This window comes from Zonotrichia leucophrys, chromosome 28 (assembly GCF_028769735.1).
Source record: "Zonotrichia leucophrys gambelii isolate GWCS_2022_RI chromosome 28, RI_Zleu_2.0, whole genome shotgun sequence".
Taxonomy (NCBI): Eukaryota; Metazoa; Chordata; class Aves; order Passeriformes; family Passerellidae; genus Zonotrichia; species Zonotrichia leucophrys.
In genome coordinates, this window is record NC_088197.1 from 73,874 (window position 1) to 201,106 (window position 127,233).

Consider the following 127,233-nt stretch of genomic DNA (forward strand, 5'->3'; position numbering starts at 1 on the left):
CTCAAATTACTGGAGGATGAAGCCTCCTTTTAATCCTATTTTCCTGGCCATATCACCCTCTCTCTTTCCACATTGGCTGTGGTACTCAAGGGGTAGGGATTTCTTGAATTGCTTACTACAGGACCCCCTTCACCTATTACACCACCCACCCCACCCCCATTCTCTTGTTCATCATCTTAAAATTCAGGAACTTAACATGGCCTTGGTTGAGCAACATTTCCTTTTAAAATGGTAACATTCCTTTCTTACCTATCAGTCTCTGGTTTTACTGACAAGCAGCCTTACACTGACTCTTACTAAAGACACACTCATTACTTTCAGAATCATTTTAAAAGTCACCATTTTAAAAGTTTGAACCACATAAAAATGTAAGTTGAGGAAAGATGTGTGCTTATGTCTTTACAAATAGATTGCTGGGTGAAGGTTATGAGTGTTAATGTCTTTCAAATGGGTCCTAATGTTTCTACTGACTTTGGGCTGCAGGTTTGTTACCGGGTCCTGACAGTTTGGCTCCTGAATAGGCAAGGCTCTGAACTTCTGAACTTTGGTGTAAAATGACAGGTTCAAGAGGAGATATACGGTAGGCGGTTCCGGAAGGCTGTACCTTCCTAGTACCTCAGCCAATAGGGAAAGGAAGAGGGCAACATGTGGCTGAGAGTTTAGGAAAAAAGGGAGGCTGCAGTCCGTGGTTGTGTGTTGAGGATTTTTTGCAGGCTGAGAAGTTTTTGCAAGACAATGGCGAAATTCAGCTGATGCACAACTCAGCCTGCTTGTAATAATGGACAATGGACATGTTCACAAACAATGGATAGTGGACATATTCAGAAATGGGGTCAATATATCCTTGAGAAAGACACAAGAAGAAGAGTCATCAAGATTCAGCAAGTTTGTCAGCAAGCTTGAGAAAGTAAGAAAAAAGAGAAGCCATGGGTGTGCCAGATGACCACAGCAAGACGCAGGAAAAATTAGATTATTCAATCAGCATTCTATTTTAGATGCATGAACAGCTAGGATTAACCAATCATGTGTTAGCTAGAGACACGTAGACAGTAGAAACTTATTATAAATATAGCCCTTTTAGGGATAATAAGTTTGGCTTCACTGGATCATATTGAGTATGGCGTGATGTCCCTGAACCTTCACTCCCCGCAGGTGTGTGCCCCAGTGGACTCTGTCTCTTTATTCAAAAAAGTTGAAGGACTCCTCTGTCTCCTTTTTGAACATAAACAGCTGGCATTTTGTGCATTCTCCTGACAGCTGAAGACTTGGTTCAGGATCCTTCCACTCTCTGGGTCCGGCATGTGGCAAGAAGAGCTGGAGGCATGCCTCACCCAGTTTTGGTGATCTGCTCCCTTCAGCACTGGCTGGCCGGCACTGGCTGGCCAGAACCGGGCGGCAGATTAGATACACAAGATTGTCCACAAGATAGGCAAGAGGCATACCCGAGGGTCCATGAAGGGGTCTTTAGGGAGAGGTGAACCAGGGAGGGTCTGTGAAGAGTCCATAGGAAAGAACATGCATTGACTCTCCTTTATTGCCTGGAGGGGGCAATAAAGGAGAGTCAAGAAGGGTCCTGGCAAATCTCACCAGTAAGCAGTACTTTGGGGTGTGATTAACACATATCATAGTTTTGGCTTTTGCGAACAATAAACTGGATGCTATTTGCTGTATATGATAATATAATGTTAACTTTTGCAGAAGTAGCTGTAATTGTGAAATAATAACAAATTATTTTACTTTCTTAACTAACTGACAATACTTAAAATAACTCAGACATATTTGTGGAGTAGATTTATATTTGTGATTTTGATTTAGATTACTTGTGGTTAACTTGCAATGACTGAAATAGCTAAACTGTCTGCATGGTCAGATAACATTTGAGGAATGGGCATGATGAGGACCACTGCTACTGACACTTCGACTATCAATAGCTGTCACCTGCTGAAACCACGGAACAGGGGGCCATTGTGAGGAGGTGACAAACGACCTTCAAAACCACATCCAAGATTACTGCACATGCTCCAAAAAGGTAGACAAGATGAAGGACCATGCTAAAAAATTCCTGGAACCTGTAAATTTGTTCAAAGAAATGTTTGAATATGTATAATCATTTATGAATATGCATTTGACTGATGCAATAGAAAGGGTATAGAAGAAGAGTTGCTATGGTTAGCTGATGTGCCTCTGGCTGCAGCTACACACCCAGCACTATTATGTTTGATTTATTATTTTGTCCCCTATTGTCTATTAACGAAAAAAGGGTCTTGACTATAGGGCTGAGAATCCCAAAATACCTCTGAAGGGTCCTTTAGGAGAATATTGAGATGGTTTGCAGATTTTCCCAGAAGTAGCTACAGGGACAGGGGTGCCCAGACTGAGTAATATGGTGTATGCCCAGAGGGAGCAATATGGGGAACCTGGACGTGTTTTGCAGAGATAAACAAAACTCCACAATTTTGTGAAAGTTGTAAAGCCGCTACGTTTATTACAATGCTGGATGCATGTAGGAATCATTCCCTTAAAATGACATGCACACGTCTGAGAACTTCAGATCCCTTTTTATCCCCCTCTCAAATACATATGCATACAATTTCACAATAGGCTCATACATATTCATTTTTATGAATTTCGTGTGACATTTGCTGCTAGTTCTTCTTTATCAGAAAGAATTCGTAGGTCAGGTTGACCTGCTATCACAGCAGTCTCTCTTTATCACCTTCTGTCTCCCCCCACCCCCTTATCTCTGTCCTTCACTGAAGCAGTTTCTCTGAGCCTAGGCTTTTGCAGTCAGGCTAAATAGCTATGTTTTCAAACCACAGCACATGGGGGCTGAATCTGTTGCTCTCAGCACTGTATTATTTTCTTTATTCAGCACATATGCTTTTCCTCATATCTACAGTTTGAACAATCCATCCCCTCACAGTCTCACCCATGTTATGTTTGCCCAATTATCCCATTATAAAAAAAAACCCAGACAATATTAAAAGTAGTAGCAATTTTAATTGAATAGTTAAAATTAAAAAAAAAAAAATGGAAAATAAGGGATAATTTGGTTTCAATAATAGCGCATAAGCAAACAATAACCACAGGGTACAGAGGGCAGAGTTCTGGAACCCTTGCCACCTCACATACAAGCTTGCCAAGTGAAAATCACCCCTTATATGCCATGTGTCAATACCATCTCCTCCTATTTTCGGTTGGTCCCTTTTCTATCTCCACCTTCATTACCACCTTTACCAAGCATATGCCACCACTCAGTTTGGTGGTCGCACAAGTCTTTGGGGGTCATCACTGATGAAGGCTCAGTAGTCTTCTTCATTGTCCTTTAATTCACCTTTGGGTTACGCATACACATCAAGCCAGTACAATGCAAGCCAAGACTAACATATCACTGCATCTACATATCAAGGCAATAAATCCCTTATAATCAGCATTTTCTGGGATCCAACCAGGTTTTTGCTCATTTTTAGCAACTGTATCTTCAGCTTCTTTCCTGTTGTCCTTGAGAACATCTGCTGGGAGGGGGCGGGTGGAGCCCCTCCTCTCCCTCTCTTCTTTGGCATTGCAACTTTTAACTATTTTATTATTCTCAAATATTAATTACTGTATAAATATGGATTACTGTTTCAATTTTTATCAGCACGAATCATACCTATTTATCACACCCACTATTCTCAGTTCCTGCACCATAACTGACGGGATAGCGGTGTTATAAGGAGACGTACAGAGCTTCAAAAGATCTGCCTTTAACTGAGACTTAGCTACAGGCTGCAGCCCCTTCCTTTCTGCCCTTGGAAGAGGGAATTGCTTTTTAGACACCAGTCATCCAGGTTGCCGCAGGGTAATGTGGAGAAGCTCCAGACCCAGTTTCTATATCACAAGGGCACTAGTATCCCCATCATCCTTCACAACACTAGCTGGCATTATCAACTCCAGTCTTCAAATCTTCTCCTAGCAAACCACAGTCACAACCAGGAATAATCAGAAACTCATGCTTTTCAAACGCATCTCTTACATTCACCAAAAACTCACAGGCATCCCTGTGTTATTTTACACAAATTGCATGTGCTTATCTTTCTTATTTATAAAAAGAACATTACCACAATTGTTCCCTTTTGGCATAAAATTGAAATTAGTTAGAGAAGCCCCTGTGTCTACCAGGAAACAGACCTCTCCCTTCAGTAAGGGTTCCAGTGTAGTGAGCACCCAGCACAATAGCAGATCTTGAATCCTTAACAATCCATATCTAATGTTTTCCTTGTCCTTTCTTTCACATCTTCTACATACCTGAGGTGCCTTTCTACCCAATTCCTACAGGGACACACTTGGCCACCTCTCCAGCCCCTGCTCCTGCTGTTTATGGGCTCTCACCTTCTGTAAGAAAAAACTCTCACTTTTAAAATTTTAAAAGATTTATTAAACTTCAACAAAAAATATACAACAAAAGACTGAAGAGGGAAAAATTTCATAGCTGGGAGTGTCTGTAGCTATCAGCCATGTGCTCATCTACAAAATGGATGCTCTGCCTTTTATACTCTTAGCCCCTCCCAAAGTTTTATAAGTCAAATCTTTCTCTGCCATCCATTGGTGGAGATTACTTTCTTACATCTTGATTGGAGGTCAGGTGTTGCTATGCCATGCCTCTTGGTAGCAAGTTGATCCTCTCCGAATGTCCTGACTACAAAGACTATTACAAGGGGGAAGCGAAAGAGGACTGTGGGAGCACATATTACAATAATATCACTATACATATACATAATATTCACCCCTTAATTGTGAGGGCTGACATTACTCATCTGTAACACTTCCCACAGCTGATAAACTCTCTGCAAAATCACTTACTTCCCTGGTGGCACCCTACACTGTACACCAAAGCTGTATCTTATAGCATATACCAAAGCCGGTGCTTATCAAGATGCAGTGTTTAAACACACACCCGCAGCACATCTGGGCTGTTCTCCAAGCACCACAGACTCTGTAAAGCACCAGGTGCCAGCACAGCTCAGTGGGTGGGTACAGCTGATGGTGCTACAGGAATGGGCAGGTGAATGGAACATCCTGCCAGCCTCATGGGGCTGGGGAGGCCCCTGCCTGCAAGGGTGGTGGTGTTGGGCACAGCCTTGGCTCAGTTCCACACCTCCCCAACAGGTTCCCAGCCCATGCTGCCAATACTGAATATCCACACTTGATTTCAGCATTCTTCACCATAGAGAAACCATTTCAAGCCCTGAGAAGCAAGGAGACAAACCCAAATCCTCCACTCTGGCTTCATAATAACCCAGGGAGGAGTGTGGATATAGGAACAATACCTGCCTGTTTTCCTTCTCCTAGAAACTGGGAATAAAAAAGATTTTCAGCTGGCCCTGTATTACGCTGTAGATTTTAAAGACAAGAGAAGGTGGAGAACATTCCAGTCCTCACTGTTCTTTCCTTATCACATAACTTCCCTCTGCTATTTGCCTTAGCCATATTTCTCCACATTCCTCTTCAACTGATCCTTTCCAAAATTAATATTGTATTGTCCCCTCTGGGCGTGTGTTGCCTAGACCATTTCTTGGCATCTCTAATTGTCCCCTCTGGGCATTCGTATCCTTAATTACTTCTGGGAGAATGCAAAAACCATCTCAACATTCTCCCAAAGGACACTTTGGAGACATTTTGGAATCATCACTCCCATAGCCAAGAACCTTTTTTGACTTTCCTCTGTTGTCCACACTGGGCATCCTGCCATGTTTTACTCCCCAACGTTGTGCTCACCAGTGAGATTTGCCAAGACCCTCCCTTGACTTTCCCTTACTGCCCTGCTCTGGGCATCCATGTCCAGTTTATCCTTTCCTGTGGACTCTTCATGGACCCCCCCTGGTCCTCCTCTCATCTGTCTCCTGGATGATCTCAGATACCCAATCAATCACCTGGTTCTGGGGAGCTGATCACCGACACTGGGTGAGGGTATGCCCAAAACTAGGCAAGAAAATAAAACTATAGAGTCACTTCGGCTACAGAGTAGGTAGGTATTTGTTTATTCCATGCTGGGAGTAAGGGGGTGTCCAACCTACAAAACTCACTCAGTCTTCTTTAGCCTTCAGCTACATTTTAGAAGTCCTTGTGTGCAACGTCACAATTACAACATATCATTAGGATACTCATATTTGCATAAAGCTGTGTTATAGTTTTGTACCAGTTGGTTGCTTTCATCCATGTGTCAGTTCCTTCTGTAGTGGTCATCAGTTGTTTTACTTATATAGATCAATTAGGGCAAATAACAACAGATATACATACAATCTGGCAACATGCAAAAATACTCCATGAAGTAACAAAGGATTATAATCTTGGTCTACTGATTTATGGGAGACATTTACCTCTTAGCTCCCTAATCTAAATTGGTTGAAAAAATTATTCATGGGAATCCTGTTGTTAGGAATAATAATTTTGTGTACATGCATATATAGCAAGTGCTTTTTGTGCTCCTGTCAGTGAACCACAATGTATTATGATGATTGGAAGAGATATAAACTGAGACATACAGTAAAAAGAAGAACATATTTCCAGAGAATAAACACATGATAATTTGTGAAAGAACTCACAAAAGTGAAAAGAAAGGGGGCATTTTAAACCTAAGTGGTGTGTTACAAAAGGTTAACCACAAGTAATATTGTAACAAGATGTGCAGGCAGAGCAAGCAAGATAGTGGAGTTAGTGAGATAACATGCCCAAGCAAAAGCAGGCAAGATAGCAAGTTTTAACAGAACTTGCAAACTGCTAAATTAGCTAAAAACAAGTTAGACTGAAAAACAGGAAACACAGAGCATGTGTTGAAGACAGAGATAAAAGTTCAAATGTGAGGAAAACTACAGAAGTCTTCATCAAAAGATCACCAGAAGACTGATGACCCATTTGTGCTGTGTGATCATATCTAATACCATATCAAAACCGTATAATAATTTATTTGCAAATAATTGCAAATGGTTTGCATTTTTTAACATTTCTGCTGAGATATTCACTATACTTTTTCTAAGTGTAAAATTCCTGAAGTTGGGAATAAAGCTCTGACAAAGATATGAAAGCCTGTATTATATCTTGTCAGAGGATTAGAAGGTATACTTCTAGTAAATTGGTTTCTCCAAATTCCTCTAAAGATCCCTGTAATTAAACTAATATGATTTATAACTTGTATAGGTGAGATGAGATACCCCATAGTACACTGACCTGTCCAATTTCCATGCAGTTGTTTAAGGGCTATTCCATTTCCACACAACCACCAAAAGTAATCTGGCAAATCACAGCTAGTTATGATGCTCATGTTGGAATTGTTAGTATGACGTGCAAACAAAGTCATACCATTGAGCAAATTGAACTTTAAAATCCAGTGAGCTATGTGCTGAATTTACATCTGCTATGTTTCATAGAATGGCAGTAATTCTGGTCCAATTGGTATTATTAAACTGGCCAAAGTTTGGTCCTGTAAAGTTTGACTCCACATAAATAACATATTGACTCAGGAGTGATAACTGAAAAAGGGGTTTTCCTAAAGGTGAACCTATTTGTTTTCATTGTGTACTAATATTATACAAAGTACACGGGCCTAATTCTATCCAATTACTAGAGGATCCCCCTAGTAAGTGTAATTGTTGTACCTCTACACACAGCCAATAATCTCCTATTCCAGTATGATTAGCTACTGCTTCAGGCAAAGCTACATACTTATTAACATCAAAAGTTACTACAATCTGCCAAAAAGCAACAAAGCAAAGCAAAGTATTCATGATTCATTTATGATTTATGATTTTCAGCTTCAGTCCATCATTATAAATGATTGTTACTGTCCAAGGTGCAACAGGAAATTTCTTTACTCAGGTGTAATGAATCCAGGTAGGTTTTTCTCACACATGAATTGTAGTAGAGGTTGTCAGGAGGACTTGACATGGTCTGTCCTGCTTCTCCTATAGAGGATCACCTGAAAAATTCTTAATGCACACCCACCAGGATCAATCACGAGCAATTTATGATTTGGTTGCTGAGGTTGGGTTTCAAATAGAACATTATACTTCTGATGCAACTGAGTGTTAATGGTTTATAAGTATTCATAAATATATTGATTACGAATCTGTGCCAGGTTTTCATCATGAGGGACATTTAACCCATAAGATCTACAACACAAAATGCCAAATGGGCTAATCTTTTTTTTTTTTGGCCTTGGCTTTACCCCTATTCTTACGAGGGCAATTGGTAATGCTTGGTACCAGTATGACTTTGTCTTATGACAGATCTTAGCTATTTGTTGTTTAAGTATGTGATTAATTTTCTCTACTTGAACACTATCTTGTGGCCTGTAAGGAGTATGGAGTTGCCACTCAATTCCCAAGTCATTGCTAACAGCTAATACAATTTATGCACAAAAATATGATTTTCTATCAGAGGATATTTCCCTATGTGCTCCAAATCTAGGTATGATCCATTCAACAGTAGTTATTACTTTTCTAACTTTTTATGTCCTACAAGGGAATGCTTCTGGCCATGCAGAGAAGTGTCACGATCTGTCCTAGTGAACGGATAATGTGATGGTTCGTAGGGGTGATCTCAGGGTGCAAAGAACCAACAAGGCACAGGGGATTTGCAGTAACAATCAACAAATGCAATTTTATTGAAATAACCACAACAGAAATGCCTTGGTGAGGGGAACCAGGGGAAAAAAAGGAGAAAATAAGGAAAAGAGGGAGGAAGAGGAGGGGTGGGTTATAGCTACCAAACGGGGTGCTGCATTATCCTTCAAGATCCAGCCGGCGAAGTTCACCAGGCCACATCTGGGGAGATCTCAGAGGCATATTTCATCTGGACCTCAGTTTATACTGTTTTTTGCTGGGGGAAGGGGGAATGAATTTCACAACCGAAACAAAGTTCTTCAGGGGGAAAGAATGGATTTGGTCACGGGTACACAAAGTTGAGCTAGACAGCAGGCAAGAGCCATTGTTTTCATGGCCCACTGCTTGCACCTGTACTTGCTTTGTACTTGCTTTCCTTCCTCCACCGCTGCACATCTCCCCCAAGTTGCGGGGGGGGGTTCAGTCCAAGTCTATGGAAGAAGGTGAGAGGGGACCTTGTCACACAGGGATTTCATGTCTTGGTTCCTTGATGAAGAGGCCTACATCTCTACTTGTCTGTCACGATGGTTAAGGAGGGGCAAGAGGGGTCTTCTCTTGGAGGAGGGACCATCCCAAAGCTCAAACCAGTCAGGCCAGGAGGTGGGGAGGATTCCTGGGCCATTGTGGAAAAAGGGCAGGGTGATCAGAATCCAATTTTATTGTGAGATAGAAACATTTATATACTATTTCAGAGAGACTAGTAATGTGTACTACATAGATTAGGTTAAAATCACATACACAAACTTATGCAAATAACATCTCTTGCTTGCAGAGTTTAATGGGATTTTCTTTTTCCAGTAAACCCGTTTGATTGAATCTTCTTGCAATCTAGGTCTAATTTTCAAAGTTCTGTTTGCTTTTGCCAAGACATCCTGGTATCAAATCTCTTATGTTAACCAGGTCCAAAGTCCATCATCTGTCTTGTGTCCCCCAACATTCCAACACCCATCTGATTTAATCTTCTTTCAATCTTCAAAGCTATTTGTTCTTGCCAAGGCATCCTTTTATCAAATCTCTTATGCTAACCAGGTCCAAAGTCCATCATCTCTCTTGTGTATCCCAATAGTTAACAATATTGGTCACCTTAATTTCAATATCATTAGATTTGGCCAGGACTGCTTGGTATTTTAGGAAACTTGAAGGAGACAGCCAGTGACAGCCCTTTTGTTCTATAACAGCTTACACCATGTGCAACACTAAGTCATCTTTTGTCCTAGTGTAAACTTCCATTCCTCTTCAATGTTCATCATCACTGCTGGTATTGTCCTAAGGCAGGTGGGCCAGCCCTTGCTCACAGTATTGAGCTGTTTAGAAAAATCGGCGACTGCCCTTTTGAAAAGACCCAAGTGTTGTGCCAGCTCCTGCGCCTAGTCTTTGTCTCTCATGTGAGATAACCAAAACTGTTTACTTACCCCAGGAAGTCCCAAGGCTGGGGCCCTCATGAGTTTGTGCTTTACCTCTTCAAAGTTGTGGTTTGTTTCAGGGGTCCACACCACAATATTTTTAGAAATTTTCACTGGCTCATATAAAGGTTTCACCACTGGTTCATAATTGTATATCCACAACTGGCACCAATCTGTTGTTCCAAGTCCAGAGTCCTCTTACGATTTGTGGCTTTGGTGTTTGGCAGATTTCCTCCTTCCATGCAGTTCTCAGAGATTGTTGTTCTCCAAAGACTTCATATCCAAGATAGGTCACCTGTTGTTGCACGAGCTGAGCTTTCTGTTGAGACACTTGACCAACATTTAGACCAAGAAAATTCAACAGACTTATTGTCTATATAAGGCACTCTTTGATAGTTTTTATAGCAATTAGTAGATCATCTACATATTGAAGGAGTGTTTCTTCCCCAGGAAGAGACTGCCATTGTTACAGTTCTTTGCCCAATTGATTCCCAAAAATTGTGGGGCTGTTTTACTCTTTTTGAACCCCTGAGGTAACACTGTCCAGATAAGCTGGTTTTTCCAGCCTGTGATAGGGTTCTCCCATTCAAAAGCAAGTATGTTTTGACTTATTCTGCAAGTGCCGCACAGAAGAAAGTGCCTTTGAGATTTATCACCAAGAAACAAATGAGATCATTGCAGAGTTTAGTTAGCAAAGTGCAGCGATTTGCAACCACTGGGTGGATTCTTTTAGCAATCCCATTGACTGCTCACAAATCTTGCACTAATTCATAGGTTCCATTAGGTTTTTTCACTGGTATAGAAGTATTAAATTTGGATTCACATTCTTTCAACAATCCTAGTGTCAAAAACTTCTTAATAATTGGTTTGATCCCTTTTCTGTCCTCTGTTCTCAAGGGATATTGTCTCCTAACAGCTGGTCTTACTCCTGTCCCCAGTTCAGTCTTATAGGGTCAGCCAATTTTTATTTCCCAGGAGCATCAGTATTCGATACTTCTGGGTATACTTGATTCACTATTTGCTGCAAATAATTGCTATTGTTCGCTGGTCCTCTATCAATTGCCAACCTTAATGCTAAAATAAATTTGCCCTTGGGTACTTTAAATTTAATTTTTCCCTCTCTAAACTCAATTGCTGTGTCTAAATTTTCAAGGTGATCTCTGCCTAACAGGGATTTTGGTGAATTTGGTAGATGGAGAGATTGATGTATTCCCATCCTTTTCCCAATTTCGTATTCTAACAGTTTTAAGAAAAAAAGCATTCTCTGGTCGGCCTGTGGAATCCATTACCTGGATATGTTTTTCACTTTTAGGCATTAAAGTTTCATTTAAAACCAAAAATGTGACCCCTGTATCTTTTAAGACTTCAACTGCTTTAAAATTCCATAGATCCATATGGATTCCATGGATCCAAGATCCATACCTGCATCTTAACCATAGCAGATCCACTAAGGAAAGATCTGTGGGTCCCTGTCACTCACTGTTAACTATTGCTGCAACAACAGCTTCCTGTGGAGTGTTCAGTAACTCTGGGCACTGGCATTTCCAGTGCCAGTGCTTTCTTACAGTAAACACATTGATTTGGTCCTAACCTCCCTTGGGATTGATTTGAGCTGCCTCTATTATTTCTGCCTTTTCCTCTGCCTCTGTCTCATCCCTGACCATATTCTCTTCTGTGATGTTGCTCTAAAGCTGTCACTGGCTCCTGTGAGTTTTTAGTTCTTCTGCTTGTCTCAGTAGTTATATACCCTCCATGTTTCTTCTGTGATTGCTTCTAAATTTCTATTATCTGTCTCTTTTAATCTCTGTGATGTCTGGGCTGGACCGTCCTGGCATCAAGGAGACTAACTGCTGCTACCCCATTTCTGAGGCAAGATCAAGGGTTGTAAACTTTCACATTGTCATTCAGAGACTCTCTACAAAGTCGGTAGGAGACTCATGCTGTCCCCGTTTAAAATTAGACATTAATGCCCAATTTACTGCTTTCAGAATGCCATTCTCTAATCCAAATTTTACTAACTTCCAGTATCTGGTTATTGAGGCATATTCACCTAGATTGTTTGGATCCCACAGAGGATTTGTGGTAGGGATTAGCATGTTTACATTACTTTATAGGGCTCCACTAGCAATTCATCCCTGCACACATGCTTTAGTTGTTCTAATCAGTAACTGGTTTTCAGTTTCTGTTAATTCTGTCAGCATTAAATTGATATCACCTCAATCTGGGTCCTGGTTCTTGACTATCGAATAATTTTGCCACTTTACTGGGGCCTTCCCTGTAACCTTTAAGCTCTTCTCTCCAGTGATTCAAATCACTAGTGGAAGAAGGTACTTTTATGCATCTGACATCTGACATCTGCACTGGCATCTGACATAGCATCTACATTTTCAGTGGGGTCTGTAATGGTATCTTCGTCTGCAATGATACCTCTACAGTGGGTATCCTCATCTGCAATGAAGTCTGCTATGGTGTGTTGGTTTGGCACAGCCTGGTTTTTGATAGCAGGAGAACAACAGAGGTAGCTTCTGTGACAAGCTGCTAGAAGCTTCCACCATGTCTGACAGAGCCAATCTCTGATGGCTCTGAAGATGGACATGCTGCTGGCCCAATTAGAGAGGTTGGTAACAGTCTGTGATGACATATTTGAGAAGAAAATCAAAACACTGCTCATGCAATTTTTTTTCCAGGGATGGCAAGGTGCCACCACCAGAGGCCATTCCTGGAGCAGTGCACAGCAATATGCCACAGCTGCAGCCATCTCAGTGTGGCCAACAGAGAGCCTTGCCTGCCTGGCCTCTCCTGGCCAGCCACTGTGCCATGGGCAGAAAGGCAGGGGCAGCAGCAGCTTCCCCTTCCCGGTGCACGTGGAGAGGCATTGAATGGCGCCAGCGCCACTGCAGCCACCACTGCCTGTGCAATGGGGCAGAGCCGCATGGCTGGCAGCAGAAGCATGACGAGTGACTCCAACGTGGAACCTGGATGAGATCAACTTCTCAGTGCTGCAGGATCCTGCAGGAATCTTTGAACTCGTGGGATTTGTTGGCAGTGGTACCTACAAGCAGTAGCTCTTCTTCTAGTCAGAGAAGAGGAGGAAGTGAGGACTCGTGAGGGAAAACAACATGGCGGCACCAAGATCAGTGGTAAAGAAAGAGGGGGAAGAAGTGCTCCAAGTGTCAGAGCCAAGATGCAAGCTGTAGTGAGGACTGTGGTGAAACAAACTGTCTACTTGTAATGCATGAAGTCTACCGGGGGTGAAGAGAGCTGCTTGTAGCTCATGGGAAAAGTGTTCACACTGGAGCGGGTAGATGCCAGAGAAAGCCATGATCCAGTGTGTGAAAAACAACTGCTCACTCTGAAAATTCAAAAAGCTTTATTAAACCTTAACAAAAAAACAACAAAGGACTACATAAGGAAAAACTGCAGAGCTGGGAACTGCCCCTCGTGCATACCACATTGCCAGTTCATCTTCAAGATGGGTGCTCAGTCTTTTATACCCCTGGGGATTGCATCAGCCAGCCCTGGCCCTTCCCAAAGTCTGTCAGCCTGCTCTTCTTTGCCATTTATCAATGGAGACTGCTTTGTAACTTGATTGAATGTCAGGTGTTGCCATGCTGCACCCCCAAAGCACCAAGCTTTTCCATTCCCAGCTGCCCCATGCAAGGGACACATGTGCACACTTTCTTTTTACTTATCGTAGAAAACCCAGCCTGTCTGATGGCAACAATACAGGGGGGCGGGGGGGGGGGGGGATGGGAACTATGGGGAGAACAGAGGACATCTCAACTACAATAACATAACTATACATCACTAAAGCTTTTCTTAATATTCACACAATAGTTATCTTTTAATTGCAAGAACCAGTTTTCTCATTATCCATCTATAACAAGTGGGAGACCCAAATAGAGAGAAAGGGGCCCCAGCTTCCAAAGACAGAGAGAGAAGGAGCCTTTGCTTCCAAACTAGAGCAGCCTATCCTTAGGGGACTGCACCCCTTGGATGAGTGACCCATACCACAACAATTTTGGGATGACTGTTTGCCCATGGGAGGGACTCCATGGCATAGCAGAAAAAAGACTTCTCTCCCTGAACAAACAGAAGATCTTGAGTGACTGTAAGAGACAGTCCTAAGTTTCCCTCATTCGCCTCATGACTGTTGCAAGGACAGAGACCAAGACCCTGAAGATCCCGACTGGAGTTCTGGCTTGGTTGAGGTGGATGCTTGCCAAGGGATTATTTGCAGGTGAGCTTGCTGTGTCACCACAGTACACTGTTTGAGCAGAGACTGGCAAGGAGCAGCTTGCCCTGTATGCTTACACCTGCTTCATGATCCTTGCTCATCACAATAGCCCATGAATTTCCCCACCTCTTGGCCAGGTGCCACTTGCTTTAGAGAAGATAACTGGTGATTCCCCATGGAAGATCCTTCATCTGCCTCACGACTGCTGTCAAGGACAGAGATTGAAGCTCCCCACCAAGGACTGAGACTGAGATCCCTATAATTCTAACACAGGGATGCTGGCCTGACTGAAGTGGGATGTCTGCTAAATGTTACCTGCAGGTGTGTTCGCTGGACCAAGACTGGTTTCCCATGGGAACCAGTCCTGAAATGGGTCACTGCTGGGACTGGTTTGTCCTGTTTGGAACCGGACTGTCTGTACTTGCTCTCAACAGACTTATTCTCCACTGTTTTGTAGCTGTTCCCTCAACATACCACCCTGTTCCCACCCCCTGGTGGAAGACTATAAAAGACCTCTGAGTTAACCAAAGACTAAAATTCTCCCCAGTGTGACAAGACAGATCTATTGGCTGAACAAAAAGGATTTAGTCTCTCTGTTGGTAGCTATTTCCCCTCGCCCCCCTTTTTCTCTCTCTCTCTGTCTTTTATCTCCTTTCTAATCCTTCTATCACATTTGCTGTGGGCAAAGTGCATTTGTTTTTATTAATACTGAAAGTCCCCCTGCTGTGCGTTTTTTGCACTCTGAGATCAGTAAAACAAACCATCCTGACCCCAGCTTGTACTAGCGGATCGTGACAGTAAGTGTACTTGTTGATCGTGACAAACTGACCAAAACCCCCACACTCTGTCTCCCTCTGCTGTTGGTGGTGAGGAGAGAGGGGCTGGGGGGAAAAAAAAGATGTTTTAAAGGCTTATTTTACATCTCATTATCCTCCTCTGATTCTGCGAATGATAAATTTATATCTTTAAATTTGAACTTGTTTTGCCCTTAGTGTTTTTTTCCTCCAAGACCTTATCTCAACTCATGAACCCGTTGTTCATCTTTTTCCCTCTCCTTTGCCCAGCTGTAGCAGGAGAGGGTAAGCAAATGACTTTTGCGGGTGCCTGGCCTTTGGCCAGTGTCAAAACACGACATATGGCAACTTAACCTTCAATACTACCTGCTTCTGCAATGTTATCTGCGCTCGGTTGTTGGACATAACAAGTGCTACATATATAATTCCATATGCAGATAGCATTGCAGATCCTGTCACGTGTTGATAGCATTGCACAATTCTGTGGAGACAGCAACATTATTACAGATATACACATATAGCACACCAGGGCTCAGCACTGCTCAGACCAAATATACACAATACCACACCATGTATGGTGTTTGCCCCCTCCATACCCACAAATTCCCCTCCTCTTTAGTGCTGGAGGGACATCAGCCAGTAGGGGACACTGCTACAGGGGAATGGTGCACAAGCACTCACCGCCCAGGAAGATGCTAAGGGCACAAAGCACCTCACCCTGGGCAGAAGGCTTCAGGGATCTACACAGTCCACCATGGGCCTTCAGCCAGGCTCTTTTTTTCTGGTAGTGGCAGGAGGAGCCACCATGGATCACAGCAGAGAGGAGACACCCAGCAATGCCCTTCCAGCCTACTGCTGGCCTAGCAGCAGCTCCAGCTGAAATGATCACTAGAAGACACTCACAGCCCATACTGCATTTGTTGAACATTTCCCAGAGAAATCCATTCATTGCATCTGACACTCAAACAGCTTCAACATGGACCTGACTACAGCTTTACCTTACTCTCTTGCAGAAGAGGATAAGAAGCCACCAACAACTGCAGTGGACCCAGTGTTTGTATCTCCAGACCACACTGGAGAACACACTGTGCACTTGCTTTTTGCAGTGACACCACTGTTTCAGCGGTGGGCAAACAGATGTGAGCCAGGCAATATATAAAACAGAAAGAACAGGGGCAAGCCAGTTTTACTTATCAGCATACTTCTGCTATCTTTCTGTTACTAAATGCCCCAACATCGTCAGGATAAATAAAACCCTCTAATACTGTCTTTTCAGTGTTAACAAGTAAGGCATTACTTTATTCTTGGTCCAGAGGTGTGTGTATGGCCAACAAAATTCCAGCCTCCATACAGACATCGATGCAACACTTTTTCACTTATTTGTACGTTGTTAGCAAACAAAGAAATTAACAGTAATTGATTCTAAATTAGATAACTCTCATAATTACTATTCTATCTTCTATTGGCCATTGAATTCTTGCTTCTTATGCTAATTAGTCCTTATTTTTAGTCTTTTTGGTATCTTTTTCCTCCAGTAGAGACTTTCCGATACATATACTGAGTCTTTGTTAGCCCTTTATCTTCCAGTTTCTGTGAAAAGGTCCTTACAGTCCATAATTTCTGCATTCTAGATGTCCAGCTTCAACAATATATCTCACTCTCCCCAGTTTTGTTCATTGAAACTTATCTTAGTTTAGAAAAATGTAAAGTTTCAGTAATTTTCCAAAGCTGTGTTCCCATAAAAGGAGCATATGACAACTTTACTAAATGCTGGCTAAAAGTTATTTAAGACTAACACACTACCTATAACTTACATACTGATTATGATTAATTTTTAAAAACAATTAGATTATAATTAAAACATTAATTTAAAAATTAGAGAAGTTATATAATTTCCACCATTTGGGTCTAGAAAAGGGAGCAGCCAAAGCACACAGGTGTATCTGACTGTAAAAATGAAAAGTAAAAAGAAGGAAAAAAGCCTGGGGAATCAGAGGTTCTAGTTAAAATGATACCTCCTGTCTCAAACCCCAAAGATTCTGTCCATGTTTTCTTTGTTTGGACTAGGGAGAATAAAGAGAGAAATAAGAGAATTTTAAAAAGAAAAATAAAATTAAAAGAGGGCAAGAATATTAAGAAAAACTTACATTCCGAGCTTAGGTTACTCATATGTTGTAGGCAGACACAGATGCTATTGCAATTACTGTTGTAAATATAGGTATCATTTCAGACTTCATTTCTTCTGCAGATACCATTATGGATTAAGATTTACCATTATAGATTAAGATTTCATAGCAGAGGGAAATGCATCTGTGGATGAGTACCCCAGTGCAGTTACATCCACACATACCATTCATAACTTGCATCTAAGCTCTGTCTTCCAGCAACCAGGCATGTTGTGTGACCACCTGCACAGGTTGAACACATTTCTCCTACCTAAGTCCCAAGGCAGAATGGTGGATGCTCCTTTGAGAGCAAAGGCTGCAACTTCAACGCAGAGGTCTGCACCATCTACCCTGGCTACTGCCAGTTCCTGCATCCAGACAGAGCTGCCAAAAGGAGAGGCTGCAGTGTGGATCTCTCATTGCAGGAAGTGAATAGATCTTTCTCTAGGGCAGGAACAGGCAGCAAACTTACCTACAAAAGGTGTGCCCAGGTGGAGGACCAGCTGTTGTTAAGAAAAGCAAGAGGCAGTGAGAGGGCTGCATAGTATCAGGAAGGCTGAGAAGGAGTTCTTTCCCAGGAAGGAGAGAGTCTGCTGGTTCCAAGCACAGTTTGCAGTAGACCCACAGCCCAAAGCCTAACAGCAAGAGACTCCCCCAGTGACACACATAGAAGGGAAGAGGACCAAGAGAACACACAGAAGGGAGAAAGGCTGGTGTGGAAGAGTGGAAACTTGAAACAGCAAGGACCTGCAGTAAGAACAGTCTTCCCCCAAAGCCACAGGTGCTCTTGTAGAACATTTCCAAAAGACAGAGGTGCCCTTGCAGAACCTTTTACTGGTCTGTGGAAAAGACTCAGCAGGAGAGGCACTGAAGATGAGTAAGGCAGCCTCATCTACTCCCCATATAACGACCAGTAAGGCAGCATAATCTGTTCCCCATATAACAATCAGCACAACTAAGAAGAAGGTAACAGTAGGAAGAGACTCTTTTCGGAGAAGCATGAAGGCACTATTCACTGGCATTGTCCTATTTACTATTTACACTATTTACTGCTGCATTGTCCAGATCATGCTGCTTACCATGGACTCCTAACAGAGATTTCACTGAGACACTACCATGCCTCGCACAGTCCACCATTACCTGCTGCAGCTATTTCTTGTGGGTACCAGTGAGAAGCATCAAGGAGGATTACAGATCCCTGGGAGCAGCAGTAGCTGCTGACTCTGGAGCACAGGTAGTTTTTGACCTTCCCAGTCAAAGCAAAGGGGTTTGAAAGAGCCAGTCTAATCTGGGGAATCAACAAATGTTTACAGGACTGGTGCCACAACCTGCTGCTTAGACTGCTGCTTTGGCTGCTTAGACCATCAGATTTGCTTTGAACAACCTGGTCTACTGAGGGCAGATGCAGTCCATCTGTCAGAAAAGGCAAAAAGCATCTTCACTCACTGGCTTGCCAAGCTAGAGAAGAGGGCTTTAAACTACAGCTACTGAGAGAGAAGAGCTTCTGTCCATCCCACTCCTATCACAGACAGCAAGAGACATCCTGAGCCTCATGGCATTCTGGTCCAGATGGGCCTGCCTGCATCCAGATGCAAGGGCTTCTCCAGCATGATGGACATGGAGTCATTTTTTATCACCTCAGCCCCTGCTCAGAAGCTGTGGCCAATGTTCCTGCCCCTTTCCTCTCCAGAAGCCAATGGAATTGTTTTCTGCAAGCGCTCCTGTAAATCATAAGGAGAAAACTGGCTTGAGCAGCAGAACAAGCAGGATCCAGTGCAGACTGCAGGATCTTTTGCTGCTAGGGGAATGCCTGCTGATCCTCGACATTTTGCAAAGAGAGATGGTGATGTGGCAGTGCAGCCAAAGCAAGGGCTTTGTGAAAGGACAGGAGATGGGTTTGGCTGCTCAGGAAACCACAGCTCCCTTCCCACAACTGCGGGTGCTGATAGAGGGCTGGGCAGCTCCCCACTAGCACTGTCCCAGAGCGCTGCCTGGTCTGTGGGCAGGAGGAGGCAGAGCAGCAGGAGAGCAAACACTGGAAGATCTGCAGGTGAGTCAGAGTGTTCACAGGGGCCTGGTTGCTCATGGAAGACACATCTGTGCACAGGAAGCTCCTTTCTCATGTTTCATGCTCCTACCCTCCAAATCTAACAGAGGGCTTAGCTGGTGTTGGGTAAGAGCATATTCAGGGAGATTCTTCCAGCACATGATTTGTCTGGGTTGAGCTGGGTGTGGGTATACTGGGACACAAACACTGCAGAGGCATGGCTTTTACAGTGGTGAGAGCAGCAATGCTGCCCCAGTGGAGAAGGCATTGCTGTGAAGAGTCCCATCAGTCAGATTCTCCCCACTATGGAAGAGAATGAGGAGAGCAAAAGGGCCAAAATATCATCTGCTGACCTCCAAGGACAAGATGGCAGTAGGCATGGGATTCATTTCTCCCTTCTACCATCCCAGGGAGGAGCTGCAGAGCTCAGAGGGTGCTGGAGGGTCTGGCAGGGGATACCAGTTTTGCTGCAAATGCTGCTTGTGTGGGAAGAAAAGCAATGTGTAGATGCATGCCTGCTTGCACCCACACCCCTCGGTTCTCCCCCTCCAGGTCATGGAGGTCCTTGCCCTGACCCTGGTTACTCTTCTGGCTCTGCTGCCCCCAGCCCAGCCCTGCTCCTCAGAGATGAACAAGGTCAAGGACCTCCTGGAGGTGAATTGCACAGGGCAGGCTCTCAGCGCAGTGCCCCCAGACCTGCCAGCAGACACAGGCATCCTGCTGCTCAGTGACAATCGCCTGGAGTCCCTCTCCACCACTGCCTTTCTGTCCCTCACCCAGCTTCAGGACATTGACCTGGCCAACAATGGACTGGTGGCTCTGCACACGGGGGCCCTGCTGCTGTCCCTGAAGGAGCTGACCCTCTCCCACAATGCACTGGCAGCCCTACCTGTTCTGGAGGGCCTGCCTGCACTCACCCACCTGGCTGTGGCTCACAACAGCCTGGAGACATTGGCTCCGGGGGCTTTCCGCACAGTGCCAGAGCTGCAGAACCTGGACTTGCGAGGGAACAAGATGCAGCAGCTGCCCCAGGAGGCCTTTGCAGGGCTGAATGCACTCAAGGAGTTAGACCTCTCAGACAACCTCCTGAAGGAGCTACCCAAGGAGTTGCTGCAGGACCTGAAGAAGCTGGAGACCCTCTGGCTCTCAGGGAACCAGCTGCAGACCCTGCCAACAGACTTTTTCCCAAAGGGGCACTTCTTCATGTATGTTTTCCTCACTGAGAATCCCTGGCATTGCAACTGTGACCTGCACTACCTCCAGACCTGGATCCAGAAGAATGCTGACATTGTTTATCAGCCAGAGCGGGGTCTGGAGGAAACAAAGGTGGAGGTCGCACCTGAGAAGGTACTGTGCCACAGCCCTGCTGAGCATAGGCAAAAGCCCATCATTCACTTCAAGCTTAACTGCAGCATTGTGGAGGATGCGGATGAGGAAGGAGGGGATGAATATAATTATGAAGAAGAAACAACAGAGAAAGCTACCATGACCACCTTCCCCCCACATCCATTCATCTCCAAAGAGCACACTACCATGTCCTGTGCTATTACCTCATCTTGCCTTCCTACCCTTACTACCACAAGGTCTGCCCCCGCCAGACGTTCCCTCAGCACCCCTTGTACCTCCACCCTTTCCCCAAACCCTTTGCTTGGGGTGCTGACAAGCATCAGAGCTCCCAGCACCACCATTCCTGTACCAGCCAGTCTCACCATGACATCCACAGAGACCCCCAGTACTGCCACCATTCTCACGGCTGCTACCACCATCACCCTGCACAGACCTGCCACCTTTGACAATGCTACTTCACTGCCAACAGCTATGAGCAGCAACCCTTCTAGCACCAGTGGCCATCCCCAAACCACCCTTGCTGCCAACAGTATCTATGGCAGTCTTATGGGGTCCACTGGCACATTTCCGACCACTTCCACAGCAGTGCCTTCCACTGCCATGCTAGAGGCCTCTTCCATTGTCAGATCTCCATGTCCAACTCTGATGTCAGCCAACACCATGCTTTCCACTCATGCCCCAACACTACCACCTCCCTTGGACACCACACACTTCACCCAACCTGCATGTTCCCCTGTACCTGCTCCTCCTCCCCTCTGCCCATGCTCCATCCCAGGACAGGCTGTACCTGTGCTGCGTTTGCAGGCAGGTGGGGAGGCTCTGCAGTGGGGGCAGTGGGTGCTGAGGCACTGCTGTCTGTTGCACTGGGTGCTCTACCTGGCTTCCTTGGCTCTGCTGGTCCTGACCATGCTGGCTCTAGCAGGTTGGCTGACATGGATGTGTCTGGTGGGACAACCCTCCTGGTACCAGTCCTTGCAGACCCAAGAGGTGCAGTATCCACTGCTGGAATGGAAGGAGTCAACAGGAAACCCTATGATGCATCTCAGCAGCTTCAAAATCCCCCTCCAGCAACCTAAATTCTGTACAATCAAGGAAGTGGAGTTGTGCCCTGAGGTTACATACTGCACAATTAAAGATCTGGGGGTACAGTGCAGTCCTCCTGCAAGTTACTCCTTCTGCACCACAAAGGAGTTGTGGGTTCACCACAGTCCTCTGCATGCATCAGTCAAGCCTTTCTCCAGGAAGCCGATGGTCACAGACCTTAGCTTCCTGAGGACCCCATCTGCCTACAGCCTAGACAGGGGTGTTGAGACCATTGGTGATGTCAGAGTGAAATATGCAGGTAACACCATGTAAATGTGTTACACACGTGTACACTCAGAGAAAGAGATTGAGAGTCATGGCTCTGTTCTATATGCTTTGTTTTACAAGGGAAAGATCTACTTGCCTAGGAGGAAGCCATCTAGCTCTTTCCTCTAGTATTCTCAAACAGCCTGAAGTTTCCAGAGCTTGGGTATTTGGCAGAGGAAGATAATGTCCTAAACTGGTCATTGATAGTCTGGGGCTGCCACTGCCTGATTTAGGGGTGATGGAGGGCAAGCAGAACTTATGTTGTGCTCTGTCGCAACTGCTTCTGCTCAAATTATGTACACAAAGATGCAATACACTTTCCACTCAGTGCCAGGTTCTTAATCACATAATAAATATTCTGTGCCTGAATTTAAAAGAGGTGCTGGTTTGATTTCACTGGACCTGCCACAAGTCCTGGTATTTGGAATAGTGAAGACAGGGAAGAAAAGTCCATGGAATGTCAGAATCCTAGAATATCCTGAATAGCAGGGTCCCCTGAGGATCAAGTCCAATTCCTGACTCTGCACAGACACCACAAGAATCCCACTCTGTGCCTGAGAGCATTGTCTAAATACTCCTGGAGCTCTGGCAGCCTTGGAGCTGTGACCGTTCCCTGGGGAGCCTGTTCAGTGCGTGACCACCCTCTGGGGGAAGAATTTTTCCTAATATTGTTTCACTGGGATGCCTCCATGAGGGGGGCACATGAGGGCCCTGTCCCAGGTCCCAGAGAGCAGAGATTAAAGCTGGCCTCCGCCTTCCCTCAGGGGAGGTCTCCATGATGAGGTCTCCCCTTGATGTCCTCCAGACTGAATATGTCAAGTGGCCTCAACTGCTACTCATACCCTTCCCCTCTAGACCCTTCCCCATTTCTGTGGCCTCCTTTGGATACTCTTTAACAGCTTTAGATGATTTGTGTATTCTCGCATTCAAAACTGCACACTTACACTCCTATTCCTGACTTTGGCCCCAAACCCTGTGGTACTGAATCTCACGGGAAAAAGCATTGCGCTGGCAGGTAATAAGGAAAGTGCAAGTGTTGATGTTGATGCTTCTGCATGACCCCTTATGCGATGGCCAGATATGGAGGAGTAGGGTGGGAGGCTTTGAAGTGCAACAGATATGACTTGCAAGGGATTATACTTGGACAAAGCACTCCAGAGCTGGCCAAACTTTGTGACCACCTGTCTAGATGTCATTCTAACATTTTGGGAGGTGTGAGAACAAGGCTACATTCACCATTGGTAAGGGTCGAAGGGCTCACTCCAGAACTCATGCATAAATGCAGCAACTGGATCCTATGAGTTGTTTTTCCAGCCTGAAATGCAGTTCCAGTTCTAACTGCCTGAAATATATTGTCAAACTGCTGTGAGTCAGCGAGGCCTTCTGCTAGATTAACTCCTGGACTGTCCACAGGTGGGAACATGTGCCTGTGCTTGGCCAGCATGAGTATGTATGCTGGTGAAGGTCTGGTGTGCAAGTGTGTCCGTGGACATATACATACTACGTTTGTAAGGGGGAACTTGTCTGCCTGTTGATCCTGTCCTCTAACCACATCCTCTCTATCCCTGTTTCCTGAGAAAAGAATGAGGCAAGCAGCTCCAGTGCTGGCACAGTCTAAAGGCCCCAAAAGCGGGGCACAGACATCTGGGGAGCAGAGATGTGGAAAAAAATCTGTATATCTTGGTGGACAGAAAGGTGAACAAGGTCCAGCAGTGCACCTGGCAGCAAAGGGAGGGCAACAAAACTTGTACTGGGTTAACAGAGACAGGGCCAGCAGGCCAACAGAAGTGATTATCCCCTTCTCCTCAGAACTTTTTAGACTACAATTTTTTGTCTTCTACACATCTGAAGCCATCCAGTTTTCTCCCCACCGGCATTACTGGTATCCCAGTATTTCTCAGAATCCCATTACCTTTGCCTCTCCTTGCAACTCCTCCCTGGAATTCTCCCACCTCTTCACACAACAAGCACTCCAGGTCACTCCAGGAATCCAAGACCTCTCAAAATCACCTAGGAACTCCAACGCCCCCAGAACCCCCTATTCTACCCCACCATCAACCCCCACAAATCCTGGCACCCCCAGGATTTTATTCCCTTAGGATCCTCTAAACACCCCAAGACCCCTCTCAGTCCTGAGACACACTCATGCCCAGTGAACGCAGGCACGCAGAGTCCCGGTGCCCAGCATCACCCACCCAGCACACTCAGGTCACTGGTCTCCTGCTCTCCTGTTCCTTGTGAGAAGCACCTGGATGTCTGGGTTCTCCACCAGAAACAACAAGACCCAGATAGACAGTTCAGGAAGCACTTTTATTCAGCTCAAGGGTGGGGGGAAATTGAGGGATTCCTAGCTCCCAGTGAAGGGCTCAGACAAGGGGATTGAATATTCCTGGAGGCAGAGGGCTTCATGTGGGGAAGCTTTATGTTCCACAGGTTCACAACCGTCTAGGTCATGTACCCTGAGCGTGAAGGGTTGCTGGAAGCCACAGAAGATACCCACTCTGGAAGAGGGATCTGGACAGTTTTGTCCCTTAGAGGTACCCATGGATGCTACCTGCATATCCCATGGGGTGCAGAGTATATCCTAAGCATTATTGGGAGTTTCAGTTGATCTCAAGGGGTCCTTAAGGCAGCTGGGGGCACGCAAGGCAGAGGGTACAGTGAGAACACAGGCTTGTAGGTCAGTATAGGCATGGGGCAATGTGCCTCGTGTGATCCAGCGCCGGGTACCCGGCTGGTAGGCGTGGATCAAGTGTGTGTCCTGGTAGGTCTCATGACTGTACCCTCCCAGTACAAGCAGCTCCCCTCCCACCACAGCTGCACCCCCAACTACGTGTGCACGGGGGAGAGGGCTAAGGAGGACCCAGATGTTCTGCTTGGGGCTGTAGACCTCAAAGGTCAGCTGGTCCTTGTAGCCAGTCTGCCCAGCCCGCTGACACAGGCCCCCAGCCACATAGAGCTGCCCACCTGCCTCCTCCATGACATGGCCAGCTCGGTGGCCATTCATGGGGGCCAGGAGTGTGACAGGTGCACCTGGGACATAGCGGAGCAAGGATGCCTGACACTGGTATGCTTCATCACACCCACCCGACACGTAGAGTTCACCATCCAGGGCACACGCTGCATGCCCGCACAGAGCCATTGGCAGGGGCTGGCACCTCCTGGGCAGGGAGAGAAGGAAAGGTGAAGGACAGGTTAAGCAGGGCTATCCTGCAATGACTGATTACTTAGGGGTTCCCTGGTGAGCCATAGCTTCATTGACCACTCAGCAGGCAACACTTGCCAACACCGAATGAGCCCCAGTGGACAACATCAGCTGACACAGAATGGATGCCCCACAGATGGGGCAATCACTGTTCAACACTTTGTAGTCACCACACCGTTGGTCAACCACAGTGGGCTCCATTAATGGGCAACAATGGCCATCACCCCATGAACATTATGCCTACTAGAGGAATCAAACTACTTTTCTCATTGGCAGATGGCCAACAAGACCGGCAATGAACACACTGCTGGCCAAAAACTCATTTGCCACCCACTAGGCAACACTGGCCAACACCCAGTCCCCAAGGGACATGATTGTTCAGCACCCAGTAGACCTCTCTCAAATACCACTGCAGGTCCATTCTCCACCAGAGGCTTAGTGACACAAAGCACCCAGTGGGCACCATGGCCAAGACAAGGGGCTCTGAGGAAAAAGGAAAACTAGGCATCGGCTGGAGCAGCCTCACCTCCAGGTGTCATTGGCCAGGTCGTAGCACTCCACAGTATCTGTGCAGTAGAGCTCCCCTGAGCTGCCCCCCAGGGCATAGATGAAATTACCAAGTGCCACAGCAGCAAAGTAGCTCCGTCCACATGTCATACTGGCCAGACGCTCCCAGGAACCATCCATAGGCTGGTACCTGGATTTGAAAGGCAAAGGGGCAAGAGACAACCTGTTACCTACAAAACCATGAGCTGATGTTGGCACTGCTGAGGGCAACAACCCACCTACAACTTGCTAGTCCCATAATGCCTTGGGACTTGGTCACATGGTCACCTTGCATGGGAATATCCCCTCCTTCTGGACAATATCAAACTCATAATGTCCTGGGGCATCTCCAGATAGATGCCTCCCACTCCTACTCCCAAAAAGCCTGTAATACCCCAGACTAGGAGGGCACCTCTGAGTCCTACACCCAACCCTTCCCAGAATGTCTTGGGGCCACTTGACCAGCTGCAATGCCACAATGTCTTGGATCCACAGGGCAGCTGTAACTCTAGCTCTAGCAATACATCCCACAATGTCCGGGTGCCACATGCCAAGTCCAAGTCCTCTGTAGCTCTCACCTGTAGACACTGGCTAAGGTGTCATGGACCCCGTAGTAGTGCTTTCCACCCAGGATGTAGAGGTTGTTGCCCACCACAGTTACAGCATGACGGAAGCGTGGGCCATCAGGAAAGTGTCCCAGTGCCCTCCACTCAACCTGCTTCACCAGCCCCACAGCACTGAGGTAGCGGTCTGCAAACCAGAGGTGTCTGCTGGGCTTCCGGGCAGTCAGGTTACCCTTTACTTTGTCTCCACCACAAACCACCAACACCTCTTGCAAGGAACGTACCCGGCATGGCAGCTGGGCCGTGGGGGTGAAACTTGCTACCATGAGCTCGCGAAGGACCTTTGGGTCAGCTACCCCTGCAGTCACAGATGGGACCTTCTTCAGCTCCAGGCTGGACATGAGGGCAAAGCGAACAGATGACAGGATCTCTTTGGCTATATCCTCCTGGCCATCTCCATTGGCCATAAGCCACCGAGATGCTGCCTCCAAGGCTTCCAGTTCATGGAGGACATTGAGACCATCGGAGCGGAGGAGGCGGATGAGAAGATGTGCAGGAAGATCCAGGAAGGCTGGTGTAACCACCACACAGGGAAAGGTGGCCAAGATGTAGTTCTCTGCTACATGGACCACCTCATCCAGCCCATAGGCCACAGCAAAGGCCAGCACGTCAGGGACAGTTTCTGGGGTCAGGCCATGGGTGAAAACATCCAGGCAGAGAGTGAGGAGCCCCCAGGCCTGGTAGCGCAGGGAGGTCTCAGCTGCCTCCAAGACCATGGGCCATGGCCCTGCTACAGCTCCTGTGTAGGCAAAGGAGAGGAGGAGACGCAGCTCGGCTGGCGACAGCCCCGTGACCAGAGGGTCAGCAGGGTCATGGGTGGCTTCTCGCATGGGGCAGGTGAAAAGGGCCCGGAAGAAGTCACAGGAGCAGCTCAGGGCCAGTCGCTGAACTAGGAGGAAGGAGGAATAATGATGTGAAGCAGCAGGGAACCCTCTGCAGTGTGCAGCCCCTGGAACTCAGGTGTCCTGGTCCCATGCCCATTAAAGTCCCAGCTCTGCCAAAGGGAGCAGCCCTGCTGGCACCTATAGAGCCTGATCCCCACCTGGAGCTGCAGTCTTATCACCCCCACCAGAGGACTTGGCTGTCCCAGAGCACCCTGTCCCACTCCTCAACCCTTCATAGGGACCCCCACCTCCTGCCCACCTGAGATGACCTCATTCCCTGCCTGGAGCTGGAGGTCACAGCCCACACCATTGGTATGGAGCTGCTCCATGGCTCTTAGTGTTTCCCACTGTTCCTCCAGGGGCTTAGGACCTTCTTCCTGGTGGTCAATCTCCAGACGCAGGGCACAGGCAGCCACCAGCCGGGGGGCACCCAGGGCCCGAGCAGCCTCTTCCACCTCCTTCACCTGGCCATGGGGCACAATTCCCCCATAGGCAAAGGTGAGCACAGCCCGCCAGCCCCACAGTGTGGCCCCAGGCGGCAGGGGGACATGGGGGAGAGGATCTTGGCAGAGTTGTCTGGTCCTGCCCTCCAGGAAGCGGTGGAAGAAGGAGCTGATGGAGGCCAGGACCACAGCATGGGCCATGTCACCCTCTGGGCCTACAGTCACATCCACCAGCTGTCCTGCGGTGCGGAGATGGTCAGCCACAGACAGGAAGTGTCCAGCATGAGCCCCATCCCGCAGGTTCCACTGGTCTGGGGCCGGCCCCTCTGCAACCCACATCTCGCCTGTGGAAACACATGGAACAGGGTGTCAAGGAGCTGTCTTACAGCTGGAGCCTCTGGCCCATGGCAGGAGTACTGGTTGGGGACATGGGGTCTTGCTACTGGCACTGCCACATAGCAAAGTCACCGGATCCACCACCAAAGCCTCTCTACCCCACAGCCAGGGCCACCATGCTCTGCTACTGCTCCATTGCTATATTTGATGCTTCTTGGCAAAACTGCAGCTCCACAGGTGAGAACAACATCCCATTTCACTGCCCCATAGCTGAGCTTGATCTCACCTGCTTTATCTCCGAACCCTTAGCATGAAGCTACTGCCCCACAGCCAATGCTGCTGCCCCACATAGCTCAGGCCACTGCCATCACTCAGAGCTTCAGTCCTATAGCACACACAACCAGACCCTTCCTCAGCCATTGCCCCATAGCTGAAACTACTGATGGTCCAACAAGTAACCAAGCTGCTGGCCCCCACTAAAGTGTCTGCCACTCCTGCTCGGTGCATGACAGTGCCTGCTGTGCACTGCCTGTCGTGTCTCACACTGTCTGTCACACATTGTGATGTGTTATCCTGCAATGCTGTCTGCAATGTCACATGTCATGCTCCCCTGCACTGCATACTGTTGAGGTGTGCTGACTATCATATTACTGCCACCCCTTGCCCCCACCCTGTTGCTTGTCCTTGCTCAGGCCATGCACTGCAGCCCCATGAAGCACTTGCTGTATTCCGTGCTCCTGCATTACTGTGTGGCCTGTTAGGCTGTGCCATGCACTTGTCCCCCTTACCGCCTGCTGCTGCTCTGCAGAACTTCTGTGACCCCCTAGGAATGTGCCCGGGTAATTATAGACTGGACAGAACACGTGGCCCCAGCCAGGAGCCGGGAGAGGCTCAGGCAGAGGGAGGTCCAAGGCCCCAGAGTCCCCAGGCGGGGACAGTGGTCACTGAATTCTCTGAGGACAGGCAGCAGGGCCAGCTGAAGCTGACAGGAGCTCTGTAAACCCTGTGCTACCCTGGGCAGGTACTGCTGGGGATCCCTGGCCCCTCAGGCCCCTCTATAAACCTTGATCTTCTCCAGAGCACAGGGTGAAGTAGAGCCCCCTCCCAAGCCTTCGGGTAGGAAACAGACAATTGCCTACTCCCTCACCCCCATTACAGGGTAGAGAGGTCCACCACCACCTGCTGTGCTCCTGAGAGCTGTGCTGGGCTACTGACTCCCAAACAGCTGGGTGTCTCAGCTCCAGGAGGATACCAGCCCCTTGGCTCAGCCTCAAGTGCCCCCAGGAGCACCCCGCAAACACCCAGGACCCCAGCAGCCCCCACACAGAGCACATACCAGAGGAACACAGCCTGCCATGGCTGCGACTGTGTCTCAGTATCACCATCCCTCCCTCTGATGTCCTCTGGTGCCCCAATCTCATCTTGTCCCCTCCCCCATGCACCTGCGTCTCCCATGTCCACATTCCCTGTCTCTGTAACTCATGCACCCATCTCTGTACCACACTGTTCCCACATGTCCAGTTGAATTCTGTGTCCCCAAAAATGTTCTCATCCTCTACAAGTCCATTTTTCAGCAGTTACCTATCCTGCTTGTGATTTTTTTTCTATCTAGTTAGAATTTCCCTATCTTGTTATTTCCCATCCTTCACTGCACACCTGAGCCTCCACTTTTTGTAGCCACTAAGTAGTGAAAAAGTCCTATCACATCAAATCTTGACCTTTTCTCCAGGAAAAATGATCCAGTTCTCACCTCTCTTTGCACATCCTGTGCCTCCATGCTCTCCATCTCTGTAGTGTGTTTGCAGGACACACTTGTTTGTTCATAGAAAAGTCAACCAGATATACCTATAAGGTACCTGCTCCAGTTCTCAGCTGGCATTCAGGGGTCCCTTCCAGCCTCAGATATTCCTCACTTTCAACCCTGAAGCACTTAGCTCTAGACCTCCTGAAATGCTTTTTGGAGAAAGACTCCAGGCTCTCACATTGTGAGCAACCCAAGACTTCTTCCTTACCCCACCTTCCCTATCTTCAGCTCAGAGCCAAGCACTTCTTCAGAAGCTTTCGCTCCAGACCCTTACTGATGGGCTCAGTGCATGTAATTCCACACCTTGTCAAGAAGCCCCACTTAACTACAAGAACCTAAAGCTACAGGAGCTCACCGAAGCTACAGCATAGTGCTCACACTTGAGCACACAATACTGAGACATGGAGGCAAAGTAACTTGTGCACAGAAATCGCACCTAGACCAGAACATGCTGCTTCCTCTTCAGCAGCTCCAGCTTTCTGCACCTCAGTCCAGATGCCAGGAAAAAGCCGCATGACACCACCACGTTGTGACAACTGCTGATTGGACCAAATCTTTATTACATGACGTCCTAAGTACATACAGCATTTGGAAGCCAGCTCACAGAGGGAAAGGTGACATTCACAGCTTGGGAGGTCCTGTCAGTCTCCAGCCCTCCTTGTTACCGATCTTCATGAGAGCTGCAGTGATTCCAAACCCCAGGCATGCTGTGGTGCCAGTGAGGTAACTGTGAGCTGAAGAAAACACATCAAACCAGAAAAGATCCATTAAGGCACAAGTCCTTTGCAATACGTCTTGATAGACTGCCATTTTTCATAACCTTTGACCATCAGCAACATTGTTTCGCCAGAGGAATTGGAAAAGTGACCTTTTTATAAAATTGAGTTCTCATGCTTATGGCTTGCAATTTGAAATACCAATTTCAGTAATCCACTGCCCCATCCCCTTAAGAGGCAATCTTAAATGGCTCATTTGAGTGACAAAAATAGCAATCACTGCTTTGAAATCTCATCAGCTCACAACCAGGACAAGTAAAAATTAATTATATTTCACCACAGTTACAACTTTAAAAAAATCCCTCACTTCTTTGGGTTGGAGGATGAATGTCTAAAGAAAACAGAATTGTGTCAGTATCTGCAGGAGCTGTTTAAGCCTTACAAAGGGCTACAGGAGCAACAGCAGCAGGACACAGTTTGTCCCTCAGACTATGCGACGAATTCACAAGGCAAATACTAATTCTACTTGCTGTCTAAAATAAGTCACGCTTGTTGCCAAGAAAACGTGGATTTCAACAACCATGTTTTTCCTATCCTGCAATTTTAAGGTACAAGCAGTAGCTGTAACTGCCAGTACTGAGTGAGCTCTCCTTTCATTCTGTATATTAGTTCATGTCCCGTTTGGTATCCTCTCCTCCCGCAGCCATATTTATTTTAGCAGGCCCACACAATACCAATGAAACTGGCATGAACAGAGGCTGAGATGAATCATTACCAAAGAAGCCTGACATCAACATTCTTTAACATTTTTCCCCAATTGAAAAGTTTCTAAAGCCAGCAAAGGGCACATTTCAATGCAGGCATTGTCCAGAGTTACCTCTTGCTCCCAAGACAGCTCCTGATGCACAGCCGCCTATGAAATAGTTCAAAGGATCCTCTGGCTCTTCCCGGACTTGGGCACTGAGACAGGTACTTAAGCCAAACACAGCTCCCAGTGTAGCTGTAAAGAAGTAAAAAAACAAAATAAAAATCCTCAAGGACCAGAGAATTCACACTGAGCACGACTTCAATATTCACAGTGACTACAATGGCAAATGAAGATCCATTTCCCAGGGACATCCTAGCCCAGATGCTACAGTGAGACTCAGCATTCACTCAGTCCCACTCAGCTTCCCTGGGTTTCTCTCCCTGCGCTGCTCTGAGCTGGAGCCTCAGAGCACCCCACACCCACTGCCCCCAAAGAGCACCACATGCTGACAGGATATCACCTAACAGCCCTTCCCAACAAGGCATGGGGCAGCCCTGACAGCTGGGGGTAATGGAGGGGAGCAGTGGTGTCTGTGCAGCCACTTCCCCAGCTTTGCCTGGACTCTGCACTGTAACTCAGCCCTCAAGTCCCTGTGAAGCCACCTCACAGCACCAGGCAGAGCAACCCCAAGGGCTCTGTACACTGCTAGTCCTGGCACTTTCCTCCTCTGCCCGCCTGGGGCTCACAATGATTACTGGATAGCAGGAAAATGAATTGAGTTTGTAAATTATTCTTGCTTGTAAACTGACTTTGAAATGAAAAATTTTGAATTGAACTAAGAAACTGCAAAGTAGAAGCACCCTGTCCATTGAATTACACACTTCGTCCCATCAGACCCTACACTGATATAACTGCAAACTTTGGCAAAGAGCTGTGTCAAGAAAAGCTGGGTTTGTATCTAGTATAAACTCTTGATCGTGAAACATGAATCTGTCTACGAGGCAGCATCTGCAGATTTCAATTCGCCTTTCATGGGAACAACAAAAGTATCCAGGTTAAAAATTTTCAATCCCTGTATAAAACTAGCAGCTCCTGTTACAAACCTATGTAGAAAATGAATTATGCTGATGCCAAAATCAACTGAAAAGAGCACTGCAGAAACAAAACCCCCAGACCTAGGACTGCATTTCAACTTTCCTGCTCTCCCTGCTTTGAACCAAGGCATCTGTAGGCAAAATGCACAGCCTGAGGCCATGAGGTGTGGCTCCTGAACAGCAGGCAGGACAAACCCTTCCTCAGGTATGAAACTGAGGACCCAATATGCTTGTTTAGAATTAAGGGATTTATTGAAATCACAGTTGATTACATGATCCAGTGCCTTCATAACGACCTCAGCTCATTAGAGGATATGCCAGATCCTGGTTTAGAGTCAAACTACTCAAAAATGCAAACCTGGACTGACTGTGCCCCATCTCAGAGCACCAGCACTTAGGGAGAGGCAGAGGTGGCACAAACCATTCAATTAGACTGAAAAGCAAAAGTATGCTAAGAGGAAAACTGCACTTGACAAGGGACAGAGGGAGCTTCAACCATGCAGCCCCTTCAGCTTCGTGCTCCTCTCTTCAGCATCCACTTCCTCTTCCAAAGACAATTCAAGACAACTGCATAGTTTCTCCTTGTCTATAGAACATGACAGGGGAAACCCCACGTTTATTTTCCTTCTGCCACCAAAAATACTGCATTGTTCTTTAGCAAATGCACTTTATTAAATACAATACCTAAATATATTAAGCAAAAATCTAAATTTGCTCATACTATGTTGCTGCCCACAAACTGAGTATTCTAAAAATACAAAAAACACAATGTACCTTTTACTCTAGACTGCAAAAAATATGTTACCTCACCTGCAAATCAAGGATATGTCTTTCCATTTCACTGCTCTGCCTCTTGCCTAAACAACGCCCCAAGCCCGGTGGAAGTGAGAACCACCGAAACCGTGCAGAGGCAGAGGCAAAGGCAAAAGTGAGGGCGCAGCCACACCGGGCGCAAGCGAGGCTGGCGTCCCTGCGGAGTTCCGTCCTAGAGTTACACTGCCGAGGGGCCCGGCCCTTACCCATCGTGACACTGTCCGCCGCCGCAGTCTGCAGTGCGGCCAGAGCCGAGCCGGGCCGCAGCAGGATGATGCGATACGCCGCCCCGACCAGGCCTGCAACACAGCACTGCGCGTCACTGGCCGGGCCCGAGCCCAGACCCCGCTCGGCCGCCCCCCCCGTGTGCCTCCCTTCCCCCGGTGCCCACCCGCGGCCGCGCCCACGCGCGTGGCGAGCCAGGTGCGCTGCGGGCACTGCTCGCCCTCGGGCCCGTCCCAATAGCCCGCCATGACGGCAAGGGCACGCCGAGCTCTCGCGAGAGGACGGCGCGGCCCCGCCCCGCGAGGGGGCGAGGCCAGGGATCGTCCCACGGGCACGCGCGTGACGAATGCAGCGACCCCGCCCCGCGGGGAGCCGGAACCAGGGCCGGGCCGGGCCGGGCCCGTCCGCTCCGCGCCGGCCGCTGCCCGAGCACACCCGCGCCGTCACTGGCCTAAGGGATTTCTACTTGGTGTTCCCAGGTGCCCCACCCGCGGCTCCCAGGCTGTTTGCCTAATCCCGGGGCTGTGACCCTCCCTTTTGTCTTTGCTGTCTGCTTGCAGGGTGGGGAGATCAGTGTGGTTTTGTTTTGTTGTGGGTGTTTTGCGTTTTTGTGGGGCAGGGGTTGTTTTTTGTTTGTGGTTCGCTTTTGGTTTTGTTTTTGGTAGGGTCTACAACTCTTACTTATTGGCGCTTGAAATATTTTTAATGAATTTTCAAAGATTTTTATTTAGTTCGCTGTCTGTGTCTATACTGCTGTATGGTTCCTATTTCCTGCAGAAATAAAAAACATGCTTTGACCGAGGTTACAGAGATGCTGTATACATTGATTTTTCTAGTTGTCCACAGTACACCAATTAAAAGACAACTCTACTGTGCTTGTTGGTGATGTATGGAAAATCACACAATGAAAAGCCCATAAAGGAGACTGAGGAGTCCTGCAATTTTATTTGAATAAAGGGCGAGGATCCACTGGGACACACGCCCATGGCGTTTTGTTCTCTCGAGGTTTCAGAAGACGCAGCTTCCTTTTATCCCAAATTCCCGGTTGCATGTTGCCCTCTTCCTTTTCCCATTGGCTGAGGTACGAGGAAGGTAGAGCCTTCCCGAACCGCCTTACCACATATCCCCCTTGAAGCTGTCATTTTACCCCAAAGTTCAGAAGTTCAGGTTTGTCCTCCACTTGTGTGTTTCAGAAGTTGGGCTATCTGGGCTGGGTAGCAAACCTGCTTGAAGTTAGTAGAGACTTTAAGAGCCATTTCAAAGACATTAACACCCATACCCTCACCCATCGAATGGATTTGTAAAGACATTAGCATGCATCTCCCCTGTCAGTGACATCCCTTCAAGCAAAGCTGTTCCAGTTGTTTTCCCGACTCTTGAAATAACTCCAAGATCTGAGTGAAGAAGTCTACAACTGTATATTTGTTAGCTCAAGCTTTCTCACCTCCCTACCTCTTTTCCCTGTATGTGAAAAGCATATTAAATACTTGATTTCTGCATTTTCCAGTATGCTGAGTCCCCCACAGTATCTCTTTCCGATAGGAGCTCAAAACAGCTGGAGTTGGATGCTACTGCTCCGTTATAAAGGAATTTTTTGTACTGCTCTATCCTGCTGGCAGTAAAGTTGGTGCTTCACGACCCTGCAGCAGGAAAAGGAGAAGGGACATGAACCGGGGTTCGGTAGCTGTGCTGTATCACACCAGAGATGTGCTGGGGTGTGCTCACAACGCAGCAGGCAAACCCCCTCTGTTCCAGAGCTGTCTCAGGGTCAGAAGGAGTGGGTGTGGAGTGCATTCACAACACAGGGCCTTCCACTGACCTCGGCTTGGGCACTGCTTCCTCTGCGTGCCGGAGAGCTAGCTGTTCTTACACACAGAACCAATGCCACCATCAAGCACTCACTGGTGCTTTAATAAAGGATGCATTTTTTAGAACAGCTTTACCCCTTCTCCAAAGCTAAGCACACCAGATGGAGGGCTGTATGATCCTTCCAGACAGCAGGATGGAGAAAACACTTGCCTGCAGGGTGGCACATGCTGCAAATGTTCTTTCCCCAATAAAAACCATACAGAAGCCACTGAATCTTGCACAGGGCAAGACTCTACACCATTAAGTAACAAATAGTTTTTGGGATCCAAGCAGCTGTTAAATGGTCTTCTGAGACCATATCCCATGCAGCAAATTCCTAATGCATCTTCGACTGACAAGGGAGGTGGGACAGAGAATTCACAGATCTTCTGCTTTGCAGCAGGTACAATGCCTGCAGCTGCAAGACTCAGCACACTGCTGTCTACAGCTTTCCACTTGCCTCGTGGACAGACTGCAGCTCACCTGCTGCACGCTGCTGGTAGTGGTTCGTTCAGCAGATACATGTCTTTGGGCTGCAGACCCTCCCTGGGCAGTCAATGCTGTTAAGACAGCTACAATAAGAGAGAACAGTTACCTTACTATAAACAGGCAAGTTCCAGGGAAAGCAATGCATAATTAATGTAAGATTTTTCCTAAAAACTAACTTGGTTCCAAATGATTTTACTGCTGATTAATAAACTTGCTGATACAGGGAGAAAAAACTTGCTTAAAAAGGGAGAGGGAGTTCCCATTGTACTACAAGATGCAGATAACTGTTGTAGATGAGTAATGCAATGGTTGACTCTCACAATTAAAGAGCAAATATGATGTATATGTTAAGAGGAGTTTTGTAGATGTATAGTTATGTTTCTCCCCCCTTGCATTGTTACCACAGAATGGCCTGGGTAGCCGGGACATTCGGGAGGGTCAGCTTGTTACTACATGTGAAAAATGCATATTATAGGATTGGGTCTTCGCAAATATTAAAAGGAATGCTATATGTGTTATGTTGGAAAGTTATGTTGTATTAATTTTGTAGTACTGTTAGTACTGTATTAATCCTTGTTAAGTAGTGTGTAAATATAGTTTTAGGCTATAACATATTAAAATAGAAACTATGTGATGTAGAATACTTTTTGTAACTAGCTCAAGGAATGGATAAGATAATCAAGAAATTCTTCACAGAGATAACAGCAACAAGACACCAAAATTTCAATAGAAGAATTATTGCCTCCCTATTGGGGAAAACCAGACTCCTTCCACCTCCTTCCAGAGAGTTTTGGGAGAGCTGCAAAAGACAGGTCTCAGAGATAACAGAACTATGATTAGAGCTAAGCAGTAGCCATAAGATTTGTCAGCAGAAAAATTATGTAAGAAGTAGAAAAGTAATTACAAACAGAACAATGGTCTGTGTATTAACACTTGTCTAGAATAACTCCCTAAGCTAGAGAAAAGTATATCTAGCCAGACGTTAGGAAGTTCTAAGCTTAATAATGGAGCTCTGTGCATTGTGTTTTAAGGCTTACAAGCAGGTATTGTATTCGAAAGAAGCAAGCATTGTTTTAACCAAAGGTACGTGTGCTTATAGTGATTGGATAGAACTACTGTCAATGTGCTTTTGCTTTGGGTGATTGGTCAAAAAACTTTTGAAGTGAGTTGAAGTAACAAAAAACCTTTGAAGTAATTGAAGTAACATTAAGTTCTTTGTCTGCTGCTGGGGATGTGAGCTGCTGGCATCTTCCCACTGTCATAACCATGTAATGAGACTGATGCGAGAAAATAAACAACTTGAGACACGTTCCTCAGGAGTTCTGTCACATTCATGATTTGTACACAGACCCCTGGCCAGCAATATGACCCTGATACAATGGCCAGACAGATTTTACTAAAGATAAATTTTGTCAGTCATGCTTGGCCAGATGTACGTAGGAAGTTAGAAAAGTTAGATGATTGGCAAGAAAGGAGATTAGAAGATCTTTTAAGAGAGACACAGGAAGTGTATATAAAGAGGGATGCAGAGAAGGCCAAGGCGAAAGCCAAGGTAATGATAACCACCATTAGGGAAGGACAACAGCACGTAAAGAACAATCCATGTAAGGGAGGGGCACCACAAATGTGAGAAAACAGATGGAGGGGGGATGCAGCTCCTTGGGACTGGACATAAAAAAGAGAGTTTGGGAGATGGGGGAACGTAGGACCAGTTTGCTTTTACTGTAAAGAGAATGGGCATATCAGAAAGAATTGCCCCCAGAGGGAAAAGGACCTGAGAGTCTGTGAGACTGAGCAAAAAGGAGAAGCAGAAGACTAGGGGTGTTAGGGGCTCTACCTCCTGGGGACAGAATACCATCAGGACCCTTGATAACTTCAAAAATGGGTCCCCAGGAGGAAGAATTGGAATTCTTGTAGACACAGGGCCTGAAAGAACTTATGTTTGTAGAATTCCAAAGAGGCGCAAAAAGGGTCAAGATATCATGCAAGTAATAGGTACAAAAGGGGAAGGGTTCAAAGTCTCATTTATAAAGCAAGTAAAGTTTGAAGGGACAAATAAAATAGGGATTGGGAATGTCCTATCAGTTCCAGAAGCCGGGTGCAGTTTATTAGGATGGGATTTACAGGTACAGTTGGACATTGGAGTACTCCCAGAGGAAGCAAAAATGGTAGTTAAGCTTCTTCAATTAAGGGAAGAAGATAAAAAAATTTATAAAATGGTATGGACAAAACTGAAAAATTGAGATAAATTAAACATGAAATCTATGGTAATAAAAATAGTTCATGAAAACCATCCAGTTCAGGTAGGACAATATTCACTCTCCCTGGAAGGGAGACAAAGACTATGGCCTGTGATCCAGGGCCTACTTGAGGAGGGGACCTTAGAATCATGTATGTCCCCCCATAATACACCCATATTACCAGTAAAGAAGTCAAATGAGACTTACAGGCTTGTCCAAGATTTAAGAGAAGTGAATAAAAGAACAGTGAATTGATACCCAGTAGTGCCTAACGCCTGTACACTACTGACTTCACACCAGTGGGTTAGTGTGATAGACCTAAAAGATGCTTTTTGGGCTTGCCCACTAGCAGGATAAAGTAGAGATATATTTGCCTTTGAATAGAAGGGCCCTGATTCAGGGAGGAAGCAATAGCTTTGGTGGACTAGGTTACCCCAAGGGTTTTTCAAATCCTCAAACCTATTCAGTGGTCAAGCACAAGGAGAAGTACTACAACTTTCTCCATCAAACCTGAGATAAAACTTATCCAATATGTAGATGACTTGTTTCTGTCAGGATAGGAAGAAAAAGAAGTTTGGGAATCCACCATGGCGTTAAATTTTCTGGGGGACCAAGGACTTCAAGTATCAAAAGGGAAACTCCAATTTGTAGAATGTGTAATAAAATACCTAGGACATGTAATTTGTCAAGGGAGCCGGTGACTGAACCCTGAGAGAATTACGGGCATAGTCTCACTTCCACGGCCTAAAACTAAGAGAGAAGTCAGAAGGTTTCTAGGCTTGTTGGGATATTGTAGGCTACGGATTGAAAGATAACCAGAGGCCATCAAGTTCTTGTATGAAAAGTTAGTAGAAGAAGAGATTAGGTGGGAAAAAGGATATGAGCAAAATTTTGAAGCTTTAAAGCAAAACTTAGTCAGTGTCTTCCTGCCTTAGACAAACCCCTTTATCTGTAGATATAGAAAAAAAGGTAGCTCATGGAGCACTAGCCCAAGACTGGGGAGGATCCAGGAAACCAGTGGCCTATCTATCAAAATTACCTGACCCTGTCAGCTGGGGATGGCTAACTGACATTCAGATGGTGGCAGTGACTGCCCTACTTGTAGAAGAAAGCAAAAAATTAACCTTTGGGGGAAAATTGAATATACACATCCCACACTCAGTTAGGAGTATCCTGAGCCAAAAGGCTGAGAAATGACTCACTGATTCCCAAATGTTAAAGTACGAAGCCATCTTAATAGATAATAATTTAGGATAATCGTGAGTAACCAAATCAACCCTGCCCAGTTTTTGTATGGAGAACTAGATGAGGAACTAATACATAACTGCCTAGAGGTTATAAGCTATCAAAATAAAGCAAGAGAGGACCTAACAGATCAACCACTCCAAGGAGGGAAACGATTGTACATCGATGGATTTTCAAGGGTAATCCAGGGGCACCACGTATCAGGGCATGCTATAGTGGATGAAGGGTTGGAGCCATAGAAAAGGGAAAGTTACCTTCCAACTAGTCAGCCCAAGCATGTGAGTTATATGCCCTAAAATGAGCTCTGGAAATATTAAGAGAGAAAAGAGGAACAACATATACAGACTCAAAATACACTTTTGGAGTAGTGTATACCTTTGGAAAAATTTGGGAAGGAGGCTATTAAATTCAAAGGGAAAGTGATTCACAAGAATCTTATTTAAGAAGCATTAGAAACCTTACAATTACCAGGGGAAGTAGCAGTAGTGTATGTTAAAAGACATCAAAAAGGGGTAACTCAAGAGGCACAAAGAAACAATTTAGCAGATTTAGAAGCTAAAAATGCAGCTGAACCAGGGACAGAAAAACTAATGATGGTATTACCCCCATGAGAGAAATGCAAGAAGTCCCTGCATTCAGTGGGACAGAAGAGGAAGTACTCCTTAAAACAGGAGCCAAGAAAAAATAACAACGGGAAGTGGAGATTAGCAGATGAGAGGCAAATGTTGAACAAAAAGTAGACTTTACCGAACTTCCCCAGGTACACCAGTGGAAGCTTCTGCTAGTGATAGTAGGTCACTTGACTCATTGGGTAGAGGCAGTACTGACTGTTAAAGCCAATACCAATGTTGTGAGTAAAACACTTCTAGAATTAATCATCCCCTGATAGGGGATGCTAAACAGGATTGATTCAGACCAAGGAACTCATTTCACGTCTAAAATATTGCAGAAAGTCGTTCGAAAACTGGGAGTAAAATGGAATTACACACTCCATGGCATCCACAGAGTTCTGGTTGTGTTGAGAGGATGAATCAAACTCTTAAAAGAACTCTAGTTAAGCTGTTGATTGAAACCCAGCTGTCATGGATAAAATGTCTCCCTTTAGCCTTGTTACGAATTAGAACCCAGTCCTGGTCAGATCTGGGGATCTCAGCTGATGAAATGTTTGGGTTACCCTTTTTGACCTTGCCCCAGGAGGTTGCCTGTGTTATGTCTATAGCACAAAGCTTAGAAGGGCTAAGGCATAAAGGGGCAATTCCTCAAACTACCACCCTGGATTTCAGAATCCATAATATTAATTCTGGAGATTGGGTAATGATCAAGTCATGGAGAGACCAGCCCCTAACTTCTCAATGGGAAGGTCCCTTTCAGATACTGCTCACCACAAAATCGGCCATGCGAACTGCAGAGCGGGGATGGACTCATGCTAACAGAGTTAAAGGCCCAGTAGAAGAACCCAAAGAATGGACTATAACATCCAGACTGGGTGAAATGAGATTGACTCGCAAGCAGAGACCAAGAGATAACCAGAAAAACAACAAGATGCCAAAAAAGTAGAGTCAACTTTCCACCAGCCAGCTTGAGAATTCTTTTTCTGTTTTAATCGGTGAGAATTACAAGGATCTGTTGAGGGGAAGTACACAAGGGACCGTAAGAGGTAATGGGACAGCCTCCTTAAGAACCATAAGTAAAGTAAGACAAGGAATGGAGAGCAAGACCAGATTGGTCCCTTTGTTCACTGCCAAGAAGATTCCATAACCCTGATGTGGGTAGCAACCCCATAGGCATGGTAAGGTAGGGGCAGAAAAGGCCATACTGGACCTTTATTATTCCTCAGCTGCCTTTTAATACAAAAGGGATTAGAGGGCAAGACCAAGTTGGGTTCTGTACTCATCACTAAGATTCACCTACTCTGGGTAGGAACCCAATAGGCACGGTAGATGGGACTCAAAGCCATACCGGACCTCTGTGATGCCCTTTTGTCCATTTCAAATAAGTGTGTCTAGGAAAAACCTGAGATTTTTTCTCCAGTTCCCACTGTTCTTACCCACATCAATAGATGTCAGTATGACTCATTCAAGAGAAAAAAATTTTTTAAGTTAATTGTTTGAGCCAAATGACTTATCGAAAAGGGGGGTTTGTTATAGATGAGTAATGCAATGGTTGATTCTCACAATTGAAGAGCAAATATTAAGCATATGTTAAGAGAAATTTTGTAGATGTATAGTATGTTTCTCCCCCCTTGCACTGTTATCACAGGATGGCCTGGGTAGTCCAGACACTTGGGAGGATGGACTTGTTACTATGGTAACACCTGACCTCCAATCAAGATGTAAAAAAAATTATCTCCACCACTGAACAGTGAAGGAGTCGATTGACAAAACTTTAGGAGTGGCTAAAGGGTTGAAAGACAGAACATCCATTGTGTGGATGAGCAGATGATGACAGAATCCCTTGCTCCTGGTGCACTGTATTATTTTCTCTATTCAGTCTTCTGTTGTACTTTTTATAAGGCTTTAACAAACCTAAATTTTTAAAGCGAGTGCCATTTCTCACAACTGGGGTTCCTTCTATCTCAAAAACCTTTTCAAAAATGGCAGAACCATCCATCAGCAAATTGCATTCAAAACATTACCCCATCCCTCCCCTCTCAGGAGCTTTTTGTAGGGCCTTGTCCAATAGATCTCCTGGCTGCAGCAGAATTTGTGCTCTGAATTCTCTGGAACAGGAATCTATCTTGTCTGCTAAATGGACTACAGACAGCAAGCTGCTTTTCAGAGGACAGGGTACAGTCAGAACATGGATGCTCAGTTACCAGCAGCAGACACCCTGCAGTGGGGGCTCAATGATCCCTCCTGGTCTCTGGAACAGAGGAAATCAAACATAACACCACCATTTGACTTTTCCAGTTCCATTAGAAGCTGGAGGTAAGCTACCAGAATTCGATCAGGAGTGGTTCATTTAAAATGACCCCACATTTAATTCACAGATAACTCTGGAAAAAAGGCATTCACTGCACACCCATGCAACAAAATTACCAGTGTTCTCAGTGACAAATTCAGCTTTTGTATCTTTACAAAAAGACAAGTTTTGGAAAGGAGTCCTTGAAAGGAGGTAGCCAAAAGGAAGCTCTGAATACTACCTTCAAATGAGACTTTTATTTACAGAAATTATCTGTAAGCATTTCTTAATGAGATACCTGTACTTTCACCTAGCAAAAAAGAATCAAGGCCGACTGTCTGATTTAGCAATTCTCTCTTGCCCCTATGTTGGTCTGTGATGATTTCACAGGAGAAAAAAAGGAACCCTTTAAAAAAAAATTAAATCATCTTTGTAACATCCTGTCTGAAAATCTGCTACCCACAGAATGGACTAGAGTTCAATTTAAGCCAGTCAGTGGACAGAAAGACCAAGTAACACTGGGAAAAAAAGCACACAGTGAAAAGTCAGTTTAATAAAATCTTGTATGACAAATTATAGCAATTATCATAACTGGAATTCCTAAAACTAGAGAAGATTATGGGAAACATGGTAATTTTTGAAATACGTAACATGTTTCTAGAAAGTAAATACACCATTTTATACACTCACTGGGAGAGCAAGAGACCAGCTGAACTGCAGAATGGGATGTGTTAGAAGCGGTCATTTAATGGCAGTAATACCCAAGCAATGGCATCAATTGATACTTCAGGGAACAAAGAGGAGCCATTACAAAGTTGGACGTTTTTTATTCCTGCAGGCTTCCAACAATCTGGTCACCTCCCACCCTAGTTCTAGTGCAGGATGGCTGAGGACTCATTTATTGAGATCATTTCCTGCCCTGTCTTTTCTAAAGCAATGAACCAGGAACTGGACTCCAGAAAGATGTTGTTATGACAACATTCTCTTACCTTAATGCTTGTGTTTCCCGTGGGTGCCTTTTTTTTTTTTTTTCATTTTTTGCCATTTTATGGCTAAGAGGCTTAGTTCTGGTTTCAGTGACATCACCATTCTAACAACATTTTCATGGAATCACAGAGCACAGAGATGAGTTGCAAAGGACCCATCGGGATCATCAAATTCAGCACCTGGCCCTGCACAGGGCACCCCACCCTATGACTGAGAGCACTGTCCAAATCCTTGAATTCAGGTTGGTGCTGTGACCACTGCCCTGAGAAGCCCATTCCACTGCAAAAATCACTCTGGGTGAAAAGCTTCCTGAAATCCAAGCTAAACCTCCCCTGACTCAGCTTCATGATCTTTTCTCAAGCTCTGTCATCGGTCATCAGTGTACAGACTGGTACCTTCCCCTAACCTCCCCTCAAGAGGCTGAAGATTGCATTGAGATCTACCCTTAGTCTCTCCTTCTCCAAGCTGAACAAACCAAGTGCCCTCAGCAGCTCCTCATACATCTTCCCCTCTAGACCCTTCCCCATCCTTGTGGCCCTTCTTTGGACACTCCTCTACTAGCTCAATGTCTTTTTTATACTGTGATGCCCAAAACTGCCCCCAGAACTCAAGGTGACGCTACCCCAGTACAGAGCAGAGCAACACAATCCCCTCTCTCACCCAGCTGGCCTGGTTGCCCCCCATGGACATGGTTGGCGATCCTGGTTGCCAGAGTACAGTGCTGAGTCATCAAGCATGTTCAACTTTACTACACTCTTCAGTATTTTTTTTCCACTTGGAAACCTGAAAGGCTGTACCTGTGTGGGTTAGCAGCCAACAGGCTATAAGGAATTGTCAAAACCACACAAAAGTTAACAAGAGGCTTAAGGGGAAAGATGGAGCATAAGCATGATCAAGGGGAAGATTGCTGTAAGGCAGCAGAGCTGGTCACCATTACCCTCCCCTCGAACAGCCGCTGCTTGGTACAGGAAACACAACGCAGGGCTCAGAGTGTTTTGTTTGCTTGCTTGCTGACACAGGTTTTAATGTAATTCCCATGTACATTTTGATATGACAGTCTTACATAGATCTTCTGAGATACATGGGCATTATCCAGTTTTGCCTGTCACTGGCTTACTAAAGGCTTAAAGCAGAGAGCTAAGTCAGGGTTTTGCTTTGGCTAACTGTATCTTGCTGGGCAGGGCCTGAACTCAACCCACTGCCAATTCTGTTGGGATGCACAGCAACACAATTCTGTTGGGATGCACAGCAACACAATTCTGTTGGGATGCACAGCAACATTTCTGCCTTCACTATAAACATTTATGCAAAGCTTCTAGCTAAAAATAAAATCTACATCAGTAAATAGTTGCCAAAATTTTTAGAAAGCTGTAGGTGATTGTGTACCATCGAACCCCAAAGCAAGCATGCTTATTCAATATTTCTGAATCTTCATGCACCATTGTTTGCATTTTAGGTAAAACACTTCAAAGTGAGACTCAGCATGGACGCCATAGAGCCTTGGACCAGGAAATAATGCCTGTTTTCACAAAAGTAGGTGTGCAGGCCAAGACACCTTATTAATTTTCCTTATGAACAAGCTGCCGACAAGAAACAGCTTTATGGTGCAAGGGTTTTTGAAAAGAGTAGTTTAAATCCGAGTATCTCAACAATGTAAAAAGATCCCAGATCCAAAATGCAGATCACTTACTCTAAAGTCCCCAGACTTGTGATGCAGAAACAATTGTGTGGTGGGTACTAAGAAATCTGCCATGCTCCTGTAGAAGCATGCCAAGAGTAGGGGCTGCAGCAACAGGTCTGTTCATTAATAAAAACCCCCATAACCCTAAGGAGGAAAAAAGAAAACCAAAATGCAAGAAGGCATGAGCAGACAATCCAGAGAGCTCAAGATGCAGTGGCACAGCTTATCATTAGCCCTTTTCAATTTCCACAAAAGCAATCACAGATGTTCCTTCAACTGGCTATCAGGAAAAAGGGAAAGCAGCATCTGTCCCAACAGCATTAGTCTTCAGTGATGATTAACAACAGAAAACAGGGGAAAACTTGTTCTTGACTGCCAGTGAAAAGTGTGTTTCATTAAAATAGAAGCAATATGGACTGTTTTACTATTTGAATACTAAATTTCAAAGTTGATTTTGTGCTATAGCCTGGGTTTCTGTTTTCAATTCATGCTACGTCAAATGCTTCTTCCCCTTTCATTTTCTTTTAGGTGATGCCATTTTAGATTGTTAACCTACAAAAGAGCAAGCGTGCAAGTCAGAAATTATCTATCAGTAAACTATTTATAAAGGAAACAGAACAATTTGGGGAATTTAAAGTGAAAGTGACCTGGTGACTACCAAATTCCAACCTTGCTGAACAAGAATATACCATATGTTTCAATAAGAAAATAAAACTCAACTTTCACATAAAAGGCTCAAATGATTAAAAAACACCCAAAGAAAAAAAAAAAAAAAAACCCAAAACAAAAAAAAAACCACCACCAAAAAAAAGAGTTATGGTTACAGTAGGAGTACTTCAGAATTGCACACAGAAAACCACATTTTTGCTTTTATTTGTGGTGGAACAGAATACAATAACCTTCAGCCCAAACTACTCAAGGCTGGGAGTATTACCTTTTTCTTCATGCTGCAAGACTTCAGGAAATGGAACAGGGACAGGAAGGGTTTAGAAGTTAAATTTTCTATTTAAGGCCATTAATTCAGCAAGATTTAAAAAAAATGTCCTCAACTTTAAGCATGAAGAGTTGCATTGACTTCAGTAAGATTATTCACATACAGTTAAGTCACGCAAGTGCTTAAATGGCTTGTTGAATCAAGCCATTAAATGAGAGCTGCTTTATTATACAGATTTATTTTAATGGCTGGCAGAGCTCATTACATGAGCCTATTTTATTCTTCCAAGGGCTAACAGCTGTTTTGTCATTAACTTTTCTGAAGGTGTAACCTGCATGCCTCCTGCACTTTACTGTAGCCACAGAAACAAAATTTTTTTAAGAAAAATTGTATGCAACATCTATTATATATAGTGGCTTAGTTCTCCCTTAAATAGTAACAGAAAAGAACAGTACAAAACAATAGTTTCACTTTTTTAACACACAAGAGCATCTTATTGAAAAACTAAAATAAAAAAGTCTCACCACAATATAAATCCCCAAATAATAATGAAATGGGAAGAAAAAAGGAGTTAGCAGAACGTCCTGCAGACTTTAAAGTCTCTTATCGCATTAAAAAAGCTTTTCTGGTGAACCACAATGTTTTGTTTCTTTCTGTTTACAAACCCACTAGACAGCAAACAATGGTGTCCACATCCACAACCTATGCTGGGATTAAATGGTAAAAACATAACCTGCCCCATCTAAAGTCCAAAAAGAACAAATGAACCCAAAAGGGCAGCCAGTGAGCATAGGAGCTAGTGAGGACCGGGTTTCCCTGCGTAAAGGGGAGTAGGGGTTATAAAAGCAGAATTCAAGTTGGAACCATGTCAAAAAGTTCTATCTTGGAGACCTGCAAGACATGAACTATTGAAGAAACAGCCAAAAGGTCCCAATGAAAAGCTGTGACAAGCTGTAATGTGCCATTTTAATTACAAGGAAGAGGGGAAATGGTTGGGGGTGGTTGCATTTTGTGTTTATGTTGTTTTGGGGTTGGATTTTTTTTTTTTTTGCTCATCAATATGATGAGCTTTCAACGTCCCAAACCACATTCAGGTAGTTTCCAAGTCTGCTATTTTTTGTGTGGAATCTACTGATCCAGACCAAAAACCCAAACAAACAGAACAGAGATGCACAGTTCTTAAGTCCTGGAGCTTTCTAAACCGCCTGAAAGAATTGCTGGCCTGGGGTATCCAGAGATGCCTGCAAGATGGTGTTCACAGCAGCCTTGCAAGCAGATTGGCTCACATCTGCTATGTGCTGCCAACGTTCTGCCCATCACCTTCATCATTAGGACCTGAAACAATAAAAGTAGTTCTTGGTCATAAGAAATATCTTTTGTTTCTTGCCTTGCAGTAAGAGACTCATCCCAAGTAGCCTACGTAAGTCTCAGATTCAGGTGTTCAATGAGAGATGAAAACTGTAGAATTCCTCCTCTCCCACCTTGCATATGGCCTTCTCCAGACTAAGATCTGTCTACTGTAGAACTTTATGTTCTTGACTAATCTAGTTCAGGAATCCCAGCAGCATCCAAAAACCTAAAAGCTCAGTTTCCAAGCTCTTCAATCTTCCCACTGCTTTTGTTCATATTCATTCCTCCCTTTTTCCCCTTCTGTGAATCAGGATGGAGGACTGTCAAAGGCTCTATGCTCTCAGCCACAAGAAAGCAAAGCACAAATGACTTCCAAGTTGAGAGTACAAAAGGAAGCCTTCCTCAAACTGAAGACTAGTATTTTTCTTAAATTATGATCTCCTCATGCACAATAAAAAGCATTACACTCCTTCCATGCCCCTTTGTAAACCTTCTGCTTTCCAAACAGCTCCCTACTGAAAGGTCATTCTGGACGCTGTCTACTGATTCTGAGTCAACTCAGGTTTCATGTGCAACTCCTGGCCATGATTAAGGTAAAAATAAAACTCAGAACTACACTTAGAAATCCTGTAAATGATAAAAAGCACAGAAAACCTCTGCTAAACTGTGGCATATAACTCACAGGCAGCACAGGGGCCTTTTACCAGTTTGGAGAAGAAGCAAGGAGTAGTTGTGCTCAAAAAGGAAAGCCATGCAATAGTCCTACTCCATAGACATACACAAAGAGCACAGACTGCCTTAAGAAATGACACAGAAAAATGCATGGTAAACAGGAAACACCATTGTCTTTCCTACTTACCACTTCCAACTGATCCTGAAGGTGCAATGACATCATCATCATCACTGTCTTCCTCATTTGACTGCGTTACCTCTGGCTCAGGGGCTACATTCTTGACTTCTTGCTCTTGTTCCACTCTACTGCGCAAGGCCAAGATCCGATGGTGCAATGCAGCATACAACTGCCCTGTATCTTTAGAGCTTGCCTGCATTTTTTAATATTCAGAAATAAGAAAAAGGTGCATGGAATTATAACACAATAAAACACTGCTGACATAATACACAGCAGTCATGCCAAATTTCACAATATACTTTTTAGTTTTCTCATAAAGTGTTTTTCAAACCAGTCAGAATGGGCTGTGCTACATGCAGCAGGACATTAGATATACAGAACTCTGGTGGTGAGAGTATATTCCTCTGCTTAGTTCCAACTTTCTTTGGATGACATACCCAGTATTTGCTAATCTCATAATAGCCTTCTTCACACAGAAATCACATGGCTTTCCTAACAGCTCCCAAAAGCTCATATTAAGAAGACCTTCAATTAAAATCTTGCAGATTTTTGCTGGTCTGTCAATAATTAAACTTCACACATTAGTAAATCATAATTAAGCCAACTGTTTCATGAGGAACTGGCATAAAATATCAATATGAGATATAATGAGAAAACTCAATGAACAGACAGGCAATTACTCAAAAATTTTTGAACAGTCTCTGTTTCAGAGGGAAGCACTTTTGACAACCTGTCAAATTCTTTCATAAGAAATAGTTTCCCCAAATTCTTTAATAAAACATAGTTTCCATCCACCCCACATGACACTTGAATGTGTCTACTCTGTATCTGAAAATTCCCCTGAAATAAACTGAAATAAAAAAGTAATTCCAAACAAGATACTTTCTATCAATACTAAAATCAAGAGTGAGTAACCTGATGACAGAAACTCAAAACTTTCAAAACTAGAAAAATATGGAGAAAAACTTATCCAATAATTTAATTTCCTTTTCTTCATCAATGCATATTTGGTATCATTAAGTTCAATTCTGGGACTCCAGATACCAGGCCTACAAACCTAATGTCACAGGGAAAGCTGACCATTTGCTGATGCTCTCAATTTCTGATCCCTAGGAACACTAATTCTTTTGCAAGACACTTGCTCTCTTGCATCTTGTGTAAAATCAGTCTAAATCAAAAGAATGTTCTCAGACCTCCAAATATGTTAGTGCTTTAGCAGGCATTAGGGAATGACCTTTCTCCCATGCTGACTGTACGACCAGAGCTCAAGTGTTTTAGTAATTCAGATTGCGACTGCTGTTCCCTATTTAGTAAGCACAGAAACTACTTTCACTATCCTGTTACTGCTTTAATACACTGCATCAAAGGAAAATCAAAGTTTAAATGTGTAAACCTTAAGTACTAATATGATGTTCTTTAGTGTTTCCTTTTCAGTGGGCACCTATTCATCCTCCCACAATGCAGACAATGAGAGTTTTCCTGTGCTGAAAGTTCCACTAGATCTAATTTTAGTTAAACTACTGCATAAAATCTATTAAATAATGCCAATTTTTTTTTTTTAAATCAGAAAAGAATCTGCATGAAACACTAGAGTCTCAGTATGTGCAAAGCAGATCCCCATGACTCCATGGGCAATGCTTTGAACAACATGGCTTCCTAGGGCAGCCTTTGATGTGGCATTTGTTCACAGCCTGCAAGACTTTCTAGACAAGCAAATCTGCCAAGTGTCTTGTCTTTGGGGCAAGGGTGATGTTAAGACAGTGTAGGGTGCAAACAAAAAAGGAATGCTACCTCAGCTACAGTTTAAGTGAGCACCAACTTTAGTATGATGGTTAAGACATAAACAGTACTCACTGATATAAGAAAAACTTTAACTCCTTGGTCCTCTGTATCCATGGCGGTGATCCGGATACTCTTCTCACTGGCTTTATCGATCTGCATCTGAGCCCAGAGCTTGGTATTTAAGATTAACCTGAGACTCCCCTGAGTCCTCATCACTAAAGTCAAGTTAGAAGATCAGTTAGGTGGAAAAAGACACATCAGGAAGTTCAAAACAGCCAAGACACTTATTACTGTACAAAGGTTTCAGTCTTTTTACAAATAAGCCCTCTTAGGCTTTTGTCACAACTGTAAATGAGGAGCATGTAGGCTTTGTGTGGGTTTTGGATGGGGTAGAGTTAACTTTCTTTCCAGTCACTGGTATGGAGCTTTATTTTGGGTTTGTGCTGAACATACAGTTGATATTATAGAGGTATTTTTGTTATTGCTGAGCAGTGCGTGCACAGAGCTAAGGTCTTTTCTGCTTTTCATACTACTACACTGATGAGGAGGATGGGAGTATGTAACACATTATGCTCATAGGTTGGAGACAGCTACAACAGAAATTACCGATGATCATGTGACAAATAGCTCAGTTTATTGTTCGGCGTCCCCTCTCACAGGGAGCTCCCACGCTTGGACAATGGATTGGTCGGGATCTCTGCACTGCCCAGCTCCCTGACCAATTATATGTCTGCATTCAGCATTGAATGGCACTGGCTGGGATTTTTTGTTTGAGTTCAAATCTATCCTATCACTGCTCACCTAGGGATTTCTTTTCTCTAACCAACCAGTCAAGCTGAATTGAATCTCTGTTTATGGCCAGATTTATCAGTCCAGCTACATATCAGCTGTGACAGGTAGGTGCGAGGTTATGAGCAGGCACAGCTGGGACAAGTGACCCAAACTAACTAAAGGGATATTCCAGACCACCAAACACCATGCTCAGGATATAAAGCAGGAGGAAGAGGAGGAAGGGAGGATGTTTGGAGTGATGGTGTTTCTCCTCCCAAGTCACCATTACACATGATGGGGTCCTGCTGCCCTGGAGATGGATGAACACCGGCTTGCCCACAGGAAGCAGTGAATTAATTTGTTTTGCTTGGTTTGCCAATTGCATGCACCGCTTTTGCTTTCTTTTTTGAACTGCCTTTATCTCAACCCAGGAGTTTTCTAACTTCTATACGCTTCCAGTTCTCTCCCTGATCCTGCTGGAAAGAGTGAGTAAGTGGCTGCAAGAGGCTTGGCTGCTGGCTGGGCTTAAACTGCAACAAGGCTATTGAAGATTATGAGTCATATCTAAAGCTATTTAGTCTGAAGTCTTATATGTTAATACATTAAAGTTCAGCAGTGGTATCTGAACAGATAATCTCAGGCTAATGCACATTCCTGCCAGCCTGAACAATTGTGCACTATTCAAACAGACTTCCCTCATCACAAGCAACCCATCCAAAACAGCCAGATCTGAATGATGTTACCATAAATTTCTAGGCAAATATTCTAGTTACTAAATATGGCTTGCTTTTATTGGGGAAAAAATAACTGGAACATCTGCTGCAATAGAAGGGTATGAAGATACTCTCTTTGGAGGCAGTATTCACTAACTGAAGCAAAAGAAAAGGTCCAAACTGCTTCTGAGTTCCTGGAGCTAACAGAAACTTAAGTGAATGTTGCTGTGTGTCAAGGAATAGGATGACTGTCATCCAGTATCTCATTTCCCCTGGTTCCTCTTACCCAGCCGAGACTGTAATGTTCCATCATCTGTTGAGGCCATATCATTGAGTCTCAGGAGTCCTCGACCTCTTTCCACCCAAGACTGAGAGCTTTTATCAAATACAAACAGCTTGCACTGAATCTGTAACAGAAAATATGTCTATGGCATAGTGGTTGATTGAAGTAATAATATATTTCTTAGTCACCTACAGTTGAGTAAAAAATATTCAAATTTCATACTGGAATTTTTAATTGTTTATAGCTGTGGAAATCAAAACAGTCATCCTCTCTTTTGCAATAAATTTCTCAAAATATGCTGTCTGTTTTCATCAAGTTTTACTAAAAGAGGCTATGTATTCTTAAAGAATAAGAGGGTTCAAGATCAAAACAACAAGTAATTTTCAGGTAATATATAAATTTTCACAGAGGAAACTTAATGTCATAGGAGACTGCCTTATATCAGTTAATTCTTTTAAAAGCCTTAGGTACACACTGCACCACTGAATATGTTGCTGGAAGACTCAGTAAATATAATGAAAGCAAAGCAAAATTCTTCCTGTAAGGAAGCAAAGGATGGACAAACATGCTAGCTCATTATCGATTCATTATCAAAGCCTGAACAACACAAAATCATTAATAACTGAGGTTATTAACTGAGGGTTCAGACGTTATAAAATTCAAAAGGTCTATGTATTTTTTCCAACAGTAGGAATACTGAAGGATCTTGACCTACAAGCTCCCTTTTTCTTCCATGCCAAACATCTCTATATCACCCCCTCTAATCCAATTTTACTGTTACTGCTGAGGCTTTATACCTCAAACCATCACTCCTCAAGCTCCCCACAGATGAGCATGCACTAAGTGGAAAAGATACTTCCATTTTCCTTCCTTTCATTTCTCATCTTCTTCACGCCAAAACATCTAGCTCTGTATGTTTCTGCAACATTAACATAGTTCTGTCTGTACAAGTCCCATTTGGAATTTTAATGCATTACATTTCACAAGAAAAAAAGAATTAAAGTTAAGGAAGAGATCTGTTAAATTACAACATATTCAGGCAAGTCAGTCCTCTACTAAGTATGCAACTGCCAAAAGTTGTAGGTTTTTCTAAGTGAAACAGGATTCTTATCTTTTCAGTGTCTTGTTCAATTACGTGAAGCACCCAGACATTTCTGAATTAAATAGAAACAGAGATGTACCAGAAGAACATTTAAAGACCATTTATGTCTGGTAAGAAGAAGTCCAAGAAGGCAAACATTATAGAGTACTATTTTTAAGGTAATACAAGTGTAACTGATAGGCATTAGATACTGACAGTGCAACTGTTTGGTCTCAGAAGAATAGGGCATTGTGTCTGTAAGAATAAAAAAGTTATCCTTGAAAATAACACAATTCAAATGCTGAGAAACACAATATCTCAAGGAAAAAAACTAAACTATAATTGGAGTACAAAGAGAGATGGGAAAAAATACATACACCACTTCATTTTATATGAAAACCCTGCATGTTTTTCTTAAGGATACACTACAGTTAGTAAGTATATTAAAGTTAATTAATAACTACAATGTTAAATGTATCTCTATTAAAATCAGCAGTCTAAGTCATGACCAAATATCCTTCTACAACATCACTAATTCAATTAAGTTTCTTAAATCAAATTCCTGAGTGTTTGTGATACTGTTTCTATTTCGCAAGAAACTAGACTGCTGGCATAAATAGTCCATTCCAAATTTTAGAAAATCTTCAGTAGTACAACAATTAAAGAACTTAAAATATTTCATTAATTTAAATTTTCTTCAAATAATTGTCTCACAAAAAATAGAAGCTTCTATGTGATGGATTCAGGAAAGTATGCTTAAGATACACCTGGATGGCCTATATGCTAAAATTTATTCATAAAGAGGAAATTAAAAAACAATGGATAACAAGTTAATAACTAAGGATCTGATATAAATATCTAAAATTTGCATTTTAACACAAGAAAATACATTAGAGATATAGAGGAAGGCTGAATTGTAGGGAATCAGATGGTGTGCATTCATTGGACATCTGTTACGTGGGGTCAGAGACAGAGATGACACAAACTCTCAGAAATCCAGGCAACAACAGCAATGGTTTATTATGCTGGCCTGCTGATATAGGGGGCTTGAAACTTCCTGGTTTAAACAGCTGATTGGTTGGGATCTCTCTCTGCCCAGATCTCTGGCCAGTGGTGTGCTTGCATCTAAGCCTGGACAGGGTTGGCTGAGGATCCCCTGTGTAGATTTAAATCCAACCTATCTGTGGACTTGCTACTGTGACAGACATCCATATGAATCCCCACAAACTCAAAGCTCCTCTATCCGTTTCTTACCTGTAACACGTTACTTTCAGCTTCCTCCCCAGTAATCACTTCTACCTTCGCTAATAAACACTTCCTTGCTGTTGCTTTAGTATAGGCTGCTGCAGACTCTGCCAGTGATTCTGAAATATTGTTAGCTGAACAACATTTTGAGAGTCTGAGAATGATTATCATAAAATTTTGTAAGATATATAAAAGTCTCACACAAGTACACGAGAATTTTGAGACCCTTTGAAATGTACAGAAAACAGACTTTAATAGAACACATTAAAAATTACTGAAATTTAAAGCAGAAGTTAAAGCTTGTCTTTTAATACTTGTTTTACAAGCATAAGGAACAAAACAGACATTCTCAAGAAGTTTTATCCATACATGCAATAGTTCAAAACCTTTGCATGGACACTTCCTTATCTGTAGATGCTCCAGCAGTACTGATACTCTTGCTAGCCATACAGCTATGCCTACACATGGACAGTGCACTTAATTTTCTCCTTCCATTTGGGCTTGCAAGCAGTTTACTGAAGAAAACCCATGGTTCCCAGAATTTCTGTAATATCTTGACAATTTGAAGTCATAGAATCCAGCAACCAGTTCTGAGTTCAAGCAACATGTGGGGCACCCACTCAATGCAACATACATTTGACTCTGGAATTCAGTCACTTGAAATGAAATAGAATTGTTAAAAAAAGTTTGCTACATTTCTCCTACGTTCTCTACCAAGTCCTACTAACAGTTCTGTTAATTCCCTCTAATTTTATTCCATTGCAGATACTCCCACAACCACAGACTGAGAATGAAAAAGAAAGTGCAGCCTGCACATGTTTACTATTAGAGGATCTACAGCATCCAGCAACTTCCACACCCAGCCTGTATCTTTGGTTACAGGAGACAGTAAAGGCAACATAAAAATCTTATGTTTTTGAAAAGTAACACAATATTGAAAAATACAGTAATTTTAAAACAGATTAACTACCATTCCTAATATAATATTTTGGTTTTCACCTTTTTCTGGCGTGGCCTCCTGAGAAGACGATTCAGACCCAGACTCTGTAGCAGCATTCTCCTTATTACTCTCTGTACTACCTTCATTTGATTTTGGTGGGCTCTATCACAGAAATAAAGAGGAGGTGAACAGAAGGGAGAAAACATACACTAATCCTGCTAAACAGGACTAGTGATCAAGTACTGAGGGTAGCTCCAGTATTTATAAACCATATGGCAAAAAAAAAGAATCTCATGGACAACATGCTTTCACAGTCAAAACTATCCTACTATCTTAGCCAAGGAACTGAATGGAGTGTGACCTAAAAACCAGTTTGAATTATTTTCCCTGGAACTGATACCAAATTTCAACCTTTATTCTGAAGCTTTTTGACTTGCTTTGTTCAACATAGCAAATCAATTTCAGCTACAGCTACTCATGTCATAATTGACCGAACTGCTGCTTTGTAGTTGGACAGGTCTGAACATTCAGCATTAAACGTTTCTATTTTGCTGCAGCACAGGAATACAAACAACAGCAAGAAACAATGAGGTACTAGAAGTTATTCCTTAGGTTGGTACATCATGAACAGCATCTCCAGAATCATACCCCAGTCCTGAGGCAGCTGCTTTAATGCTGGGCTTGAAATCCCATCTGGGGGGAGTCACATTACTGAACTGCTCTGAATTTTGAGGACAAACGTAAAATACCTTCTAATACTTATACTCCAATAGCCATTTTAAAGCAACGAGCTGTGTCATAAAATGCTTGGGCACAAGAACCATGTGCACTACAGAGAGGGCACTGAATCTCCTTACACTGAGAGCTTGAAAGGGAAACCCTGGAAACTATTGCTGGGCAGACAATAGCTTATAATGAACTTCCCGTGCTGCACTCAAAGTAAGTTACCTTCAAATGAAATGACTGAAAAAACCCCACAATCAAGTGAGAGGTATAATTAAAGGCTCTCAAAATTCCTGAGTGAGAATCCATAACAAACTGCTGGCAAAATTACAACATATACATGGTGGATACTCACTAGGACTCGCTCACTCATGTTCTGTCCAAAAACAAACTTGTTGCTAGATGCATCTGCACTGTTCGTAGAGTTCTCTACACTGAAAAAAACCCAAGAAACAAGCCAGGTTTTACAAGATAGAAAATAATATCTTTTTTATTTTCTACTAATAAAATTTCTCAGAAAGTGAGTGATTGTCACTGTCTTTAAGAAAGTAAGCACACAAACCTAGGTAAAAATTAATCCAATCTAACATGAGAGCACATTCTAGTTTTACAGAACAAGAATTCTCTCAGAATGACAACAAATTATTTTTTCTCTGTCAAAATCTTCTCCTTCAGATAACTACTAACATACAAAGCAATGCTGAATGCTAAGTGAGGGCTTATTGTCTAATCATGTAACATACTTTTTTTTAAACTGTTTTTAATTTTTTTAAACTGTATTCTACATGTACAGACTTGAACTATTACACACCTTTAGGTCAATTTTTTCGGAAACTGAACAAACAAAAACAAAAGCATTTGCAAGATCATAACTGAAGCAAAGGCAGCAGGGATAAGTAATGCCTTTTATCAGACTAGCTGCAACACCACAGACTCTCCAAGAAGTTTCACAATCAAATATCAGCCTTTACTTCTTCCTTACAGAATAAACATCTTCCTCCCATCAGTATTTATATTAACAGATTTTAAATCCTATTTAGGAAGGACAGGAGTTTTATTCTTTTACAGACAAAAGACTTTAAAAGTCATTGTTCCTGTCCCTTCCCATCAGGCAGACCTTATTAAGACACCAGCTTGCTCACAGAGTGAACATACAAAAGCAGACCATTCCAATCAAGCCTACGTGCATTTCACCAAGTTTAGAAAATGGGGACTCGCATCTACATGATTCAAGTGAAACCAAACAAACCTTTAAATTGTACACGTAGAGTTGCTACTTCTGATTAAAGAGATTCCTAGAACAAAGAAGATCCTCAGTAGAAGATAATTTTACCTCCTAAGGGAATTAAATACCACAGTTCTGAACTCCAAATGTTGACAGGGAACTCAATGTGGCCTACTAATATCTGCCATGCCACCTAGCACATTTACAGTTTTTAAAGAATTTACAGTGTTACACAAAGGGAGGAGTTTCCTTTTACAAGTTGATTACCATAATGCTTTGCCATCTCATCAGAAAACCAGACCCAGCTCCCCTTAGAGACAATATTGTTTTTAAGAGAAGTTCAAACCTAGGTTTCTCGCAATTGACTCACCAAGAATAAATCTTCCCAAAGTAAAGACTCAAATAAAATGACAGTAGGTGTCACATGAGTTGAAAAATGCGAGAAAATATTCTGGTATTTGAAGGCCACATATTAGTAGTTATTGTCTGCCAAATCTGATTGATTAAGTCTAACTGTGTCTATTGGAAAGACACTGATCTGGCATCAAGAGGGCAAAGGTGTTCTCTACCTCTCCAGTACAACATCTGAAAAGTTCAGCATTGAAAGTTCATTGACTGCAAAACAGCCTACTGCCTCCTTCATGGTGAACAGGATCTTAAAAATGCCAAATATAAAGACAAAGAAAGCACGTATTGGTGCTTTTCCTACAATTAATTCCTTGCCTCAATCTGAATTTCAGCTTATGCCAGGAGCAGAGATGTTGCCCTGCATCATCACTCTTGGTGGGATTTCCCCTCACATTTTTCCATGAATTCACAGCTCTGCATCTTCTGCTTTCTTATTCTTTACACTACTTAAATTTTTTGACCACTACTAAGCCAGCATCTTCACAGAGATACAGATTTCATGTATCACTACCTTAGCCTCAAGTGAAGGCTGTCAGCTCAGAGGTCATTACTACATAAGACAGGATTAGCAGTTTTCTCCTGGCTGCCTCGCTTTACCTATACATCACGTTTCTTCTGATGTTACTGATGTTATTGTTATTCTTTAGAAGTTCTCTCAAAAACCTCCCACAGTTAGGCTCCTACTTATTCATACAGGCCACTCTGAAAAGGTTACTATAATGGAAAAAATTTAACTATTCTTCCTTTTATCTGTATCTTATATGAAACCTACTGAACAACACAAATACAGTGCAGATCTCTGTTTCTGATCATTCATGAGAAGAATGTCATGCTTTTTGGTTTCATGCCTCTCATGTCATGCTTTTTGGTTTTTTGAAGAGGTGTTGGTGAGAATGTGGTCAAATAAATAATATCAAATGCATCTCCCTTGAAGAGATGATTGAGGATTCCCCCAGATCTTTAGATTGCCATCTCATTCTTCAGAAGTCTAGGTTCCCACTGACCCAGTCTAAGCCCTGCATCCAATAAAGAGCAGAATCATACCAAATTTTCAATAAGGAAAATAAAGAGTAAGGAGAACTGTTACATTGGTTTCCCTGTAGTCTCACCTGGAACTGATGTACTGTAGAAAATAGTTTGTTGCAGAAGGTATATCTGATGTCAGAAGGCCAGCATTCTGCACATCGGCAGTTTCATTGCTTTCATCTCCTAGCTAGAAAGAGAACAAGTATATATCAATAATTTTAATTACGAAATTTTCAACTCACTCTACCTAAAGACAAAGTTCATCCACAAATGCTTTCTACAATAAAACAAGATATGTCCTAATATTACACTTTCTTTCAGCATGCAAGGAAACCTGAGCTAACCTGTCTTCAAGAGGAGGTACTAACAATCCAGGTCAGTTATTCTACGCACAAGTTTAAGCCCAAGCTCAGCCTATTTTTCCATCTTTTCTTTGAAGTCTTGGTAGCACGGGAACAGCTTAGGACCACAATTCAACTTCATTCTAACCCAAAAAGTAAAAGAAAACACCACATTCTACTGAGCTTTAGCTGTTACTCATGATTGCAGTAGATGCAATTTTTTCAAAAAAATTTCTTATGTTACTTAACAGAATTCATTTATTAAATGTCCAGAAGACTAGTTTTATTAAACAGACAACTCTGCTGTGTTCATAGTTCTTAGTTTTACATATATTCATAAACTCTTAGTCAAGAGAACAAACATGTGTTTACCTTAACTCTATCTCGTAAATTTTGCCCAAAAACGAATGCTTGCTGTGCATTTAGTTCAACCTTCTCAGAGCAGTCATCATCTGAAGTATTGTTGGATTCCTTTTTCTGACATTCTGCTGTCTAAAGAAATGGAAAAAGGTAGCCAAAGAAGTTGAGTTTCTTTAAATAAAAACACCTTATGACAAGGTGAGTCACACATTCATTTACAATGACAAGCCAATAACACTTTCAGATCCACAAGGGATGTTTTGCATTTAAATGTCTCTGCTGTTAAGTGTTTTTCTTAGCAAATCACAGAATAGTTAAGGTTCAAAGGAATTTCTAACGAGCACCTGGTAAAAACTCTGTTCAAAGCAGCACCAAGTTCAAAATTCTTTTAAGCTGCCCAAGATCTCGTATCAAGTTTCAAAAACAATCCACGTGACAGTTTTACATTTTGGTAGTCTGGCTCTGAATCACGACTTTAAAGGTTTAAGATTTTAGCTAAGGGTTAGAGCCAATTCATATTGAAGTTAGATACACCAACAATAGGTTAATAATTATTAGATGCTTAAGCTAAAGCTAATTGTTATATTACAAATAAGCTCACTTGTAGAAGGAAGTGGAGCAAGTGAACGATTATAGGAACATACTGAAACCAGCAGAACAATGCCCAGCACCTGGACTCTATGTCAATCCATCATGAAGCAGGGGGCCGTGGATCATGCCAGAGGGTCACAGAGACCTGACAAAGACCTTCCTGACTTCATTCCTGGGACCACTGACCCAGTTCAAGACCCCCAACCCAATTCAAGAGAAGAACTGAAGGACTAATAATCTCATTTTAATACAAAGCAGGAATGGGAGGTGCTGGGGTTATGCATATGTATTATTTTGGGAAATAAATAGAAGGCAAAAATCCTTGTGTGATGTGGTCATGCATTTCGGGGACAACCCCCCCACCCCGTGCCACCCGCCGGCGTAATAAACATACTACTTTCAAACTTTAATTAGTTAGAGAGTCTTTGTCTGCGATTTTCGGTTTGAACAATTCAGTTCAATGTTCAACTACACTAAGTAAGACAGTTATGTCCTAAAACCCACCTGAAATCCCCTTCACACTACATCTGCAGCTTCTCACCTGTTTAATAGACACTTCCTTATTTTATTCTCATCTTGCCATCACCTATCACTTGAGAGCTGAGAGCTCTCTCCAATTCGCCTGTCCTAGTCCAAGCAGAACATACTCAGCTTTTTCATTCTCTCATCACTCCTCTTGTGCTCCAGTCGCTAGTCACTTGAGTGATTTTTAAGTGTTTTTCATGTAGTGTCAAGCCCCAAACTACATATGGTATTCCTGATGCCATCTGCCAGTGGCACTAAAAGAGAAAGATCACTTCCTAAGCCTAATGGTCAGTATGTTGGAAGGCAGGGGCTCTTCAGCAGGATCTCAGCAGGTTGGAAAAACAAGCTGAGAAAAACTAGCTGACGGTTAGCAAATGCAAAGTTCTGTATCTGAGGTGAAAGAACCCATGTGTCACAAGGACTGAAGAGGGACTGTCTAGAAAGGAGCTGTGCAGACAAGTCTTTGAGATCCTGATACTGCATGAAAAATGTTGAGACAAGTTCGCACATACAGAATTTATTAGCAGATCTATAGCTGATAGTATTGCTTCTAAGGGTGAGAGTCATTTTATTTTGGAAGAAGGGAGATCAAAAAGGGAAGGAAAAAGAAAAACTTCACTTTGGCCAGCCATAAAAACTAGTAATGAGTTCCCTAGACAGGCATCTTCCCCCTGAGTGTCCTCTCCAGTGGAGCAGGTGGTACTCCCTAATAACCAAATTCCCATAGTAACTATATAGTTTTCTTCGTTATATGCTCAGACTTCCTGTGGTTTTGGGTTTTTTTCTACTTATGGTGCTGTTGATGCTGATGGAAGTGTGCCTTGCTGAGAGGCAACTGCTGTATGCGGGTCACTCCTGAGGCTTTGTGTGTGCATAGCGTTGGGTCCTCCCATCAGTGTTAAAAGCTATGGAGTAGAAAGTTAGGACAGAAGCAGGAAGGAGTGATTCCCATGCAGGTTGCAATTGTTTTCCAACACTACTTTAGAGTTTTGTAAGTGAAAGGCTCTGAGTATAGTGGAACAAGAACTATGGTATGGGAATAATCAGGAAATGTGCCACCACGGCGTGTGCAGGGAGAAGTCACAAAGACACTTGTGGAAAGCAGGTGGCAGAGGTGCAGAATAGAAAGTCCTTGGGAGAACAAAAAGCTCAAGAACCTTCAGGTGCTGTGCAGAAGTGATGAACAATAGATTGAACATGAATAAGTAGTGTATCCTTTTATTGATTAAGAGGACTTACGGGCTGCTTTACTAAAACTGTTTTCTCCTTCCCACAGTATAGTAGTATCCACAAACATAACAAGATTTATTCCACCTTGCCAGGTTGTTTCTGTATATGTTGAACAGTCCTTAGGAATGCCTCTAGTGATTGACACTTGTCAGACTTCCAATCACTGGCTGCTACCCTCAAAGCTCACTGCTTCAGCCAATTTATCACCCATTTATAAATTCCACTCAAGCAGTACAGCTCTCTCCATATTGGCCACGACAATGATACTTCAGACCATACAAAGATTTTTGCCTAAAGTCAAAATCAACAAGTAGGGCTCTCTGAAAAGCAAATAATCTCAGAGGATAAAAACTCATCAGGTTGGTCTCTGTTTTATCTATGCTGGCTATTCTCAATCCCTTTAAGGTGCCTCAAATCCTAGGACTCCTTCACTAGAAAGGGAGAAGAAGGAGATGAGCCATTTCTACTTTCTTGGAACTTCTTTCTTGCCATTTGTGGAAAGGTGTGCCATGCTTTCTTCTTTCCAAGTAACTGGGACCCACCACAGCACCACAACTCTCTGAGGACAGCTAGTGGTCTCACACAAGCACCCCTCAGCTCCCTGTCCTGAGCTCATTTTCTTCCCAGTACAACACTGGCACAACACTGTATTTTGGATCCAGGATGAGAATAATCTTCATCACACACTGGTATTTTGGTTGTGGCACAGTTGTGCTCACCCCAAGTCAAGGACTTCTCTGTGTCTCATGCTCTGCCCGCAAGGAGTTGCACAAGAAGCTGGGCGGGGGGAGGGGAGCACAGCCAGGACAGCTGACCCGAACTGGCCATTCAGATATTCCACACAATAAAACATCCTGCCCAGTGTGTAAACTGGGGGAGATGCTGGTGAGGGGCTGATGGCTGCTGGGAGACAAGCTGGGCACAGATAGCGGGTGCTGAGCACCTACACTGGACATCACTTCTTTTCTTTGTGTTTTATCTGTCTCTCTCTCCTTTTCATTACAATTATTATTGTTATTATACTTAACTCTGTTTCAACACTTAAATAACTATTCTTATCTCAATCCACTAGCTTTACTTTTTTCCTGATTCTTCTCCCTATCCCAGCTGAGTAGAGGGAGTGAAGAAGTAACTCCATGGTACTTGGCCGCCAGCTGGGGTTAAACCATGACTCCTCCCTCTGCACCCATGGATACATCCTGTCTGGTCCTATGGACCAGTGTATGTCAAATTGTCTAAAACAGTCCTTAATCAAATTTAGTGTAATGATTTGCTCTGTAAAGCTTCCCCTAAAAAGAGGATTTGGTAGACCTGACAGCAGACCTCTTCAGTAGAAAACAAGACAAAGGCATTGAGTACCTCAGATTTTTTTCTTTTTTTTTTCACCACTAGGTTCCCTTTAACATTTTGCAGAAGGCCTACGATTTTCCTTCATTTTACCTCTGCTGCCAGTACCAGTGGAAGCCTTGCTTGCAGCTTTTCATTCCCCGTAATTCCCAATTCCAGCCAAATTTAGGCTCTCCCAGTTCTCCCACACATCCAGGCAATCCTTCTGTATACTTCTCAGGTGTCTTGACTGCTTTCACAAGATACATACACATTCTCTTTCTGGATTTAAGGAGCTCCCAAGCCCATACATGCTGGCCTCCTCCCAAACTTGCACAGTTTCAAGCGCTTTGAGATAAGTTATTCATTCTCATGTTTGTCCATGCAGGTAATGAGCTCTCATGAGCTCTGCTGTCCTTCAGAATCCTACCAACCAGCTCAATAAACAACCTGAAGCCTGGTGAAGGTTCACTTTGATCTCCCTCTTGCTGGCTTCCCCTCTGATCTTTATCTATAAAGCCTTGACCAATTCAGTGCCTTCCCAAAACAAAGCCTCTGCATTCACACAGGTTTTTTTAGCATAGTGGAACCTATCCTTGTCTGTCTTTTCTTTCCAGCTTTATTTCCTAAAATATTTATGTCTGTCACCTTGAGTCTCCTTCTCCAACTTACCTTGTCTTCAGAGTCTGAACTTTTCAATGTTGCATCACTTGGTGATTCTGATGTGGCTGCAGAATCTGGAGGGATATTTACACCATTGGTGCCACTGCTGAGAACTGTAACACAGAAACAAAAACCCAAAAAAATACACGTGAACTCTCTAGATATTTAGACTGTCATAAAATTTTTCTTATGCAAATAGAATGTAGTTTTCTTGTTTAAGTCCATTAAATGTTGTAATGTAAACTAAAAATTTCCCATAGTACTTTGCAAGAGACATGAGGACCACAATTCAGCAATTCTTAGCAGAATCAAAATTCCAAATGCAGAAAACCCAGTCAGCAAATTAATCTATACAAATGTTGTAAAGACTTCAATATGTACAACTAATCTAATACTGTTCACAGCCAGCACGGTTTGTCTTCAGATTGATCTACCTGCTCACATACTGAACTCTCACTGAAAATTTTACCCCAATACTAAGTCCTCTGTAGAGTCCAATCTGTGTCAGGAGGCATGTCAAGAAATCAAGCTAGAAATGTTAGGTTCTATGCCAGACTCTGCATTAACTGAAGTTACTCCTGTTTCTGTTCAACTAAACTTCCACATAACAAACGGCATCAGGCTGGGGAAACATGGGGTTTAGGATAGAGGGACTTTAAACAGCTTTTCGCATTAACTTCCACACTTTTACCATGTCTATTTCCATCAGCTACATCAAATTCCATAATTCCATAATACAATAAACATTATATGAATGACCAAACTTAAAAATTAAAATTCTATGTTCAGAATTAAATTTGTACTTCAAAGCCCCAACTGCAAAATGGTCCCCAAGCCCAGAGGCCCCTCTCACTGATTTAGGTACGTCATTGTTGATTACCAGTAACAGCTTATTACACCATGGTCAATGCTGTCATTTGAGATTCACTGCTACACCACACTCTTAGAAGTCTTTTTATTTCAAAACTTAAGTATGGATTACACCAAAGTTAGAGGCCTGGCAACATCAGACAGCCACCCTACACAAGATGTGAAGGTTCTACTATGCTATCCTTCATGTAATACTGCTATACTTACTATTTAGGATATTTCTTTTCTGAAAGGAGAAAACTAGAAAAACCAAGGTGGGTGTTGAGTAAAAGCAAGCCACCACATTAACCAAATTCAACGTTTTTGTTCTCTCTCCACTGTATTTAGAAAGCAAAAGCATCATTTACCCATCTGTGAGAAAGCTTTTGGCTGCGGTGCCTGTAGTACTGCTGGACGGAGCACACTTCGCTGCTGTTCCTTTGGTTTCTGGCTAGGGAGACCTGCAAGCGCAAAGTGTTTTCAAGAAGTATAAAGTTTTAAATTTGGAAAATTCAGCTTCATCTGATCTTCTCTAACTGCTTCCAACAGAACACAATTAAAAACAGAAACTAGAAAAGCTTCTACTCACTTCTTTTCCATCCCTCCTTACTCAGCTTCAAAAGAGAGTTAGTCCCAAATAGGGAAGACTATTTCCTAGCCTAAAAAGACACTTTAAAATACATTGTCCACCTTATTCAGGAAAGCACAGAAAGAAAGTAATTCAGAAATAAATGCCAATATGTAAGAGAATTCCAGTAAACCTATTTATGCACTGACATTTTATTCAACTACACATTACAAATCTTCTTTTCTCCTTCTAATAAAGTAATGTCCAGATAGTAGTAAAATATTTCTTTATCTGTGCAATCAATCAAACATATTGGTACTGTAATAATTGTGTTGCGTCATTTAATAACCTTTTGGCTTTCTGAATTAACCTGGCCTCTTTGGTTGTTACAGTAAGATGCACAGCCCTACAACTCTAATTCTGCTATGATTCAAAAAGCGAACTGACCTTAAACAACCTAATTAAAAAACCCCCGAACATTGTAACATCAACTCTAGAAGGTTATGGCAAGCCCAGAAAATTCAGTTTTCTGGGCTTGCCATAGGTCAAGAAGAACCCTTGATCCAATAAATACTGCAACAGAACTCACTCATAGCAATTAGTTCCATTTCAGGTCACCCATATTAAAAGGGCATGACATCAGATTATAAAGCTATCCAAAATTCAAACACTCATAAACTCAAAACAGCTTGTTCCTTTCTTAAATTTACCACTCTTCCTTCAAGTGAAATGAAGTTTCCACATAGTGATGCAATAATAGCTTTCATTACCTATATAGTTTTGGGTTTGTTTTTTTCCCCCTCAAATTCCTAAGCATTTGTAATACTATCATCTTTCTGATAGTGGCTGGGTCTACATCAGTAAACGGGAAACTCAGTCAGAGCCAACCTGTAGTGCAGAACAGGCATGATCATGGACCTGCCACTTACACTGCCACCAAAAGCCAGGGAGAGAAGAAGTGGGCACTCTCTTGACACTTCCAGCTGCCCTGGCCTGGTCGCAGACTAAACACTCAGTGATGGCCAGAACTTGCTCAAGGCACTCGCTGAACACCCCTTTTCTTATGGTTTGCTACCAAAAGAATAAAATTCAATGTCTGGAAGATAACTCCAAGCACAAACAGAAGCTTGCTAAGCAGCAACAGCTGGGTGATGCGCTTCAAACATGCACAGCTGAGCCAATGCAAAACATGGATGCATCCATATGCATTACACAATGGATATGGGCACAACCACCCCAGAGAAGACAAGATTTTTTTTCTGCAGACACATAGGTATTGCCACCTTCTATTTACCACCTTCTATAGCTGATTGATGAAATTACTAACTAAATAAAATGCTTGAGCAGGTTTCTTTGTACTGTCGCAGTAAACAGTGAACTCACCTGCACTAGGTGCCTGACCATGGATAAGTATTGGTGGCTTCAGCCGGAATCCACTGCTCTTTTCCTCTGGAAATGAAATACAAAATTACAAGGACAGAGCTGTAACATATTAGAAATAGCCATTCAGTCATAAAATTGCTCAGGTTTTCCCCACTGTAACAACCCAAAAGTTCTATAAATATGCAAAGTTATTAGGAGCTTTACAAATAACAAATTCTCTTCTTCTGAAAGAAACCTGAATTTCCAGTGATCATCACAGCAAACATACACCTCAAAGAAACACATGGTATCGCAAGCAAGAAGTTCAAAATTTTTTTCAGAAGAAACAGGAAAAAGGCTGTGTTCACCAGAGAAATGGGACTCCTTCTGTGAAGGACTTAATAAAGATAATAAAGGTTTTAAGTGAGAATCAAACTAAAGAAATAACAATCAAAATTATGACTGAATGCGACAGCTGCTAACAAGTATCTAATTGCTAATGATCATAAACTAAGTTAAACTTAATTGCTTAATGTTAGTTTCTTGTAGTAAGTTTTTACTCATGCTTCTGTAGTATGAACATAAAAAACTCCTTTGCTCACACTCACTACAGTTATGGTTTTTAAATTAAATATCAAATCTCAAAAAAACTATAAATCTACAGCTCTTAAAAACTGAGTTCCTTACAACTTACAAAGAATAATTATACTGTTTTCCTTTTAGGGGCTTAATATCTGTACTCAGAATAAGACAACTCAGGATCTTACAGTCTCACTGTGCTTGGTTAAAAGCATATGATATTGATGTGCAGAACAGGCATGATACCAACACAACCAAACCAGAATGATGGAGACTAACAAAATTAGCAGTTCTGTCAACACAGGGTTCATAGATCATAGCTGAACACATGACCATGCTTTATGCTTGGTTTGCTTTTCAATATAAAAGAACACTTTTCTGAAGTAGATATATGAAACTTTTCCAAAGGTTTTATTGTGAGGCTAGCAGGAAAGGGTCATACTGCAGTATTCTACCATCACTCCCAAAGCATTCAACAACTTTGATATTATTTTAATTACCTCCAGCAATGGTGATGCTGAACAACAAAGTGAGCAAGAGAACAGCTCTAAGATCAGAACCATCATCACTTCTGTTCTCACAGACAGGGTCTTACTTCTGAAGTACTTTAGATCACAACAAATTAACAACAGAAATATTTTTTCAAGAAAAATGCAGAAAAATGAGGAAGCTCACCTGGTTCTGAGTCAGAATTGCCTGCAGAGGGTTCACAAAAGCTTGATGGCATAAAGACATTGTTCTTTGTTACTGCAGCGAAGGAAAAAGAAAAAAAAAAGGGAAGTTGTGGATGTTGTTCTTTATTATAAACCAGTTCCCAGAATTCAAACTGAAGTAATTTTTCTAATAATTTGTTTTATTTTGGTTTTATTTCTTCTAAATTAAAACAGCATTACAGCCAAAGTAGCAAACAAGCCATTGCCCATAAAATCCTCTCAGTGTCTCCTGAAATAGACAAAGAAAAAAATTCATTTTTTCTGAATCCTGTATAAATACAGGATTCCCAATCTGAACTGTATCTGAATTAGGAATTAGAAGTGGCGTTAGTATATATAATAGCACTGCAAAATGTATAATACCATTTCCAAGGGCCCCTGAGCAGAGAGAGCAGAAAGTTGTGTAATGCCTGCTAGAGAGTAGGCATGAACACCTGCGCTCTGATGGACCGCACTGTTTTCACCAAGAAGCAACTTAGGTTTGAACTACCCTGCAAAGACAAAACTCCTACAGAAACAGAGAAGAGCACATCAGAGTACCATCAGATGTCACCTCAGCAGGATAATAGTCAACCAAAGGAAAAAAATATTTGAAAAAACAGGCAAAAGACAGCACCTCTTTTCCACCCTTTTCTGGGTCTTAAAGAAGCAAACAATAGGGAGTTTGTTTGACATCCTGCCCAGCAGTTCTAGTACTTTTGGTATTATACAAAAACCATAATCCAGTTTATAAAATAGGACAATCAGAAGGAGACAGATTCTCTAACAGATAATTTTGCATGAAGTAAAGCATTGTAGTATATACTGGCTTTTTTAGTTTTTATGCAGCTGTAGAAAAAGTTCAAGTATGTTGAAAAGAGAAAAGAAGCTCATCTCTGAACACCATTGTACTAAAAAATATGCTATTTGCCTTTTATAATTAAGTCTGAAAATTTTTTTCTTTTTTCCTTAAATTCCACCTTCTCTCTTTTTACTATTGTCTGCCTTAAGCTTAAACATGACACAGTTTTCATGTAAGCAAAATTTCCCTATTCTTGAGAGAAACATAATCCCTCCAAAAAAATAAAAAAAATTAAAAAATAAAAAAAAAAATAAAAAAAGAAGGTGGGAAAGTAAAAGATTTTCTGGAAACCAAAGCCATTGAATAATGTCAGCAATATTCAAAAAGGTCTTCATGAAACTTGCAATTCAAATCAAAGTTGTCACTGCTTGAGAACAACACACATCAGATGAGAAGAAAGGTGTCAATAAATCACCACATCCTCTCAAAATTCATTAACCAAGCAGCGGCTTGAAAAAGGATACTGGACTCCTGGAACATCCAGTATTTAACCAAGGAAGAGTTGAGTAAATTGTTTTCCTCCACTTCCTAACAGATGTAAGCACAGAGATTCTAATCTTATACAACAAAGACATAGTGGAATGCAAGTGTTAAGAGACTATGGGGAACCTGGTTATACGCATACTATTATTCTCACAGAAAAATCTACAAAACCCTGTCTTCATTATTTTTGCACATTCCTTTACTAAGAGTGGTTAGCAAACAGATAGCAGCAACACTGATCATCCAATTCACAGGATGACATCTGGAGACCCACTGAGCTGCCCAACAGAAAATTTGGATCTGAAAGAGAAGAGCTTCATCCCCTGACTAGCATTGGTGCATGAATTTAAAATGGTATGTCCATAAAGTATCAGCAACTACATCTTGGATTTCACAGTCATTTATTTCTTTCAAATTAAAATCAAAACAACTAGGCTTTCACCTTTCAGTCACATCTCCAGATTGTGCTGCATAGGAGAGGAACATTTTTTTACTTCTTTCTCTCATGGTATCTCATCTTCTTTGTTTCAACATAAGACAGTAGAAATAAAGTAGCAGTCTCAAAATCTGCCTCAAACACTGACATAACTGAAATAACTGTTGACCAAAGCTAAAACCTTCATATGATCTGTGAGGAGAGATGGCACAAATCAAGACTGTTCCTGTGAGTGAACAAATATCAAATTCCCATGCAAGGGAATGTGAATTCACTGCCCTGACTGTGCACAGGCTGTGGTCATTCTCTCTTGCATATGTCAGGTGCTTAAGAAGTGCACTGAATCCTCCCCATTTTAAAAGTAATGGGAGAAGAGAAAAGAGGACTAAAACATGAGTTGAGACTTGAAAAACTTCCCTGGCAGCAGAGTAACTAAGAAAAAGGTAGCACTTATATAAACTTGGAAAAAGCGACCTGATCACAGCAAATCAAGAAGATATCTGGTTAATTCTGCAATTTAACAGCACAACAGTAAAAGGTAAAACTACAAATACACATAAACTTACAGATAGAAAACATTTTTAAAAACTATCTGTAAGCTCCTTTGGGCTTCATCAAATTTGCTAACATGAGTACATGGCTGCTGTGGTCTTAACCCAAAGCACAACAGACAGTAATAAGACTGCCTACATGACTGGAAAAAGAATTTCTAGGTAGGAAAACTATCCCTTCATTTATAATAGCATAGCAGCATTTACCTGACTGAGAAGGAGGGAACTGATTCAAAGATGAAGTTCTCTCTCGTTTTACAGGTGGACAGTAGCTTCCATCCTCTCGATCAGATTCTGTAGAAAAAACTTTATTAGAGAAAGCACAAAACATCCCAGCAAGACACACACTCACGGCTTTTAATTTTACAATAAAATCTCTTACCATCTCCATCTTCTGGACTTGATCCATCTGCAGATCTCTGAAATCAGATTACACTGATCAAAGAAAGATCACATACTGAACATTTCAGTCTCTTCTATTTGATCCAAATGTTTTAAACATCAGTTAGGAGAATTTTTCTTTAATGTCAATGATACACACTAACGCAATAACCTTCCGTGATTTATATGTGGGCATAGAGTTTCACACAGATACTATCAAAAGCAATTAATTCAAAATATTTCATTTACAAGTAAGATTCCTGAAGATTCCCAAGCACTAATATCTTTAGGGACTGTGTAACAATTACTACAGTTACATTTTCTATATACTGAAAATTTGAAAATGACAGTTTTACAAATTGGTTTCATTTTTAAAATATGAAGTTTCAAGCTCAACATAAACATACCCATTATTTGTGAGTTCATTCCAAAGCACTTTACCTAATTACTAAGTGACATTAGTTCCTTCAACAAAATTATAGGATTAGAGGAATGCCTTTCAAAGCATGCTCTATAAACCAGTATGACAGTATTTTTATTGGAATTAGCAATGGATAGTCCCCCTAACATGTTCCACAGTACCAGAACAAAAAAAGAAGCACCACAGGCTACCACCTATCATAGATATTTTAAAAAGTCTCTGAACAAAGGTTTTATGTATTTTCTGAGGATTTCTATGGCTCCTTCCTCCTATCTCTCTGCCAGTTCCTCAACTAATATAATCTCCATTGCTCCTCCAAAAAAAAATAACCCCATGACAGATTCCTTCCACTATGGAAGGTGATCACAGCTGCATCACATCTTGATCTCACTACAAAACATCTTAGAACAATTGAATTGCTTAGGTAAGCAAGAACCTTTAAGATCTTCAAGTCTAAGTGATCCATCAGAACTGCCATGCCCACTGCTAAAACGTGTCCACAAGTGCCACATCCATACATCTTACAAATCCCTGCAGGGAAGATGGCTCCACCACTGCCATGGGCAGCCTGTTCCATGGCTGCACAAACCTTTTGTGGAACATGCTTTTCCTAATATCCAATCTAAATGTTCAACTTGAGGCCATATCCTTCTGTCCTGTAACTTGTTACCTGGAAGAACAGACCAACCCCCCACCTTGGCTACACCATCCTTTCAGACAGCTCTGGCATACTGGACCATCTGCCTAGTCCAGCATTACCCTTTCATCCCACTCCTGCCCCAGGACATGCAGATGGCCACCTTCCCCTTCACTCAGTCTTACTTCAGAGATTGGCTGATAAATGGAAGAATGGCAGCTCATGGGCAGAGCCCACTGATGCCCCAAAACTCCTCCTCCACCATGATTTGGCCCACTTGGACACTGAGAGCAGGCAGAAACACAGAAAGACTGCACAAATCTGCACAGGACTGATATCTGAGGCATACTATGGATGTAAGAATATCAGAAAGTAAAAAACTTTCTATTTAGCATTGCATACATTTAGAACCCAGATAATACTGTACTATCAGTGCTCTATTAAACGCCAATTAAAAACACACCGCACTGTGTCTACTTAATTACCTTTAAGGGCTTTTCTGTTTTGTTTTACGTTCATAGCTACCTCACTAGCACCCTAGTTCAGTACTTTTGAAACCTATAGCATAAGGAATAAGAAGCTACTGACAGGTGTGTGTGAATGCAGGGAGTTGCATTCCAGAACTATCAGCCCAGCCATGTCAATACTGCAACTGATGATCCATGGCTCTTTCCACATAATTAGTCAAGTAGTCCATGGTACTACCAGAAAGTGGTCTTATTAGTCACTGACCCAAAAGATACTTTCCCAAAAGATAAGGCTAAAATGGAAAACCATGATATCATGTATTTCAACAATCAGCATCTGAACTCAAAATTGTTCCATTTTGCCCATAAAGTGTTGTCACATACAAAAGCAATTTGTTTCCACTTTTATCAAAAATCCTGAAAGTGAAAAGAAAACACTTGGCGGTAAAAAATTTGCATGACTGGAACTGCAATCTCTATATGCAAAAAATCCATAAAAATAAACAAATTACTTCCACCTGAATGTCAAAAACTTGACAGATGCTTCATTCTCAATGCTCAAGTAAAACATTCAAAAGTCAAACCCATATGATTTGAGGCTTGTGCCTCAAATAATCTTATCATTGTAATTTTGTAACTGACAAGCACAACTCACGTACCATCACCATGTTTAGTGGGTAACAGGCATCAATATCCAAAACCAACTCTGTACTCTACTGAGGACAAAGCAGAACAGAAAATCTGCTCCAAGTTATTTCCATGCTTCCTAGCCCAAGAGTTTTGGGAGATTAAAGCTGCATACCTGTGGTCAAATAGATGCCAGGTAGATTCCGTGGGGGTACACAGATCTACTGTATTAGCATAAGCTTCACTTTTCTATGAAACCACAGATAAAGTAAGTCACCACTGCAGTCAGAATTGCATACCAGTGCTGCTTCAGAGGAAGCTGGGTACACTAGACAAAAAGCAGGGGTTTATATATGCATGACAAACCTGACAGACCGGAAAAGCAGCAAATTACATTTAGTGACAATGAACAGCAGTCCAGTCTTTCCATTTTACACTTCTCAACCTACTCAGTCTGTACTTTACAGCAACAATAAGCTTTAAAATAATGATTTAAATAAGTACCCCACAAAATGGAAACAAAAGCAAGGACCAGCTCATACTGTAAGAAACCACTAAGGTAATTAAATTTATCTCCATTCAGTTCTTTGGAATAGATGCTGATGAGACACAAAGTGGTAACAGCAAAATCCAACCTAGAATTTTCTCATTGAAGAGCAGAAGCCACTTTTCACTTATTCCCTCTGTCCCCAGCTTTCAGAAATCCAGCTAGAGAAAAGTTACATATATGCTTCTATTTATAGAGGCTCCTACAATTAAGACACGCTTCTAGTTAAGGAAATTAGCGTCATAAAGGCAACCAACTGCTTCTTAAAAGCATACGACACAGATGTTAACTAAATACAAACATTGATTTGTCACACAATTGTTACATCAAGCTAAGAGAAGAACTTCAAAACTTTAAATTGTCAGTTTTTGCTTATTTACACTAGTGAGGAGAAACAGGGAGAGGAAGGGAGAATTTGGCTAAAGCAGAAAAGGTCAATGCAATTCAGGAAAAGCTCTAGGAGCTTCTAGTGTTTATCTTTGAAACACTTCTAGTGTTTATCTTTGAAAATGCATTTCAAGATGCAAAAATCATATAAAATGGACTTCAAAGCACAGTAGTGCTTCAAAGCAAGTCTTCAGTCCAGACACTCTGCACATACACAGGCATTATTGAACTGCCATGATTTGCTTACAAGCTGTTCCAGAATCTCTTAATCAGCAGTCTTGCTGGGATTGTCATGTGCTGTGGGAGGTTGGGGTGGGACAGCAAAGAGTTAGGACATAACCATCAGCTCTGCAAGGGGCTGTACCTACGGCCACACTAAATTCATGCCATTCCAGAAATATCTGTGAATGTGTATACAAACAAGTAAACAAGAAATATGCAGTGTCTCTTCTTCTGTCTTAACTCATCCATCTTCCCAGGCCCTGAGAAGACTGCATGAAAACTGACTCTCCAATGAGCCAGTACAAGCACTCTTAAGATGCATCAATCTCCTCTAGATTTCAAGGTAAGGGATGATTTTGCTGTAAGACACTCGAATAATTTGAAGAGTACTTGCTAGTGCATGCCAGTCACATGCCCATACTGAGCAACATACAATTCAGTACATTTAACTGAATTGAATCAAGAAGAATGCTGAAACAGATGTTTTGTACAGCCACTAATTTCTGCATATGATCCCCAACAGCATTTGTGGGTTTTAAATTTCTTTCAGAACACAGTTAACTGGGGTAAGATTTTCTGCTCTCTAAGAACAAGACGAAGATAACCACTTTCTGCGCTCCTGAAAGTCTGGTTAACACCATTCTCTTGGATAGTTCTAGTAACTGCACTTTCAAATGACAGAAAACTGAGAAAAAAGTCTGTGATTATGTTTGATAGGAAAGATGTGTGATAACATCGTTACAAAGAATTCCATGGGTGAGGGTATGGGTGTTAACATCTTTGAAATTGGTCTTAATTCTCCCCTAGCACAAGCAGCAGGTTTGTTATGGAGCCCAGACAGCCCAAAAATTATCCTGAAACAGACAAGTGGGGGACTCAGCACAAGCTTGAACTTAGGAACTTTGGGGTAAAATGACACTTTGAAGGGGGAATATGCAATAGGCAGTTTGGGAAGGCTCTACCTTCCTAGTACTTCAGACAATGGGGAAAGGAAGAGGGCAACATGCAGCTGGGAATTTGGGATTAAAAGAGAAGGCTGCACCCTCCAGAACCTCAAGAAAGAAAACCTGGTGGGAATGTGTGGCCAGGGGACTCTCTCCTTTTTTATTCAAATAAAGTTGCAAGACTCCTCTGTCTTCTTTATGGACATTGGTTTTTCAGAGCGTGATTTTCCGCACATGCTTACCAGCTATATTTTAAAATATTAAGTCTCAAAAATGTCAAGCTTCAAAAAAGAAAGAGTTCTGCAGTTAATCAAGCAACAGTCTGAACATTGAGAGGTGCTTAACCTACAGCTATTAGCACCTTATCATGACAATCCACTCAGTACTAGGTTTATTTGAAATGGCCAATTCTTGGACAAAAAAACTCGAAACCAACCAGTGCAAGAAAAGGGTCCAGGTATTGGGTGAAGCAGCCTTAACAAAGCTTGAGCAAAGAGCACGTGCCTAGGGTGTGATGCCAGAATGAACAGTGACACTCATCTGTACCAAGAAAACATGGTCCACCAACCAGAAAGATTAGGAACACCTAAAGTTGCTCTGAAAGACTGTATGGTAGGAGTCATTTAGTCATCCAGTCTTTCAGAAAAGATTTTGCCACATCACCAGAAGAAAAATCAAATTATGAGCACTGACAGCTTTTCCACAAGATACTGATTTCGTCCCTAATCCAAAACTCTGCTACAATGCTTGGTGCTTTTAGTCTGTTAAATACCTTACGGGTCAGCACGACATACCTAGTGGAAGCTGCATTACCTTCTCACTTGGTCAAGCTGCAGCATATTATGGCCCATAGAGGGAACAAACAGTCCTCCTCTAAGTGCTTGAAGCAAATCCATCAAATATAGACCCACTTTCTCATTTATTTAGAAGTGCTCTTGCCCTTAGCAAACACACAGTTTACACTTTAAATTTTAAAATACTTTAGGTGTCTTCTACAGTTACGCTATGCTACTAGGGAGACTCACAAATTTCATTACTTCTAATTGGAACAGGAGTTTAGAGAAGGCTAACACTTGAAATCAAAGAACCAGACAGACTGTGATTTGCACTACCTACACTGAACAGTAACGGATTCCACCTAACGGAAGGGACTTTTTCCTCTAATCCCCTCAGCAGCAGAAGTACTTGGTAGATTGACACTTACCCCTGCCAGTTCTTGTTGAATAGGAGCAAGCTGGGCTTCAGAAGCAGGACTCAGGGTAGCACTGACTGAGGCCACAGCAGGAGCAGGGTGCTCAGAGTCGCACTCACCAGCTGGTTCTGTGTGACCCAGACCATGGTAGGGGGGCTCAACCTCTCCCTGGGGGTCCTCGCCTGAATCCGACAAAGCTTTTTGCTCTGCAGGGGACTGTGAGCAGAAAAGACAACGTCCCTTCAATGCAAGGCTGCAACATGAGATTGGTTGTCCTAGCGAGCGGATCCATTTGTTTAATTTTCACTGTTTTCACAGTAGGGCAGAAGAAGCTGCTTATTCCTGAGACACCAATTAAAATACATAGAAACTCTGTAACAGAACGTGCTGACAGAATTAGTTCCCATCCTTGAGAAAAGCCTTAGTTGGAGCAAATGCACTCTTTTGAAAGTTACCAAAATCATCTGTGTCCCCAGCAAAGAGGATTTTGCCAGCCACAGGCTTGTTGGGGTTTAACCCCTCCCCTCTCTCAAGGACTAAAGGACAGTTGATAACTTTCACCTTCAGATTCAGATCTAAAAATTAGACAATTACTCTAAATAAGTGTCCTCCACTGCCTCTTCAGCCCACTTTTGAGGGAGGTGAGGTTGGTTATAAAATTCTCACAGAAATTAATTATTTTAACATTCACACAAGACACAGGATCCTTTCATATTTATATGACAGTGAATTATCTGAAAAGCAACACCAATGTTTTTTTCATAAATTAGCAAGTTTCAATCTAATTCAAGGAGGGACGTGACTGGATAACTAGTGCACCCTAATGGGATTTGGTGTTTGCTGAACTTCTGCCACAGACTTTTCATTCCTTCACATCATTTAATGTTGCACATCCCTGCCTGTACAACAAAAGCTAGCATTATCATATTCTGTACACATTTGAAGAACGAACAAGTTATAAAAAGGCTTTGAGCACAAACAACTGCATTGTGATTAAGGACTGAATTATAGTCCATGGATAACATGCAGGCCAAGGAGGTGCACTTGCAATCTGTGGCCTGTGCTTCCCAGCATCTTATGGTGAAGTACCTGAAGAATTATGCAGTAAGGAAAAGATGGCACTCAAAAGGACACAACCTCAGTTTGCTCCCAGAAAACACTTGGTAGAATGAAGAAACTAAAAATGCTCATCATTGCCCTGGTCTGTGCAAGAAAGTAAGCAAAAGTCTGAAAAATAAACAGCAAGACTTAAGAGCCAAGTTCTTCAAGTAACACTTGCCCTGTCATGGTAACTTAAGCCAGTGATACATGAAATTTTATTATGCAAGAAATTACTATAATTAAGGTTCAAAATAGTAAAAATATATTTATGAGGATATTACTATGGATATCAGGTAAAAGTTCAGGGTGCTGTGTTTTTGTACTGTCAAAGTTATCTAACATTTTAATATTTAGCTGTAAATAACAGACCCAACACTACCTTAAAACCCCACAAAATGAGAAGAGTTAAAGAAACATTTTTTCACCAAATATTTAATAAAATCTAGCAGTCTAGCCACTATCCTTACCTTTTTGTCTGGGGAGAACAGGAGGAAAGGCTACCTGGAACTGGGCAAAGCACTTAAAATATATGTAAAAAAAGAGCCTTACCAGAAATTTATACTGACTTCTAGGTACAGTTTAGAAAATTGCTCGAAATGAAGAAGAGGCAAGAACTTGCAATGCACACTTGTGCTAAGCACTTAAAATTGGAAATGACAAAATATTTTGCAAATAATTGATATCACCCCAGTCTAGAATATCCTAAAGTAGGCTAAGTAAACATCCAACAGATTTTAATAACTCCTGTAATACTTAAACTACTTGCTGTCAAGCATTTTTAAAAGTGGAAATAAGTATAAATCCGACTTCTATCCTAAGCAAGACTGGAATATCTGCTTCAAGACCCACAAAACAAAGAAAAATAACTATTGTAAATCACCACTTCTATGAAGAAAAATCTGAATCCAATATAAGAATTTAATGGCCAATATATAATTATATTTTAAAAAATTAAATTATATTAGAAAAAGTATATTAATCAAAAACTACTGTAAATTTCAGAATTCTGTGAATAGTATATGATTTAAGTCAGGGAAGACAAGACCAACAAAGACTCAAGGATTTATCTATCAAACCAGAATTGCTCCAGGCAGATTTTGTGCAGCCTGTTTTTTGCTCTCAAAAAAGCATATCCAAAGGAAACTGTGAACTCTTTAAATTAATTTTAATCCTTGGTCATGCATACTATTCAAAGTGTTTCCTAGTCTGTTAGCTTCATGAATTCTGATCTAAGCTCTTTCTGGAAGTTCTTTGGAGGTGGTGAACAGCTCACTCTCTTCATTTTGGCTGGAATATTTTGCCTGAGAAATGTGTCACTTCTTGAGCCTCCTCTCTCTAGAGAAAGCATTCCTTATAAAATACAGTTTTAGGGAGAACTTGACAGAAACCAGTTCCTGCCTCTTAAACACTATGGCAAAGATCAAGGGAGAGTTGAATAATATTAGGAAGCCACCTACACAAATTCACCTTGCTCAACCTGATCAAACAACTTCTATTTTTTTTAAACTAAAAATAACACACCCAGACTAAATACATCTATTTGGAGATTTGGCTTCCTCTCTATTGCAGAAAATAAAGAGAGACATGAAGGAACAATTAAAAGCTAAGACTCACATGATACCACAGTCACCAAATATAGGCAAGGAAATCATATTATTTTTCAATAAAGACTGGAACAAGCACTCTTGGACCAGCTCTTCCTCCCATTTCTGAGTTGAATTATTTGCAACCCCCTTCCTTATTTTCCTCACCCTAGCACCTCTATCCAATGGCCTAAAAAGACTACTCCCAGTATATCTTTTCACATGTTTTACCTGCTTAGAGCCAAGGACAACTCTTGCCTATATGCCTAACAGCCTTTATCAGCCTCTCTATATTCCTCCAAGCTTTTTCTACACAACTGTCTCTCCAAATACCTTCTCGTGACTGTTATTTTAAGTACAGCAACATATTCAAAATTATGACCTCTTAAGCACAAATTTTAACTCCTTAAGAATAGTATGGACTTATAATACAGTTGCACTGGGTATCCATGCTAACAACGCTGAAACAGACTGGGAAAGGGAATGCTCGGCCTCTCTGTACACAAATTACTTCACAGTTCTCTCTCTGTAACTATCCTAAACCTGTAAGTCATGGCCACAGCATGAAGAATCTTTTCTAGTCATTTGCCTCCCCAAATCACCAAAACCCAAGCATTTCCAAATAACACTGCATCAAAGCAGGACTTCAACTAACCCCTACTTAACATATCTTAAAAAAAAAAATTAACTCATGATTTTGCTCTCCAGGCTACCTGGAAATGCCATCTTCCAATCACATCCATCAGTTTTACAACTCTACACCTAGTTTTAAAACTCCATAGTTAAGACCATGATGACAGCTTGAACAGTTTAACAACATAAGCCCTCATTCACTCCAGAAGCTTTGCATTTAGGACCCCCAGTCACCTGTACCACTTTGGTATGGAACATGACCCAAGTTTCACATAACTTACCTTCTTTCAGAGTCAATCTTAAAAGGCCACCATTATCAACTCACATATGGAAAGCAGTACACTGATCAAAACTAGTTATACAGCAAACTAAAGTGCTCTTTTCTATATTCTACCAATACCCCAGCACAGGCTGGTGGAGGGAGGAGGACAAGGTGCAAGCTACATCATAAACAATGGTGTTTTCAAGTGCAGAAGTTTTTTAAATCTGAGTGGAGAATCTACCTTTTCCTATACATGTGACTAGGGAGGTCATATGTGATGACAATGGTGATTGTGATGGTCCTGTGAGATGACTATGAGTAACGACCAGTTTACCAACAGTTCATACTAGCAGAACAAATGACACTATTTTAAAAACATTTTTGGACAAAGCGTTTCTTTATGCTACTACTGATTTAATTTGTTTGAGCTAATATAATTGCTTAAAAATGGGTCAATCTAGAAATTACAGAATACTTTCACCTCAGAAATCCATGTTAAAAGTTAACTTCAGAAAACCACCTAAAGTAATCTATGGCCAGAAAAACCATTGTCATGAAATGGTTTTACGACAGAAGCTAAAATCACTTTCAGATCAGAAACACCAAAGTGTCTAATATTAAACACAGATATAAGTTGTATCCATCAATTAAAATATTTAATTCAAAAAGGGCAATGAAAAACACAGCTTAGCTCATAAAGAAGTTATTTGGAGTAACAGAAATACTCCATGCCTAACATAGTGAGGCTCAGACTTTGTACTGCTTTCAGATCTCAGCAGTTTGAGCCTTAAGCTGATGCAATTTTCCAACACATGTCAGCCTTAGGAACTCTGTTTGTCAGAAACACGAATAGCAGTGCTACTATTCAGATATTTGCAAGATTATATTTTACACTTTGTAAAAATAGTTCTCAAATAGTTAAGGAGATATAACAATCATGAAAATGCAGACCCACTCATATTTAGTAACTACAAACTTGACATCCACCATTAATTGACATCTAAATTGAAAAACAGGACACACTAATCCTATCTTTTCACAGAATTCACAGAATTATGAGGTTGGAAGAGACCCTTCAAGATCATCAAGTCCAACCCATGCCCTCACACCTCAACTAAACCATGGCACTGAGCACCATATCCAGTCTTTTTTTAAACACATCCAGGGATGGCCACTCCACCACCTCCCCGGGCAGATCATTTCAGAACTTTATCACTCTTTCTGTAAAAAACTTTTTCCTAATATCCAACCTAAATTTCCCTTGGCGCACCTTGAGACTGTGTCCTCTGGTTCCATCAGTTGCTGCCTGGTGAAAGAGACCAACCCCCACCTGACTATAACCACCTTTCAGGAAGCTGTACAGAGTGACAAGGTCACTTCTGAGTCTCCTTTTCTCCAGGCTAAGCAACCCCAGCTCCCTCAGTCATTTCTCATAGGGCTTGTGTTCCAAGCCCCTCACCAGCCTCGTTGCCCTTCTCTGGACATGCTCAAGTGTCTTTAACTGCAAAAGAAAATTCAAACCACCTTCTATAAAACAACATTAAGGGGCAGCATTATGAACCCTATGCATTTTTTGTCCCCTCTAAATAAACATGTCAAATTGCAAGGTCTGATGTTTTATTCAAGTGTATATATCCCTAGCTGGAAGATGCAGTTAAAGAATTAGTTTCCCGACTGGTATGAATTTTGTCCTAGAACATCCTGAATATTTTCCAATTTCTAGTGGAAAAAAAGATCATAAAACCATATAATTGTTCAGGTTGGAAAACTTCTCCAAGATCAGAGTCAAGCCATTCCCTCATCACTACCAAGTCTACCAGCGGCCCACATCCCCAAGTGCCACATCCACACAGCTTTTAATTCCCTGTAGGGATGGGGACTCCACCACTGTCCTGGGTAACTGACAGGGCTGGACAGCCCTTTCAGTGAAGAAATTCCCAATATCCAACCTAAAACACCCCAGCGCAGCTTGAGGTCATTTCCTCTCATCCTGTCCCTTGCTCCCTGCTAGCAGAGCCTGACCCCCACCTGGCGCCACCCTCCTGTCCGGGAGTTGTAGAGGGCGAGAAGGTCTCCTCTGAGCCTCCCTCTCTCCAGGCTGAGCCCCTGCAGCTGCTCCTTATTAGCCTTGTATTCCAGACCTTTCCCCAGCTCTGTTCCCTTCTCTGAACATGCTCCAGCCCTTCAGTGACTTTCTTGTCATGAGGGGCCTAAAACTGAACCCAGGATTTGAAATGCCTCAGCAGTGCCCAGTCCTGCTGGCCACACTGTGGCTGGTACAGGCCAGGTGCCACTGCCCTCTTGGCTACCTGAGCACACCTGGGCTCACGTTCAGCCACTGCTGACCAGGACCAACAGGTCCTTCTTTACCAGGCAGCATTCCAGCCACTCTGCTCCAAGCCTCAAATGTTCCATGGTGTTGGTATGACCCAAATGTCAGACACCTACCAAGCACAAACTTAAGTCAGGATTTCTAGAAAAAGAACATTGTTTAACTTAATAGTTGACACTACTGTTAGTTCCAGAAAAACCAGTAAGAGCACTGAATTATATCAACCCAGCTGTACTGCTGAGAGGATCTGTAGATGCTCCAACTAAATCATTCTGCTTAGGACATCCAGGTTTATGTGGAAAAATAGTAGACAAACATACATAACCGTCACAGACAGTTAACTGAATACACAATGCAGTGCTTTTTCTTCCCCTCAGCTTATTGTCAGACTGCTGTGCCAGCACTAAAAACCCTCCACTAACACACTTCTGCTTACAGAAAAAAGTGACGTGACTAGATAGACATTTTGCTAAATGAAAATATTATAATTTACATTGAGAAATTACATATTCAAGTAGTGTGTTGTTGACAACTATTTTGAAGTTACTTTTGCATTTTCTTCAAAACACTGCTGAAGGAAAAACTCCTCTGTTTACAGGATTTCCCTGATAACTTTAAGGAGGATAGTCTTTAGCAGTAGGCAATGCACTTAACCAAGCACCTTTTACAGAAAGAGTAACGGAGTTTACCCTTCTTGGGAACACCTAGCTATTAAGTCTTTCTGAAAATACAGTGATAGATCTCAACCAGTATGTAACTTGATGCACTTTTCCTTAATTAAGTTGATTAAAACTGGCCTAAATGCTATGTTCTGATATATACAGCATAGTATATATGCTGTTACTTTGGGCTCACAGCATCATGTTCTGACTATACTACTTCTATATCTATACTACAAAAAACAACTACTGGCACAAGCAACAAGCTCTTAATCCAATCAAACTGCAAGAAGCACAGCACTGATACTTCTACAAGTCCTTCTCTGCAGTGTCAACTACACCACAATAAAAGCTACTAAAATTATTAACCACTTCAAAAATCCTACATCTCCATACAACACACAGTTTAGCATAAGCATTTATGTCTGTTACTACTCTGAAAATTGGCAACTAACTGACAGATGCTGCCACTAGACTCTCTGATCTGTTTCAAGGAACAGGCCCTATTCCCCACCCAAGCCAGACTTACTCCATGCCCAAAGCAACAGTGGCTAGCCCCAATAACAGCATCACCACCACTTGGCATTTAAATAAATGTATAACTTATTTCTAACTCATGTGCCTTCAAGATGCTGAGAAATCCACAGACTCTCTACCAAACAAAGCCAGACTTTCTGTCTGTGCTGAGGCAGAGGTGGTCCTGAACACAGCTATCTGTTCAGCATCACCTCAGCATCCTCAGAGGCAGCTGGGCAGATTAAAATCAGAGATGTCTCTCTCTGGATCATCTCTGCTAGTCCCAAAACACATTATCCCTTTAATTAATATATTTTTACAAATATTTTATTGACACCCATCAGAGCGCAACAGAACTGTGTCACAGCCCAGTGCAGGAGTTTGCACAGCTTAATGCTGAAGGCATGCAGTATGGAGGCTGCTGAAGGGATGCAGAAGCAAAGGTGCATCATGAAGGAACTTGAGAGTGCAAGAACTGCTATCTTGGCATGTAAAGACCAGGGCAGGTAAAAAGGACACAGGACCATGTCACGCTGCCTGGACTACACACTATGATCACCACCATGGTAAGGGACACCTGCAGAGAACACTCACCATGATGCAACTTGTAAGGGACTTCAGAACAGTCTAAGCAACAGTGGGTGACTGGGAGCTGTTTCCTAAAAGGAAACATGATCGGAATTGGTAGTGCAAACACTACCACTCCTTCATTCCACAGTATATGTAAACAGTCACTGTAAAATATGTAATTAAAAGAATGTCTTGAAAGTTCTTACTCTCTAGCAGATTTAATTTGATTAGCTAATACTAGGAGGACAGCAGACTTAAATCCTTTCCAAGCTGAAAAACTATTTCAAGTTTCTGCTGAGGAATATGCCTATTGAACGTGTGAGAAAGCTTCAGTCTGGTACTTGTTCTAAACTAAAGAAAAGCTATGAACTGAAAAATGATTCAGTATTTCAATTCAAACATTTCTGACTCCACAAACAACAAAGCAATCCAGTGATCCGACAGAAAGCGTATCACATACTTCTCTTGGTTCCCACCATCTTCAACAGAAACCTGAATAACCTTGATTTTTTTCCCACATAAATCTTACTAGCTTTTACTATTAACCAGACAGAATTAAATACCATATTGAGATGCAGGAACAGAATTACCATTTCCCAAGGTAACTAGACACTTCACAGCATACAAACCAAAGATATGAGAGACATTTAAGTACCCTGAGGTAAAAAGCAACAATCTGGACCAGTTTTCTTTGCTTTATCTTAACCCTATTATCAGAAAAACAAATTTTGTAGCTTTGTCATGCTAAGTGCATCAGCACTCCTCTGACTCATGTTCAAGATACACCTTCACCATACTTTTTCTTCCACACTGGTCCATCTTCTGTCTGAAGAGCTACCTGTAATTGTGAAACCACCATACATCTTCCCACTTTTAGCCCCTCAGCTCCTGCCTGCCCTATGCCCATTAATGATGTTAATGCTCTATTCGCCACCTTCAGCTTCACAACAATACAAAGGCTAATCACCATGGAAGGAAGGAGTCAGGGCTAAGAACAAAACCAAAAAAAGGTACCAATATCTCCTTACCTTCTGTGCTTTATCCTTTTGAAATACAAAGACAGGTGGGGCAATGGCAGGTTTTTCTGTAAAAAAAGAAATCATTGGAGTTTTTTCCAAGCACATTCATATTGACAATTATGAAAATATTATGTTCTATGATGCTTTTAGCAACAATGAATCCCTAGCCATTACACATATTGTTTCTACCACCTCCTGGTAACAGATGTTTATAAGGACTTGATCTTCAAAAGTAAGAAGGGGGAGTGTGTGTGATAAGCAGAGGTGAGAATTCCTGAGCATTCAACAAACTGATGCATCTTATCTGTGAGTTATATTTTAAGAGAAGCTGCACACACACTAGGCAGTCAGCAGCCCTCCTGTATGTTTGTATATAAAGATGAGTACAATATTTCAGCTGTCTTTCAGTCTGAAAATGGGATTTACAGAGAGCTAGATTTGCAAAGAAATCAAATAAATAAGTTCCACCTTTGCAATTTTCCAGTCTTATAAACAAGTTTAGACACCTAAGAAAACTAAAACTTTTAAAGCTTTCAGAGCTTGAAAGGCTAGGATAAAAGAAAAAGGAAATATAAAGCTATCAAGAGCTACCTTGCACCCAAAAAAAAGAACAGTATCACAAAATCTTGCAGGCTCAGTAAAGCACTTGGATCACCATATAAGGAAAAAGGAATGAAACTGTCAATTTGGGAACTGCTATATTAGATCAGTTTGGCTGAAAAAGTGAAACTTTAGTTGACGTACACAAAATTATGAAAATTATTACCAGAACTGTGCATTTAATTGAGAGGGTAGAAGAGCCTCTATTTTTTAGATGGATCTTTCTATATTTTAGATGGATCACCACAAGACTGATCTAGCAAGACTGGCTTAATTTGTTCTACAAAAGGTAAAATTAATCAAGAAACTAAGTTACTTATGACATCATTTTGCCTGATATCTTTTCCCTTTATATTTTAAGTTCATCTATCCAGCAAATAATGCTGAATATTAAAAATGCTTATTAATAAGAGCACTGTGCAGACAATTCATTTCAGAAGTGAAAACAATATAGACCCTTATATGTAATACCTGTCCCAAAACCCAGAGTGTGTTGAAACAAGACAGGGATCCATTTTCATTTCCTGCGCCTCAGTATAAACTGCCTGTGGGGGGCTTCACTGAGACAACAGCCAAGCTTTTAAACCCTGACTTCAAAGTGACAGTTATTTTTTAATACCATGTGGTATACTTGTCTTAGGTTGGAAATGCTGGTGTGTATTCTATTCCTATTTGTTAGAAGTGGTGCAGTTATCTTTTGTTAATTGGGTAGTTTTCATCTTTTCCACAACCAATCCTCCCTGGTGGAGATATCTTCTGTTAACGGGCCACTGAGTCTCACTGCATGACTGATAAAAATCACACCAGCCCATTGTGAGGTGTGCCACCCAGAGGGAGGAGCCAAGCACTCCTCTCTGGATATAATCAGAAATTTGGAATACCATAGTCAGCCTTTTCCACCGGATTCCCAGAGGAAAACCAGGCCCATCTACACCACCACTGGATCTTCAGAGGAAAACACAGGATCACAGCTCCAACAGAACCACACCACTCACTGCAGGACAATTGCATCCACCATTTAATGGGACTGCTACCAACATCCTGACCCACAGGGTTTCGAGCTGTATCCTGACTCTGTCAGTGTTGTTTTGTATTACTGTACTGTTTCTTTTCTTCTATTTTTTTTTAATTTTCTTTCCTAATAAAGAACTGTTATTCCTGCTCCCGTATCTTTGCCTGAGAGCTCCTTAATTTCAAAATTATAACAATATGGAGGGAGGGGGTTTACAGTTTCCATTTCAGGGGAGGCTCCTGCCTTCTTTAGCAGACACCTGTCTTTTCAGACCAAGACAATACTTCAGTGCTCACTAGTGATACTGCTACAGCAGCATGCCCTCTGCCAAACCAATGAGTAGGGACATCTACCAGAATTCGGGACTTGATTGTCATGCACACCTTAAAAGAGACTCCTACACCAAATTCCACAAATACCAAGGAGAACTGAACAAAATCTACTTGTCTCTCTAGTGCATAACAAAGAACTGAAGTAATGAGATAGAGCAAAGATAAACAGATTCAACAACAATGCAGAGTGCAGAGAAGAGCACTCTGGGACAGCTGGCAAAACATGGAATGAGTAGCCAGAGAAATTGATGCAAAGTAACACAAAATACAAAATGGAGTCCAGTGACTGAAAACTAAGCACTCAGGAAAAAAGAAGACAGATGTCAGAAACAGCAGAAAGCTCACAGGAAAAAAATAACTTGATGAAAGAACAAAGAACAAAAGTGAGTGAAAAACCTCCAAATATTTGAGATTGTGTCCAGCTATGACAAATGAGAATAGCAAAAGGATCTAATAAAGCAAACTATGGCCAGGTCTGTCAGTCAGCCTGAAAAAGGGAACACTGGTGCAACATCTGATAGTCTTTGTCCACTGAAGGAACACAGTCATCCAGTATTCAAGGTCCAAAAATCTCACTACTGCTCTTGCTGACTGCGAGACCAACTGACAGCATCAGGAGCGACGATGAGACAACAGGCACTCACAGCTAACAACTGTACCAGGGCTTACTCAGGAACAGACACAGGGAACACCTGTTCATTTGTGTCCTTTCTGAAGTCTGCAACAATCCCACAGTGCTGAACACATCTCCCTAATTCTAGCCCAAGACAAGAAGGGATCACTAGTTTGCCTCATCTGACCACCTTCATTAAATACAGCCTATTTTGTTAAGCCTTATTTAAATTTTGGGTAAACATTTTCATTGAAGGCATCAAAAGCAAAGTAATACTGCCCTCAATCATCCCTTTCTGCATCAATTTTTTTCTGTAAAAAAATTCTAGTATCAAATTTCCCATTCAAATGCCCAGCTCCAGATTTTGGTTCCTATTTCCAGTTATCTTTTCAAATGCATTTACATAGAGCTCTCTAGCATTTAATGTTTTTCATACAAAAGCACTTACACGTACCATCAGTTGTTTCCATCAACTGAAGAACCCCCATATCAGCTTTTATTTTTGCAGATCGGAAATCCAGATGTTAGGTAGTTCTTTGGTTTTTCCAGTCAAGTGCTGATTCAAAACAAGAATTCCACCATTATTTGTACTAGCCAACATCTGGGCCAGACGGTCATGTTCTCAAGATTTTGTTATACCAGGATGTCTGAAGGATGACCTATGATAAAACAGATCTGCCAGGTCCACTAAACTGTCAGCAACTTGAAAAGAAAATAAAGGAAAGGAAGGAAATATATACGAAGGAAAAAAATTCTACCTTTAAACTTCAGGTAGAATGCATGTAAGAGAACATGAGATCTCCTTCACCAAGAGATGAGCAGTCAGAACACACAGTTCTTAAAAACTGAGGATTAGGCTTGGGGTTTTTTTCTTCAGAAAAGCAGACAGAAACACAGCAAAACAAAGATCTGGAGAAATGTCAATTTTCTAACCAAGCCAGTCTTGATAAAGGTATTCAGATGAAGTCCAAGCATGTAAGAAGGAAAGCAAAACTTCAGTAATTGACATCAGAGATAGTAGCTCTCCAATCTCAAGATCTGGAACTATACAAACCTGAACAGTTTTAGGCTGTCAAATCAAATTGAATCCACAACTGAAAACCAACTGAATCCACAGAACTCCTTCCTGCAGTTTATTCACTCTGCAGATATTTCAACCTGCATGAATAATTATAAAAACCTCAAGAGCTGGATTTCACAGGCTAAATTAAATTTCTTTAACATATTTTACCATCAAGTCATTAACTATTGATAAATGCCCTATGTGCTGTGAGAAAAGCATGTACTATTAAATCTGCTGAGCTTCCTTCACAAGCTGTGGAAATCAAAATGCAGAAACAGAAAATACTCCATAGCTCATGCAGAGATATTATCTTCAAGTCATCTATACTATTTACTATGAGATTTTTAACCTAGATATGTGACCACTAGTAGCTGTAGCAAACTCCCCTTGTCAACCATATTTCCCACAGCTAAACAAAACATTCACTCACATGATGCACCTCCAGCAGCCACAAAGTGTCAGACCTTTACTGCAGCATGAAATGACTCATTGAAAAAAAATCCAAGGGATCAAGGGCAACAAGAAGCTTCTGTAGGCACATTGGTGATAAGAGAAAGGCTGGGGAAAACGTGGGCCCTCTCCAGGAAGAAACAGGAGGCCTGGTTTCCATGGATATTGAGGTAATCAATGATGTTTCCGACTCCGTCTTCACCAAGAAGAAGTGCTCCAAACCAAGATATAAAAGGGGAAAGCAGCAGGGACTGGCAGAATGAAGGACCACATGCTATAGGAAAACAGGCTTGAGACCATCTAAGGAAGGTGAAGGTGCACAAGTCCATGGGAACTGACGAAATGCATCCAATGAGTCCTAAGGGAACTGTCAGAGGAAGTGGCCAAGCCACTCTCCATTCATTGAGTTGTTGTGGCCATCTGAGGAAGTTCCCAGTGACTGGAAAAGGGGAAACATAACCCCCATTTACAAAAAGGAAGAAAAGGCAGGCTTGGGGCACTACAGGCTGGGAAGCCTCACTTCTGCACCTGGCAAGATCATAGAGCAGACTCCATGACCCTCCACCTGGGAACTAACTCTGCTAAGGCACATGGAAAATAAGGCAGTGATTGCTGAGAATCAACATGGCTTCACGTAAAACAAACCACACCAGACAAATTTCGTTCTATGATTGTCTTACAGTGTTGGTGGACAAGGGAAGAACAACTGACAGTCTGCCTAGACTTGTGCAAAACGTTTGACACTGTACTGAAGGAGACCCCTTGTCTCTAAATTGGACAGATGGACCTCTCCCTGGATAAGGAATTTGCTGGTGGCTGCACTCAGACTTGCAGTCAACAGCTCGATGCCCAAGTGGAGACCAAGTCTGGGACCAGCACCGCTTAATATCTATTTTGGTGACATGAACAGTGGGATTGAGGGCACCCAGGAAGTCTGCCAATGACACCAAGTTGCGTGGCACAGCTGATATGCTGGAGGGAAGGAATGCCATCTGGACAGGCTGGAGAGGTGACACTATGTAAACCCAACGAACTTTTACAAGGCAACTCCTGCACGTGTCAGGGCAATCCCAAGAACAAACACAGGCTGAGGGGAGAAAGGATTGAGAAAAGGCCTGGGGAGAAGGACTTGTGGGTGCAGGTGGATAAGAAGCTCAACATGCCCCAGCCACAGGCATTGGCACACAGAAACCCACCCTGTGCTGGCCTCATTGCCCAGCATGGGCAGGAGGGGATTCTGCCCTCTACCCCAACTCAGGTGAGACCCCACCTGCAGAGCTGCTTCCAGCCCTGGGGAACAGCAACAGGAGGATGTGGAGCTGCTGAAGCAAGTCCAGAGGAGGCCACAGAGATGCTCCAAGGGCTGGAGCCCTCTGCTCTGGGAACAGGCAGGGAGAGCTGGGGGTGTCTCTCTCTGGAGAGACCTTACAGCCTGGTCCAGAACCTAAAGGGGCTCCACAGTAGAGGGACTTTGGATAAGGAGGAATGGCTTCAAACTGACAGAAGGTAAATTTAGATGAGATATAAGGAAAAATTTTTTCCCTACAATGGTGGTGAGGCCCTGGCATAGGTTGCTTCATGGACCTGTGGATGGCAACCCTGGCAACATTCAAGGCCAGACTGGATGAGGTCTGGAGCAATCCGGTGTAGTGGAAGGTGTCTGCGAACAATGGGGATGGGTGGAGGGGTAGATGTCTTCAAAGGTCTCTTCCAACCCAAACTATAGATTCTTATGAAAACAGAAATAAACACCTGCAGGAGTGTGTATCTCTGTAGAGTTCTCAGGCTCACAGAGTATATATCTCATGGCACAGCAGTGACAAGGGCCAAAAAAGCAGTCATTTTCTTCACTGCTGAGCCTATTTTGCCTCTACCATAAGGATACAGCATAAATCAGGTTGGAGGTCTCTAGTCCAATCTCCTGCTTCAATTAGGTCAATTATGATGTCAGGCCAGGTTAATCAGGTTATTCAGTCTGGTCTTAACATCCAAGGACAGAGACTGAGCAGCCTCCCACAGTAATATCTTCTCTACTGCTTGACTGTACCTATGGTGAAAAAACCTACCACCACCACAAAAACCCAACCTTTCCCCTATTTCCAGTCTGAACATCTTATTCCACCTCTCACGTTTTGTCTTTGTTCTTTCAACATACACCACTCTGATGGGCCTGGGTCTGTCTCTCTAACAACTTCCTCACAGACCTGGATAAGCTCCAGATGTGCCTCTCTGAAGACTTCTTTCCTCTAGGCTGAACATGCCCAGTCTCCTCACAAGATATGCAACCCAGATCACCAAATGTCTTGACAATTCAGGGTTAATCTTTAAATTTTAGAGGGAACCATGGCATGAAAACAACTTTCCAGACCTCACCAGATCTGCTGTAGCCACGTTATTAAGACAAGAATTTATTTTTAAAGCTAAGAATTACAATGTTTCAAATGCTTTTTCTTTTTAAATTTACTCCAAATTACATTTAGAAATGGAATAGTGCCTGATGACATGGAAAACTACATGAGGCAGGGGAAAAAAAAAATCTACAAAGCAAATTCTTGGCAAGCAAGCCCATGCTTCAATTTCAAGAAGCACTCTTCGACACCAGAAGCGTACAAGTTGGGAACAGCTACTCCAACTGTAACTCTTTGTAATATATCACCTGAGAGAAAAAGTGTACCTGTGAATCACGAACAAGAGTTAAAAAGAACAGCAATTAGACTGTTACCTGACTTAAAATAGTCATAGTGGTAATTTGTCACTTGTGAAACACTTATCTAAAAGTCAAGAAAATAAAAGTTCAAACTTAGGTTTAATTATGCTTATTGGAACATTACAGGCCACAAAAAATGTTCTGGGGAATTTTTTTCACCATTTACATTACAAAGAGCAGAATAATCATGCTAAATGTAACATATGAAGAGATATAGATGACTTGCAGCATTAAAAAAATTCAAAAGGTGTTGATAACACAAGATTCTCTTCCAACAGCCAACAACAAAAGAGCAAGCTGCCACTAAGAGCTTATCTGCAGAAAGACTTCCACAAGCAAAATCAGCTATGACAGAAACAAGAAACACAACTGGATAATTTATGGCCAATCTTCACAAGTGATGTCATGCGAATAGAACTGACATGGTGAAAAGAGATACTTTTGCAAATGTTACAAGTCAGAAAACAAAAAAAGTAGCTTATTTTCATATCAGAGGGAAAAGCCATGAGGGAGGGCAACTATTTTGTAATGTAGATAAAATATATATAAAGAATTCAAAAAAGTGTTCACAAGAAGTATTAAAGCATTTAGATAGCCCTGTCTTGTCAATTAAATAGCTCTTTATGGTGTCTGGGTGTGAATTATTTGGGCATGTCACTCAGCCTAACTTCGTACCCACTAATCCATCTGAAGTCACCATAGGGAAAAAAAATCTTGTTTCTAAAGTCTGCAGACAGTCAGTGGTGAATGACACATTTTCGCTCAAAGGAACAGCAGATCTTCCTCTGTCCAAAAGCTGCCATAAGACAAGTAGCATAAACAATCAGGGCAACCCCCAACACCAAAAGAGCACAGAAGCAATGTCAGCACCCTACAAGTCCGGTAAAGAAATTATACTGAAGAGTCTAAAAGGAACTACTTCAGTTTGCTCACCTTCTGTGTTTTCATAAAATCATAAAATATGCTGAGTTGCAAGGGACTCATTAGGAACACTGAGTCCAACTCCTGGCCCTGCAAAGATGTCCTGGGGCGACTGAACACTGGAAAAAGAGTGAGGCTCCAGAACTGCTGCAGTACATCAATGATATCATTGTGTGGATGAACACAGCGGCAGAAATGCTTGAGAAAGGAGAGAAAATCATCCAGATTCTCCTGAAAGCTGGTTTTACCATCAAGAAGAGCAAAGTCAAGGAACCTGCTCAAGTGATCCAGTTCCTGGGGGTAAAGTGGCAAGATGGATGATGTCAGATTCCCACTGAGATCATCAACAAGATCACTGCGATATCTCCAACAAGCAGCAAGAAGGAAACACAAGCTTTCCCAGGCGCCATAGGTTTTTGGAGAATGCACATTACTGAGTACAGCCAGATTGTGACCCTCTCTACCTGGTCAACCAATTCCAGTGGGGCCCTGAGCAGCAACAAGCCTTTGCCAAGATCAAACAGGAGATTGCTCATGCGGTAGCCCTCAGCCCAGTCAGGACAGCTCCAGAGAGGTGAAGAACATGCACTACTCTGCAGCCAGGGGCCATGGTCTGTCCTGGAGCCTTTGGCAGAAGATGCCTGGTGAGACTCGAGGTCAATCACTAGGATTTTGGAGTCGAAGCTACAGAGGGTCTGAAGCCAACAGAGAAAGAAATTTTAGCAGCCTATGAAGGAGTCCAGGCTGCCTCAGAGGTGACTGGCACTGAAGCACAACTCCTCCTGGCATCCTGACTAGCAGTGTTGGGTTGGGTGTTCACAGCAAAGGTTCCCTCTACCCACCATGTCACACGGAGCAAGTGAATTGCTCTCATCACACAGCACACCCATACTGGAAAACTGAATAGCCCTGTGATTTTGGAGATAATTACAAATTGGCCTGAAGGTGAAAACTTTGGTGTCACTGACAAAGAAGAACAAGAGCAAGTTTCATGTGCTGAAGAAGCTCCACCATACAACCAATTGCCAGTAGAAGGAACGCGTTACGTTCTTTTTACTGATGGTTCTTGTTGCATTGTAGGGATGAAACAAAAGCAGAAAGCAGAGGATAGAGCCCAATACAGCCTGCAGAAGCTACTGAAGGAGAAGTGGATCAAGTCAACTTGCTGAACTCAAAGCTGTTCAACTGGCCCTGGACATTGCTGAAAGTTGAGAAGTGGCCAAAGCTCTAGCTCCACACTGGATGGCAACCAATGCTCTGTGGGTTTGGCTGGAAAGGTGGAAAAAGGCTAATTGGCAGCATAAGTGAAAACCAATTTGGGTGGGTGAAGAGTGGAAAGACATTGCTACCAGGACAGAGAAACTAACTGTGAAAATCAGTCATATCCCATATCCCCAAGAGTCGAGCTAATGAGGAGCACCAAAACAATCAGCACATAGACCAGGCTGCAAAGATAGAGGTGTTAAAGACAGACTTAGATTGGCAGCACAAGGGGGAGTTATTCCTAGCTCAATGGGCTCATGATGCTTCAAGTCATCAGGGCAAAGATGCCACCTATAAGTGGGCATGAGACCAAGGGGTGGATCTAACTATGGACAGTATTTCTCAGGTTATCCACAACTGTGAGACGTGTGCTGCCATCAAGCAGGCCAAGGGCGTGAAGCCCCTGGTATGGTGGGTGATGGTCCAAGTACAAGTATGGGGAGGCCTGGAGGATTGACTACATCACACTGCCCCAGACACGCCAGGGCAAGCACTAGGTGCTCGCAATGGTAGGAGCCACCACTGGATGGTTGGAAACCCACCCTGTGTCTCATGCTACAGCCCAGAACACCATCCTGGGCCTGGAAAAGCAAGTTCTGTGGAGGCATGGTACCCCTGAGAGGATCGAGTCAGACAATGGGACTCATTTCAAGAACAGCCTTATCAACACCTGGGCTAGGGAACATGGCATTGAGTGGGTGTACCATATCCCCTACCATGCACCAGCTGCAGGCAAAGTGGAGAAGTACAATGGACTTTTAAGAACCACCTTGAAAGCATTGGGTGTGGGATCTTTCAAAAACTGGGAGCAGCATCCAGCAAAAGCTACCTGGTTAGTTAACACCTGAGGCTTCATTAACCAAGCAGGCCCTATCCAATCTGAACCTCTGCTCTTGCATACAGTAGACAAAGTCGCAGTGGCACATGTCAGAGGTTTATTAGGAAAGACAGTTTGGATGAATTCTGCCTTGAGTACAGAGAAACCCATTTGTGGGATTGTCTTTGCTCAGGGACCAGGTTACACACGGTAGATAACGCAAAAATATGGAACAACACGAGACGTACCTCAGGGAAATCTGACTGTTGGGTTAGAACTAGGAGTAAATATCACAGTCTGCTGAATGTCACTGTCATTGTATATAGCTGTATACTGTGTATATAAATTACGTATTGAGTTAGAATATAGATTAGCTTTGGTAGTAAGCTGACGATATGGGGATAAGGGGTGAAATGTCCAGAGGTGACTTTATGATGCTTGTATCCCTATTAGTCTGTTTAGCCCAGAAATAAATTCTGCACCATTAACACTGGTTCCAAGAGCAAAGCGGGGGAGAGAAGAAGCACAGAGTTTGTTGTCAGAAATTGCTCTTCCTCCCCTACATCCTTCTCCTGGACTGTGTTTTCTGCAGCACGGACAGAGCTTTCCTTTGCTTTTAGTCAGTTTTTAGCTTGCTGAGGCAAATTCACCGGACTGTGGTTTTTCTTTTTCCTGGAATTGTTTAAACCTGCTCTGGACTGAACACCCAGAAGAGCACCAGCAGCTCACACCTGTGGCCTGCCAGGGCCTGGGCCACAGCATTTCCATCACCAGAGGAATGATAGGAGACTGAGTGAGCCAAGCCACAGCCCACGAAGGGGTCTTTCTGAGTTTGTCATCACTTCAGAGTGGCAAGAGGTTTTATTGTTTAATATTGCTCATTTTTTGTGCTGGTGAATGCTTTGCCTGTTAAATAAGCAGGGTTTTTTCTACTCTCCTCCAAGGAAATACTTTCATAAACCAGTTGGGGGAGGGGCCGCTTGAATCTGCTTTCTAGAGGAACCCCTTTGGCGGTTTTCTCCCAAATTTGCCCTAAACCGGGACAACAGGGCACCCCAAAAAGGCCACCATATGACAGAGCATTGTCCAAACACTTCTTGAACCCCGGCTTGGTGCTGTGACCACTGCCCTGAGAAGTCTTATATGTTCAACCTCCCTCTGGGTGGAAAACCTTTTCCTGGTATCCAAGCTAAACCTCCCCTGACTCAGCTCCATGCCGCTTCCTCAGGCTCTCTCATTGGTCATGAGAGTGTACAGACTGGTACCTGCCTCTCATGAGGAGGCTGAAGACTGCATTGAGGTCTCCCCTCAGTCTCCTCCAGGCTGAACAAACAGAGTGCCCTCAGCAGCTCCTCATACACCTTCCCCTCTAGATCCTTCCCCATCCTTGTGGCCCTTCTCTGGACACTCCTCTACTAGCTCAATGTCTTTTTTATACTGTGGTGCCCAAAACTGCCCCCAGAACTCAAGGTGAGGCTGCTCCAGTGCAGAGCAGAGACACAATCCCCTCCCTCACCCAGCTGGCCTGATGCCCCTAAGGACACAGTTGGCCCTCCTGGCTCCAGGGCACTGCTGACTCAGATCCAACCTGCCATCAGCCAGAACCCCCAGGTCCCTTCCTGCACCACTGCTCTCTAGCCTCTAATTAATTAAAGGCAGTTACATACAGTAAACATGTTATGATTTTGAACTGTATACTCAGCAATTTCATAAAGCCAAGTAAGTTGCAGATACCTCCTGAAAGGAAAATGCTAACACATCCATCAAATTTTAGCCCTGAGAAAAATCTGTATCACCTTTCAGCCACTGAGAAGATTAAGTAATTCATTCCCCACACAAGGGAAGTCTGTTGTCTTAAAAATGCAGCTTCAGCAGTAAGTTATAGACAAGCAAATTACTAGTTATGTTTTAGCCACAAGTTAATGAGAAAAGCATTCCAGTTCCCATAAATATATAGGACCAACAGGAAGGTGCTAGTTCTCTTTGGTATTCTAGCTGGATTGTCTTAAAACTGACACTTCACACATGTGGCAGTGAAGTACCAAAGACTCCAAAGAAAGTTTCTAAGAACATTCAGTAACTACTTAATACAATAGTACCAATAACAATTGTGCTTACCAGACTAAACCTCTGCTTTTCAATTATCACCCTCACAATGACAGTCCCCAAAACCTTTATTACCATGTCACTAAATCTTTGCAGCAAAGTCAATCAAACTTCACACAGCTACAGAGAAGCTACTCTCTCCTCCTCTTCATTAGCTCCACATTTATCAACTCATCTCCCACCATGACAGGCAATGCCAAGACCAGGATCTGCTCCTAGGAAACTTCACAGTATAAACTTCTTCAGAAAGTGTCACTAGGACTATGTCATCTTTCAGCTCCCTTCTGTGCAGTAGAGGACCCCCTTAAACAATAACCTTGTCTTGTCAAGATACAGTTGGTCATCACTTCAATATAAAGAGGCAGGGGAGCAGTTTCATCAACTCACTAGAAACAAAGCAAAGACAAGTGGATGAAAACTATTTGAGGAACAATAAGAATGACAAAAAATGAAGTAATTATTAGAGAGAATGCTTGTAGCTTTGAAAAAACACATCAGAAAGATCATCCATTAAAATAGTTCGAAGTTACAAAGGACATTGGTAGAATGATTACTTGGAGGCAGTACTGACAGTTCAGCAGTGATTTAAGACATTCAATACTTTAAGAGAGATATCAGAACCTAGAAGGTAAAGGTACCTAATATACTGTTGGAATCAGAAGCATCAATCAATTAATTTAAAGATGGGTGTCATGGTAAAAGTTACAGGTTAGAAGAGCTTTATATTAGTAAGATGAGAGGACATAAGCCACACAAATCTCAGCACTTTTCAAGGCCAGGAAAAGGTTTGTTGCAGTAATCAAACAGGTAAAAATCTTGAGTTTCACTTGCATGAACAGACAGTAAAAGCTGTCTGTCCACTGGACTATTTAAACACACCAAACAAAAACAGTCTGCAAGAATGACTGAAACCTCATTCTAGGTACTTGTGTCGACTATGTGTCAAAGAACAATTAGTTCACACCTAAGAACAAAGTATGACTGAGACAGCACTGTTGTACAGATAATCAAGATTCAGGAACATTAAGAACTTCGCTGTAATCACACTTTTTTGTGAACATGAACATTATCGGTACCAAAATACTTACTACATACATTTAGATTAAAATACCTGAGCACAAGAAAGTAAAGCATTCACCTAAACAATGGAAAAATAAAACTAACTGATGTGTTGAAGAATGAGGATAAAACAGTCACCTGAGAAGATCCTTGCCATGACAGAGACTGCAAATAAGCCAAGTAGAAAGACTACAGAATTCTCCGAGTTTCAGCAGAAAGATGCGAATTCCAGGAAGTGCATGTACTTCCACTGTTATGCAAAGAACACACACCTCAAAAATGGCACTGAAAGGAACAAAACTAGCAACAGTCAATGATATTAGAATGAGGAGACAACAGTTCCAAAGTAAGCTTATCTTACTTCATCTGAGGAAAGACTGTATCACATTCTTATTGCAAGAAGAAATTGAATGACAATTGAATGACAGCAACAGATGACAACTCTGAAAAGACAGGCGAGTATAAACTAAAGAGGTTTACAGGTGAGACAAGTCTCTGGAGGCAGGAAAGGAGCACAAGGATGGGATCAAACTCCCCCTTGCCATCCTAGACAGTCTACAAGACCCTGCAGGAAAAGAGAAGTAGAGATAGAAACAGACGGCAAGTCATCATCAAAAGATGTAATAAATATTGGTAAACTGTTGAGCTTAATGTTCCCCAGCAGAAAGGGGAGGTAAAGTGAGGGAATTGCATGACTTAAGATAGCTACTGCCAAGCTTCTCATTTTAAGAGAACAAAAGAACCCATTAAAATTTATTATAAGGTCATTATAATGGCAGTATACAAATTAAGTACTGATGTTAAGTTTCTCACAAATAGTCATTACAGATTTGGCTACTACTATTCTTGAGACCACTTATCATGCCTCCTCAGGCACTGACAACTCACCTTGAGTTTGGAAGCCAACAGGCCAAGCCATGCCACATCACAGGATTTGTTAACTTAAGTGTAATTGTATTTTTAGCTGTTTGTATGCTTCATCTTCAAAGGCTGCACCTACAACATTTATTTGCTTCCTGTTGTTTAACACTAGTATCAGAACAATAATTAACACTGAGTTCCAAAGTAAGAAACAGTCCTGAAAGAAGGGGCCTCGCATACATTTTCATTCACCTCCTGCTGGGCATTTCTTTTCCAGTTCCATTAGCTGAGAGGAATGATGAGACACAACAGGGACAGCTGGGCAAACTGGCTTTTGCCAAAACACTGAGAGACATATGTCATTCCTAAAGGCAAAATATAGATACCCACTGCCACTTAAAACACCACTCTACGCACCTTGGGGCAGTATACCCAAATACTGCAGTATTGCAGCCCAGGTTCTTCTAATGCTCTTCAGAAAAAATGGAAGCCACTTTACTAGCCCACCTCTGATGTTTTCAGCTCCAAAAAATACAATGCATCTACTATGACACCCTGCCTTGTTTTACATAGGCCTTCAATCAATCCTTGAACTAAACAAAGTACTAACATGAGTGTAACCAAAGGAAAAATTTACAGTAATACCAAAGCAGTGGACAATAACTTCAAAAGGCAAGTGGACAAGGCGGGGCACAAAGCGGCTCAGAGCCGGGGCCAAGACACAGCGCTCGCTACCGCGCTCCAGGGGCCATGTCCAACGCCGGGCCCACTGTCCGCCTCCAGGGAGCACCGGCCCCAGGAATCGCCGCATCGCGAACCCAGAGCCACCAACCCGCGGGAGGCACCTAAGGACGAAGGCCCCAGCCTGGCTTCGTCCGCCCGCGCCTCGCGGACAGCGCGGTGGCCCGACCAAGGCGCTCCCTTTGTCCGGCCGCTCGCCCCACTAGGACCAGGACGGCCGCGGGGAGGTGGCGCTCCCGAACTGGCCCCTGAACGTGGATCGCAGGGCCAGGCCGAGCCAGACTAGACCAGGCTCACGACGGCGCAGAGCCGCTGTGGGCCAGAGTAGCAACGCCTGCAACTCCCGCCTACCTTCGTTCGCCAGGTCCGCCATTTTACTTCCTCAGCCGCGCCCACAATGCATCGCGCGGCCGGACGACACCGCTTACCGCGGGCCCCGCGCGGCGCGCACGCTCCGATTTACGGCCGCTACGGGAGGGCGCTGCGCGTGCGCGGAGCCGTCCCTATCTGAGGCGGGGGTGCTGCCCGGTGCCCTGTTGGTTCTCAGTCGGTTCCCAGTCGGTTCTGCAGCTCCGGGCAGCCGGTCTGGGCAGCGTCCCCGCGGGCCGACTCGTTATGGGGCCCCCGTTGGCCCGATCGCTCCCTGCTGCCCGCGCACCGTATGTACCGCGGCGGTCGGAGAGTGGCCAGTTGCTCGCTCGTCTCCGTCCCGTGCGCGGCCTTGCCGTCTGCACTTCCCGCAGCTGCGGAGCCCAGGCGGGCAGGCCATGAGCTGCTCCTGGTGCCACGTCCTGCGCTCAACAGCAGCTGGCACAGGGCGTAGGAATTGAGCAATTAATGATTTTCATCTTACCCCTAGTGATTGCTTCTAGGTTCATTTAACAGCAGCATGCACAGTGCCCTTCATTTGACTACATCCCTCACAAGCTATCACACTAGCGTAAGGCAGAATCCAAGGGCCAGGCTCCTGATTCCTTTTGTAAGTACCATGAAATGAAACCATCTGGTTTACCTGCTAGGAGAATTGCCCATCAGGAATATAACAGCAAAATGGACAAAACTTCTTACAAATAAATGAATGGCACGAAATAAAAACAAAACAAACAAACAAAAAAACCCCACCAGAGTAATCACAGAAGGATTTGGCTTCCAAGGAACCTTAAAGTCCATCTCATTCCCCTCATTTCCATAGACAGGGACACCTTTCTCTAGACCAGGTAGCTCCACACCACATCCAACCTGACCTTGAACACCCAGGGATGGGTCAACCACATCTCTGGGCAGGCTGTGCCAGGGCTTCTCTGGTCTACCAGCCAAGAATTTCTTGGCAATATCCCACCTAACCCTGCCCTCTTGCAAAGGGAAGCCATTCCCCGTTGTCCTGTCATTCTAGATTTCTGTCCAAAGTCTCTCCAGCTTTCTTGAAGCCACTGAAGTTACTGGACCAGGCTCTAAGTTCTCTCCTCAGCCTTCTCTTTTTCAGGCTAAATACCCCCAGCTCTCCCTGCCTGTTCCCAGAGCAGAGGGCTCCAGCCCTTGGAGCATCTCTGTGGCCTCCTCTGGACTTGCTTCAGCAGCTCCACATCCTGTTGCTGTTCCCCAGGGCTGGAAGCAGCTCTGCAGGTGGGGTCTCACCTGAGTTGGGGTAGAGGGCAGAATCCCCTCCTGCCCATGCTGGGCAATGAGGCCAGCACAGGGTGGGTTTCTGTGTGCCAATGCCTGTGGCTGGGGCATGTTGAGCTTCTTATCCACCTGCACCCACAAGTCCTTCTCCCCAGGCCTTTTCTCAATCCTTTCTCCCCTCAGCCTGTGTTTGTTCTTGGGATTGCCCTGACACGTGCAGGAGTTGCACTTGGCCTTGTAGAAGTTCCTAAGTTCCACCTCTCCAGCCTGTCCAGGTCTTTCTGCATGCTATCCCTTCCCTCCAGCATGTTGATCACACCACACAGGATACCTATTTTTAAATACAAAATACCTGTCTGTAAGTAAATGTCCATCTTCAGCATATTATGGAATATTTCCATCAATCAGGCAATACTCTTTGGAGTTTTATGATTGCTAGTGCAAGCTGCATTACCAGTTGAATTTGCAAGACAGTGGGCACAAGAAATCCACATGTTTTCTAAAGTGTCTTAGGGACAAATTCTTGCCACACTTGCTAGACAGGCCATCTCTTTCAACTGGACACCCAGCTGTATCTGGTACTCATGACCAAGAGAGGAACATCTGGGGACATGTCATGTTCATTGTAACAACCATGAAATTGTGGCATTCAAGGTTCTGAGAGGAGTGACAAAGACAAATGGCAGACTGAAGCCCCTTCAAGAGAATGACTTTGGGTTATTCAAGTGAAGTGAGATTCTGTGAGAGTTAGCTCTGAAGGGCAAAGGAGCTCAAAAGAGCTGGCAGTTTGTTAAGGACTTCCTCCAAGCATGAGAACAGTCTGCCCCAGCAATCAGAGGAGTAAGTAAATGTGTTGGGAGACAAACTTGGTAAACATAGAACTAGTGAATGAATACAAAAAAACTATACATGGGATGGAAACAAGGACAGACTACTGAAGCAGAATATAGGAATACTTCCTCAGCATGCAGAGATGGTGTTAGGAAATCCAAAGATCAACTAGAGTTGACACTGCCAAGGGACTTCAAAAGCTTTCCTAGTCTTACTTTCCACCAAGGAAATCCTTTCTTTCCACCAAGTCAGTTTCACCAAGCTCAGGTCTCTGAGCTCTGAGACAGGATTCAGAGACAAGATCAAGTAAAAGACCTCTTGAGAACTCTGAGCCCAGCTGAATTCATGGGATCCAGTGGGCTGTGTGGGAGGGGGCTGAAAGCTGGCTGATGTTATTGAACAGACACTCCATCAGCTTTAAAAGGTCCTGGAGATCAGTGAAGACCACGTCTGCATTCCAGGGGCACTTAAGCAGCAGGAGGCTCTGTTTAAACTCTCACTCTCCAGCTACCAAGGCAGAAGGAAAATACCATTAAGAGTCTTGCTTTTCACCTGAGATGGGTCCTGTCATGCTTCCCTGGCTTAAATAAACTTACCACTAGTCAACAAGCTACATGGTCCGGAAGAAGTCATCCCTGTTTTCCCTGAGGGTAGAGCTCCAGTCATGGAATCCACAGTTATCTGGGGCTGCAGCATTTTTCATTTGATCCCAGATGACTTAAAGCTGATTTTAGCATATCCTCTGATCATGACCTGAGACTTTGAATAGCTTTGCAAGATTTTTTTATTTTATGCATATCCACTGGGAGCTTACAGGGCTGGACATTAGTGCTGGCAGCTGCATGATGTCTACATGCAGCCTGAGTCTGTGTGTGGTTCTAGACCTTGTCTGTGCCTTTTCCCTGGAACATTTGGTGCAGACAATTTGCAAAGAATTTAACCAAAAGAATTAGCATGCTTTTATTGACACAAGAACTGTAATTTTCAGGGATATGCAGCATGGCTGACTTAGCTCCAGTCTTTATGGAATTAAGTTTCTTTCTCAAAGCAGACATGTCCTACAAACTGAGCCAAACACTGGTTTTGAAAAGTGAGAGTCAGAGTAAGTACTTATTATGTGTCTAAAATAACAACAATTACTTAAGTACTTATTCTGATACAGAGATTCGATACAGAAAATTTCATTTTAGAACATTAAGACCTATTAAACCTATAAGAAACTGTGAACATGCTATTATAATGAAAATGTTGGGCAACTTTAATTATAGGAATTGCTGTCCTGTGCTTCTCTAATGAATGTGTGGTACCAGCATAGTGAGTGATGTGACCTATTTAAGGGGAGTGTTTTAGAAATAATGTACCTCAGAAAGTTGCATACACTGAAGAATCAGCAGGTCACAGTGTGTTCTCTATACATGTTCTAATTAGAGCCCATACTTCTCAGAATCATTAACATAAGAGAGGAAAATTAACAGTTTTATCCTAACAGTGTTGGGAGGTTTCTGATTGTGATTTAATTTACCTTCAAGTAAATCTGTAGTAATACCAGGATAGATGTGATTCTAGCAATTTATTATTTCAATAAAAAGTAAACTCCACCTATACCAACTTCACAGTTCTTGTGACTTTTAGAAATTAATTACAAGAGTTATCTGTACCCTATGAGCTTGTCAACTTGCTGATATAACTAGAATCTATTTTGGGTGCATGCCATTAAGATACTATAAATGCCATACTTTCTGATTAGTACTATTGTTAGGTCAGTATTTCTAAGGGGACATGGCCTAAAAGTCACTATGACTTTGACAAATTAAATATTTTTCCATAGCTGAGCTCTCAAAAAAAAAAAAAAAAAACCAAAAAAACCCCAAAAAATTCCACCAAAAAAAAACCCACACAAAAAACCAAACAAATAAAAGAAAAAAAAATGAACAAACAAACAAACAAAAAAAACCCCACAAAAGCAAAAAGCCACTATCTCACAAAGAAAACTCCAGCCAAAACCAACCCACTTTGAAGACTTTCTGCTTCTGAGAGCATCATTTGGATGGACTCAGACTCTGGAGCATTCACAGTTGTTCCATAGCGTGACAGTGGCATTTTGATCCATTGTCATAAGCATTCATCTGCAAAAAAAGAAACAGATCCTCTAGAGTGAAGACAGCACCACAGGTAATCGCTGTCTCATTTCTAGCTTTATTGCTCTATCAGTGTCCTGGACAAGAAGGCAGATTCTAGATGCTCACACCATGTAGGTCAGTTAATATACTATATTGTCTGCTTCTGGTAGCAGACCTGGATCAAGCAGAAAGTTGTACCTGAGGAATCCAGAGGTCCATTCTATCAACATCTCTACGATTTTCAGCAGTACAGTTATTCTCATTAATTGGGAAATATATCCAGGACTCTGTGTAAGTTAGGTTCTGCTGAAGTTGATTCAGTTGAAACCTATTTTTTAACTTGTTTCTGAACAGATGAAGTTATTTCTCAGATAACTCATTCTTTCCAGCATGGGGGAGCTGGCAAGGACAAGCAACCTTAAGAGGAATAGGGCTTCCTTTTTGAACAGCAGCATGGATTTATGTCACACTCAACTAACCAAATGTCACATGCTTTCCCAGTTGCCAGACCATTTCTGTGGGTCTTACAGATCTACTTCTGCGTATTTTATTAAGGTCCTACTCTCCCTTGTGGCAGCTCACACCTCCTGTGACATCATGACCCTGAGCCAGAAACTTCTATATTAATGCCACTGGGTGACTGAGCAGTGGCCAAGCCATGTATTTTCAAACACTTTTTTGATGGAAATTGCAAGAATAAAGAAAATACATCTGTTAACCTGTTTTCAGGCAACATGCAATGTGAAGCCAGTGGTTCATCCCTGAAAACTAATAGTTGCATGTAATCCTAACCCAAAATTAATCGGGGTGGGGTCACCACGCACCCCATGTCTGAGGGTCTTTAACAACATGACAGTGATGTTGATCACTACCATTAATGTTTTCAGAGGTTCTAACTCAGCAGGGGATTTCTTATGGAGCATTTGTTTCCTTCTTTGTAAAGACTGAATCATAATCTTTTCCCTGAGGAAAGAGAGCCATCAATCTTCCTCCAACTGTAAGGAAAGACATCATCTTGTGACAGTTTTGAGGAACCAACCAGCTACACAGTCTAGATCTTGTCTTTACTCTGGCATCTAGTGCAGTTACAGAAGGTTTTCAGGTTGTTATTAAAATTCAGTTCCTTCTAGTATCCTCATCTTCAAGGACTTACAATAATTTCAGTGTGAAAACTCACAGGTAAAATACTTGCTAAAGTGGAATGATCAATATGTCCTGTGAGTGAATTGATTCACGAGTGAAGCTACTTACATGCTCAACACACTAGAACTCAATCTGGCTTTATAAAAATAGGGGGATATTTGCAGGCTTACTCGGCTTTTCCAGGAATTGTATGCCATTTCAACTGCAGATCTTGTAACAACATGGGCCAAGGCACCACTGACAAAAGGGAAGGTTTTTTTCTGTTAAACCCTTTGTATGTAACCAAGAGCCCAGCTGAGTGAAACTTCAAAATTCCAATGATGTCCCGCTGGCACACAACTCTGCTCATTCAGACATCACTTAAAGACTGCTCAAAAAATCAGCCTGGTGTCCTTAGGCCATGGCACAGCCCTCCTCCCTGGCTGTGGTGGGATCTCCAGCACCCACTAGATGGTGATCTGGGATAACAAGAAGGAAGCTTATGAGGCCCTGAGAGCAAAGGATTGTTCGACATGAGGGACTGAAGGGATTTGTCAAAACACAAGACCTAGGGCCAAAGGGCTAAAAACACTACAAGAGAGTCATTAAAGTGACCTTCCTGATGTTTTTTCTCAGAGGAAGCAAGCTGGGTTCTTACAAGTTGTGGCTTGCTTCTCGCAAAATGCATCTGTACAAGGGCAACTAAGTCCACTTACAAATACAAAGAAATTCCTTAGAAGCATTCATAGTCTAATGTTCACTTCTCTAATTCTTGCAATGTCAGTGCCGCTCCGGAGCTGTGACTCTCCAGGCACACTGGCCCAGGACTCTAGAGCCTGAAAGCATGAGCAAGGCTGTCCGTAATTAGAGCTATTCAGGGCCTGAACTAAAAAGCTGAGAAATCTCTCTCACCACCCTGCATTGCTGGGAAACCCTGGCAGTTTGAGCCTGTTCTTGGCACAACCTAAGAGCTGAAATACAAACAGCATCTTCCTCTGCAGACATCAGAGTATGCAAGAAAAAGGGGAGCTGCCCTCCCATTCCCTGCCAGGACTTGGAAGCATTTTTTTTGCTAGGACTTTGTTTTCTTCAAGTGAGTTCCCACACTGGTGGAACAGTACTGGTATATGGACTGAGTCGGTATATTCACTGAGGTGACGAATCTCCATCCTTGGAGAGTTTAAAATTGGACTGGATCAAGTTCAACTGAATAACCTGATCTAACTTTGCAGACAGCTTTGTTTCAAGCAGGAACTTAAAGTGTCTTGCCCTATCTATAGCTTTATATGATTTTGTGATATATTTGATTTCTTTCACTCTTAAAAGATTCTTTGAAAAGAACTGGGCAAGTAGAAGGGGAAGAGGAGATGGACACTTATAACTGTAACTCTTTGTCCATTTAAATAGGATCAATGTGCGAAAACATGTGAGAGCACATTTGTGGTGTCTGATCTTACTGCATGCACATAGCCCCAGCCTCCAGAGACTGGTGGCTTATATTTACTGGAACATTCTTCCTTCTGAATATAACCACTAGATGGGGAAGCAAGCACTGGATTTTTCACAATTTCTTACTAAAAAATTGTACTTCCGTGGTTTTAGCTATGCTTATACAATTCACTGTGTTCTCGCCTCTCTGTTTAGCATCTCTGACTGGGTACCTGCTTGAGTACCTTGTGTTGTAGCACCTAACCTCGGGATTTTGGCCTATCAACATTTAAAGAAGGCTCTACACAAGACCACAGAAGAAAGACCCTTAATCTGGAGGTGTATAGTCATAGAATCACAGACAGGTTAGAGTTAGTAGAGACCTTAAAGCCCATTTCATTCCATCCTGTGCCAGGCAGACACTTTCCATTAGAGCAGGTTTCTCCAAGCCCCATCCCACCTGGACTTGAACACTTCCAGAGATGGGGCAGCCACAGATTCTCTGGGCAACCTGTACCAGGGCCTCTTCACTCTCACATGAAAGAATTTCCTCCTAAGTACTCAGCATTATCTAAATCTCTCCTCTTTTAGTTTAAAACTATTCTCCCTTGTCCTATCACTATCTGCCTGTGTAAAAAATCACTCCCCCTCTTCTTACAAGCTCCCTTTAAGCACTGAAAGGCTGCAGTTGAGGTCATCCCAGGGCCTTCTCATCTGAGAAGGTTATGAGGCAGCCAGTATATTTCGGCTTGAGCTGGTGCCTCCAAAGAGGGACCCTGAGCAGCACAACTCCTAGGCTTTTATCTGCTCACAGTCTGTGCACCTGACCTTCACATGCTCTTCACATGCTCTGTACATGCCCCTTGGTCCAATGGCAATTTATGATCTGGGGTCTTCTAACACCTCGTTGGATTCTTTCCTTATGTCCGTGTGACCAGACCATTAACTGCTCTTCTCTTCCAGCTTGGGGTAACCTTGGGGCGCTCCAGAGTCTCAGCTCTTATCTGAAGATCTCCAGATCTTTACCTCCTCCCCTGCTCAGCTGTTTATGTTTATGGAGTTCATTTACAGCTCACCTCAAAGTCAAGCTTTGAGCAGGGCCCACTCATGCTAAACTGTAAGCAAGTTACAATTAAACTTCAACCTACATAATTAATTTCTAATATTCTATAAATAAACTTTACTTCTCAACAGACCACATACCTCTGGCTGTGGACTCCAGTCAATTTCTTAGCCACCTATCCTGGTTTCAGATAGTGCAGAGTTAATTTTTTGCAGTAGCCGAGAGAGTGCGGCTAAGGTCTGGATGTTACTCAACACAAAAGAGATACACTCTCTGTCTTGTCCAGGGAGAAGGGGTTTCTCCCAGCCAAGAAAACATGGTGGACAGAATGGTCTGGTAGGGGTTTTTCTGGGGGGCTTGCCATGTAAATAATTTATTTTTCTTGTACCTTTTGTTAGTAATATTGTTGCTGTTAATGTTCTTATCTCACTGCTGTTTCCAGTAAATTGTTCTTATGTCAACCCATTATCTTTGTCTTTTGAGCCTCCAGTTGGAGGGCAGTGGAGGGGAAGCAGCACATAGTGTCAGCAGGAGTACTAAACTGGAGAATACCATTCTTAAACCACAACACCACCAAATAGTCCATTCTTCAAATCCATGTCTTCCCAGTTTAGAGATAAGGATACCATGTGGGACCATGTCACAAGCTTTACAGAAGTCTAGGTGGACAAAATTGGTCATCTTCCCTTGACAATTGTTGCAGTAGCATAGCATAACATAGAAGGCCACCACAGTGGTCAGGCACAACTTGCCCTTGGTGAAGCTGTTCTGGCCGTCTCAGGTCAACTCCTTGTCCTGTATGTGTCTTAATATGCTTCCATGAAGATCTGCTCCAGTCCCTTCTGTATCAGGGACCAAAGATGTGTCTAAGCCTGCCATATCTGGTCCGCTGTTATGTACATTAACAAGATAATGTAGAAGAAGACCTTATTTTTAGTTAGTAAGACTTTAACCTTCAGAAATGAAACTATGTATTGGTCGCCTGGCAGGGGATTCAACTTGTGAAAGGGGAATAGTATAGAATAAAGCCATTGTTGGCCTGGAGGTGTTATCATGGCCTGTTGTGACCTCATCTCACACACTGGCCCCACGTGAGATGATGTTGAAACTGGCCACTCCTGAGGAAGAGGTATAAGGTATGATCCTGGGGTGGAGGGGAGAGGAAGACATGATGCATTTTGGTTTCATCCAGGGGATGCCCTGAAGGTGTGCTGCCTCCCTGCCCCTCCCACTCAGGAGCCATACTCCATCTCCTTCTCCTGTTCAGCAGCTTCTCTAGAATCCAGGGGCCAGCATGTATTAATTGCTAGTGCAACTAATAAAATTAATTTTCTTTGCAATTCTGAGTGCATCTTGAGTTTTTTGTGCATGGGCATCCTCCCTAACTTGTAACTCCTTCCCAGGCACACAGGTGACAGTCACTGGTACAGAGTTCCATGGGTCAAGACAGAGTTAATTTCTTGCAGTAGCTATGAGGAGGCAGAGCCAGGAGCTGTGTGGGTGTGACCAGGTTGTCATTCTCTACCATCCACTTCAAGTCAGGGGAGGTGGGGTGAAGTGGGGGATTCTAATTTTTGAGAAAGAAGGGGTCAAAAGGTGGTAGGCCCAGAGGCCATTTTCCTCATTGTCTCAGAACCATGCAGCACCTGCTGGGTTGGTTGGTTGGTCCCTGAGCACTTTTTTAAATGTAAATCACCCTCTTTTTGTATACTTTTGTTATTAAAATTGTTGCTGGTATTGTTCATGTTCTCATCACATTACTGTTTCCAGTAAATTGCTGTCTCTGACTTTTGTTTCTCTCTTATGGGAGGGGGTGAAAGGAGGTTGTAAGGCTGTATAAGGCTGAATTTCCAGCTGGACTTAAAAGCACGACACCTTTTTAAAAATAGGATTGATGTTTTCCTTTTTCCAGTCACTGGGGCTTCACCTGACCACCATTTTCAAATAGGATGGAGAATGGCTTGGCAACTACATCAGCCCTCAGGACCTTAGGATGCATCTAATCAGGCTCCATAGATTTGTGCCTATTTAGTTCCATCAGGTGGTCTCAGACCTGCTCTTGCTGACGGTGGGAGGGAGGGCTGTGGTCCCCCAACCTTCACCCAGAGGTTTAGCAACTTTGGAGAGGTAGGAAGTCCAATGGCCAATGGAGTCTGAGGCAAGGTTGTGCATGGGTTCAAGTCTCTGCAGGTTGTGCAGCAGGAGAATGACTTACAGGGAAATTATTAAACAGCCAGGCTTGCTGATAACACCTTCAAGCAATCAATACCTTGGGTCTCTTCAATCTTTACCTTCATTATGTTTTTAAAGATCCTTCAGCATCCTGGAACATAACAGAAGCAGTTGAGGCCTGTCTTAGCTTCAATCCAGTACTTAAAAAATATCATCAACTACAATTTGGAAAATTGGAATTGCAGACTCTGGACATTTAAAACTGTGGTGCATATTAAGGAGGAAATAAAAGTTTTGGGGGATGGTTGTCATGTGCCTCATGATCAGTGTCTGTCCCAAAGGCTCTTGCTAGTTTGGGTTATCCAGTGTGACTTTTGCAATAAGTTTGTGATTACCTAGAATATTTTCTTGGGAAATCACTGAGTATTGAATTCCATCTTGTATTCTAAATGGCATCTTTTTAGACGTGAGATGTCAGAGAAACATCTGAAGCATGCAGGGCATGAAGCACACAAATGAAGCCATCTCATTCAGTTATGGCTCCATCTCAGGAACAGTGTTTCTTCCTCTGGCCATGCTGAGCAGAGCACTCACTACACCTTTGTCAACAAGGACACTAGACCTATGCTAGCCATTAACTAGAGCAACCCTGACCCCTCTCAGGACCCTCCCTGAGCAGCTGCAATTCATCACAGGCTTCCCATGTGTTTTTACTTTTCCAGTATGAATTCAAAGACACTCTTCCTTGGTTAACACCATGGCAGGCTTAGCCTCTGGGGGCAATAGGCATGGACACAGCAGCTTTCTGCTCAGCTGAAGTGGACAGGCTACACACATGCTCTCACACCAGGAAGCATGAAGGGTCAGGGTGCTGGAAATGCTGAGGTCAGGGTGTGGGGGACGATCCCAAGGTACCAGGATGGCAGCATACCCGCCCTAATTTTTCAAATCAATTTTCTTTATGGCCACTTGAGAAGGCTAGTGCAGAGAGCCCAGATAACTTTTCAGAAGGCTACCTTGACCCTGCTCTTGCTACCACTTACACCAGCACATCTTATCTCCAGGAAGATTACACAGTAGGCACTGTGCAAGAGATGCAATGGGATATCAGCATGTCAGAGCTGTACAGGAAAGAAATATGGTCAGTAATGAAAATCCTGCAGTGATATAGACAAGCAACAACACCAGCCTCACTGACAGATTGGGACCAGCTCCAGCTCCCTGCCTCTAAAACTTTACTCTGGGGCCAAGCAGAGGCCTAGCAGCAACATACCACCTGGAATAATGCAGGCACCTTGCACCACTCAGAGTAGATGGCACCAAATGTTCCTGGCCAATTTATACCCTGTACTCCTGTACTGGAAACTTAAGAAACCAGCAATGCTACATTTGCCAACTCTGCCAGAAAACAGCACATTACAGGAAGCTGAACTGGACAGTCCTCTGCAACTTGCCCTTGAAGAGGGGTCTGCCAGTGTAAGCAGAGGGGTCATTGCATGGAACCCCCTGAGCACCAAAAGCCCCTTAGCTCCACTGAAGCTTCCAAAAGGCTCTAAAAGATGGAATAGACTTCCCTAGGGGAGGAGCTGCAGGGTTAGACAGCACAGCTTTTTGCATTCCTGTCTGGGACTAAGAGTGGGGAGAGTGTTTGTAACCATAATGACTGATTTTCCAGCAAAAATACCTTGATCTCTGCAGTTCAGTAAATATCACAAATACCCAAATTGTTACATGCTTTGCATATCTGTGCCCATAGCAGCCACACTCCTTGCTTCCATTGCCTCACATGGATGGGGTGTCACTTCCCATGCTGGATGTGATCAGTGGTATGTTTCCTTCTGCACCATGTTTGCTGGGTGCCATCTCAGAAGGTGAGTTGCCCTTTTTCCAAGCTAAGTGCTCATGTGCAAACTGAAATGAGAAAGTGCTAGGGGGGACAACAGGAACTTTCAGATGTGAGATTTTGCAGAGGAGGCAACTGTCTCTGTACAACAAAAAGTTTCCTGAAATATGAAAACATGAATTTTGATGTAAACAAAATCCAAAGGGAACACTTTTGCTGCTCATTTTTAATTAAAAAAAAAAAAGCTTTCAGGACCTTTAAAGTTAGATGAAAACACACTCAAAATGTACTGTCAGCCTCCTTCCTCAGCTTTGCCAAACAACCTTATTCAGACTTTCACAGCAGCATTGTACAAATCCAGTATCAGTATCCATCAGTCAAACTTTTCATGTTTCAAAGCAGAAAAAGTGAGCATTTTCTACAAAGATTATTCTGATTATTCTTGCCATTCTACTGATGAGATCCATCAGCTTCCAGCAGATCAGAGCCACAACGTGTGTCTAGGACAGCTGGCCCATGCTATTGATACTTTTTTATTTCTAGAGCCAGAAAGGAAATGTTGCAAGTGGAAAATCAGGCATCTAAGATGCAGGACAGTGGTGAACCTTCCTCAGGTATTGTTCTTCTCTGCAAAGCATCATTGCTGACTGCCTTGTACCTCACTGGCCTAAAATAATTAGAAATACAAGACTGCTGAATTGAGCCTATGTAGCCATTTCTTCCTTGCTAATAGTGTAATCCTGATGGAGGTAGGAAGGCTGCAGATGATATGGCTATAATAGTGAAGGCAGGCTATGAAAATTGCAGAGTAACATGGCAGATTGTTTCATTGGCTTTCACCCACAGTCAAGTCTGTGGAAATTGGTTCCTCCAAATTGGCAGAGAAGAAATTGTGTGTAAAATCTCGCTGTGAAAAGCCAGTGTCCATACAAGAGACAGAGGAGTGTTAAAAACACCAATCACTAATTTTTAAAATTTTAAAAGTTTAATACTAATAAAATGGTTGTAAAAATAATAATGTAATTAGAGTAATAATAATTTGGACAATTTGGATTAGGACAATATAAAACAATAGAAATACGAGTTATGGACAGTCCAGGTACCTTTTTCTGGGCAGCATAAGCCCAAAAAAGGGCCCACATTAACAGAGGATTAACCCTTAAAAACAATAACCTGTTGCATATTCATACATCTCATACATGATACATAAATTCCATTCAAACACAGGATTCTGCCTGGTCATCATCAGCTTCTTCCTCTTAATCCTAACCAGCGTCTCCATGGCAGAGCAAGGAGGGAAGAAGTTCATTTCTCCTGATAAAAGAGCAATAAATTCTCTTTCTCTGAAAGATTTAGGTGTCCTGTGGCTGCTATCTCCCTGTGAGTCCTTTCTTTAAAAAAATATCTTACATAGCATAGTTTCTATTTTAACATTTTGTTATAACCCAAAACTATATTTAACACACTACTTAATAAAATTAATACAGCATAACTTTATAACACAGCACATACAATATTGATTTCAATATTTGCGAAAAGCCAACCATAAAATACGCATTTTTCACAGGAGTCCTGCAAGTTTATTAAAATCATAAAGGAGAGAGTCCACTGGGACATATCCCCGTGGGGTCTTTCTTGATATTTTGGAGGGTGCAGCCTCTGTTTTAATCCCAAATTCCCGGCCGCATGTTGCCCTCTTCCTTTCCCCATTGTCTGAAGTACTAGGAAGGTAGAGCCTTCCCAAACTGCCTATTGCATATTCCCCCTTCAAAGTGCCATTTTACCCCAAGGTTCCTAAGTTCAGGCTTGTGCTGAGTCCCCCACTTCTCTGTTTCAGGAGTTGGGCTGTCTGGGCTCCATAACAAACTTGCTGCTTGAAGTTAGGGGAGAATTAAGACCCATTTCGAATATGTCAATCCATGGAATTGTTTGAAAAGACATTAGCACACATTTGCCCTATCAAGGCCTCCTGGCTTGTGTTTGTGTCCTGCCGCTGCAGCCCAGCATGTGCCCGGCATTTCCCCGAGCCCTGCGAGCGCCTGCTCCAGCCGTGCCGCTCTCCACGGAGCGCCGGGGCCTAACCCGGACCCCGCGGTCCGCAGCCGGCCCTCACGCCGTGCCCCGGGCCTGGGCAGCGGCCCCGGGCTGGGCGGGGAACAGGCCTCGCTCGCTCGCTCGCTCGCTCGCTGGGGCCGGCGGAGGTCACGGGCACAAAGAAGGAATAAGGAACGAGCTGTGGATATGATGCTTGTGGCTAACCCCTCCTCTCCAAAGGCTTTCTTTCCATCTTCAAAAGCTAGGTGCCTGGCGTTACCCTGCAGTTGGAAGTGGGCAGAACCTGTGATTCGACCTGATTCAGAGCTTGGTTCCTGAAAGAGTGAAATCCCCCCTTCCCCCGAGCCCTGCACAAGCTTTACTCCAGGTCTACAATTTGAAGGTATGGTGAGCGCCCTGTAAAGGTAATACTCTGCTCAATTTTGCATGAAGACTTTGTTAATCATACAGGAGATCCCAAATGTGGGCAGGATTCCCGATTCAGGGAATCATTAAAGATGTTAGGGGACTTGAAAGGATCGAAAATACTCTTTTTTAATTTTGGTTTTCAGAGACGTAGTGCATTTCCCACTATCACAGGAAGAGGGGAAGAGGTATCACTAATATAATTTGTCCTTTCAGATTTTACATTAATCCAGGTTTTGTGAACAGACGTTCATACACTTCTGACATTCAAAAAGCAGCTTGCTCTTGGACTGTAAAGGAGCTGAAGTGCCTAAGGCAATATATTGGTTATGCCGCTGCTTTCTATCAATCTTTTACATGTTCTCTGACAGCTATGCAAAATACATATTTTAACCAGAAGTCAGTATGTAATTTTTTTGTGCTCAATGCCTGGTTGGTTAGACTGAGCAAGCACAACTTCTTTAAATTTCATTCTCTTTTCTGACACCACATTTCAAATTATTTTACTCGGAAAGTGCTAACAGACTTTCCCATCAAGTGGTTTTTGAAACAGTGTTTTAAACATGTGGATGAAACACATATTCATATAAAACTTCATCCAAGGGAAGCATATAATGGAATTGAAGCCTTGCTAAATAACCTTGTTTCTGCGCACCTAAATAAGATCCCTCAGAGAACACGTCTTTCCTGAGGCTCGTTCCCCTCTTTGGCAGTGCCCAAGCATGTTTCCGCTCCGAGGTGGACGAGTGGCCTCCCCGCACCCCGCCCGGATAGGGACGGTTCGTGGAGGCACTTGCTCTGCATTTTCTCTTCCCTGCTGTGATCAGAGGCAGCGGTGCCTTGTGGCCATCAGCAAGTGAGACGCTCCATTGTATAGAAGTGTTAGAGGGAACAGTCTAGATAATATTATATGTTAATAATGGATACTTTATTTGCTGGTTTTGTATCATTTAATTGCACAGCATTGCAAGGGAACCAGCAATAGCACATTCACAGTGTGTAGCATAGTTGCCAGGATTTAAAGCTGCATAATTCCCGTGGGGTTCATTCCCATTGGTTAGCACTGGCTGTATGCTGGTGACCTGAGTGACATTGTAGCACAAGGCATTTCTGCCCAGACACTCGCACGCTTTTCTCACCTCTTCACAGGGAACAAAACGAGCCTGCTGTGAGCACAACTGCAGATTAGAGAGGTAAGAGTGTGTTTGAGTGTGAAAAAGCACCGGAAAGAGGGGCAAATAAGTCAAAGGAGAGGGCACAAAAAAATCCCGGCATCAGCCGGGATTCCTGAATTCTTGAAAGGCTGGCATTTATTAGTCACTTTGTCATTCATATCTTCAAGTAAGAAGAGCCTGTAAGTCTGTAGGTTTAACCAATTTTACAGGATTTGAGTTAACCTGGGATAAGGAGATGTCCAGAGCTGGTCGCTTAGCAGAGGTGCAAGGAGTGCAAGCATCAGGGAACAGGTTTCTTGTGCTCAGCATGTCCAGAGCTAAAGGAGAGGTCTGTTCTGTTGGTCCCCATGCTGGAGCCTCACCCTTCATGTTGCACTGCATTGACCGTCAGCAGTGCTTTAAAAATATTTCAAAGCACAGCAAAGTGTGCAAGATACTGTTCCAGAGGCACTTCTTATCACTGTGCTAAAAGAGGGCTGAGCAGATAGTGCAGGTATCCTGGCAAATGTACACAATGGGACCAAAGCAGAGCAGCAGCCTGGCAAGCAGATAAACACACTGCTGGTTTGCTTCCCAAGTTCTTCAGCCTGGTATGCTGTGATGAAGAGGAGTGGAATTTTCCATCTGGTTAATCAGACTTTGCATGCCATCCTGCCGTCTCCCCACCATCGATGCTTGCAGATGCCCATTTAGCTGCAGGCTATGAACGATGAGATTTCTCAGGGGCTTCTCCTAGGTCAGGAACAATCACTGGAAAAGTAGATCAGAGAGCTCACAGAGGAGGTGGCCTGATAAGCTGGGAACGTGCCTTCCCTTTGGCTCAGTTTCTGTAATGAGCTGAGAGATAGCTTGTGTTGCCTGTGTTGACAGCTTGCAGCCAGCACAGCACCACTCCAAGCTTTTCTGAGTAAGGACTTGAGACCCACATGCCAGCCTGAGCTCAGCCTAACACCTACAGGCATCCGGGGCCACCTCATGACACATATGCTTTATGACCCATGAGAGGGGATGGAGAGAAAACTCCCTATGTGGGAATTTGGAAAGGATGCTTGGTTGGAGGCAAGAGTGATCCTATATACTGTGACTGCCTGTACATGACTGTGCTGTGTGCTGGCACAGGACAGCCAGCTTGGAGCACCCTTCCCATCTATGGAGACCTTCCGAATCACAGCCCCGTACTGTCTGTGCATGCTGCCTGCATGGGCCAGGGAGATCCAGGCACCAGATCTGTGCAGTTTCAGTGGGTGAAGTGTGCTCAACAAATCCTTCTATAGCACCAAAGGGGGCAAACCAATCCCTGAGACACCAGCCCTGGAGAACTGTTTGAAGAGGTGGCCATGCTTCCCCCTGTAAGACTTCAAAGATGTAGCAGAAGTGGCAAATCTTATAAAGCTGAGCCTGTGCAACTGTTAATTTGAAAGCTGCTTTATTGGCTTCAGACTGCATTAATATGTTAATATAGTAATATATAAAAGAGTGATTTGTCAGAAATCTTGCTGACAGGACAAGATACAAAGATAGGCAGATAGCTACATATGCCTCTGGTATAAGATACCATTTGACAACAAAAGCAGTTTGGCAAGGAGATGCACATAAAGTCACCTGCAGTCTGAAAGAGGAGATCCTCTATCTTTCTGATACAGCTTCCAGGAGATACAGCCTTCCACAATGGGAAAGATTTGGAGATTCCTTCTGGATCAGGGAACCTTTGAGTTCTCCACTTGGGGTCTTATGGCAAGGCTCTACCCCTAGGTGAACACATGTTTTGTCAAAATTAGGAGCCTAAGAAACATGACAGAAGAGTGTCATTAATGGAGGGATATAAAGTGTCTGAAGAAGAGGAAGTTAGAGTGTGGTTTTTCTAGACAAAACTTGAGAGAATGAAATACAGTCCATGAGGAATGGTTGAAAGAAGATGGTTTTAGGGGATTCTGCAATTCAGTGAAGGAAAGCAAATGGGGTAGATTTCCTCTAGAGTTGTCTGCATTCTCTGAAGTCTTAGTCTCTGATACCTTAGGTGGTATCACTTAAATGACATATTACAATCAGACACTGTGTTGCAAGTGGAAGATACAATCATCCATTTAGATGAGCGAGGTATTTCCTGTATTGACACCAGAAAAAGACACGGGGAAAAAAAATCTGAGCTTATAACCATGGGGCCAGCCATCACATAAAGAGCTGCAGCCCCTTCTGTAGATTTTCTAAGGTATAGCAAAATTTTAAGAAGTTGATCTTGCATAATTTATTTTTCCTGTACCCAGGGAGGGAAGGAAGATTTTAATTCTGGATTTTAATTCTTCTCCTTCCAGAAAGCCATTCAATAACAGGGTAGACTCCCTGTTATTGAATGGAAATCAAATTGCAAAATCACACCCCAGAAGTCAACATAATCCTTCAGTCTGTAGTTTAAGATCTCACTTGGAAGGAGAGGAAGAGGAACCATGTGAATCGATGCTGAGGGAAGTGGTGATTTGAGGGAGCATCCGGAAAAAAACTTGGAGGTGCTGCTGTCCCAGTGACTGCTGCAGGATCATCCACCTTGATTAAGACTTTCATACCACAGACCTCATTTGCATCGTGTCTAACTCTGCCTGCAGGTGCTGTATGCATGAGTGTTTGCCTGTCCGTGGTGATTAAGCTTCAGCCTCTTGGTGTGTCAATGTCAGCATTACCATAAGCATTAGTAGCTTCCATTCAACTCCTCTACAGCAGCAGCTGACTGCTTCTTCATAGTGATTATGCATCATTTCCAGGGTCAGGTAGACCCAGGCTTATATAATTTGCCTGAAACTGGTGAATTCATGACCACCAGAAGACAGTAATGCAGGTTCTAAAATTTCTTTAAAATAGTATATTCTACTTAAAAGAAAATTAATTAAAACAGGGCTATTCCTGTCCTGAAAAAGGAGGTCAGATTAGATGATCACACATGGTCCCTTTTGTCCTTGTAATACATATACAAATACACAGCATTGGGTGCTGTTGGAGAAGAGCACAATGCCAATGGTAATACGATATGGAGAATGGCAAAGAAAACTGGCCAAGTTAAATCTGGACAAATATATTATCAGAGCAGCAGAGCAGCCTTTCCATCCTGTTTTCCCAGCTCATAGGAGGCAGACACCCCATAGCAGTATCAGACCAAGCTACTTAAAGCAACAGAAAGGTTTTGTGACATCCTCTGGTTTGTACAACTTATCAATAGAGGATGCCCAAATGAAAGTGACATGCTGTTGTTGCAAAATCATGCAAGTTATTCCCCTGAAATAATTAATTGCTAGTTTAGACATTTCAGTCTATTGGGATGGAACAAGGTGTATATGAAAGGTGCTCTATTGCAGAGTCATAGCCACAGGAACAAGCCATGCTCAGAACAAATAATAATTGTGTCCACTACTGTTCATAAGAGTGTTGCTGCTACTGCCAGTGATTGTTTGCTTTTTTTCTTTTTAATTGCTTGGCTACGTCAAACAATATAGTGTAACCTAAACATAGCTCCTCTCAACACAGCTATTCTTCCAGTTTTGGCCTTCCTACTACCATGGTTGTCCTATGGGATAACAGCACTCTCTACTGAAGATTCTTGGGTTACCAGGGACCTTCTAATATCCCTCAAGCCAGAAACTGTTCCAGAGTGATTGCTTCCAACACAATAATCTTTGCTTCTTAAGAACCCAACTCTTATTCTTGGGTGGGATTCCCTTCTCTCTGACCATTCTTTGTTACCTCATCATCACCCACCTGTTATGGCAGGGAGTCTGGGGAGTTAGGGAAGAGCAGCAGGAAAGTGCTGCTGAGGAGGGAACAGAGGAATGAAAAGACAAAGTGAGAAAAACTACAAAGGTGAATAACCCAAGCTCACTAGAAATAAGTCTAGGTGCACTGTGCTGATGTCAGAGAGATGGTGTGCTAGTGAGATCCTTCAGACTGTAATCTCCATGCTTGGGGAAGGGATGGAGATTTAAGTGGCAGCAAAGAAGCAAGGGTTATTGATGGGTTAGAAACCATGGAATCATCTGAGAATGGTCACACAGGAATTAGGGCTTCTCCCTCCAGAAAGATGGTGGGATCAATAGGCCAACTGACGTGCACCTACACCAATACCCACAGCGTGGACAACAAACAGGAGGAGCTGGAAGCTATGGTGCAGCTGAAAATCTATGGCATAGTTGCCATCACACAGGCATGGTGGGATAACTCACGTGACTAGGGTGCTGCAATGGGTGGCTGTAGACTTCTCAGAAGGGACAGGCAAGAAAGGGGAACTGTTGTGGTAAATCTGTGTGAGGGAGTGGTTTGACTGCCTCAAGATTAATGATGGCAATTGATGCCACAGGACTTTTGCTTTTTATATGTATTTAATATATTTATAGCTTTGTAGACTATTGTTTTATTATATAGTTATATAGTTTCATAGTTTACTTCAGTACTTTTCCAGTACTCTGTTAAAACAGATACATTCCTGGAATCCTATTCTAATCTTACTTCAGTGAACCAAGGCCATTCTTCTGCTTTCCTATGTATGTAGACTTAAACAATGTGGGCCTAGAACCAAGAGGGGAGGCTTCAGTAGGAGGCTAAACCAAGGGGGGAATTAACTTCTTATTGAGGATTCTTGTCAACTATGCTAATATGCTAAACTTATAAAAGTGTCATAGCCCTATATCACATGTGCATTTCAGTGTGCATTCTGCTGTGCATTTTGGGCTGATAAAGGCATCTCAATGATAAGGTTGAATGCTTATGTTTATGGTTAAGGGGGAATGTCAATGACTGTCATAGACTGACCAACCAGGAGGAAGAGGCAGACAAAACCTTCTATAAGCTGCTGGAAAAATCCCCACAATCACTTGTCCTTGTTCTTGTGTGGGACTTCAGCTTAACCAGATGTCTGCTGGAAATACAACACAGTGGAGAGAAAAGAGTCTATGAGGTTCCTGGAGTGCACGGAAGAGAACTGCCTGACACAGCTGGAAAGTGAGACAACGGGGAAGCCGCCCTGCTGGACTTGCTGTTTGTGAGCAGAGATGGACTGGGGGGACGTGACAGCTGAGGCCATCCGGACACAGCGATGATGAAGTGACAGAGGTTTTGATACTGGAGAAATAAGGAAGGAGGACAGCAGAACTGCCACCCTGGACTTCTGGAGAGCAGACTTGAGTCTGTTTAGGAGACTGATTGAGAGCCCCTTGGGAAGCAGCCCTGAGGGGCAGAGGGGTCCAGGAAGGCTGAACACTTTACAAGAAGGAAATCTTCAAGGCACAAGAACAGGCTGTCCTCATGTGCTGAAAGACAAGCTAGTGAGGAAGAGACTGTCCTGGCTGAACAGAGAAATTTGGCTGGAACTTAGGGAGGAAAAGAGCATTTATCACCTCTGGAAAAAGGGACAGGGAACTCAGGAGGACTTATGAGGATGTTGGGAGGTTAGGCAGGGAGAAAGTTAGAAGGGCCAAAGCCCAGCTAGAAATTAATCTGTCCCATGCTGTAAAAGATCACAAAAAGTGTTTCTATAGATCCATCAGCAACAGGAAGGCCAAGGAGAATCTTCATCCCTTTTTGGATGTGGTGAGAAGCATTGCTACAAAGGATGAGGAAGAAGCTGAAGTACTTAATGCCTTTTTTGCCTCAGTCTTTAATAGCAAGAACAGTTGTCCTGAGGGTAGCCTGAATTAGAAGACAGAGATAGGGAGCAGAATCAAGACCCAAAAATCCAAGAGTGAATGGCCTGTAACCTGCTATGCCACGTAGACCAGCACAAGTCTAAGAGTACAGTAGGAGGTGGCGAAAGAGCTCACCAAGCCACATGTTTTACCAGCAGTTCCCAATCAGCCAGAGAGTCAGCAAATGTGAGGCACACATATAAGGAGTGGAAGAAGGATCCAGTGAACTACAGGCCAGTCAGTGTAATGAAGTAGATCATCTTAAGCTGTCACATGGCATGTGTAGGACAACCAGGGTATCAGGCTCAGGCAGCGTGGGTTTATGAAAGGCAGGTCCTGCTTGACCTCCTTCAATGACAAGGTGACTGTTTAATGGATGGGGGAAAAGCTGTGCATGTTGTACACCTCAACCTTAATAAAGCTTTTGACACTGTTTCCCACTGTATTCTGGAAAAACTTTCCGCTCATGGCCTGGATAGGTGTGGTCTTTATGGGTAAAAGCTGTCTGGACATCTGAACCAACAGAGTGTGGGAGAATGGAGTCACATCCAGCTGGAACCAGTGGTGTTCTTCAGGGCTTAGTTTTAGGCTCATTCCTGTTTAAAGTTTTCATCAATGATCTGGACAAGGGGATCAAGGGCACCCTCAGTCATTTCACAGATGACACCAAGCTGGGTGGGATGTGGATTTGCTGGAGGGCAGGAATGCTCTGCAGAGGCAATTTGACAGTCTGGATCATGGGCCAAGGCCAACAAGGCAAAGGGCCAGGCCCTGCCCTTGGGTCACAAGAACCCCATGGGACAATCCAGGCTTGGGGTAGAGTGGCTGGAAAGCTGCCTGGTGGAGAAGGACCTGGGGGTACTGGTCAACAGTGGCTGAACGTGAGCCCAGGTGTGCCCAGGTGGCCAAGAAGGCCAATGGCACCTGGCCTGTACCAGCCACAGTGTGGCTGCAGGACCAGGGCAGTGACTGTCCCTCTGTGTCAGGCACTGGTGAGGCCCCACATCAAGTCCTGGGTTCAGTTTTTGGCCCTTCACCCCAAGAAGTCACTGAAGGGCTGGAGCATGTCCAGAGAAGGGAACAGAACTGGGGAAGGGTCTGGAGCACAAGGCTGATAAGGAGCAGCTGAGGTAGCTGGAGGGGCTCAGCCTGGAGAAAGGGAGGCTCAGGGTGACCTTAGCACTGTCTACATCACCCTCACTGGATAGTGGAGCCGGGTAGGGGTTGGGCTCTCTTCCTGGGGAACAAGGGACAGGACAGTAGCAAATGGCCTCTAGCTGCACCAGGTGAGGTTTAGACTGGAAAAAATTCTTCACTGAAAGGGTTGTCCAGCTGTGTCACAGCTACCCAGGGCAGTGGTGGAGTCTCCATCCCTGCAGGGATTTAACAGCCGTGTGGATGTGGCACTCGGGGGCATGGGTTAGTAGTGGGCTTGGCAATGCTGAGGGAATGGCTGAACTTGATGATCTCAGAGCGCTTTTTCAAACTGAATGATATCATGTAGACCATGGGGAAAAAAACCACCTAAGGTTTGATCCTCACTATTTGAAAGTGTGACTCAGAAGGAATGGAGTTAGATCAGACAAGGCAGGAGATGAAGGGGTAAAGTCAGATGGCATTCATGTCACTCTGTTGTGGGTATTCAGGTAACAGGCTGGTCTGAAATGCCTCTTCCTGAGCAGATAGCAGTTTTTGGAAATAATGGTCTGGAGAAAGGGACAGTCTGTGTATGTACACTGCTTTCTTCTGCCTCTGTGGCAAGGCACATCCAGCTTGTGCTGTATTGAAGTCCATTCTTCTCCATAGCAGGAAATTCTCTTATTGGAAGATTTTGCCTGAGTTTCAAGAAGAAATAATGTATTTGTAAGGGCAATCCATGGGAGTCATGCTGCCTGTCATTCTGGCAGAGTGTATTTCATAGTGCTTCAGAGGGTGTACAAAGATGTGCCCTGATAAATGCTTCTACCCACTATGAATTCACTTGCATTGCACTCTCTAAAGATAGTCTTTAGAGCAGCCCGAGCAATTGGGCACATGTAGAATTCAGCTGTCCAAACTTATAAGTGGTGCAAGAAAACTTACTAGAGTAATAAAGAAGAATCTCATATAGGTATAAATAGTTATGTAATAGTTAAAATGCCAAAAACACACAGAGAAGGCACCTCTGGTATGTTGCTGAAACAGACAGTGATTTTCCAGCTGCTGTGACAAAGAACATAAATCTTGTGCTGATATTCAGCCAGGCAGCTGATGACTGTTGGCATCTTCACTGAAACTCCACTCTGCACAGAAACTGCAACAGTGCAGTGGAGAGAGCTGCTAAACCTGGGAGTCTGAGTGCCAGGAAGGCCAGTTGTGTAGTGGAAAGCACAGCCAACCACAGGCTGCAAGAGGCAGAGCAGAGGTGGGAAGGAAGGAGAGATGCAGCCTGATCATGGAAAGGAAGAAAGGAAAAGACAGTACCACATTGGCATTGGAATTGTCTCTGTGCAGCATAAGCAGTGGAAGAAAGCTGCATTCCCAAGTCATGGGAAAAACACAATACAGTAGAATAATACAGTAAAATAAATGTACAAATACAATAAGGCAAGTGATAATAAAAAGGTTTCAAGAAAGAACTTGTTTGTGACATCAAACCTGAATCAAGTCTCAAGTAGCTCAGGGAGAACAACTGCTAGTTTGTAATGCAGCAGACAAGCACGAGGCTAGGAGGAAGAGTCAGAGGTAGATTAGGGCAGGGAAGAAAATCCAAATGACTCCTCACCCCTCTTTTCATGCTATGGGAATCAGGTGAGTTTCCACCAGGGAACCTCTCAGGATGGGAGCAGGGGATTTATTTCACAGTGGCAGTGGCAGTTCAGTTTCTCAAACTGTTTGAAAAAAATGGTGGTTTTGAAAAGTCAGGTATCAGAGTAACCACTGTAAGAATCTGCAGTTTGCAATGGCTGTGCCTGTATAGTGATTTAAAGGGATTGCTAAAAAAAAAAAAAAGGTACATAACAAATCACACAAACTCCCAATGCAGAACTCCTAGGAGTGTGCCACACAAGTTCCCAGTTTCCCAGTGTACCTGGAAGAAGCAGGGAGCATGAGCTGGGATTCAAAATAGCTAAAATGCCTCAGTCACACATACTCTCAGTAGAGTCAAGAAGAAAATGAGGGCACTTTAGAATGACAGAAACTTCAGCAATTCACAAAACTTTGTCTCACTCATCAGTTGAACCTACCCAGGCAAAATTTGGGGGTAATAATTTTTGTCACTGGATACACAATTTTTTAGCTTCACTGTCTTTGTTTTGTTGTCCCATCAGAAATTTTAACCAAATGTCTTGGCAGGTGCTGTCAGTGAGAACAACATCACATGCTCTTTCTCTTTTAGGGCCCTGTTCTCCTTGGCCCTTGCTCCTCCCTCCAGGCTGCATGTAGGAAAATTCACCATAGCAGCTTGGCTGCATGGGGACACTGCAGAGCATCATGAGACCTTGAAGTCTATAAAAAATGAGGTAAAAAAATTATGAGAGGCACTCACATGAAGAAAAACTACAGCTCAGGTAGGAGTAGATTTACATCAGTCTGATCCAAACCAAAATATTTATTTACATTTATGAATTTTCATAAGCTTCATGTATGGTAAGAGTTGAAATTTTGACTTTTTGTTTAAAAATAGGGCAAAAATAGATGTTGAGAGATTGGTATTTCCCATAGGAAGGAAATTCCATTATTTGAGTAGCTCTGTGAAACATGAAGGAAGTTCATTTGCAGAAAGTCTGCTAACTTGTAATGAAGGTCACAGCTGCATAATTGGACTCTGTTCCCAGGGCCAGTGAGCAATGCAGGAGAAAGAATTAATACCAACCCCCAAATTAAGGTTACTGTAACAAGGAGAACAAGACTATAGAATTGCAAAATCCAGGGAGGGGAGGGCTGTAAGATTGCTTAACACAAAAAGAAATCACATCTTTTCTCACAACAATTAGCAGTAAGGAATATCCCAGTGGCTTTTTACACTCCAGCAGAAAGTATCCATGTCCTAGGACAGGTGTAGGTATGGATGGTCCATATCCATCCTCCCAGTCACCACATGTTCAGTTGACAGCGCTGTGACAGTTACCTGCTATTCATTACATCATGGTCCTGAACAGTTTTTTTCCACCAGTTCAGAAAAATCAAGTGCTTTCAAAAGACTGATATGCAAAGTGCTTGCTGGAAGCCAGGAAAGTTGTGGGACAGTGGGTGCAACCATCTGCTTGTGCTTTGTGTCCCAGCCCCACAGCCTCAACACCTCCTCCAGGTTGTGTGTCCAAACTGGACACTCTAACTGCATTCCAACAGAGACTGACATGGGAGATTTACCTTATTACATTATGAGTCAACTCTTAGCCCATTTATAGGTGTTTTGCTTTTTAAAGATCCAATAGAAATTAGTCTTTTTTAAAAAGCAGAGGTGATAAAGGACTTGTTCTGCTGGACCTGCAAACCTGTCCTTTAGACACACAAGCCCTTTGTCAAAATTTGTCTCAAGAGTGATTTGCCCAGAACTTCACTCGTTTAGGATCTGGGTCTTTCCAATTTGGGCAGAGATATTGATGCTGTCTGGATTTATACCTTTCTTTCTTTTATATATTTTCTGTATTCTTTATGCATATATTTGTAGCTTCGCAGTCTATTATTGTAACTTAGCTTCAATATTTTCCTAGGCAGAAAGACAAAACAAATTCCAGTACCTTTATTCTGTCTTGGTTCTCCTTAGAAACCAAGGCTGAAACCAGCTCTTCGAGACATATTCTTATAAACAGGGCCTGGTTCTTATCTGAGGGAGGAGGATTTAGATGGTGCTAGAGCTAGGGAGCATTACTTTATGGAGTGTACTTCTAATTGGGAGAGGGTCTTGTCAGATATATTAATTTGCAGAATCGATAAAAATGGTACATGGGTTACTTGGGGCAAGCATCTTCAGCATTTTTCACCTAATGGATTGTGGACCTAAGGTTCCTTATATAAACATACCCCTTTTTATCATCCTGTGTCTGGCTTCTGTTTCTAGGACTAGAGAAAAGGGCATCAATACAGACCGAGGATGTATCTAAGGATGGAAAGGGTGCAAAACAGCCCTGTCCCTATGTAATACATTTTGTCTACTTGTGGAATTAGCTGAAATAATTTTGAAAGTGGAGGAAATTTAGTGGAGGAAATTTCCAGGGGGCTGATTTTGGAAAGCTGTTTCCCATCAAGCCCCTCCTTTATCTTCAAGCAGCTGTGCAAGGATAGCATCAGAACACTCTCTGGAAGGTGACTTCATGACAGGAGTCTTTTGTCATTGCCTCTCACAAGGTGATGTTGTGAGTTTCCTTTTTACCCATTGTTGAAAACTTAGAGCATAATGTGGCCTCTGATGTGGATGATCAAGTGGGCCTGGCACTCCTAGAATGAGGAGAGACTTGGGAGAGTTAGCTGGCCATGGAGTTTGTACCCAAGGATTGCTCTACCCTGGAAAGACTGCCTAGGCATCAGGCAGCTCCATCCTGAGGGAGCAGAGCTCTTCACCTCCTCCATAGCTTCAGGCTGCTGCTCTGTGTCCTATTTAATAACTTTAAGTTGCCTGGAAATTGCCACAGGTACAAGACAAAATATGGAAAAAGTTACCAAAAGAGAAGGTTTAAGGCACTTGTCACTGCAAGTATGGCTTAAAAAGGCCTATGGGTGCTAATCAGGGGATTAAAAACCAGGGCAGGAATTAAGAGAGATTCTAGGAGCCAAGCTGGACTTCAGGCATAGGAGGTGGAAAGGACAACCATTCACTGTTAGCTAAACACTGCTGCCTGAGGTGGGATCAGGCAATAGAACAGCATTTGAGGGGTGGCCAAGTGTGCAGCTGCTGTGCCACTCTGGGTAGCACCAGAAATGCACTAGTCCCACATAGGAGTGCTCTGCTACAGGCCATCAGCCCCCAGCAGTTCCAACAGTGCTGTCAGGAGCCCTTCTGCCAGAGCAGCTTCTGGCCAAGCTACGTGAGAAGCAGGGGCATGAGGAATAGGAGATGCCCTTTCTCTGGGACTGCCTCAGCAATGACCAATGTGAACCATCAGTAGAAGCAAAGAAAATCAACCATGTACCAGCTTGGGCCACCACAATCAGTCTCCCTGTACGTCTGTGGCTGGACTGCCTCTCAGCCGCATCTCTGCAGGGTTTTGGTGCATGGTACAGGCAAACCACACCTATTCCCCAAAACTAGAAGCATTAATTTGGGAATAAAAATATTTTCTTCGGCAGCCCATTCCAATATGTGTTTTTCTGGAAAGATGACTGAAACCTTGCAGGGCACAGTACTTGAATTTACAGTCCCCAGCTGACACTTGCATGACCTGAGATGTTCTTGAACTTTCAATAAGAAGACTAGAGTCATTAGCCATGGAATCATGTGAAGACCAAGCAATTTATTGGGTTCAGAGAGTGTGTCCTTGTCTCCTAATGCAGCGATGCCTTGTGTCTGGAGGAAGTTTAAACAAGGGAGAATGACAGACACAGTCATGACTCCAAATGGCTCATTGAGCAAAGTCCCATCTAATCACCATCCTGATTTATGGTTGCACTCAATGATTTTAAAGGTCTTTTCAAACCTAAACAATTCTATGATCAATGTCTGAAAAAGCCATTTGGTGCTGGGAGTTGCTGTCTAACCTGGGCTGAAGAGGTCCAGTTCTCCTCTTCCTACAGCTGATGAGGACACAAGATTTGGGGGGATTTAATTTCCAGCGTCATCTATAAAGTGAACATGATGCTTTGCCTTTGACCTATGCCTGACTAGCTAGATGAGTTCAAACTCTGTGGCAAGCTCCAGCTGCAGACACAACATATCAGCTTTGGTATGCCAAAGCCAGAGCACACAGCAAAATCCCTACACTGGGGCCACCTGAATTAAGGAGAAGGCTACTTTCATGAAACAACTATGTCCATGGTGAATCATGTATCTGGTAGGACTAGAAACAGAGGTGCTGTTGTAACTTTAATGCTGTGGCATGATTTTTGGATATAATTTTTCACTCTGCCACATTCAGAGGCCAGAGTGGGCTCTGTGGTGTTCACACCTGTAACATGACTTGTGGTTTTGACATGGCGCGTTGATCAAAAT

At 43.1% G+C, this 127,233-nt stretch overlaps 4 protein-coding genes across 5 annotated transcripts; 1 reads left to right on the plus strand and 3 right to left on the minus strand.

The window, feature by feature from the left end:
• Nucleotides 1-19,265: 19,265 nt before the first annotated feature.
• Nucleotides 19,266-21,988, plus strand: LOC135458990 (platelet glycoprotein Ib alpha chain-like). The gene is made up of 2 exons (XM_064734531.1): nucleotides 19,266-19,288; nucleotides 19,838-21,988. The coding sequence occupies exon 2, from the start codon at nucleotides 19,841-19,843 to the stop codon at nucleotides 21,986-21,988; it is 2,148 nt and encodes a 715-aa protein (XP_064590601.1). The 5' UTR covers nucleotides 19,266-19,288; nucleotides 19,838-19,840.
• Nucleotides 21,989-24,273: 2,285 nt separating this feature from the next.
• KLHL33 (kelch like family member 33) lies at nucleotides 24,274-30,404 on the minus strand. Its single transcript, XM_064734370.1, has 5 exons — nucleotides 30,260-30,404; nucleotides 27,500-28,027; nucleotides 26,312-27,245; nucleotides 25,714-25,884; nucleotides 24,274-25,143 (listed from the first exon to the last, which is right to left on the minus strand). Exons 1-5 carry the CDS (start codon nucleotides 30,402-30,404, stop codon nucleotides 24,567-24,569), a joined length of 2,355 nt encoding a protein of 784 aa, XP_064590440.1. The 3' UTR covers nucleotides 24,274-24,566.
• NDUFA11 (NADH:ubiquinone oxidoreductase subunit A11) lies at nucleotides 30,364-33,735 on the minus strand. Its single transcript, XM_064734371.1, has 4 exons — nucleotides 33,586-33,735; nucleotides 33,401-33,493; nucleotides 31,417-31,539; nucleotides 30,364-30,557 (listed from the first exon to the last, which is right to left on the minus strand). The coding sequence occupies exons 1-4, from the start codon at nucleotides 33,665-33,667 to the stop codon at nucleotides 30,445-30,447; spliced, it is 411 nt and encodes a 136-aa protein (XP_064590441.1). The 5' UTR covers nucleotides 33,668-33,735; the 3' UTR covers nucleotides 30,364-30,444.
• A 12,937-nt stretch (nucleotides 33,736-46,672) lies between these two features.
• On the minus strand, nucleotides 46,673-99,035 carry RANBP3 (RAN binding protein 3). 2 transcript variants are annotated; one of them, XM_064734112.1, is made up of 18 exons: nucleotides 98,956-99,035; nucleotides 84,069-84,124; nucleotides 75,397-75,600; nucleotides 69,942-69,978; nucleotides 69,767-69,853; nucleotides 67,211-67,282; nucleotides 65,978-66,043; nucleotides 64,395-64,487; nucleotides 63,187-63,290; nucleotides 58,855-58,974; nucleotides 58,225-58,328; nucleotides 55,838-55,916; nucleotides 54,819-54,921; nucleotides 53,829-53,953; nucleotides 51,497-51,617; nucleotides 49,799-49,941; nucleotides 47,954-48,137; nucleotides 46,673-47,079 (listed from the first exon to the last, which is right to left on the minus strand). In XM_064734112.1, the coding sequence occupies exons 1-18, from the start codon at nucleotides 98,975-98,977 to the stop codon at nucleotides 47,036-47,038; spliced, it is 1,764 nt and encodes a 587-aa protein (XP_064590182.1). In that variant the 5' UTR covers nucleotides 98,978-99,035; the 3' UTR covers nucleotides 46,673-47,035. The 2 variants fall into 2 exon arrangements, with proteins under 2 accessions (XP_064590182.1, XP_064590183.1); XM_064734113.1 differs by lacking the exon at nucleotides 75,397-75,600.
• Between the last annotated feature and the right edge of the window lie 28,198 nt (nucleotides 99,036-127,233).

Coding starts and splice junctions, on each gene's coding strand:
- RANBP3 (XM_064734112.1), bottom strand. CDS start 98,977: ATGGCGGACCTGGCGAACGAAG. Junction 84,125..98,955: donor GGCGGACCTGGCGAACGAAG/GTAGGCGGGAGT, acceptor CTTTTTTTACAG/AAAAACCTGCCATTGCCCCA. Junction 58,975..63,186: donor GTTCAGACTCTGAAGACAAG/GTAAGTTGGAGA, acceptor CCATTTCTTTAG/ACAGCAGAATGTCAGAAAAA.
- LOC135458990 (XM_064734531.1), top strand. CDS start 19,841: ATGGAGGTCCTTGCCCTGACCCTGGTTACTCTTCTGGCTCTGCTGCCC.
- KLHL33 (XM_064734370.1), bottom strand. CDS start 30,404: ATGTACTTAGGACGTCATGTAATAAAGATTTGGTCCAATCAGCAGTTG. Junction 28,028..30,259: donor AGCAGCATGTTCTGGTCTAG/GTGCGATTTCTG, acceptor GTGTTTCCACAG/GCGAGATGTGGGTTGCAGAG. Junction 25,885..26,311: donor ACCTTAGCCAGTGTCTACAG/GTGAGAGCTACA, acceptor TTTCAAATCCAG/GTACCAGCCTATGGATGGTT.
- NDUFA11 (XM_064734371.1), bottom strand. CDS start 33,667: ATGGCGGGCTATTGGGACGGGCCCGAGGGCGAGCAGTGCCCGCAGCGC. Junction 31,540..33,400: donor GGCGGACAGTGTCACGATGG/GTAAGGGCCGGG, acceptor ACTTCTTTACAG/CTACACTGGGAGCTGTGTTT. Junction 30,558..31,416: donor AGCTGTCTTGGGAGCAAGAG/GTAACTCTGGAC, acceptor TGTTTTCTTCAG/CTCACAGTTACCTCACTGGC.